This window comes from Lathamus discolor, chromosome 5 (assembly GCF_037157495.1).
Source record: "Lathamus discolor isolate bLatDis1 chromosome 5, bLatDis1.hap1, whole genome shotgun sequence".
NCBI lineage: Eukaryota > Metazoa > Chordata > Aves > Psittaciformes > Psittacidae > Lathamus > Lathamus discolor.
This window is the reverse complement of record NC_088888.1, coordinates 2,601,616-2,745,794: the sequence shown is the minus strand read 5'-3', so window position 1 is coordinate 2,745,794 and position 144,179 is coordinate 2,601,616. Positions and strand designations below refer to the sequence as shown.

The 144,179-nt window shown below is 41.6% G+C and overlaps 1 long non-coding RNA gene across 1 annotated transcript; it reads right to left on the bottom strand.

The window, feature by feature from the left end:
* Nucleotides 1-80,182: 80,182 nt before the first annotated feature.
* On the bottom strand, nt 80,183-140,448 carry LOC136015990 (uncharacterized). The gene is made up of 5 exons (XR_010613438.1): nt 140,341-140,448; nt 130,125-130,184; nt 85,516-85,662; nt 82,843-82,961; nt 80,183-82,635 (listed from the first exon to the last, which is right to left on the bottom strand). It is a non-coding gene; the product is annotated as an uncharacterized LOC136015990 (long non-coding RNA).
* Nucleotides 140,449-144,179: the final 3,731 nt, after the last annotated feature.

Genomic DNA, 144,179 nt, shown 5'->3' with positions numbered 1-144,179 from the left:
GCTGCTCCAGGAGGGTGTGGGTCCTTGATAGATCCATTACCATGCCAGCTGACACCAAGGAAATATCTCAGATCAATATGGTTGTCTCAAATGACAGAATAATACTGGGTTTAAGCAACTGATTTTTTCCTCTGTGTGTATGCCTGTTGAAGCACAATGTAGTTGTGGGGGAGGGAACACTTTCACCTTTGTCTTCAGGCTGGGATATGTACTGTGGCAATGGGCACACAAGGAAAACCATAGAGAGATGCGCTGTAACAAGTTGTGCCAACGGCTCTCTCACAACTCACCAGCCAAGCAAGAATGAACAACAAGAGATTTGGGAACTGATTCTTTTCTATAGCTGCAATTCACTTACTCCCTCAAAGGCTGAGCATGCCAGAAATCGAGCCAGCTCTAGTACCCTGAATACTTGTTTGGCTCTGGCCCAGCCACCACAGAGTGAAGCAGGGCTTTCTGCTAACTGGAGACAAGCCTGTCTCTGTACAGCCCTCACGTTAGCAGAGAACAACCTCACTTCTTAGTGTGTCTCTCCTGGGATTGTCCTCATTTCCTTTGCAATAGAGCAAGGATCTCAATGTCTTTGTACATGGCACTGATGTCTTAAGGACACTGCAAGATGCTGTGGTCTCCCAGACTACTGCTTCCACCATTAAGAAACAAGTTTCCATCTAGTCTTAACCATGACAAGCTCCCGGGAATCTGGTTCATCCACTTACGTATGTTTGCAGACTTAAGTGGCATGCTCTCTTCTAAGAATTAATTGCAGCATTACAGTTCCTCATTTCTTCCTCTATCTTTCCGTACACTTTTGCTTCCCTGCATGTTAAGGAAAGCTTACCTTTTGCCACTTGAGTTGTTGCTCTTTCCTCTCAAAGTTGTAGACACAACTGAGCTTCTTGTAATTCAAGGAAATAACCTCACTGCAGAGACATTCACTTACTAGTGCACCTATAACTGATGAACACTGCTAGTACTGCTCAGGGAAAAGACACAAATACACAGGCTGCGGGTGGTGAAGGGAGGTAGCTGAAGCTGGAAAGAGCTGATGGGTGGAATGGGCTGCAGAACAATTTAATTGCTTTTTCTGTTTTGCTGTGGTGGAATATGCAGTGTAGCAGCCTTATCTCAGCTGCCCACTTTCTGTGCAATGACATACATAATTAAACATAGGTAGTTGCACACTTAGTTCTGCACTATTTAAATACTCCGTGGTATAATATTGTGTCATACTTCATTTCCACGCACAAAGAATAAACCACAGAACTCGTGTGGGTGCCAGAGATCTCAACCAACCAGTCTCTGTAAACCATAGAGGGAATGCTGAATTGAGATGAAAACTTCCATTCCAGCACTACGCATCTACTTTCCCTGTTAACCTGTTTTTCCCCTCAATCAGGGTCTTTTTGGGTTTGCTTCAGGCAATGCCTTCTCAGGAAGGAGAAAGTACGTGATGAGATCCCTGTCCTGATTTTCAAAGCTATGAGGAAAGAGAGTGTGGGAATACACAAACTGGATAACAATAAACTAAAAACAAAGTAGAGGAAAAAGCCAGTTCAGTGTTGAAGACTGCAGTGGCTCAAGAATTTGTTCCACTCCGATTTAGAGTCATGAAGGGGAGGTGAGCCCCTAAGTAGAGGGGGCAGTTTGGTGTACAAAAGATGGGACTTCATATCCTCCACCTGCTTGCAGTGATTTGAAACTATCTATTCTAGTTTCCAGAAATTTGCGCTAACCACTGGTCCATAAAGCAGGCTGGCAATACGGGCATTAAAGGACACTGGCAATACTCTGCTAAAGCTGCTTCACTACGTGTGGAAGACTTTGGTATTCAATTGGTTAGAGGAAGAAGGAGCATGACTCAGAAACCCCCTGATCACATCAGACTGCTGGCCAGCATATTGACGTAGATAAAGCAGAGATGGGACTTAGAGAATTTCTTCTCGTATTTATATTCAACACAGTACATATGGATAGGAGCTGAGGTGTCCACTTAGAAGTGTATCATGTAAAGCAAATGAAGTCAGTAAGTCATCCCTCACTCTTATAGCCCAATATAAAAGACTTCTGAGAACTTGAGATATTCAAACATGACATCTAAAAGCGGCAGTCTGGATGAAGAAAATTCCTTCAAACTTCAGCCATTGGTCATCTGCTTCTTGAGACAGCCAGCATCTGAAGCACCGTGTTATCCCAAGGAATGGTACATGGCAGCAATACAAGTTCAAGCAATAGGGCAGAAAAAACCTGTCAGATGAGGAAATGTTTGTGAGAATTGGGTATTGGATAAACAGTTCATTAAATCTTTCATAGTCCTATCATTGTTTCTCATTTCCTGTCTCAGTCCTGTCTCAACCAAGAGCAAGTGGCTGCAAAGGAATTTCCCAGCACCAAGAATGCCAAGTTAGTTCTACTAGTTCATTTCTATTTTACTTTGGATTAGATCAGAAGTGGTTGCTTTTATGGGAATGAAAGAATGTGAATTGAGGATGAACTGAGAGTGTGGTAGAAGTAACCTTAGACTCTGGGGGAAACAATGCAGTAGGAACAGAAATACAGTCATAACAGAAGGTGTGAGAAAACAGCCAAAAAGTCTCCAGTGTTGGTTTGGATGGCAGAGATTGCACAGAGCTCTTCCCACAGAAAACTGTACGTGCCAATCTCTCTAGCACTCCTGACTTACAGCTAACGTGGGTCATCAGCAGACAATTCATTTTTGGACAAATCAAGATAGATTTCCAAAGCGATGTGTGGGAGGAACAGGACTGAGCAAGGCTTGTGTGTTAATCATCATTCTGACAAAAGGCATCTATTTGATCTTTAATTCTTGGTCACAGGCACCGTGTGATGTGGTGGACGTTACAGAGAGATGATGAGTGTGAATCCTTTTTCATTATCAACGTGCTCATGTGTATGGAGAGACAGTTCATACAGCCATCTGGTCTCACTGTGCAGTCATGCAACAGTTTTTCAGATCTTTGTCTTCTGATTGGCCTTCTTGTGCTCTAATTTTCTGTCTTGTTTGAACTAAGAAGGACAAATGGCTAGAAAGCAATGCTTGCTTTTGTCTGGCAGCTCACAGTATCACAGGAGTGTATTTACAGTGGTAGCGGCTATAGATAACTTGTAAATATGAGATGGGACAGAATAGCCTTAGAGCATCCCCAAAAGGGCTGAAGACATTTATTGTTTCTTTTCTTCCCTTTTCACCTGTGCTCTATCTTGGCATGCATGCTTAAAGACGAATCAAAAATAAAACCGGGGTGTACACAAGCCCTTCAAAACTGCAAAGTGGGATAAAGCAATCTATATTTTGACTCTATTAATCCTGTCCATCTTACAGCTTGTAATGACAAGTAGATAACGCGTCTTATCACACCTCTTGCCTTTATTTGCTGAAACCCACTCTGGTCCTGAGTTTCTGCATACAAAGGAGCTGGTACAAATAGAAGGCCTGGTCCTGCACACATGTAATGAACATTCATATGCTTGAGGTCACTCTGATTTGTGCTTTCACAGCTTTTGGGGTTTTTTTTACCCCAAACCCCCTGCACTTTGTCAGTTAAAACAAAGCAGGTTACTATGCTGAAGTTCCCTTTCAGCCCGATTGGGAAAGCGTTCGAGGCCAAATGTTTTGTGTTTCCCACCCTGCATCTCCAAATCTTGATGCTTCTCAGACTTCCAACCAGCTTTAACTTCATCTTGAAACAAAAAAAAAACATCTTGAAACCAAGAAATGAGCTGAACATGTAGATTTGTCTGAAAAAAATGGCTAGACATGGACCCTATGGGGTATCCAGGAGCAGCCTATATTCTTCTTACTCCATGTACTTTCTCTTCTGGATAGACAACTCGCTAACAACCGGTATGCCAATTGCTTTAAGGAGAGGAAAAGACAGGCTTGGGGATGAAAAGAGACAACCAGAGAGATATAATTCAGACTTTCATAGAGCTTTTTAGACTCAGATGCTCCTGAGATTCATTTGTAAAACCATGTGAACTTTCTCACTGAAGGAATATCAGCAGTGATACCATTGTGGGGGAAAGAAAAGATCTCAAGCTTTGAAAATACAAACGTAAGTGCTTTGCTGAATAGTGTTCAAGTGGGTTTGAAACTAGGCAAAATGAGTTTGTCTGTCCCTACTTAAAACCACAGATTAGATAAGTATGAAAATATTTTCTCTTCTGAGCTATCAGCACTTGGCTTCTCCTGTAATTATAGTCAAATAATGTAACAAAGGGCAATTTCCATAACTTTTATTCCAACCTTTTTTTTTTTACACTTTACATCACAAAATTATTCTGAACTTTTCTCAGGGCATGTACAACATCTGCCACCTTGCACTTTACCTTGATGCTGATTCCTCTGAAAGAGCAGCAAAAGAGAGGTACCTGTTAGTTGCCTAGCATCTTGTCTTCAGAGGGCTGTCCAGACAGACATTGTAATTCTTGGACACCATGCTCTTAAATACAGCTGCATAGGTCTTTGCTGACAAGCCATCTCACAATCTCTACTGGAATCACTTGATTTCTGGGAATGTGTTGACTTTATTGTCTCAATTTCCACTTCCCAGCTTGGACTACAATGAAAAATGATGAACCACTACAACTTGTCGTGCCAGTCCTGAGCAGTGTCCTGTCCTCTCCCAAGATCTGAATCAAGTGCTCCTTCTGAGACTGAATAAATGATGGATCCTGGTTTACAGACAGAGCCATATTCCAGTCACCAGAGAACTCTGACTGAAGGGAATGCTTAGTGAAAACATCAGTGGCATCATCTTTTAGGGGACAACATTTGCAACCATAGAAATTATATCCTTGAAACAAAAATGGAAGTGTGAGGGGTCTTCTGCATTGCTATTTAGTGAAATGTAATAGAAAACCAAAACATGAAATATTTATAAACTCTTCTTTGAAGACCCCTGTAAAAGTCTACTGAGTTTCTTTAAAATGAATATGCAGTCCATGATTTCAAAGCTTACTGCATCAGGTCCTCAAGGCCTTTTGAAACAATTCATTTTCACTTCAGACATGAAAGGGGAAATGAACATAAGAAGTCTCAAAAAAAGCTCAAATCTTTGCATTTCAGTCTATAGTTTTGCTTTGCCTTTTTTTTTTTTTGGATCATTATGCACTAATTCTAAAATGTAATGCTCGTGTTTAGCATCCTACACTAGAAAAGCAGTTCATCTGTGCTGCATTTAAGGCAATAATGTATATTCTTTAAACTTATATAATGAGTTTAACCTATAGGTTAAAAAAAAAAAGAAAAGAAGAGAAAGCATCTAAAAAAGTGCCAAATATTAGAAATAATGCTATCTATCAGGTATCTTCTCAAGAAACTTCTGATCTCAAATGCTGTTTTGATTGTTGTTAAAATTGAACCCAACATAATTGTCCCCTCCACTACAGTAAGAACAGTGTCCCTTCTGCAGCCTGAGCCAGTGGCAACAGTCTTGTCAGAAACCAAGTGTTTTATGTCAGGTCTGTTAAAAGCAATGAAAGAAACGTTTAAATTTGGGACAAACCCCCCTATTGCTGCATGTTCAAAGGGAAACCAATCTTTCACAAGACAAATCACCATTTTTCCTTCAGCAGATAGGGATTGTCTTCCTGTAAGTATATTGAACCGCTAAAATGTTATGCCCTATCTGAAACCTCGAACTCATCTACTCACAGCACAACATCAGTGAAGCAGTATTTCTTTGTTTAATGGAAACCAAATCCCCAGCAAACCAGGGCTGCACACCCTCCCTTCTCAGAGCTTTCTTAGGATCTTCAAGATATTTTCCTGCTGATGATTTTGTTCATTTCCATCTGGGAGGCATCGATTAAATTTTCCATTCTCTGAGAGGAACTGGAGTGAACATGGCTGTTTATTTTTCTACTTAGATAGTGCCTTACCATGCCAAGACAACTCTGAGCACCAGCCTCATCAATTACTATCAGCACCACTCCGAGAATGGTGTTTGCTAAGAAACTGTTGCTACAGAACAAGCAAAATGAGGACAAAACATTGGGCCAAATGCTAGAAGAGGCAGAGGGGAGCCAGGATCTGTGGATCCTGGCCCAGGGAGCACAGACGGGGGAGTGCTGTCTCCCTGGCATCCTCCCCTCCACTACAGAAAGCCCCCCCCCAAGGCTTTGGCTCTACACCTGGATAGGAGGGGCTGTGCTGTGCTGGGATGCCATTCACACACCATATGGAGCCTTCCTCCATGTGCAAACCAGCACAGCTGAGCGCTGATTCAGCTGGGGATGTGAAACCGGACCTCGAAAAGGAGCTGCAGCACTTTGGGGCACCCCTTCATCTAACCAAGGGTGAGCAAGCCTTGAAAGAGACCCTCAGAATTAGCTCCATGCACCAGCCACTCTCCTCATATTTAAGTTCACCTTCCCAGGTTACACATCGGATATACTGGAAGCCTGAATTGCTGCTGCCAAAATGCTGCTGAACAGAATGAATGCAGCACCTGGACAGAAAGTGAGCACTTTCTGTGTCATTTGCCACTGTGTTTTCTTCATCTGGATGGAAGAGGTTGCTCAGTGGACTGTCTTTCCTCTGTATCAGCACACATGTGCACATGTATGCATGATTCCATCTATGCTTCCTCTGTGTATTTCTTTCCCTTTCCCTGTGGTCTCTTGCACCAGTCTCAGCAGAAGTGCTGCATTAGTGACCTTTAGCAATTGCTTGTCTTGATCTCCTCTAGTAACAACCCAAGGTATCTTTTTGATGCCATCTGCACTGGTGAATAGCAAAGAGAGATCTGTATACTTTGAACAGTGAGGCGCAAATGCCTTTTGGGGCCATAATTGTGAGTGTGTGTGTGTGATGACAATCAACTGCTCATGGAGGAGTTTACAGACTAACTAGGAAGGCAGGGGTTGGAACTGGATGATCTTAAGGTCTTTTCCAAGACAAACCAGTCTGTGATTCCATAAACGCACAAACATGAATGGAGAGAGGAGGAGGGGAAAGAGGCTAAAAAGTGGGAGAAAACTGTGTGTTTCAGATCCCATAGAAAGGTATTGAAAGAGCTGGAGATAAGACTCATTTCTTACCTCCCAATTCACTGCTCTAAGTATTGTTGCACACAGGCTTGGTTGCTTTGCTGCTACAAAACCCCATTCATTGTACACTTTAAAGCTGACATTAATATTTTCCCTGCTACTTTACACAATCCTATAAAAAAGAATCTCTCTGAATGTAAAAACTATTACCAGGCATGCCATTGACCAAACTCTGCCCAGATGTTGCAGCGTGGTTGCAAACTATATGTCAGCTGTTCTTCTTGCTGCTCACCATGCAGCCAGCCTGTTCATCTGGCCATATGGAAGATCCATGGGATAAAAAAAGAAAGCAAAGCTATTTGTGCATTGGTATTGAAAGTCAGAATAATACAGCCTTTAAGATCTAATGGGTACTCAAGTTGGCTTACAGATAACCTGCTTTGTCTGCATTATTTTGTTGGTGTCTTCCCTTATGAAAAACAAAGAATAGAAAAGAAAGATCAAAGATTGCAAGTGCAGCTTTGTTTTGAAAGCCAAAGCGTCTTACTCCCTTCAAACAACAGGGAGGGGTTCTATGCACAGGCTTTATGCTCTCACTGTACCTCGGCCTGCTGCAGCAGATAAAGGCTCCCCGAGAAGTGTTTCAACTCCCCACATCCCCCCTTCCCCAAAGACCCAGAGCCCAGCAAAGCCTGAGGTTCAGTGCTCCTCCTGCCCAAGGTTATCCTGCCAGCCCACCTGGAAAGCCTTCCGCATGACAGAAATAGCAGCGGCTCCCAAGGGAAGGGGAGCACACAAATTATGAGAAATGGATATTTCCTGCTCAACAGGATAAGGCAGAAGTCCGTAATGTGATTCCCAGACATGACCGAAGCCAAGAGGAGATCTGAGGTGGCAACTTGAGCTTTTTTTCACGCTGCACTTACAGAGAGCTCGCATCTCATGTGCTGGAGGCTGGTATCTCGCAGGCGGGAGAGCCACCAGGGCTTATGCAAACTGGGGCTGCCAATGATGGGATCGAGGTGGGGAAGAAGCTTTCAGGGTCTCAGACAGCCCAAAAGCATCCAGATCGGGTACCGACAGACTATACACTCTTGAAGCAATTCAGAGTCCCTCAGCTGGGCAGGCGTCAGTACCCGCATGCTTACAGCATCACTTGGAAGCCTCCTTTCATCCCTGTTCAGGCAGTCTAGGCTCATAATTTCAGCACTAAATTCACAGTCTAAAGCTAAACTGTGCAAAACCATTTTGTTCTTTGTGGAAGACAACTTGCCACACCAAAAGCCTGTGCTTCTAACACTGGGGAACTGCAGGGAATATAAATACATAGATCTAAATACATAGAATCATAGAATGGTTTGGGTTGGAAAGGAGCTTAAGATCATCCAGTTCCAACTCCCTGCCATTGGCAGGGATGCCTTACACTAGACCATGTCACCCAAGCCCCGTCCGACCTAGCCTTGGAACACTGCCAGGAAGGGAGCATTCCCAGCTTCTCTGGGCACCCTGTGCCAGCGCCTCAGCACCCTCACAGGGAAGAGCTTCTGCCTTAGATCTAACCTGAACTTGCCCTGTTTCAGTCTGAACCCATCACCACTTGTCCTATCGCTGCAGTCCCTGATGAAGAGCCCCTCTCCAGCATCCTCGTAGCCCCCTTCAGACACTGGAAGCTGCTCTGAGATCTTCTCTAGGCTGAACAGCCCCAATGTTCTCAGCCTGCCTGCATATGTGAGGTGCTGCAGCCCCTGAGCATCCTCGTGGCCTCCTCTGGACTTGCTCCAACAGCTCCATGTCCTTCTTATGCTGAGGGCACCAGCACTGCACACAGTGCTGCAAATGGGGTCTCAGCAGAGCAGAGGGGCAGGATCACCTCCTTTGACCGACTTCAAAACAGCTTTCAACAGTGCATAGCTGGAGGGGAGTCCTGCAAGAACACCTTTGCATGCATAAATACCTGTTTGCTACCCATTTTGCATGTGGAAAAGTGATCCTGTGCACGGCCACAAACTTCAGCCGTTTGATAAGTTGGCCCTGGCTGCGCTGTCAGCTGCTGTCACTTTCTGTTTAGCACGGCTTTCGTAAGGCAGCAGCTAATGGGGCAGGAGCATGGGGAGGAATTCTGAGCAAAACAAGTGGCCGGGTTATTTATTTGGCCATCCTTATGTAAAAGAGTGCAAAAATGGAGCAGTAAAATATTGCAAAACTTAAGCTGATATTTTCACTAATTCAAAGTGGCAGTTTTTAAATAGGGTTGCTTCTGTTTGTCACTTTCAATCATAGGATGCCGATAGTGGTACTTAGAAGGACTTAATAGTCTTAAGAAAACAAACTGCCCCCCTTCCCCTGGCCAGAACAAACAGAGCCATATTGTCATGCCTTGAGATCTATCAAGTGTGCTGCACAGGGGGGTGGCCTCGCGCTTCCTCCTCACCCGACGCAAGCGAAAGTGACAACTTGTCAGCTCTCTCATCCTGTTCACTTTACATCCTGCTCCGTTTCTTGTGCTTTCTTGCCTTTCCCTGCCTGCTCTCCCCGCCGGTTTCCACTCCCGGTCTTCAAAAGAAAAGGGCTCTCCCTTGTCGGCAGCTTTTAACTGCATTTTATTTGCGCACACCCTTTTCCTGGGTTAAAAATAACTTTTTCCCCCCACCTTGTTTCCATGTATCCACAGGACTTGTACCTGAATTGAAACAAGGCTCTAGCATGACTTGGGCGTACTCAGGGAGGGGAGGTATTTTTGCAGGTAGGGAAAGGTGTAGTGCTTTGTCACCTCCACACAGGCCAAGCTGGAAACAAGCAGCGAAGAGGGATGCTGCCATATCCTCTTTCCCATCAGCAGGATGAATCCGTGCCACTCGCAGTTGTTATTCCAAACCCAAGATACCTGTGCAAAGCTTCCTGGTGAGGGCCAGGGCCTTGTCTTTGGGCAAAACACAGTGCCAGTGATGTGCTGCCTGCTCCTGTTCACACTGCGTGGTGGACTCTTTGGCAGCAGGAGCCCTAATACAAGAGGCATACTACATTTTCCACATACACAGTTCTTACTGTTCATTACACACCCTGTTCCCATCAATCTGGTCACAGCTAATTGCAAATCCGGTGCCTTCTCTCAGCAGAAAGCAGAAGTTACAAAAGAAACAGCAAATAAAGTTTGTGCTCTTTATGCTGGATGCACTTCCCAGGTTGCAGTAAGGGAGGCGAGGCTCTGATCTGCCTGGAAGGACACACACGGGTATAACCCAGGTACATCCTTTGTCAGTTCCCTTCATGACCTGTTCAGAATCACTGCCTGAATGACTTTGCCCTGCAAAGGCAACAGAGTCAAACAGCAGCAGGGACTGCTGTGGGAAGCCTGCAGGCAGAAAGTAGAGGGGCATGGGGAGGGAAGTTGTTCCAACACCACCGAGGAGCATCTCAGTACAGAGACCATGTTGGCAGGGCTGGAGAAGGGCTACACAGCCAGGAAACACCTGAGAGAGGACATAGGGGTCACTCCAAATCTCTTCCACATCCAACCTTTTCAGCCTAATAAATAAACAAGCAACAAGAAAAAGCTGTGCAACTTAACAAAATTTTCACTTGAATCAGAACAGAGAGAGGCAGATTTGTATTGCAGAGTGAAACTAGGCTAATAGCTAAGATAAGAAAGCATGTGTGTGTAAATCCAGGATGGGGAGTCAGATAAGAAAGAACGATTAAGTTCTTGCTTGAAAGTAGTTAAGCTGTCATCTTAAGCTCACTCTGTCAGAATTATTGCTGTTTATTCATAAGAGTACTAAGGAACAGATGTTCACCTGGCCAAGCAAACCTCCTGAAAGGGAGATATCCATATGTGGCAGCGATCAGAGTGTCCTCTGATTCTTAGGAAAAATAGTTTTGTTTCCTGGTATTTGTAGAAGCTTAGTAAAAGAGTGGGAGGGGGGAAATGAAAGGTAGGTGGAGGAGCTGGAGAGATAAAACAAAGGGAGAGAGTGCAAAGACACAAGTAAGAGCCAAGGTGAAATTATAAAAGCTAGAAGGAACTCAGGGACGTTTCTTGAACATCAGCAAAGGTATTTGTAAGGACAACAGTTACACAAGAGGCAGGATAATTCAAAGAGCACAAGCAGGAAAAAAGAGAGATTAATTTCTTTTCACAGTTTCTTCATGTTGTAACAAGTTAGCAGGCAAAATGTACAAGCCTGCTTCTCCTTACTTCCTAATGTGCTTTCTTTGCTTAGCCTTTTGTCTTATTTATCTAATGGATTTAGAGCATTGGCATCCTTTTGTGTTAAAGTTTCCTGAATCAGCTCATCTGCTTACAGCCAGGGACAGGCACATCTTCCAAACACAGTCCAGAGTGTAAACCAAAGAAAACACAAGAGATAAGAAAGATGCAGAATCATGGGTACCTTAGAGATGCAGACTCATGGGTACCAGGAATTTCATCCTCTTTAATTACTATCGGGAGCTCATAGCACCCCTGGGCTGTCCGGGGCATGAGCAATCAGAACAAGTAGAGAAGGAAACCTGGAGCAAGGGAGGTGATGCAGGGCCGAAGAAAGCCTGAGAGGAGGTTCACTGTGCACTTCTCCTCATGCAGCAGGGAAGCAAGACACAAACCTTTGCCCCAGCAGCAGCAGCAAGGGTTCAGGACCTAAATAACACTGTGGGGAAGATGCAGTGACAGTGTCCACCCTCAGAGTATTTACAAATAGAAAAAAAGCTTATTATATTATGGCATTGCATAATCGCCCTTGGAAGAACCCACTTCCTTAATTACTGCTTCATAAGAATCCTATTTAAAAGCAATAAGCCAAACTGTAAGTTAATTTTGAGTGGTTTTTTTTTTTCACCCAGCCATGTCCTCTTGTGTTCAGAGCAATGGGTGATGAAACTAGAACCTAAACCATGTCAAGCTGTTGCGTGTACTCTGCAGTCAGTTGGATATTCCTTCTGCTGGAAGCATCACTAATTATTCAGTCGGCATTTGCCTGAATGAGGCCTCAAGATTTGGTCCAGAGACAGCAAATGCTCCTTCTTGATTGTTTTTGCAAATTAAATGAGAAGAATTTAGAAAGAGAGCATATGAAGCTTGTTTGTAAGACAGATGTTAAACAGCCTAGCAGCTTCCCAGTATCCCTCTAATACTTATCCCCAGTACCAAAATATATTCCCTTAGCCTTTGTAATGATATGGGAGTACTTCTGTCCTTATTGATAGTATCCTGAATGGTTTTACAGGTTGAGAAGCATGGAATTATTTATGCTACTGATAGTATTTTCCATCAACCTCAGGTCATTTTTGGAGCAGACAGAATTTTTCAATTAATTTGTTCACTGGCAAATGCAGTTTTGAGTCAACCAAAAGTATTCATTAATATAAAGAGTCTCAAATGGGAGTAAAAACAAAAAGGAACGTTTTTGAAAAAAACCTTTCTTTTTTCTGTTTGGTTTAATGTTTTGGAACTAAAGGGAAAAGCTTTGTCACTATAAAAGGGATTTTTTTCTTTTAAATGTCTCATTTTGAAATTCAGAAAGAACATTTCTCATATCAGCTGGCCTAAAATAAAACTTCATCTTTTGGGGGTGCTTGGGCTAATAACTGAAAACCAAACCAAAACAAACCAGGTTTTCCTACAGCTCTGAGCCAGTGGAGCCTTCGAACTACCTTGGGGCAGGATTGTGACCTCAGGGTGCTTCACCCCAGCAGCAATCATAGAATCATAGAATAGTTAGGATCAGAAAAGATCATTTAGTTCGAACCCCCTGCCATGGGCAGGGGTGCCTCACACTAAACCATGGCACCCCAGGCTCTGTCCAGTCTGGCCTTGAATACTGCCAGGGATGGAGCATTCACAACTTCCTTGGGCAGCCCACTCCAGTGCCTCACCACCCTCACAGAGAAGATCTTCTGCCTTATACCTAACCTGAACTCGCCCTGTTTCAGTTTGAGCCCATCACCCCTTGTCCTATTGCTACAGTCCCTGATGAAGAGCACAGACATGTGCTCAGTTCCTTTTCCCACTGTCCAAACTTACTTAACCTGTTGGCAGCAGTCTCTGAAGTGCATGAGATATAGCAATCCTTTGCACACAAGTTGATGAACATATGTATTGCCTTTCTTCTCAGCCCAGCCAGTAGCAATAGTCATAACAGATTCCAAGATAGAGCACATCAGAATTGTAAAGCAACTATTTGTTAGCCCTGGAGTGGAGTCAAAATATTACTCAGCAATGTTAGGAATAGCAACTGGTATCTGAACAATATTAAGACACTAAAATAGATTTATTAGCTTTTGCTTAATAAAGTGTATCTAGCCTTCTGAAAAACAGTAATGTGAATAACAAGGAGGCATTCTGTATGATTTTTCTCATTGTGCGCCTTTCAATGAGCTTTTGTTCTGTCAGCAGACCCAGAGATGATTTTCCTAATTGCCAACTCTGCCATTTCATCCTAAAACTTGAAAATCTAGCTGCAATCTCTCTGCTACCAAGAGCCTCAGTTTCCACTGCTCAGACCTTCCTGGGATCTGCACTGACTTGGAGGCTCAAGAAAGCCCCGTTTGTTCTTCTATAGTTTTGCTGGATATTGAAGCACCAACAGGGATTCAGCTACACAAGACCTAAGTAGTCATCCTATAATTTGGCTCATAGTCTGCTTTCACGATGATGAGTACAAGGCCACTGGTTTTACGTGGCTGCTTTGTTACATTTTAAACCAAAGCATCTTTTTACAGGGGACAGGAAGAATATATGTCAGGTCTTTGGCTGCTGTAAAAGGATATAGCCTTACTAACCTCAACAAGGTCCCATCAGCTTACAGGAGCTGAGAAAGCAGCTCAGAAACCAAGGGAACAGTCACCACAAAGGAACACAGGAGACCTTTTATAGGCTCAAACTCCCGAACGCCGTGTGTGCAATCTTAATTGAAGTGAGTCATTCTTCCGACACGCACAGGGCTCCAACATGCTCCGTAATGAACTTGTCCAGGCTCAGACCATTTGACACTGAATCTGTCACAGATCAGATTACTACACTGTCCTACTTCTGAGTACATGGGGACATTATCTTAGCATTCTTATGTGCCCGTCTTGAAGACGATAGCCAGGGCTGTCAGCGTGCGGAGGTGACGGATGATGTTTTGCTAAAGGGATGACACTCCCTGAGGAAGAATTCCTGAGACCCTGAGATATAGACAACATAGATGCATGTTGCTTGCAATTGCCAGCAAAACCAGAAGCTTCAGTTTATTTCTTTTTATGTTAGTTCAAATAACTTGATTTTTAATTCTGGCCAGTAGTCATGCAAAAATAGTGTGTTCCATCTGTAGCATTATTGTAATATAATGGATAAATATTGAAATACTGGATGCTTTCTGTTCTATAACTACTACTGTGCTCTCTAAAGGCTGGACTGAAGCACATATTAAGCCAATTTAAAAAAGGAGGAAACCCCAAAAATATAAAAATTGAATTTGTATAATGAGGGTTTATTTAGATACAAACATGGATCGACTTTTGCCTTTCTTTGAGTCAGTATCTATACCATGACCTTTATAACCAGTGCCTTGAATTTGCCAGGGGCCCAGCTGATGCTCTGGTTTTCTCCAGCATGGAGAACTGGATCTTATCTCTTCCTGCCTGTTTTGAGTCCTCTCCAACTTTGCTCCTTCCAGCAGCAATGTTTCTTGGACCATTCTTGATAACACCAGGGGAGGGAAATGGTCTGGAAGAGGCTATCATGGCAATTTCTCCATGTAACATTCTTAAAGCCTTGTGAACAATCCCTGTAACATCCTGGTTCTTTCTTCCTTACTGATTAGCACATTGATACCGGTCATTTCCTCTGCTCCTTTGCCCCCTCCTTTCCCTCTTTCTTAACCTAATCCTTCTTTCTTACCATTCCCACTTAGCTTTGAAATTAGACCACTTTTGCGCACTTTTTCAAAGCCCATCTATAAACATGGTGAAGAAAATCAAACCTAACACGCATTCTTGTTTCATTTCACTCCTTTGACCTAAATCCTGCCCATATGCAAATGCCTTCTTTGATATCCTGGACCAGTTCTTTATCCACTGACTTACCTTACATCCAAACCTGCTTACTGACCTAAGAAGCAATCTTTCATGTGTTGCCAGATCAAAAAGGTTTCTTGAGGATCAGATGAGTTGTACCCAGGCCTTTCCTTAGCCATTCTTTTGTGGCTTTGCCTAAAATTCCGGTAGATTATTTCTTCTGCGCACCAACATCAGCAGTAATGTCACAAGTCTCTTAGTCCTTTTCTTTCCTTCACACTCTGATTTATGATTTTATTCTTCTGCAAGTACTAAAATCAATCAAACCGATAGACATGCAATTTTCTGGATCTTCCCTAGATACATTTTTGAAGTACTAGCTGAATTTCCTGTACGCTGTGATACTGGTACTGTGGAATATGCCAAAGCATCTTTCCCTTATTGTACCACTGTGTTCCTGAAGCAATACCTACATGTTATCTTGCTGACTGCCATGCTTGTGAAGATAACCTTGAATGCATTAATGGACCATAAACCAATATTTATCAGACATTGCAGAAAGCTTGAAACTATAGCTTGGAGAGGTGTGGACCGCCTCATTCCCCTCAATAGTGTGTTAATGCTGAAACAAAAACTGACAATTTAAATTCCAGCATTATTAATGGCTCCACTGATGATCATTTTAGCAGAAGCATCCAGATAATGCATTTAGTCCACAGTCCCAAACTGCCTCCCATGCCTTCCCAGGTGCCAAAAGCTCCAACTGTCCCCTACCCAACTGCCAAAGACTTCATCTTCCCCATGGCAACTCCTACAATGCAGTTCTGCGTTTTCGTTACAACATTGAACCAAGTAGGGAGGGAACGTCAGGAAAATAGCATCAATTAAATTGATTTCAGTATCAAAATAAATAATACTAATTGTTTTATTCACTTAGGTACCTAATTGAGTAAACTTGTATATAAATTTAATTTAAACAAATCTGCCATTGAACCGCAGGCTGCTCCACCAGACGGCTGCAGGACTAAAGGCCCTGCCAAGTAATTGAAGTCCAGTTTGTTAGAGAGTCCATAATCCCCAGAACAGAAATACTGCTTTAAGGAGCTAAATTCCAGCATTACATGCTGCTTCATTTTCATTTGTTGTCTTATAGGAACACTTTTGATGCAGTCCACAGCAAGTTGACAAACATTATGCCACCACAAAAGCCAGAGTCCTGATTCACAACAGTTAGAAATCTGTAGCCTATCAGCTGCCATTTTAGCCATACAAACAGGTTCTTAAATGTGCCTGCCTGGGGTTATCCTGCCTTTCCTGATGTTTTCTACTGAAAACAGACTGTGCCCCATCTGAACAAGTTATTTTGCAAGTCTTCAGATATTCTAATTTCTTAACAACCTGTTCTGGCATGCCCCTAATTTCCTCCGGTGGTTTTTAACCTCTCTCTAGGGAAATATATGCTTGTTTCTGACACCTGTGTCTGCCGCCACTACCTTCTTTTCAGAGCATGAGAGCAAGAAATGCACTGAATATTTTAAGCAATACCTACCTTTCCTTTCAATAATTTTTCTCTGCCATGTCTTAAAGGCCCTCCTGTCCCTTTCTGTCCCTCTTTTGCCTTATGTACTTGAGAAAAGTCATTATTTTTTACAACCTCCTTTGCAATCTTTATTTCATTCTTTACCTGCTTTTCTTACCATTTTTAATACTTTCTGAACTTCACTCTGTAATCTTTCTGGTCTTCCCCTGTACTTTAATACCTCACATGTGCCTCTTTCTTACACTTGATTACTTGTGGGGAGGGAGAGGCTTGCTCATCGTAATGTGAATGCCTGCATATCGAATGGCCCTTGGGCATATATTAATTTCAGTTCTGCGCATTTTCAGTTTCTCATCAATGCTACTGTCCTCTCCATTACTTTTCGGTCAACTCCTCCCACAGACTTCTAAAACTCACACTGACATGTTGGAAAACTGGATGCAAACCCAAAAGGAAAACTTGGCTATCAACACCATTGCAACCAAGCTACCCTGGATGTGCCAAGTTCTCTGACAATTCCATGTTTTTCCCAGGGTTAGGATCAACGGACACCAAACAGGAAGCAGAAGCATCTTGTGAGCTGCGTGTCCCTTCTCCCAGAGGAGGCCCATCAGACTGGAGCATCTTTCTGCACTACCCTTTCTGACACTGCTGTACCCCCTCCATGTTGATGAGGTGGGCAGGTGGCTGATATGCATCAAGGTAGTAGCCTGTCAAGGAGACAGACAGCTCAGTGCCTTGTTTGCATCACTGAAGTGGAGCAAAAGCAAGCCTGCTGGGCCAAGGCTGCTTCCCTCTGCCTGTCCTGAAGTACTTTAGATACACCTAGTCTCATTGCTGAAATGGGAAGTCATTTAAAGGGTATTTTAAAACGCCTTTTAGTCTGCATCATTTTCAGCAGTGATGTCCAGACACCAATGGCAGAAAAATACAAAAAGGGATATTATTATGAACCTATCCTTTTATCTCTGCTCACTCCTATTGAAAGCAGATGTCCGCACACTGCAGTTCACCCACAGTGTCTCTAAGTCATGCTCCTCTCTCTCAGCCTCCAGGTACAAAATCCAGCACTTGTGGGTGCCATTACGATTCACAGCCTCCATATGAGGGCCTGTGATGAAAAAGTGGCACACACTGCTTGCAGCTACTTTGTGTGTGATAGATAGGTAGGTAGGTAGGTAGGTAGGTAGGTAGGTAGATAGATAGATAGATAGATAGATAGATAGATAGATAGATAGATAGATAGACTAGCTATCATGAAAGAATGATAAGGTACTTTCCAATGTAATAAATACCATTTTTTCGTTTAGATATCAATTTTCTTTTAATAAACGCTTCTCACATGTACAAACCACAGCCCTGTCTATCCCAGCCCTTCTGGGGCTGAAGACATCTTTCACTACACCACAACCGAGTCCTGAATGGAAACCAAGTCTAGCCTCAGAGGAGAGTGTGAGCCATGCTCCTACTGCATTCCACAGGAAAGGAATGCTCAGAAGCATGGAATAAGGGTACAGGGTTCTGGCACATGCTCCAGTCAGCACCCAGAATAGAAATGTGAAATGTAGGAGTAAGTTTTCCAGTGGAAAGGGTTGAAAAATCTTACTTTCTTATCCAAAGCAGGAGCAGAAAGGAAAGTCACAGTCTGTGCTATGTTTGCACTGCTGAGTCAGCACTCATTAGCATCCATTCAAATAATACTTCACCAAATAAACTTATAATGAGATTATTACATGATTTTTAGATGGACACATGGAGTACAAGGAATATCAATATCCCAACTCTTGTAAATATGTACAGATAACACAGACCTTTTTGATTTACTGTGAGTTCAGTGCAATGGCTCAGAACAAATAAAATTCACCCCATACATACACCTTAGCAAGAACAGTAAAGTTTTTTTACCACACAAAACGATTTTAAAGTTATTTCTTATGGAAGATGGCACAGAATCAACTGAATTTTCAGCTTCTGAATGCTGCTTATCTTCTTCCTTCTTCCCATCCTTATTTGTTACTGTGCCCTAGAAAATTCTATGTAAAATAGGAAAATCTGAGAAACCAAATTTTCAGGCTTCAAAGAAATTAGGATACTTTCAATTCTGAGGCTTAATCCTGCCCCTTGTGGCTGAGATGTCCTGAAACATTCTCATGCATACAGAAGATGATATTTTGCACAAGTTTTCATTCAGACACACAGTGACTACCAAGTAATATAGATTTTCCATAAGGAATCATTATCTGAAAGCCACCTGCCCTTTTTTCCCTAAAGTCTCCATGTGAAATATTACCCTGTAACTAATCCCAAAGGTTATTTTTATTGATGGTGTTTCTAGTAGCCCTTTCCTGGGAACTCCAGCCACAGATTAGGGCCTTTTGAACCTAAATGCAAGAAGGAGCATAGTCGCTACCCCAAAGGTCTCACTCTCAATTCAGGTGGGTGTGGGGACAGACAACTCAGTGAGGAGTAGTTTGATATAAAATAGACAAGTCTAGCAAAAAACCCACCAACAAACAACCCAAAAACAGAAACAGAAAAAAACACCAGAATCTTATTATCAGCCTAAAAAGTGTGCTAAAAATAATAACCTTCAACTGAGATGGTATCTCACTGCATTCTGGGTAAAAGCCCAATGGAAGGTGAATGTTGAGAGAGATGCAAACATGGGTTACGTTTGACTTGTGTGGTTAGAACAGCGCTGCTCGCTGCCCCTTCTGCACAGCCCCTCACAACAGAAGATGCCACTGTAAGTTGCTCCAGTCTTTACCATTTTCCCTAGCTATTCTTTTTTGTCTCTTACAAAGTTCAGCTTGAGCCCTAAGGGCACTAACAAAGGGAAAAAATGCTTCACAGCATTTTCCCCTTGTTATTGCTTTGGGGTATGTGTAAGATGAGATCAAGTCAGTATTTCATGAGAAGCATTCCTAATTCACTGTGTGGTCTGCAGGCAAACTTGGAATTGATGGTTTATTGTGTTTTGAACAGAGCACTGTGAAGTGAATTCAGAAGGCACTCTCATCACATCAGCTGGGCATTTGCCATTCAGTCTTCTTGTAAGCTGGGAGGAAAAGGGGAAGATTTAGTTGTCTGCCTTTGGCTGCCTCCACCCTGAAATCTGTGGAAGCCTGATGTCTTCCTGCAGAGAGCAGCTTTTCCTGCTGCTGGAAGCCCTCCTATTCCTGATCTGCCCCAGAAATAGGGTAGGTGGTAGTGCGAAAGAGCAGCCATGCGCCTACTGACATCACTGCCTCTGGTCCCTATAGACATGTTCCTAAGACTGGGTTGTGGTAGAAAGTCACCTTTAAAAGTCCAGCATAAGCAATATTGCCACGTGCTGAAGTGATGAGAGATTGCCAGACTGTGCTAAGCAACTTAGTCTCGACCCTCAAATCTGTAGGACAGTGCTCATATTTGCAGTTGCAGGTGAAGGTAAGGCATCTCCCTCCCATGATGAAAAAGGGTTTAATGCAACAAATACCATACATGTATCTTGACCAGAAACCCCTCAGATCAGAAAGGCACAGGCACAGTCTCGTCACAGACATTGCTCAGGAGAATCTGCAAGCAAAGGGAATTCCTGTCTTGCTCTGATCAGGTTTACCCACATGTCACTCCTCTAAGGTAAGCCTTTTATCACCGTTTTCAGAAGAAAGGAACAGACATGCACAGGAGTTTCCAAAGTCATCAAGGAAAACTGTGAGGTTGCAGGAGCTGAATCATGAAAGCAGGATCACGTTGCCTGTGTTTTACTGTCAGTATCTGTGGTTCTTTAACCGGTTTTCTTGACATTTCATCCCACACACACACACACTCCTCACCGAATTGCCCTCCATTTCCAAAAGCCCTGGCTATCTTGTGCATTCACAGCATTTAAGGCCAGAAGAAACTGCTCTGAGCCACTGATTTGTGTTTGAGAAAATCAGAGCACTCCAGTCTGCAGTTCCTGCGGCAAGTCCATGGCTTTGGCCAGAACACTACTTTTAAAGTGACAATTACCAGTTCTTTGGGTGTGTTTTTATCCCCTCTTTTGGTAAGAAATTTGTATCCCATTTCTATTCTGTATCTATTAAATTTCTCAGTGGCAATTTAAAAGAAAGAGTGGACCTGATTGGCCTAAACTGATGTTAAATTCATGAACTAAATAAGCTGAAGGAACTGGGATGAAGTTTTTATTTCTTAGCTCATGATAAAGAGACACTTTTAAGGTAAACATCATCAGACTTAGAAATGTAGATGTATTTTAGAGCAGTTACAGATAATACTAGCTGGTGCTCCACTTTTATTAAAGAATTTTAGAAGCAGACAAATCATAGACAACTCGGAAATTAAATTGGGTATTGACCTACAGTGAAATTTCTACATTGGATTTCCTCAGAGAATCAGTTCCTGACCTGCTGTTTGGAACGCAATAGCTTTAGAGATGTCTGCCTGCAAAATCCTGCATGATTATTGCACCTGACTTGTTATTAAACAAGTCATTAAATCCACAATGTTTTATAAACAACATAAAATGCATTGTTTCAGTATCTACTACCCTGATCCTGAAAAGGGTCCCAGTGTTCATTGCATATCTGGGAGCCACATTACTACTGCACCAGGCGAACATAAAGTGCATCTGAGCAGACAGGGCTCAGAAATTATTCTCACAGTGCTGTATCTGTCAAAGAAAAGGTATAATCTTGTTTTGAAAATGAGGTAAAATTACAGCATTACAGATTATAACATAATATAGGAAGACCTTCCACCCTGCAATACCGAAATGAAAGCTAGTCCTCAATAAGCAGGGGTGGCTATTGCCACACATAGATATTAAGTAGCATGCTGGTGATTCTTTCCGTAGCTCAGGTATATCTACACAGTGCTCTACAGACAAGATCTTACCACTTTTGCTGAATAAGGATAAACTTCTGAACTGAAGCCAGCACGTAGTTTAATTCTCACATTTACAGCAATCACCAAAGTGTCTGTGTCCTGTGACTCTCAGCCGCCTGTGAGAAATAGTTGCCTGTTAATTGGAAAGCAAGCTAAAAGACATAGGGAAAGCTCATCAAAGAGGCAAAGCATGTTGCATCTGCAGTTAAAACATTTTAAAGGATCATAGTTATTAGAAATTCAAGTTTTTTCAAGTATTAAAAATAAATCTTTAATTCCCCCACAGATTCCTAGTATCCAGAGTACTTTATAGAAACATCTGGATAAAGGAATAAAGGCAAATCCATTGTGTTTCTAGACATTCCTGGAGCACTGATGTTCTTGAGATTATGCTATTGGATTACTGGTATAAAAATAATAAATATTTTCAGTACTTAAAGCTGTAATGCTTTATGTTGGATTTGAATTCTAGTCTCATTTGAGTAAAAGGTGGATGGAGATTCAGGGTCTCTTCCTTAGCCAGAAGGATGTAGAGAGTTTATTGCTTAGTGACCTATATTTTTCTCCTCTACAATATTCGAAAAGTTATTTAGCAACTTCCCTGCCCTTCAGTCAACCTTTCAAAATAGCTGTCAAGGCAAAGAATGGTTAAGGCTCTGTTCCTCATTCCCATATGACATATGAAAGTGAGGGTTTGCTAATCTATGCTAAGAATGCTCTAAAATATCCCAATCTGCACAAGACGCATTAATATGTGTTTATTAGTTTAGATGCAGGGCAATAACACATCACAGCACACTGGGTCTCACATGTAAGGGGTGAGGGAGGCACTGAAGTGAGATCTTTGGATATGTTTTCACAGGGTTTTGCAATATCACAAATATATTTTATACAGGTCACTAAGCTAACCAGGAACTTACTGACATTACTGGCTCAGGCTCCTGTTTGTGAACACAGAATGTATACGACCCTTGCCAGAGGTCCAAGGATTAAACAGTTATAAACTTCAGACTGCCCAGAATGTTGCTCCACCATAAACATATGGTACAGTCACACACCCATCCCAAGCCTTTCTCTGCCTGAGAGGGAAGCACAAGGTGCAGCAGCACAGAGCAGGCTTTCAAAGCCCCATTTGTGCAAGGTCTTCACCCTTCCTGCTTATCATTTCCCTAGGGAGCAGCAGTGTGTTGTGGAAAGTAGTGGTAATCACAGACAGCAACGCAACAGCCTAAGCCCGATGGCTCCAGCCCAGTTCTTTCACTTTATCCCCTTTACTGTTCCCTCTCCTGTTGTTGCCTGGGTTTTTTTTAACATGCAAGTTGCCATGAAAAATTTGTTAATGAAATATTTGCTTAGAAGTCTGCTCTGGGCTAGGCTGATAACCTATCTGTGTTTGAGTTTGGCTTCCCATATTCTAAATACTCATCTTCTCTCTGTTTAGCTTATTGATTGGTTTGGCAGGAAAAGCAGCCTTGTCATCAGTGACCAAGGTCAAACCAAACAAAAAGGGACAGGAGCGGGGAGGGGGAAGGAAAGAAGTTGGATGGATGAGCTCAGGGAGGCAGGAACGGAATATCTGACCCTCCACAACTTTCCTTTGGGAGATGGGTCCTGCTCTGCCCAGGGGCCTGATGGCTTTCCAAGGTCACAAGAAGTCACTGGCATCATCACAGTCAGTATTTGAAGATCACAGGAGACCACAGAGATTAAAGATGAACACAACCACACCAAGGCTGGGTCCACATGCCCACAGGAATAGGTCCTTAGAGCTCTGGTGCAAAGCAAATGGGGCACTGAGTCAAATACCTCAAACATCTAAAATTAGAAGCTTAAAGCCCATGTCTACACATGCAAGTAAGAGTCACCTGCTCCCAGAGGTGCCCAAAGCTCTGTTTCAGAGAGCGCAGCAGCTGCATGGAAAACCAGGAGCTGGTGGTGGGATTTTTGCTCGAACATGACTAGGTACAGGCTTACAGATCTGATCCTTCAAAGGCAGTTTACAGATTTTGGCTTCAGCTTCCCAGTTCCACTCCTAACATCTGGAAGCAAAAAACTGTGGAGAAGAAGTCGGGAAGTTTACAAAGCACTAACTCAGACACACGTAAGATGTAAGCACATGCTCTCAGCAAGGCATTGGCTATCTTCCTATCATGCCAGGCTCAGCCTTATTTTGGGAAAGCTTTATTATATTTGAGAGCCCCAGTTCACAAAACCTTATGCCCTTATAGCTATACAGTGCATTCTACCTGCAGATGATTCAATGGAGTGTGTCCAGAACTGTATAAAACTCACTGGAAAAACCTAAGTGTAAGGTTATGCCGCACTACCTGTCCCTTTCAACCCACCCTGCAAAATATTCCTGTGTTGATCAAATTTAGTGTGAATGGCAGTGGGCAATTTCACAGAAGATACATGAAGCTACAACAGGGAAGGTTATATCATGGCTGAGCAGACTGAGATCAACTGTACTGTGGTACCTTACTGCAAAGAAAATGTGCATTATGGTTGTTGCATACAGTACAGCCGAGGTGTTCTGAAAGGAAGCTGCAACAGAATAGACCTGCTAAATAAAACACCTGACAATATTGTTATCTGGTACAATGCATTCATGTTAGTGGCTTCACAAATGAATAAGAGGGTGCCAGAGGCTAATAATTATGTGGCATGAACTAACTGTTAAATCCTGCAGTCTTTACTCAATATTTATATAGTACTGACTTGTAGGGAGGTTAGCTTGATAAATGTCACAGTAAAAGAAATAAAAGAGAACTAAATCTGTTCCCAGGTTTCTCTTTAATCTTGTTACTTTCCTTCCCACTAAGGAACTAATTCAGTGATCAGTATGTTATTCACAGGATATTGAAAATGTTATTTTAGCAGAAATCCTTCATAGTTTCTAGCACATGACTATAGCAGCTGAGAAATTCAGCTTCACTGACCCAGCTGGACTGATGAGAGGGAGAAGTCCAACTTCCTACCTGCCAGCATGGTCTCATTATCAACCTAAATAAAAAGGATCCTCTCCAGAGCAAAGAAAACAGATGCAGAAAGATGCTGCTTGCCTATACAAGGACAAGGTGGTGCCAGTTTATCAAGGAAATAATTCCTCTTTCCACAACCCAACTCACGTTTCATAAGAAGGACTGAATTTTTCGAGGAACACGGAAGGCAGAGCTGCCTTTTTGCACCCAAGGCACTGGAAGCAAGGGTAGCTGACAACTGTCCCATTTCCATGAGCAAAAGCCAAAGGCTGGACAAGTACGTAGACCTCTATTTTTAGCAAAAGCAAGTCCCTTTGGTGGACCAACACTGAAACACATTGCAGAGGAGGATTTTAAGGATAAGATGCAGGCAATGTCTCTGAAAAATTTTAAGGATAGGATGCAAGCAATGTCTCTGAAAAAGCGGGCCCTGTCAAGATGCGTCATTGGGAGCTCTCAACATCACTGGTTGTTTTTCATCCTTTGGGGCGGGAGGACCTGACCGCCCCAAATGGCTGTGGTAAGAACCTCATGAGACAGTTTCAAAGACCTCTCTAATAATCTGGGTCTACGTGTATGGTGCTGATTTCCACCGCAGAAAGATTTACTCAGGATTACCCAAAGAAGATGGAAAACTGGGTAACAAGATCAGAAGAAATGTGATGTCCCTAAATAAACCAAGGCTCTGGTGTCTGACATGTGGATTTAGCTGCCCTTCGCCAAGAGTGCTTTAATTTGTATCACTGTAATCGGGTTAAGAATTATTGTAGCCAAAGTAATTAGCAGCAAGCTACCAACCAGCTTCTTGACACAGAAAGCAAGCGGGTTTCTCCTCCAAGTGTCTGCCCCCCTGAGGGCTGGAAGGTAAAGAGCAGAAGGAGGGAATTAGGGGTGACCTTGCATTAATGAACAGGAACATGCTCCTGGATCAATGGGCAAACCTGGCATAGCTCAGAGAGGAAGCATCAACTGTGTCATCGAAGTATCTCTGATATCCATGGGGGTTTCGCAATGGATGCTTATGCAAAAGAGGTAAACACAAATGAGGCTGGTGCAACAGAAAAAAAAGAGCTACAGGAAGAGAGAAAGAAGGTGTGAGGATGCAAACAGAAAATAAACAGAGAGATTGCTGTGCGATGGTTTATTTAAAGAGTCCCTACATTTGCATTATTGGATTAAACATTTCGACCAAAGTTTGTAGAATTTATTTTGGCCAAAAATTACTAATATGAATATTGGCCTCATGCCTGAATAAAGGAATGTAGTTTCTCTTTCTAATCATGTTGCAACAGATACAGGCTAAATAGAAATGAGTAATTCACCGTGACTCAATATTACATGGGCTGTATTTTAAGAGTTGAATTTCAAGTGCATTTCTGTTCTTAATTTCAGCTGTGCTATCTTTGCTCACCCTCACTACGCTGTGTGTCAGCCTGGCTTGGCAAACTGGGAATCATTTCCTTCTGTAAGCCTGATGTACTTTTTAGGAGACTCTCTTCCTGGAAGCAAAATCAATTCAAGTGTTCAGGAGGCCTCTAGTGGCTTATAGTTTCAGAGGAAGTTTCCTCTGAAGCCTAGCCGGTGAAGCTGGAAAACATACAAAGGTCAGGGAAACAAAAGGGACTCCCCACTTGTTGATTAATGCCATTGACAATAAATAGCAAAGCTTGGTCTCTGACTTCAGTATCTAGGAATCTGGCCTTCAAGGCCCGAGATACATTTACACAACTGCTCAGAACGTGCAGAAGAGAACAATAGGGTCTCAGGCTTGTTGGTGTTTTACATGTTTCTAAGCATATACTGGGAAAGAATTACAATGTGATGAGTTCTATATTTGAAACAGCTGTCAAAGGAGAGCCTATGCCAGCTTCATTTTGATCCACGAATGTAGATGCTTTCTATTACTGACACTAGAATACGCAATAAGTTTCCAATGTGGTGCATGGGTACGTAATTCCCCATTTGCAACTCCTTACCCAGTTCTCACACCAGACTGAGCAGAAAGGACTGATCCTGGCTGGGGTAATTGGCATCAGTCAAGCTATCACTGTTTCCAACAGCTGAGGCTCTGGCCCATACCCTACTGTACACAAGCACATAGTATTACATATTAGGTGAGAACCCAGATCACCTGCATGCTATTCTCACACGCAGGGTTATTAAAAAGTAGGAGAAGAGAAATCATAAAAGGAGGTGAGAGAACTGAAGTCCCACTGTTCCTCTGAGAAGGTTTGGCCTAGACAGTCAATTCTTTCTTCACCACATATGTATTTCCCTCAGCCTATTTTTATATGTCATAGGATAGTCGAAGAAATGTCCTTAATTCCCGGCACTTTGATTCACCTCCACAAACTAAGCCTTGTTGTAGGTGACTTAGCAACCATGTGATCCACCTATTATTAGAACAGAGTTAGCCCTCCAACCCCCCAAACTCCTGCCTCCCCTTGTCCTTATATATATCTGTCTCCTAGCAGAAAAGTGGCACATGACCTCCTATCCTCAAGAATACTTGGCACAAGTCCCTGCTTCTCAGCCGAACCCATTGTTCTAGGAGAGAATGACACAGGCGTGCAAGAGTCTTGCTGACACTTCTGACTTTAAACATGAAATGCCATTAATCAATCAGCTGCATCTGTTTGGAAAAATTAAGTGGCTGGAATCAAGGCAAACACAATAAATAATCCTTAGGCAAACAGGAAAGAAAATAAGGGAAGACATGGTTTTGACTTCTTGTTACTTCAGTTTCATTTGATTTGTCTTTCAGATCCTCCTTACAAATATTAGGCTTACCAAGTGTACACTGTTAGGATACCAAACTCAAAAGGCTTATGCAAAGTACTGCCACCAAATTAAAGGTGCTAAGCTTGCAAGATATAAGTGTCTGCCATGGAATTTACACATGACATGGCAGCAGAGGGTGTCTGAATTCACAGATGTGAACTGGACCAGCCTAAAGAAAGATTGTGCCCAGGCATCACTTGAAAGGTTGATTTCTCTTGCTATCCAGCAAAGTTGCAGGTGTGATTTATGGCCTCAAGAACACGTTCATTCCTGCTACAAATGCCTCAGAGTCTTAATATTACATGGAACAACTACTGACAGGTGCTGATACCCGTCAAGATCAGCATTTAGTGGAGTTTCAAACAACACATACTTCCTCGCAAGATTGGCACCCACGCAAACAGCACCTCAGTATTTAAGCACATGCTGCTGCCACCTCTGCAGGAATCAACAGACGAGTACTAAGCTGCACCTTGCAGTGCCTAGTGGGAGAGTATCTGTCTCTGACAGGGGAGAGAAACAAGGAATAGCTGTGGTTAAGGCATTAGGCTCAAGAGGATCCTTGTTTTCCACATGGTCTCCAAACTGAGTTTGACACTTCCCAAACCACCAGGCTCATGGCCACCAAGGCTGTAAAGTCTGGTGTAAAGAAGCCACAGAGAAACCTTATTCCCCTTATCTGTTCTGGGGCTGGACCACTGCTGGTCCCTGCCTATGCAGGTTTGGAAACACAAAGCCGATCAGTTTATAGTGTGGGCATGTTCAGAAACTGAACTGATTCCACCAAGCCATTAAAGGATGAGCCATCTCAATCCAGGCTGATGACACCCTCAAATATCCATCTTGCTACCAACTTCTGCTACAAGTATCTGCCTGAATGGTGTAAAGTAATGATATAAGCAATATAAGCTGGTCAGAATGCTGCAGGAACAGGGGGTGGAAAGAGACACTCACAGGAAAAGCTTTGTGAGACCCAACTTCATTGCTAAGATGGAACAAGTATGTATTTGGCTTGACCAGATTTGGCTTAATCTGAAATCAGAATTTCTTTCCCTTCAGGGGCTGCTTAATCCCTTTAAAAACAAGATTTCAAAATGAAAACATCACTTTGAACTCAACGCTTGCTTTGTACTGTCTGAAACACACCGGGGCAAAACACTTCATCTTTACAGGAAAACAAACATCCACCACGAGGAGGGAACTAATCTATAGATATTTTTGGTCCCTTGCACAGCCTGCATTTCAGAGTGAATTTCCTGTTTGCTCAACAGCCGAGCTTGTCAAACTCTATGCATTCCTGGAAAGCAGCATGTACCTATGGCTCAGCCATGGACAGAGATTCAGCTGAGATAAGTTTAACTCTCAGCTCTGCTAGTGTCCTTGCAGGATACGCTTTACCTGTGATGCCTCTCTTCCCTCTTCCACCATCGTATTTAGGACAGAAACACTCCATTGCTCTCATGTGTTTCTGCCATAAAGCTGCCACAATGTTCTTGTTACTGATAACAATATCTAGATGAATAATGGTTTGTAGGAAGAGCTAATATCTTTTATTAGACTAGCTAATATAAGCAACAAAAGTGAACAAGTTGTGGGGTTAAGGGTCCTTCACGCTGGAGTGCAAGTGAACACTAGAGAATATGCTAGGGCACTCCAGTTCCAACAGCATCACTGCTATTGGATAGGTAAATAGATGGAAACCTCACTACACAAAATGAAGTGCACGTTTGAGCTGTCTCTGATCACTTCCTCTAGAAACATCAGAAAAAGGAACAGAATGACACAAAGATTTCTGAAGGAAATATAAGGTTAAGAAAATAAGTGTGAGGAGTCGTCTTTATCCCCCAAACCTTTTGTATATGTAAAATGAGTCTTCGATAACAGCTCTCCACAGCACCAAAACCCCAAACTGCTGTCAGTCATTCCACTTGTAGTTGCCTGGGGCAACTGCTTTCACAATCATCAGTGGATTCATGAGCTTGCTGCAGTCACAAATGATGCAACTGATTCTTTTCTCAGTCAGGTTAAAAGTAAGGACGAAAGTATTCAGATTTTCTAATCAGCAACATTAAATATAGGAGAAATCCTCTTTATATCAGGCGCATCTACCAGGCTAGGCCTTGTCAGTTTGATAGATGAGTGACAAAACACATGGATCACAGAAATGAAAACTGGATCTGTTGCTACCATGGTGTTCCAACCAAGACAGTGATTCCAGTGAGACTAGGATGAAGCTGGTACACAAGACAGCACAAATTGAAAGCCCTGATCGTTCCTTTGACTAGCATTAAATAAACTCTTTTCTGTAGGAATAAGAAGCTTGGTTTACAATTTCTGACCTCTAACAGAACCCATTCAGGCATGATCCCTCTCATATCACAGGTATTACAACATACTCAGGGTCAACCAGTTCACTATAGGAAACAGCTAAGAGTTTTCATTCAGAAAAGTCAATTCCTGAACCCCAGAAGAGGGTGATATTCCTAAGTATTCATCCCTGTGCTTTGCCACAAGCACTTCACAAACTTCTTCACTGCCACACAACTCTTCTGAATACAGGAAAACTGAGGTTACACCAAGTTTAAATTAAAGAAAGAAACTTCCCCAATGGTTACTAAATCACTTCAACTATTGCAGTAATCATCTCCCTTTAAGGTTTACTGGGTCTTGGAGTTTTTTCCTTAACTTGTTGTATTTTTAAAATCAGAGTTTATCCAGTTATTCCTAAATATCTGACACTGGGCTCACAGGAGCTTTGAATGAACACACTGAGACTCGTAGTGAAAAAACACCAAAATAAAAGCTTTTCAATACTTGTTATCTGACAAGTCTGCATAAAACTAAAGGTCCAGCTAATGACACAGTGCAGTCCCTTACAGATGACAGGAGCAGCAGCTAATTCCATTAGGATTAAGATGCTTGACACACCAAGTCAAGGGACTTTTTTAAGAGCAAATAGTTTTTTAGGCGTATAATATACCAAAACATAAAGCCCAACATAGATTGGTGGCAACTGGGCTACTGAATGACAACAGACAAAACTCTCAGTTGCTCCATGGAAAAGACATTTAAATGCATCATCTTTTTCAATGTCATCCTTCTGGAGACAGCTAATTTGTGGTGCATATAGTAATATTTAAACCTTTAAAAACTAGTATTAAGCCATTAAGCCTGGCCGCAGTGTGCTGCTTTATAATTAAAGTTATGTCAGAAAATAAAAGCCTTTTGGAATCACACAGGGACCAGGTTTCATTCTCATTTACAGTGGTTTTACCTAGAGACATTTCCATCATTTTCTTTGGCGTCAATCCAAAGTTACATTAGGTTAATGAGAAAGAAAATAAGACAACAGTAGGAACATTGATGTGTAGAAACTTCTACTCAAGTTTTGATGGGAGGGCTCTGCTTCCAGGAGCTTCACATCTCAGACTGGCAAGGCTGTTTGTTGCCTTTTGGAAGAGCTGCAGGTCTTTTAGTACTTCAGCTGCAGTCGGTCACAGATCTGGTGGCAAGTATGAAGCATCTGAGCATCACGAGTATGATGTGCTCTTTGCCATAACTTCTTCATAGGAGCTTTCCATTAATTGGACCAGCTGGAAATCCTCTAACAGACAAAGATTTCCAACTTATCCAAGTTGTGCTTGAGCCATTTCCATTTCTACCTCAAGCTTAGCTATACCCAGACACGTACTTAATCACACTTATTTCACATAAACTTAAACCCACCCATTTTCTTTCTGTATTAAATGCCTTTGAATCTTCATCCTAACCAGACACAGTGTCTTCCTCTGGAGTCTACCACTGTACACTGAGGAACATGAGTACAGATTTTACAACACACAATGAAGCATTTGATGAAGTGACTTATAAATTCCCACATGAAAGTAAATTTCTGCTTTTATTATTAATTATATGATTTAAACCTGTGTTAAACACTGATTTAAGAGGCTGTGAGCCACAGCCAAGCCGGTAGTGACATTTGTCATCCTTTCTCAGACCTGAATCAAGGCCCTACTACCAGGCATAGACTAATATGGATAGGAGAGCATGTAGAGACATCTTCTAGGTTCTCACAACTCAGCAAAAGAAAGAACTTGGACTTTCTTCGAGGGACAAAAATGACTCAGATATTTTTGTATTCTGCAGACATTTCAGACATATTAACCCCAGAGGAATGGAAAAGATGATTTGTGCTGCACAGGGATATAGCTGGGAGTTATAAGACTAAACGAGGAAGACCAACACTGAAAGGAAATTTTCCAGCTACCATGAGCAGAAGCAACCAAGTTACCCCACTTGTCAGTCATCAGTTTAGATAGCGTTATAGATTATAGATTAAGTTTATAGATCCTGGTAGCATTATAGATTTAAGAGTTTTTATTCCAACACAGTCACTGGTATTAAGAAGGTCTCTTCTTATTTACATCAGATGGAATTTATGCTTGCACGCTGTACTTTGCTATTGGGGTAGGTTAATGTGTTTTTCCCCATAATTACAGTGGGCTACTTCATTAAGCATCACTAACCCGACTGTTCTGCTTGCAAGTTTACCCTTCGAAGCTGAGCAAAAGACCTGTAAGGAGAACACTGGAAGGTTGGCTGCTTGAGACTTTTCAGACTAAATTAGAAAGAGCATCACAGAATGTAAGGTAAGGAGCATTGTACTGGCAAAGAGATGGCCTGGGTGATCTAACAGGTCTTTTCTATCACTAACATCCCGTGTCCAGGAACAACCCATTTAATTTCAGGCCAGTCATTTATTATGACAGAGAAGCAAAGTAGAAGGACATATTCTGCCGAGGAAAACAGTATTTTATTATGCCAAGTGAACTCAGAGGACAGGCAGTGAAAACATTCTTTCATTTTGTACCATTAGCTCAGCCAGGCCTCTGCAATGTAACATTCTGTCACTTTCTGGGGATTAGCTCATTTACAAAAACGTGCTGTTTTACTGAAATTAGCACACAGAGAATATTGCACTTCTCGAGCTGCCGCAGCCTAACTGTTTGTCAGGAGATTTATGTAATGGATTGTTTTCCTGCAATCCAGGATAAGGGAAATACTTAAACAATAACTGCCATGGGGAGTGTGGACAAGGCAGTAATTACTTTCCATGGTGTTAATAAACCTCAAGGCTACTGGCCAAAGCATATTTGCACTGAAGGAGATGTCTATGGAGATTACATAGGAAATTTTAAGATAGGGTCAGGAAGCCCATCTAGGTCTGCTTCCTCTGTTGCAGTAACAGGCACCCCCCACCCACCCATAACTGCTCCCAGCAAGGCTTTTTTAATCAAGCACTGTCTAGTGTTTGCTAGCTCCTTCTGTGGTTGTCGTCTGCTGAGTGACTTGCTTGGTACACCAGCTAGGAGCAGCCATAATTTGGTTGTTATCCTTTGTTTCCTGCTCAACTTCTAGTTAGACTTTTTTTTTTAAGCTGTAAAATTGGAACTTCCACTCCACAGGAAATGCCTCATTCCTGTATAAATAAGATTAAGAATGATTGAAACACTTCAAACCTGAGTGATCCTTGGAAGCTCAAGTTCTGTAGCTTGACTCATTCATCATTTCCAGAGTGCTGTGCTCCCAGTTCTCTGCCAGCCCTAGCAGGCCATGCTGGGGAGACCCACAATCCTAAACCTCAAGCTGAGATTTTTCAGGCTTCCAAGGCTCCTGTCACAGCAGCAAAGAGATAAGCCTTGGCTAAAATTAGAGACCCCAGAGCTTTGGAGCAGCAGGTAGCCAAAAACCAGGCTCAAGGTCTTCCAATGACTGTAACATTCAATAGAACCCCTTTGCATAAGGAACAGAGAGTACATAGCTTTCTGCTTGCAATCACAGAATCAACCAAGTTGGAAAAGACCTTTAAGATCACTAAGTCCAACCATTACCCCAGGACTGCCAAGGCCACCACTAAACCCTGTCACTGAGGGCCTCATCTGCACAGTTTTTGAACACTTCCAGGGATGGTGATGGGATAATCAATCCGGACAGAACTTGTAATAGCAAACAGTCAGACACCCCAGACCTCAGACAGTCCTCTCCCTTCTCACAGAGGTCCATCCAAGGGGATGCTCATACTTTAACCACTAGTCTGCAGGACATTCTTGTGGCAGCATCATGCTCTTTCTTTGGTAGTTGAACAAGCCAGAATTGAATTTACTGATAGTGACACTAGTGCAAGTCTGGAATGAAACAGAAGTCAGGTCCTCTGTACCACCCTCTGAAAGTTATGCCGTGCTATTCACTGACACATAGAGCTTTGTCTCCAATGGTAAATTAAAAGTACCTTGGACTGTTCCCTGGGCACCAACACCAACTGGCATGGAACTATTACATCTATGCCATTAAACTCTCCTTGTCTCCAAAACATGGTGGCTGCATCCAAAACACCCACTGGGAAGAGTCTCTGGGCTGTGTGAAGCCCCTGCACTGCCAGGGAATTGTCTGGATAACGGTAGGTGACAGAAGACAAAGCTTTTTCTAATAATTTCACCATAGAAACAAGCAGGTTCTAGTGCCTGATCCTACAACCTGGTACCACCTGATTTACTGGGATAGACCAGTCTGTCTGAAATCTACCCAGGCCTTACACTTGCTGGTGTTAAGCATCGCAAAGCTACCGGTTGCTTGGTTTGTCCCCATCACCCTGAGCAGGGCTTTAAAAGGAGATTGTCAGTATTCTCAGCACACTGACACTGGTTATGCCCATAGAGGTCTCCAAGAAAATGTGCTTCTAATTTAAAAGCTGTGTCAAATAAATAAGCAGTAACCAAAATTGAGACTGGATACTGTGAGCTACATTCAACTGAAGCAATTGACTTAGACCTTCCCTCACTACAGTAATGACTAAGTGCACAGCTATTTGTGGGACAGAGCACATCACCCTTGTTCACATAAGTGAGCACGCTCTAGCTCACACATCTCACCCCCAGAGGAGCAAACAGGGGGTATATAACCATGAGAAGAAACTCTCATCAAAGTAAGGGCTGTGTGAGCTGGTAGTACAGGCTCAACCTACCTGCAGTGAAGTACATGAAAGAATTCCTCTTGCCTTATCAATTCAAGACCAGCTTTCTCTTTCATCTGAACTGCCCCACATAAATGGCTCTCTTAGCTCTGTTGTATTCTGTGTTGTGCTGCTGGAGCAAGTACCTCTCTACCAGCTGATGACTGAGCAGAACAAAACACAGCTGTATTCTATTCCCAGAACACTCCCTGTCTTCTGCTACATACAGGGAATGGAGAGAACACCTGGTGCAGGAGGCAGATCCAGTAATTCCTGTCCTTAGAGATTCTCTGCTTTCAGATAGATTCTTCACTAGAAATTGTCAGACAACAGCTGAGAAAGGCCTTAGGAGAAAAAAGAATCTGGCCTCATAAGTCTAGACTGAGAAAACAACTCCAGAAACCATAGGGAGATATTATAAGGGCCTTAAGGATCAGCAAAATGACACATAAACATACTCAGAGTATTGCCTCAAACTCCATTTTCCACTCATTGCAGCAATAGTGACTTGCACCAGCTAAGAATCAAAGCCCTGGGCTTTTTCAAGAAAAGGTTTTTTCTAGGAATACCCAGAAACATCTGTAGAAAGTAAATGGCAAAATGCAACATTTTAAAGGTAATTTGACTGAAGCTTAGAGGTATATTTCTTATTTTCCTATAATGAGGAAGTTCCCTATATATATTCACATATTCACAATTATTTCTCAATGAGTAAGAAAATCTTGGCTTAAAGCCCTGGCAGTTATCAGTACCATGGGAAGTCATCATTGCCTTCAACGTATTCCCCACAACAGTTAAGTATTTCCCTTATTTCAGGGCTGCAGGAAAACAAGACATATATAACTCGTGTAACTTAAAGCTAGCGGTGACTTCAGAAGCATTTTATAGTCTTTTCACCTGCATTTGGCAAAATAAAGTTCAGCTTCCAGACAAACTGCTTCCCAGTGGGGCTGCAGGATGCTGCACAGAAGCAACTCAGATGTGTCAGTAGAGGCCCAAAGCGACAGACAGGTTTTGCTTTCAGTTCTCTTCAGTTCAGCTGGCACAATGCTAAGACATTATTTTTCTCAATTAATATCCCATCCTGACACTGTTTGCCAGTCTTCGAAGGTCACAAGGCAGTCCTGTGTCAGCCTGACACCTTCCCCCTTCCCCATATTTCTTCTTCCTCCCTGGGGAAATTTATGTCCGCCTGTGGCATATGTCCCCTGTCCTCCTTTTGTGAGTACCCAGCCACAGCATACGTTACATTTAGAAATGTTTTCTGGCAATAAATTACCTTTGCAATGTCTTAGAGGCCTTATGCTCTCCTTCACTGACCTCACGGCCCTTACACTCTGGAAACATTTCTCATTATCTGTCTTAATCTCGTGCACAATCTTTCTTTCATTCTCAGCCTTTCCTTTCCTTATCACTTTTTTGCACCCTTAATTTCATTGTTTAGTCTTCTTCTTTCCCTGGTGTTTTATACCGTATGCTTGGTTACTCTTTACTCATCCTTGTCCATCTGTACCAATCCTAATACAGGCTGCTGCTCTCTTCACAGCTCAGGTAAGCTCCCTCATCTCACCCTCCCTCAATAATCCAGTGTGCAGTGATGTGAAGCAACTGTCCAGCATGAGAAACCAAACTGGGAATCTGGGAGGTCGCTCACATCAGTGCTGATCCACACTGGCCATTCACTCACCCACCCCAGCCTTCAAACCCACCCTGTCAGCCTAGCACTGGAAGCAAAATGCTTTTCTTTTCTGGGTTTTGACACAGAAACATTCTTCCTTCTGGTATTTCCCACTTGCCGCTACGAATTGTAACACAGCCATGGAAGCAACTCACACAAATGTTAATCCACTCTCTTTTGAAACTCGGAGTTCAGGCTCAGCGCAAGCGGCAGAGAAAGCCTCCAACTGGTTCTCATTTTCACCCTTCTCAAGGAGAGGTGGGTGACAGGAAAATGTTAAAGATGACTCAGAGCAAAAACAGGCAAAAGAACTTCAATCTCAATATCAATCATGTTAAGGTTTTCCTGTGGTACCCTTTTAAATTATTGGGATAATGCTGTTCCTATTGATTACAAGTAAAACTAATCCAATTCACACATAAAAGTAAATAATAAACTTCCCTTTCTCCACTTATATTTCCCTGGAGATGTTTTCCAGCAGAAAAATCTCTTCTACCGACTGAAGAGGGAAGCAGCCTGCAATTTGCTGTGAAGGAAGTTTGCTTCTGTGTGAACCAACATCCTTTCAGCAAACACTGTGAAGCAGAAATTCCACATTGTTCACGTTGCCAAAACCTCACACAAAAAGTGATCTTCCGCTGGCCTAACCCCCAGCGACGAGCTGCTGGGTCTCTTATCATGCTTAGACTGCTTTGCTGCCTGAGCTCACTTTAAACAGTGTCTTGTCCCAGTCGCTCTCAGAAAAGGTGAATGTGAACAAAGTTGTGGAACTGGGTAGCTGGCAGGCAGCTAATGTACAACGTATGCACCCATTCAGTTCGCATCAAAACCTTCTTTTGCTAGTGATGCTGTTTTCAGTACTTGATCAACCAAAGACGTACCCTTCCTCTTCACCTCCTCATCAAACTGTGACAAATGTAGTCCTGTTAAATACTAGAGACAGTGATCTCTTCTGACTACAGCTGGTGATTAGATTATGCCCTGAAGCATAATGACTGATAACACTTCTCCCTTTCATCCCAATTACTGGCCTTTCTGCTAGGCACCTACCTCGTTCTTCAGAGGAGCTACTGCAACAGGCATTAAAACAGTAATTTCTAGTTGTACTCTGATAGCTAATCTGAATATATTATAATGTTGATAATTACTGACTAATAAATTATGTCGTAAAGATGAGAGACGTTTTTCAACAGAACTTCCAGGGAAAAAAATGTAATTTCCCCCTAACTGCAAAGATTACCTTTGTCAATAAACAAAATGGACCCTTCTGAAGCACTGAGGTTTTAACATACCTCAAATGTCATCAAAACCAACAGTAGGCACCTTTGGACGGTGAAAACCAAGCATTCTCCGCCGTTAAAAGAATTTAACTTTAAACTAATTTGCACTGAAAGAAGCAGGAAAAAAACTTGTAAATAGAGAAAAATATGTTTAGGGAAAAATGCAAAGCTGTTTCAGTTTTAAACTGGATTAGGTTGAGGTGTGAAACAGTTTCAAAGACAGCAACACAGGAATTATGACGGCATTTCAGACCCAGAATCAAGGAAGTAGAGAAGCACCCTGTCTGCCACACCGGATTAGGTCGGGAGCTCATCTGCTTCCAGTAGCTTGAACCAATGAATCTCTAATAGCGGATCAGTGTTCAGCAGATCTCAGGTCAGACACAGCGTATTTCATCTTAAATCTTTGCCTTTAGCTATTATATAATTTTTAGGAAATTCATTAGCCAAATAAGAACCTATTCTAATCCTTAATCTCACTGAATTAATGCTCTCAAAAATATCCTGTGGCAATGATCACTACAGTTTATATGCTTTTTTCCTGTACGTGTTCCTGTTATTGGTCTCCTTCCTAAGGCAGACAAGTTGAATCCTTATTTGCTCTCATTAAACAGTTCTTTTCACTCTTTCATATAATCTCCATTGCCCTATCTGAAGAGTAACCATCACCCCTGTGCTGAGGAGCAGATCCTTCTGACCTTATGTAGGATGTTTTAAGACATTGTTAAGACTTTTTAAAGCACTGATTCCCTTCCTTGGCTCAACAAATATATAGGTGGGTGCATATACTTTGCAAGAAAAAGCTATGTAGGAACAGAGGAGAGTACATGGCTAAAGAATTGCCATCTTTGACTTTTCTCATGAATGTGATCTCAGAAATCCTAGATGGCCGAAGTACAGTTATTGACTGGTGGGAAGCGTCATGCTACAACCTAGGGAGAGCCCAAAGCACAGGCGAGCAAAGAGGGGATTCACACAGCCACTGGAAGTGATACCAGGCCATGGCATTTTGAGATGGTTCTTCCTATATACGTTATTTTCCTTCACTTGCAGTTTCTGTCGCTGCCACTACACTGCCCAGTCTCACCTAAACCTGCCAACACAAATGAATGCAGTTTTGTTTAATCAGCAGACTGTACCAACATAGAATCAACCAGGTTGGAAAAGACCTTCCCCCATTGCCAATATATTCTCTCATTGCCTTGGGTTCTAAAACATAAGAGTTATACTTCAGCCACAGCCTTCCAGACCATCTTTTATTGGTTGTCATAAACTACCCATCCCTGCTCTCCATGTCATCCCACCCATTGAATTTTCCTTCTTATTTACTAAACCTTCGCTTTCCCTATAATAAGCAAACACTCAGATCAAGCTGCTCTGCACTAAAGATCATAGACAAGGAATTAAATATTGTATGTTCTTCATTCATCTTTAATATCATTACAAGTTTGTTAAAGGATTTATGTCCGTTGAACAAAAAAGCTAGAGGCATTACTGCAGCTGAATTCAGATTGCTAAATGTTTAACAAGGATGCTGACATTACAAAAGCTGGAGTCTCTGATCTCTCCTCTTGAAAGCTATTCAGGTTGGTTGCAGGGGAAAACTATGTCATGGGCACCTGGGCACCTGCATTTTATTCTGTCTCAGTAACCCCGTCTCAGAGGAAGTGAAGCCATAAGGTCCTGTCCCAGTAACAATGAAGAGAAACTAATGAAGAGCTGGTTTATAGCCTTTTCCCAATCCTGATGTCCTGTCTGTGTCTGGAGGGCAAGTATAAAACATGTTTTCCAGTGCTACAGAAGGAAGTACAAGTAATTAGTCCTCACCAGGCAATTCACACACAAGGTTAATCAGGCCCCTCACTGGTTTTAAAGCAGACAGGACAAACAGTTTAGCAGGCTGACATGAGGAGGTCAGCACAAGCAAAGGGAGAGGCAAATGGAAGCCCGTGTGCATCAGCAAAAAACAGACCTGGGTGAATGCCTTTAGGGAGCCTACCCTGGCCCTGTCTCCTTTCCTTTGCCCTGGTCCATCAGTCCTGTGCTCTGTGAAGGACTGCTGGAGGAGCCTGTTTAACCCACCGGTCACACAGCTGTGCAAAAGGGCTTGCTCCTCCGCAGAGGTGCTGCCTCAAGGACCCAGAGAAGATACCACACAAAGCTCTTTCCATCCCCAGACCAGCAGCCCGCTGCCCTTCTCTCACCATGGCAGGAGGTGGCACTTTGGCCTCCCTTGAGGTCAGTCTTGGCTTGGAGCGCACCAGCTAACACATCAGGGACAGACTATGTGGGGAGCGGTTATTTCTGTATTCAAAAATATAAGTACATGTGCTTGACTTGGCAGAGGTGCAGTTCCCTGTTAAGGTAGGAAATGTTCCTCACCTTAATACCCCATGAAGGCTGAATATGGAATTTTCTTCCTGAAGCACACAGAATCATATGGAATCATGGAATGTTCGGGTTGGAAAGAACCTTAAGATCATTTAGCTCCAGCCCCCTGCCATGGGCAGGGACACGTCACCTTTTGTTGCTCCTAAACACACACAAAACCAAGCTGGCTCCATAATGTCTTATTCAAATCAAGGTTTTGTAGGGAGTGGCAGAGGCTCTGCTGGTGCTAACCTTTGCTCCAGGGTTCTGCATATGGCACAGCACACATGGTTGCACTATGGGGCACATCTATCTTCCTGTTCAATGCTGAGTCTATTGTCAGAGAAACTGGACTAGGAGCCCACTGAGCTCATTAAACTTCAGTAACTACCATAAGATACCAAGATTTTTTCGGTCCTAAGAATGTACCATCCTCTGAAATTAGGCATCTTGACTAACAGAAACGTACTTCTGAGCCAGAAACACACACAATGCCTATTACTGGCTTCAAACTCTAGCCTCTGTTTCCAGGTTTTCCTGATTGCAGAGCATTCCCTCTCCACCACCATCTTTAGCTTTCTTTATCAAGCAAGTATACTAACTGTATCACAAAGGTCTAGCTATATTATCTGAGGTCAGAAGAATTCATTCAGTGCTTACCTTCAAAAGCCACAGAGATAGGGCTTTGCTCTTGAAATACAAGGAGCAGCCAGCTGCTGTTCATGGGTTTGCTCAGATGGAGCAGCTTCCTGACTTTGTGAACACAGGATTCACTGCCTGTCCCATAAAAACCACAGCAAGAGAGTGCTGCCTTCTGCAGAGAAACCACGCACAGTATTTCTGGAGCAAGTCTGGAACAAGGTTTTCACTCTGTTTCTACAGGCCGTTCACAATTTCTTTATTTAAACAAGTGTGACTTCACTTCCCATAAGACCTTAACAACTGTATGGTTTTTACAGCAATAAAGTGTTCAGTCTGTGCTTGTTTTACACTCTTGGCAAGATTTCTTTATCACTGATGTATTCCCCTCAGCAGTATGTTTTCACACTCACTTCTGCCACCCTCAGTTTGAACACTCGAATGTAGGATCTAGGCACATATTCTTCAATTGCATACACATCATCTTTCAGCAACAGATACAGCCCAGATGATCCCAAGGCTGGTGTACACAGTCCTTCTAAGAAGCAGAGGAACAGAATCTAACCTCAAACTTTTCTGTATTCTGTTGACTATTCTGTATTCTGTTGTATTCTATGACAAGATGTTTCCTCTCCCTCTTTCAGGCATTGTTCACACAGTATCAGGCTTTTTCCACCTGATTCCTTTATTCATCCTGAATAGTATTTTACTCCTCAACCAGTCCTATTGGCTTCAGTAGTACTCCAGACAGGGTAAAGGATTTGCCAGTAGGGATCAGATTACAAGGTCAGGGCCTCAGATTGTAAAATCATGCTTGGCTGGCATACATACCATTGCAAAGTACTGCGAACACTTACCATACCCTGAGACGGATTGCCAGCATAACAGTATCCGTAGTGTCGGAAACATTCATAGTGCTTTCCAACAGTATGCCAAGCAAGGAAGATTTTCAATCTATGGTCCTCACCCTGCAATCCAATCCCCACAAATAAACCCTCACCCCTGTGCAAAGTACAGTCAGTGGAGCTCTAGACAGATGTAGACTATTTCTTGGGTGACACAGATGGAAAGAAAGGAGGTTTAAGGCACAAATGCTCTAAAACGTCTCAAAGTTTCTGGTTTCTAGAGCTAGAGGACTTTAAAAGTAAGTGAGCTGTTCATAAGTGTTTTGAAAGCGACAATGGAGAGAAGTTGTAAGGTGAAACGGTTCGTTTCCTCCAGAAGAGTTTTGCATTATTGCCCACAATGCTCCAACACTCATATCACTGCTTTTTACTTCACTCTTTGAACTGAAGCTCACATGTACATCCCAGACCTGATCCTTTACTGGCTGGACAGCATTGCAATGCTGATTACTGAATCCATCCTGTAAGATCTAGTACAGCAAAAAGCTTGTGCCCGTGTTACTTTAAGCATGTGAATCTGTGCCACTGTCATTATTAAGTCTGCCTGAGTGTCTGCAGTTACACACATGCTTAAGTGCTTTGGTGGATGCGTGCTCTTTGTTTCTGGAAGGTAGAGGAGCTGCAAGCTTGGAAATGCCAACCAGCACAGGCCCACCTCTCATTTGTCTCCCTTTTGTAACTTTGAAACTCTTCCTTCACTTTGGTAATAATGTAAAGTATCAACTAAAAATTGCAATGCATGCATTTCATTTGAGTTTTATTGCCGTAACAGACAGCATTAGATTACAAAAGAGGACATTTTTCTTCTCAGTTTTAGCTTATTCTTATGATTTATGATTAGATACAGCAAGAGTTCATAAACTTCCCTGACCTGCTGACAGTTTTTACAGGCTCCTTGATTTATTTCCATCTCAAACTTAACAGCTTTCATGTGACTGATATTCCTAGAGTCCTGGCATGGCTGCAGCACAGCCTGTGAGAGCTCTTCTAATCTCCATGTTACTAATTTAAATGAAGTCTTGGTCTGTTGTTTAAAAAAGACATTCGTCATCTCACGGAGGTTTACAGATCCTCTTGTAATGTAATGTCAGACACTTCTGAGATATGAGTTTTATAAAGCCTCCTGATATTGAGTGTTGTAAGACACACCAAGGTCACTCCAATATGCCAAAGGAAAAAAAACATTTGCAAAGCGAGGGAAGAGGAATTCCTAAGAAACTGCACGGTACCGAGGACATTTAGAAATGATTTATAACCATCTGTGAGTACATTTCAAAGATAAATCTGGTATTGGGGATAAAAGGGGGGCAGAGGGGGGAAGGATAAATTTGAATCCAGAAAAATCCACAGACATCCAGCCAACAGCTATGAGTTCCTGATAAAAAACAACTCACAGAGCAATATTCTCACAGTCATAGAGGTTGCAGCATCAACAGTTTCCCAGTGTGCTCCGAAGCTACTGTGCTAACTAAGGCTGCTCTTTCAGCAAAGATGCAGCTGGCATTCTGTTTTCATTGTACACTTTCCAAGCAACAACAACAAAAAGGATACATTTTGTAATAACAAAGACCAAACTAGTAAGAGAGAGAAAAGGGAAAGAGAGCGCAAGCGAGATAAGAAAAGTGGGTGTCTCTCTAAGCTGATTCCCTGCCCAGCTGAAGACAGAAAGATGCTATTTTTTGTTTCCAGAGCGTTTAGAAACTGGCAATGTGAAGGTGCATGAAGGTGGAAGGAACCTAACTGGAAAACATCGGGCAAGTTTTCTCTGATGCTGATGGGTACAGCAGAGAGAGAACAGCACCCGTAAATATATGTGGAGCTTTGGAGGTTCTCTGGTGAATATGTTTTAGGTGTTTGAGGTCAACTGCGATCAAGCCTTAGTATGACAGAAAATTGCTTTTGTAATATTTATAGATCAGATAAGAAATGACAAGCAACACTGTGTTATGACACACTGGAGATACAAATACAGGTTGCCTAGATCATATGATTGATTGAACCCTTTTATTTTTGCTGAAGAAATTTAGCTGGTGTTACTGGCAACACACACTGAGCACTAAATAAACGTTACATACAGTAGCTTGTCAGAACTTATAAAAGAGCAATCGACATTTGCTTTCCTGTCAAAACAGCAGCCTACGAGTTTCCTCTCTCTGGAAGGAGAATCTGGGAAATAAAAGAACTCTATACAGCGTAATACCTTCAAATCACAAATTCCATGGTTAAGTCTAAACCAGAATGATAGCTGCTCTCTTGCAATGAGCTCTGCATGTCCTCGAACAAAACAACGTGCTTGCGGGTCTCATTGCAGCAAGCCAGCAGCAGCAGTTGCTGTATAGTACAGAATATAGAGACAAATGTGGATTTAGCACAGAGCTTCCTATTCTACAGTCCAAACACAGATACTTTCACTGCAGATAGATGTGGAAAAACAGTATTTCCAGGGCTGTACTGTGCATGCAACTGTATTGCAGCAAAGTGGATTATTAAGAGCATAATGAGACTTTATGCCTAATTTCAGAGTTTGCACATATACAGGAATTGAAGTCCCAAGATCTCATTCACAATTAGACTGAAAAACTTCTAAGACTTCTTTCCACTGTCCAAGCAATGTAAAAAAGTCATATTGCACATGAAATAAAAACTCCCAGCAGTTTATCTTTCTAGGATTTCATGCTGTTTTCAATGTAAAAATCACATCATCTGTTGAGCAAAGGTTCGTTTTATAGACCAGATCCATTGGATCAAAACAAAGACTGCAATAAATCAGCTTCATAGAGCTGTGCTGATTTTCCCGTGCTGGTCTATATCTCAAGAAGCATCTTTCAGTCATTTGTGTAGGAAGAAAAGTTTGTTTAATAGTATTATTGTGGGAGATAAGTATTATTCTACAGGGAGCAGGAAAGAAAAAAAGCCCAGCATCCCATGAGCTACTTCTCATTCTGATAAGGGCATAGGGCATGTCTGCAAGGACAGAACAACTGTCAGCAAAATTCACTCCCTGTTGAATTTAAATGTATTGCTCATTCTAAATTAATGTTGCTGAAAAAGGATTTTTGTCTCTATCGTATATCTGCCCTTTCTTAGAATCATCTCTTACAAGGAAATCCCCCCTCTCCCTGAGTGATAAAGCCACCTACACCAAGCCTCTGGAGAACAGGAAGTTCAGTGGTCTCTGGCATCCATCAACCAGACTTGTAAACCCACTAAAGATGTATCTGGATCAACATTCCTTTCCTCCTTTCCTCCCACAGGCTTACCAGGGGACAACAGACCTAGGCAACAGGTCAAGGACAACCACTTTCTCATCCCTTGTTTCATTCCTAACTTTATCTGACATCAGTCTGCTTCTATCCTTCTTTGAAATGAGTAGTATCTGCATTTTGGGTCATGTAGAGCGAATGCTGTCTCTGGCTGGAGGAGTATCCATGCCCTCCTATAGAAGGTTTGAGGTCACGGAATCAGTAATGTACTCCACTACCTCTGTGTTAACCCTATTTTCTATGTTTTTCTTTCCTTTTATTGGAAAAGGAGACCTGACAACAACCTGGCACTTTATCAAGAAGGCATGTTAAAGTCTCTCATTTAACTGCATAAGTATCAACGATCACAGTCCATGAGTTTTAGTAGAAGCTTTTCTTCCTGTTATTTCTGGAAGTTCCAAGGTAAAAAAGGGTATGTTTGCAGCATATTCCAGGCCAGACAGTGTTACAGCAACTCAAGACTAGACAAACTCTTCCAAACACTCCAAGTTATATCATGAACAGCTTCTGCATATTTCAGTAAGATAAAATACATCCATCTCTGGTGCAGCATATAATGTCATCCATCTTCTTCCTGTACTGGATGGAGTGTACATGTGTCAATCTGAGTGCAGTGTCTTCTATCATGGTTAAGAATTGGTACCTGTCTCCCAGATTCCATAGCCTTCTAATGAGAAAGGTCAACAGATTGGTGGTAAGAGGCAAAGCACAAAATAGAACTCAGAAACATAACAAAAGAGTGAGAAAAGAGAAAAGAAAGAACTTCAATACCATATACTAAATGCCCAGATGTTAACAAAAAAGTTCTCAGTGGTTTACTTGGCAGGGTCTCACAGAAGGAAAGCTGGGGAGGGAAAGACCTCTCCATTGTGCTGCGTTTTCCTTTGTATCTCAAATGTATCCTTTATATCAGCCTTTCATCTTCCCAACAGCTAACTCGCGGTATATTTACAATAAAAATAGAAGTTGGATTTGTTACAATTTGTTTAGACCGCAGATTTCCAATTAAAGGTGGTGGTATTCCTTCTGCCTGTACAGTTTTTATTTGGCTACTGAATGTAATCTACCTGACCCTTTAGAATAGCCTTAAAAAAGTCACAAACACTGGTGTCCTTAAGAACTCATGAAGGATGAAAGAGGAGAGGTTCTGCTTTGTTGTCTAAGGTTTACTCAGTAAAATGTAGAGAATGTGAGACTTCACTAGTTGTATACTGATTGTATGGCTTTATTTCCTAGAACAAAGATGCTGTTCCATCAAAGACCACTACTAGGAGCACAGGGAAATCATTTTAATATTTGACATCCATAGTATTTAACACTGTGGCTGGATTTTGTTCAAGTGAAAGGAATTTATCCATGCCAATTAAATAAAAGACCCTGATAAGAATTACACCACAAACCATACTGCTTTTCCTGCTTTAATTACAAACCTGCAGTTAAAGCACATGACAGGGTTTCAGGGCTGGGTTCCACTTCCTGCTCTGTGATGGGTTACTGGGGGCAATTTCCTTCATCTCAGCCTTCCTGGGCCACATCCTTTACTGGTGTAAATCAGCAGAGGTCCACCAACTGGAAAGGCACTCTGCTGATTTACACCAGTTGTGAATTTGACCTCTTGACCAGGAGAAAAAGTGGGAATGGAAATGCATTTTCTGTGTCAGAAGAGTCACTTGATGTTGGTTAAAGTATTTAAGAAGTTTCATTCTATTTAAGCAATGAGAACAATATCTAACTTCAAAGACACCTAAAAAGGATGCTGTTGAGTATTTTACAGCCTTTAGAATGACTAAACTACATGTTACATTTAGCTTATGAACAACACGCAGAAAGATATTCCAGGAAAAGAATACCCAACTACACTGTAGAATTTTCTTTCAATTTTCTTTCTTATATTTGAGTATTTTCACTTTTTTGGACCAAAAGAAATAAAAATGCCTAGTTCAGCTCTGAAAACAATACCTTGCTGCTTTTGCTATGGCTGCTCCTATTCATCAAGTGTTTTAACTAACATAGGGAAAATGGCTATTTCTTACTGATGGGGCTATAATATGAGTAACTGAACTTCAAAGATGCCGGGCCAGATTGGATAGCAAACATCAAAAGCTTTTGACTCGTGCTGAGTAAACTTTGTATTCTGACACACAAGTTCTTATCTGTTGTGTTCCAGACTTGAGAGAGAGAGGGGCTGAATCTAACCAAATCACATTGTTTTTCCTTACAGCTGCCAACTTGGAAAAATATCAGGGCACAAAGGAACCATTAAAAACAAAACAAAAAAAGACATGTTTTTGTTAGTTCCTAAGCAACACAATATTGCCAAGATGGTGGCTCCTATGAAAATTAGAAAATATTAGTTACACATCACACTGCTATTTATTTATACTGCTCTAGGAAGCATTATTTTTTCCCCTTTTTGCAAAGTGACAGATATTATGGAAAATCTGTTCTTCTGAGCAGGGTGTTTACACCACAACTGTTCTGTATGTTTTGTCAGCAGCTTATTCCATTTGTTAATTCCCATTTCTATTTTAACATTTATTTTGCTAGTTACTGGGTTGAAAAAAATAACCAACGCAGAGAATGAAAGAGAGGAAGAAGAGAGAAAAGGGGAGGGAGAGAAAGAATGAGGGAGGGAGGGAAGAAAGGAAGGGAAAGGAAAGGAAAGGAAAAAGGAAAGGAAAGGAAAGGAAAGGAAAGGAAAGGAAAGGAAAGGAAAGGAAAGGAAAGGAAAAAGGAAAGGAAAGGAAAGGAAAAAGGAAAGGAAAGGAAAGGAAAAAGGAAAGGAAAGGAAAGGAAAGGAAAGGAAAGGAAAGGAAAGGAAAGGAAAGGAAAGGAAAGGAAAGGAAAGGAAAGGAAAGGAAAGGAAAGGAAAAAGGAGAGAAAGGAAAAAGGAAAGGAAAAAGGGAAGGGAAGGGAAGGGAAGGGAAGGGAAGGGAAGGGAAGGGAAGGGAAGGGAAGGGAAGGGAAGGGAAGGGAAGGGAAGGGAAGGGAAGGGAAGGGAAGGGAAGGGAAGGGAAGGGAAGGGAAGGGAAGGGAAGGGAAGGGAAGGGAAGGGAAGGGAAGGGAAGGGAAGGGAAGGGAAGGGAAGGAGGGCTTTAAATCCACCTGCTGTTGAGATTCTCAAAACCATTGAAAAAGAATGGAAATCCTATCCCATTACTATTAATTGTACAAGCTTAAGAATAATCTTTTAAAACTTCACCGCGCTTGTTCCTAGCACTCTAGGGCCCTGTGGGACACAGGAAACAGATGAGTTTCATTCCAGCCTTCTTCATCATTCAGCCACAATACATTTACCACATAGATCCTCCTGTTCATGACAAAGCCTTGATTACATTGATGGTGCTCCGTGCTGGTGAAGGACTGAAATTACAGTAAGGCGACAAGGCAGTTTGATAGCTCCTAGGAAATGTAATCACAACATCTGCATTGGAATCGATAAAATTGTTTTAAGAGTTTTACTCAAGATTTCGGCCTCTGAACCTAGGAATTCTGACTGCTAACCTTGAAGGTGGAAGTCACATCATGCATCGTTCCAGTATTTTGATGAAAAGCTTTAAATTACAGCTGCTAATGAATGGGCAGCAGAATACCATTCCCAGCCACCACAGAGCACTTTCTTCCCACAAATACTCCACCTTAGCTGTAGCACGCACAGTCTTTCCATTACAACTGAAAGGTAACTTATCAGATATGGAAGAGGAAGAAGAGAAATGGAAACTTCTCTTATAGAAGTTTTCATTTCTTGATCCACAGTTCACAGGCCTCCTGAGACATTGCAGTCTACCACACCTAACTCCCACCTTTGAAATAGGCTGAGGAGTAACTGCTCCAAGGATAAATTCCAACACAAACACAGGAATCTGAGCACATGGGAATACAAACACACCTGAATATGTTTCATCTGCACTTGTTACAACAAGGTGGGTAAACTAGAAACTGGAAAAGTGGAAAGAGGCCTTTAAGGAGCAAAAAGCACGATTAGTGCACAAGGCATAACACAAGACCCTAGCTTTTTCAAGGAAGTCTCTTCAGCCAATAGAGTCAGACCCTTTCCAAGACATACTTCCAGGATTTGCCAAAAGTCTTCCAGCAGCGCTCATGGTGCAAGGTGAAAAATGGATACTGTTTGGAGCTCAGCACTGCACAGCAGCAACCAGGAATGCAAACCAGAAAGGAACAGTGCCTCCACTAAAGTCACCATGGGGACCGTAGCTGTTTGGACTGACACAACTGCTGTACAAAGAGAGAAGAGACACAGATTGACCTTCATCCTCATTTATCAGCGGGGGAGAAATTCCATCTGCATCATGATATGAGCAGCATCCCTTGGAATGGTCTTGTCTTCCAAACTTCCAAGGCTCATTCAACAGAAAAGCTTAAAAACCTGGTTTTGAAAGTGCATATGGCTGAGGAATGACATAGAGAGCAAACAGCTCATCCATAATCGGGGTTTGACATGAGGTGTGTTGCTGTATTTTTCAGCCTGCTGTAAATTCACCTCCAATGCACTCCTGTCTTTGCTTTATGTCCTGCAACAGGCACACTTGAGATGATTGAATTAATTGAATGAAAAATATTACGAATTTTAGATTTTGTCCTGCTTTCAGGTAATCCTAAACACCAGTGAGAGACTGGGAGTTTAAGAAACTATGTGACTAGACCCAATTAGACAATTAGGCAATGGTTTCATGTGGACTTTCAAAAGCTACCCACAAAACTAATGCAAAATTCTGTTTTCAGCCTTCTTCCACAGAGTGCTTCAGGAGTACTCAGGTATTTATAAAGACCTGAGTTTGATTCATTGACCACAGTTCTGTGTGATTACTGGAAGCTGCTGTTCCTAGGTCTCTGTCCCCCATCCATGTAACAGGGGTACTAATCTGCTTTTCTCACTGGGGTATCATGGAAACGAATACAGTTAAGATCAGGAGATGCAATAATAACAGTACTACAATAACACTAAGCATTCTAGACAAATTTTCACGTACAGCTACCCAGTTAGGGACCAACATTATTCTCATTTCTGCATAATCATATCCTTTAAGTGTTAAGGGTAGATCTGTTCCTTTTTTTGTGTAGTGTCTATGTTCCTTTCCTTGCCTTGGACAGAAAACCCCATGATTATAAGAATCCAGTAAAGAAGGAATTTGCAAAGAAGAGAGAAAATATATTTCTTTTGGAAATAAAAAATAATTGAAAATCTAAAAAAATCATGAAAACAGCCAATATTCAATCCAATTTTAAGTATTTTCTTCAGTGACATGGTTTTGGTAATTCAGTGGAGAATCACTTGGACCCATTCAAAGATATAACCTTGCACCTTATTCTGCTGTAAGATTAATTTCTGTGGCTATGTCAGGCAAGATGTATACAATGCATATGAAGGATGCAGACTTTTTCAACTAAAAGAACAATGCTCAGGGTATTCCAGGCAAGAAAGGCTGCAGATATGTTTCAAGAACTGTTAGCAACACTTGAGTGATCAAGAAGGACACTTAATCTGTCCTCCTTGGCCAGATTACAATGTGTTTTATTGACACAAACCCAGTTCTCCAAACTAAACAAAACCAGTGAGGTTGGAGATTCACCTCTCACCTCTGCTACAGTTCTGCATGGAGAATCTACAATGGGGAACAGAGATGGGTTTTCTTAAGCATTCATGTCAAGAAAACTACTGCTGGATCTCTGTAAACACAAGGAAAATTGCCCCAGGGATTGTTCTGAGCCTCAAGTTCACCTTTGATTGCTCCCCACACCCTGTTAACTACTCTGGATTTTATTACAGGTATCAATTTTAGGCTATGCAGATACTCCAAGGTGGAATGTAGGAATCCTACAGGCAGACTGTAGGAGTATGAGAAATACTTGCTTTAAGAGAAAATTTAGAGAGCTCTAAGTCAACAAGTATTAACCACACCTGAAATTTTCTTCCCACATCTACCCTTTAACCAGTAAATTTGAACACATTTTGAGTCTTCATTGCTCTGTGGCAAAAATAGTTCACATCTTATTGAATGATGAATTTGCAGGCACCCAAAATGACCTGAAATGAACAAACAATCATTTTGCCTGCAGAGTTTGCACAGATATCTGCCTTACAGAGCCCTAGGACTAAGGTAAAAATCAAGAGAGAATAAATATTTAGCTTAGGACGCAAGGGGAGAGTATGTTAACACACCTCTGCATTACTGGATTTCTGCTGGATCTTGAAGCAAAAGTAGCAAGAAACCACAAAGAAAAGTGATTTCACACTATGCTCAGATTAACTGCAAGAAGGACTTGCCATGAATCACTTGTTACATATCTGCTCTACTGAACAGAAACACTCAAGACAATATAAACCTGCACTTCTCAGCATTTACTAAGCAAAGGTCTACAAGCACCTCAATTTATGTGATAAATCTAATCTCATAGTTTGCTATGAGGCGTTTTGTGACACAGCCATGAGCCCCATATTACGGGTGAGAAACTAGAGCATCCAAGAACAGTCACACCGAGCAACATAGCAAAGGGATTTATGGCAAAGACATAATTTAACCCAAGTTCCCTGATTCCCAGTCTGTCTCTAAAACCCAGCTTGGAAGTTTGTCTGAGCGGAATGGGGGGGTGTGTCTGATTATTATGACTGCATATCTCAAACTGGGACAAAAATAACTATAAACAACCAGGAACAAGATAACTCGTATTTCTTAGCTTCAAGGAGATAGGCACCTGCTGTCTGGGCTGGGCACTGCCCCACTGAAATCTTGCCCTATGCATTTTTGCAGTGTCTGGGGAGAAGCATTGCCCATCACTGCAAAGCTGATTCCCACTTACAACACAAATACTCAAGTTTTTCTAACTAGGTTGCTTGACAGAGGCCAGTTGTGTTGTCCCAGATCCCAAAAGCCAGTGACATCTGAAAGCAGAGCCAGTCTTGCCCTCACCAAACTTGAACGAGGACTTAGTTCCTTTGCTCTTTACGGATGAGGGTTTTCCTCAGGTTTTCCCTGCATTTTTTTGTTTTGTTTTTGACTTGAAAAGCAGTTTATAGGAAAAGGTATGCCGGGATATCACTTTTCACACTGTTGACATCATTATGTCTGACTGCCCTCTCCTGTAAGGGCTTTGGAAGAGAACTATCACATAACCCAGATCAGACCTACAGCCATTATGTTCTCCCACTTGATGGTCTGACAGCACACTACAAACACAACCTCAGCCCTTGCAGTGCACCACTGAAACAGGCAAGGTCCCCATAGTTTTAGAAGTAACAGGCTCCCTGGTTGTCCTAGACTCCTCACATGAGCAGGGCCATCAGTGGGTGAACCCAGGAAGGCTTAAGGGCATCGTTGGAAAGGACACCTGCCTCAGACCTGGCTTTATTTGATTTCCTCTCTATGCCCAAAACCAACTCGGGGAGCATATGCTGCTTGGTGAATGAGGGTTGTGAAAGAGGATGAACACTGGTGTGTGCAAATGTGGCCTCTCCCGTGAACCCCCGGTACTGTTTCATTACCTGAATTCTTGTAATTAACAAACATCTGCCAACTCCTGTACCCTGTTAGAATATACCACTGATGTCCGCTTTGTAGTGCCTTTCATAACATATGTAAACCGCCAGAAGAAAAATCTGTTATCAACTTTTGATTTTATGAGTAGCTGGGGCTGTTTAAACTATAGATTAACTTTTACAGGCCCATCGCTCTCTCCAACTACCACTGCCACCCCCCTGCACCGTTTGAATAGCCAACTTTCTTGTAGAGGTGTGTCAGATAAAGACAATTTTAGTAGATGTTTGAGAGGGAGGGAGTCTTGTTGCACTGAAACTAAGATCATAACACTCATCTGGTTAGATCTAAGGCAGAAGCTCTTCCCTGTGAGGGTGGTGAGGTGCTGGCACAGGGTGCCCAGAGAAGTGGCAAATGCCGCATCCCTGGCAGTATTCAAGACAAGGCTGGACAGAGCCTTGGGTGACATGGTTTAGTGTGAGGTGTCCCTGCCCATGGCAGGGGGCTGGAACTAAATGATCCTAAGGTCTTTTCTAACCCAAACCATTCCATAATAGTATGTTGCTATGATTTTATATTCCTGTATGTGCATTGTCACCTCTCCTCCAAACAGTCTTGGATGAGTCTATACTCTTTGGGTCAGGAATGTGATAGGTCTCCTCTGCACTGCCACAGTTGCAATTGCGGGTGATGTCTTTGAGCAAACGGAAAAAAATTAGTCTTTACTTACTTTTTCCATGTCAACAAGTTTCGCAAAGCTACACTTCTTACGCCATACATCTCCAATCCTCCAACAAAGCAGAGACCAGATTGTGAACATATTGTCAGACCCAAATGTGAATTACATGTCCAGGATAACTTTCTACCACACCCACATATTCCTGGGAATGCTGAAGGGTGTCTGCAACAGCAATTCTTCCATCTGAGTGGTGTTCCGTGAACATTACACGTTCAAGTCTGTGAGTTGGATTGCGTAGCCAAGCACGTTCCAGAGTAGATGTACCCTACATGTGCTGTTTCTACAGCCTTGTAGCTCACAGAATGTTTTATGAACACATATTATTCCCTGGCCCAGCTAAGATGGTTTTGTTTCCTTTCTGCCTGAAAACTGGTTATGGTTGAAAAAAGTGGAAAGAAATATCATACTTTTCCTGACCCCCATTCCCTTGATCGCCTGTATTTCTGTTGCATTATAATCTATTTGAACTGTCTTCCTTTCAAGATTCCCCAAAGAGCTAAGTGCAAAGACACATAGTAGCTATTCTGTTTAAGAGAATTTGTGAAGTCGTCTTCTCTCTCACTTCTATACACAACAAATAAAGCATGTACTTCCAGGCTTTCACTTCAGGTGATGCAAACCAGCAATAAGAAATAAGAGTACAATATACACAGTTCGAAGTGTTAATGTGACTCAAAGTCCTAGTCCCCTGCTTCTTTTGCCACCTAGTCTTTCCCCTTTAAATACTTCTATTTTCTCTTGAAGCATTATTCCACCCTAATCTGCAACCTTTGCTTTCTGATTCTGAACTTCAACCTCCACAACCTGTTTGTGCAACCAGCTCTTCCCCTGAGCACTGGAAGGAGCCTTAAAATCTACCAACCCCATCTCTACTTGCTAGCCCCAATTTTTTCCCCCCTTATAGTGCTCTTTCAGCCCCAGTCAGTCCTGACATTTCTATGATCAGTTCCCAAGAGCATCTCAAAAGAGGTCCTAGGTGAGACACACACGATTCTTTTCCTGGTCACATCATAATAAGTTTCATGCATTCTCTAAGGCTTTGAAGGTTCAAAGCATTTTCTATTACTCATTAAAAGTGAAGTCAGCGGCTGATGTGGCTGAGCTAGGTTTGGATAAAGAACATAGGTGTGCTGCAGGCAGACAGAAGGAAGTGCTTGAACAAACATTTCTTAGCTTCAGGAAAAGGTACAAACAGTCCCACTGGAAACACAGAGGCAAATTTCAGTTCCCCCCCACACTTTCTTGCAATCTAATTTACTTCATCTTTTAATTCAAGATATTTACAGCATCTGCTCTGTGCTCGGATTAACAAAGTTAAGCTACCAACACAAGCACTTGTGAAGAAAAGTCAGTCCATGGACACTACAGAGAGATGGCTTTTCTACATCAACCTTTTCTAAAGTGCTTGCAGCCACACAGAACATCTGAAGTGTTTGAACTTGTGCAATTAGAACAAGTTGTCAGGGACACAAAAAGCTTTTCAGAAGAGCACAGAGGCTGCCTGTATGTTATCTACCAGTGTCATATACCTTCAGCCTAGGAATCATCAGAGCCTAGGCAGCAGGGTATGAAATAAAATTCTTCTACGCCAACCGTATTCCAGCAAGCTGAGATTTTTTTCTCTAATAAACCCTCTTCCCTGCAGCTTTTCCTTCTGTCTCTAAGTTCTTCTTTTTTTGCTCTCTGCCCTCTGTACCTTTTCTATTTTTCCCCCATTTCTTTGTCTTGTCCTTCCTCTCCCCTTATTTCTTTTCCCCTTTCTTTCTCTGCTCCTCACCAGTGTACATTCTCTCCGCATCCCAGTCCCTCCTCAGCCCCAGTTCTTTGATTCTCTTTTACTTTCTTGCCTCTTCCCTATTCTTCCCTCTCTCCTTTCCTCTTTGACCTGAATTGATTGTTATAGGTCTCTGTGCCGACTCAAGAAGCCCTTGCTTCCAGCCTCATTCCAGTACACAAACCTCTTTCCTATCACAGAAACCACATATTCTTCCAAAAATTATAATTAGTTATTTAAGGAAAAGTGCAAGATAAAAAGTTCTCCTCCTGAATCAGTATTGTCAAAGACTGAGTGCTTGGGTTGAGAGCTGTGGTCCCGTGCCCCCTGAAAGCTAGGTCCAGTTGTGAAAGTCAGATGAATTTTCCCAGATTTTGGCAATAGCTGGTGGGTGGCCAAACCACTTTCCAGTGACAACTGAGTGATACAGAATTCTTCCTTCCTCCTCCCAGAGCCCACCTTGAAATGGCTGTGATAATTTTCTGAGTTTTGAAATGTACTCTGCAGATTCATTAGATTAAATATATATAGACCAAGGAAAAGAAGCAGTAGAAACACTTCAACAGACATCTCTGAAAGAAGAATGGCTGGAAAGAAAATAGAGGTAGGAGTGGAGAACGGTGAAAGCTGACAGACTTATCAGCTGTCCTGATGAGTCAGGGCAGAGCTGATCAGGAGAGTGGATGTCAAGGGAATACAGAAAGATCTGGTTCACAGAAGCCATGGAAATGTGGGCCTTACTACCTGAGCAAATCTGTCAAAGGGCCTGGCTACAAATCCTGGCCAGGCCCTAGGCTCTGGCAAACTCATTCTTGCAAATGTGCTCATGTACTCACAAGACAAACCTCTAGTGCTGAGTCAAGAGCAGTTCATAGAGTCCCACTGGTAGATACTAAGTATGGGACACATTCACTCAAGCTGGAACTTTTGCAGAGACTGCAAGGCATGGATGCCTTCCCTTGATCTAGTCCACATCACTGTCAGAGTTAAAAACAGCTCAGAAAGCACCACAGATACAAAAAGCTTAGTGACTGTTCTAAATACAACAGTCTCACAATATCTCACAAAGGAGGGTTTTTCTACAGATTATGAAGCAGAGGCGCCGAGGAACCAAGCGTCTTGACTAAAGATGAGTGAGTAAAAACAGGGAGTGAAGTGGCCCTCCTGATTTCCAGCCCAGTGCCTAAGCAGCCAGAGCAAACTAGCTTGAATACAGATACAGTAAACGCTTCCGAGGGATGAGATGACACCATTTGAAAAGGGTTTTCCCTAATTTGCATAATAATAAATACATGTATAAGTGGAATTAACTAGCAGGTATTTTTTTTTCGTCTGTTTGTTTTAATTATTTCAAGCTGCAGTGTTTGTAAATGTGATCGACACTAAACCTTTATTTAGACTGTGCTTTGAATAAATGTATCGACATTAAAATTAGTCACCATAACCTATAAATCACAGGATGGGTTTAGTTATGAATGCTACAAATGCTATATTAAGCTTCCAAGCAGGATGAATTTCTTGTTCTAGAAGACCTTGAGAAGATGTGTATTTCCAATGCAGAATGAGATACGCAGCTTGGAACGGAGTTGGTTTTTTTCTTGCAATAGCTTTAATTTTCTTATTGCAGCCAATTTAAGGCCATGCTGGGAGACAGAAGACCTTAAGTTTAATTCCCAATATTGCAAATGTGAACTGTACCACAGCAAGGGAGATTTTCAGTAGTGCAGCTGAAAATGTGCCATTTTACTCCTTTCAGTCATCACTGGGAGTTGGATGCCTTTTATGTATTTGTTGATTTTAAGCATCCAAAAAAAGACTATTTTTAATTATTTATTTTTATGGAAAGGACAGAGCTTGATATCTAAATACCTGTTAACTTACACAGTATCCAAAATCCAAGGGTATAAATTATTCCAGAGGGACCTCAGTTTCTTATGTTTTAATTCTGTGATTCTCAGATCAGGACCAAAAAAATCAAGATGATGTTCTCTGAAGATTATTGCTTTCTATATTGATCCTGCCTCTGTTATCTCAATGGCTTCTTTGTTAGGCAGAAAAGATACGACTGAGCATATATCATTGTAGAACACAGGAAGATGCACTGAGATTGATGTATAAGCAAAGGACAAGCACATTAACAAATCTAGCTGTCCAAAAGTCAGGGCTAATGCTAACAGAGGAGCACATTTCTGTGATTCCATCAGAATGTTCTTTTATTTATTTAACTTTCCCATTTTCAGCTTTTATTTGGGTAAGATAATTGCCTGTGATAAGCTCTCTCTGTGTAGGTTGAAAGCAGGTAGAAAGCAAGCCTTTAGACTAGAATATTTACGCTAAGCCTAAGCATTAATGATGTGTAATGGCCAGACCATATTTGCATATTGAAATGATCTCAATTAAAATCCTTTATGAGCTGACTTCAAAGAGAGAACCTCTCAAACTGCGATATATTTTTCCATGAAACACAGCCTATTAGAGATGTAATGTGTTTATCTGCATTTTTAAAGACAATCATTTTAGTGTTGATTTCATAAGGAATAAAAGATACATTTCTTTCCTTAGGCTCCACGCCACAAAATTCTTTTATCTTTCTTTATAATGTACTTACTGAGCCCTGAACTTTTTTGAAGGACAAAAACATAAAATAGTCCACGGAACTTGAGCTAAATAATGCCTTGGCCTTCAATATTGCTCCTCATCCTGAGAATCTGAGTACATGACAAAGATTTACAATACCTAAAAGAGATAAGAGACATATAGCGTTCTTTTCACTCACTGCTGGAAGACAATGAGCTCTGAGTAGGCACACAAAACCTTTTTATGGCATTGAGGAACAGAATGCAAGTGGAGAGTTTCTGCAAAAAGTAATGAAGTAACGTACATAAAGAGGGTAAACAGCCAAAAAAGGTGAAAAAAACCCATGGAAAAAGTTCTCATGATTCCTCTAAGGGATTTCAGTTAGGTTCACAACATTAAAAAAGATCAGTTTGTTAAAATAAAGACAGCATTTCATTTATTATCAGAAAAGCCCAGAAGTAATGAATGGATAGGCAGGGGAACAACATGCCAGTTAATGTATCAGAGTCAAAATTAATGCATAGTAATCATTGGAAGACTGGAATCTCATAACAGAGATTATTTTCTGTTCTGTAGCTGGGATCTGTCACTGAAAACCTGTGTGGCAAGTATTTGCTTGATATTTGGCTCTTTATTGTTTTCTGAAGCCACCTGGGTTAGGTCCTGGCCAAGAACTGCACACTCAGAAAAATAACCCTAAGGAAGTCCCAGAGATAGAAATATTTCAGCACAAAGATTTCTCATCCAGAATTTCTCAGGGGAACTAGTGCCACCTGCAACTCAGACATCCAGCAAGAGGCAAGGACTGATGCAGGACCATGATTTCAGTGACAGACCACCTGCTGCACATAAAAAATAGCCGAAGAAGAGGCTTTAATTCTTCAGATCTAATACAATACTTTCTCATGCTGTAAGCAGTGACAATCCTGAAGTCACCTATTAGGGATAAACTCCCACAAGTTATCTCACATATATCACAATACACAGTGTACACAGGGAAGCAGCTGCCACATATCAGCTGCTCTGGGGTAATTGTCACTGTATATTCTCACGGTAACGGTGAGGATACTTCCTCATCCTTCAGTTCAGAGTAAACTACCTTGCATTTATGACACGGTAAGAGCACAGAGAGCCTAGTTACCACACAGACACTGATTTACAATAGCTTGCTCCCTTGCGTATGTACACTCTTGCTCCTCAGCAAACACAAAGTAAGTTGAATTAGCTCACCTTGAACTTAAAACATTTTCATTATTTGAAATAATTTCTTATCTCTCATGCCAAGGGTCTTTCACTAAACAAGAAAATGAAAGCTATTAAATCAAATCATTTGTTGTTGAAAGAAAGTGCAGGCAGCGGTTTGTTTTTAAGTTGTGAGAGAGAAGGATTTGTAAGAAAAAAGGGAAAGAAGGGGAAGGAGAAAGGAAAGGAGAAAGGAAAGGGAGAGGAAAGGGAAAAGGAAAAAAAGGAAAAGGAATAGAGGAAAAGAGGAAAAGGAAAAGATGAAAAGGGAGAGGAAAAGGCAGAGGAGGAAGAGGAAAAATGTTAGTTTTAAAATACAGATAACATCTTAGATGCTGCCTTGTATGGCACTACTATGAAATTGGAAGTAATGGAGTCCATCAGAAAATAACAAAGTCAGTATAACTGAATCAAATTAAAATACTGGATGAGATTCATTGTAACTTTCCTCTTGAATCAAATGTGAGGATTTGTGGGATCTGCCTAGATTTATCCATAGAAAAGGGGAAATGCGATCAACTTTGCAAAGTCTATAGCTTGAAGTGTATTTATCCAAAGAATCTATTTTATTGCTAAATAGCATATATACTTTATGGCATATTTATTATTGTTATTACCTAGTATTAGTGGGTGATAACTAATAGCAGCCTTTGTACCGATCTTTCAGTACTACTAGTAGCTAGCATTAGTATCAGTAGTAGGTACTAGTGGCACTAGATAGCAGTAGTAGTACTAAATATTTGTATTATTAGAAGTAATACTTATCTGTTACACAGCTCAAGACGATCAAGAGTAGCCTGCAAAGGATTTGTCATCAGAATCCTGCTTCTGAAACAGAAATGAAACAGAAAAAAGGATGCTGGAGAGGGACTCTTCATCAGGGATTGTAGCAATAGGACAAGGGGTGATGGGTTCAAATGTGAAACAGGGGAAGTTCAGGTTAGATATAATGAAGAAGCTCTTTACTGTGAGTGTGCTGAGGAGCTGGCACAGGGTTCCCAGAGAAGCTGTGGCTGCCCCATCCCTGACAGTGCTCAAGGCCAGGTTGAACAGAGCCTTGGGTGACATGGGTTAGTGTGAGGTGTGCGTGCCCATGGGAGGGGGTTGGAACCAGATGATCTTAAGGTCCTTTCCAACCTGAACCATTCTAGGATTCTATGATTCTAAATACAGACACCAGCGTCAGTGAATCTGAGAGGGCTGAGTACAAATTGGCCCATATTTTCTAACATACATTCATAACATTTCCAACGTGCTCTTTAGAACTACTTATCCTTAACCAGCCTTCCATTATTAGTACTGGGTTATCAAAAGATCTCCATCAGCTGAGGTAGAACACCAGGTTACCACCCGTGTTTCAGCAGATGCAACATTCCCCTCTGGAAATAAGAGCAGTAAGAAGGGCTACTGAAGGAAGAAATTCAAAGGCATTTGCAGCAGAGTAACAACATGCTATTTAGCTTAATGTTTCTCATTTTATTTGGAAGCTTGAAACACATTACCATCATTCATGCTTTGCTGTAATTGGACAGAGTGATTAGAACACCTTTTTATATTAAATGCACATTTTCCTTTCAATAATATCCATGCTAAATGAGAATACTATTCAGCCGGTCAGCTGAGTTTGGAGCAATGATCTATTTTACCCCTCATTTTTAAAGCTTTTTCTAATCAGTGGTTTTGTAGACAAACTGTACATGAAGTCTGTCAGTATACATGAGCTGAGGAAGGAGAAGAAACAGAAGAGAAGCTCTTCAGAAATGTAGAGGATCTTGTAAGGACAAGAATCAATTACTGCCAAATAAGCTTTCTGAAAGTTTCGCCTTCAAAACAAGAGGTCACAAAGACTGACAAAGACAAGGGAAAGACTACAAAAACCACTATGAGGAACTCAGAATACCCTTCTGCAAAGGCCTGTCGTCGCGCAGAATAAAATGGTCTTTGCTGAAGTCAGTAATAGATGTAAACTGTGAACATCAGTTCAAGAGGGAGCTGAATATTTTTGGAGCAGGGAGTGAATGTAGCCGTGCAGTCATAAGAGATAATTGTGCAAAAGATGGTGAGCTACAATACCTGGTGATTTGTATTTTCTATTGCCAGAGGAAAGGGTTTGATGGACTGTGTGCTTCTCTCTGGGCTGTTATTACTTGTGTATCTGTAAAAAGTGCCCTCTGCTATCACAGCAGCCACAGTAATAAAATGCAAGTTAATAATATTATTTATTCTGTAACAATCACTCATGCTTACTGTTCAATCACTCCTTTTTTCCTTCCCACTATACCACTCTCCTATTTGCATTTGAAGGTTAAAGTCTCAACAAAAGCTATTTGGTGTCCTAAATAGCTCACACTGTCCCAATACTGCTCTGTTGACACATGCACAATGCATATACATAAACATAGACACACATGCACTCAGACACTGTCTTGAGATCTTTCTCTTCATATCTTCCCCTATCTACCCAAAACTGTGTTTGAAATTACTGTGCAAGACAGCACCAGGAGTCTCCCCATGCTTTGCCTCTACAGAGGCATGCTTTTCAGATGCCTTCCCAACCAACAGCTACCAAATCAATGAAACTCAATCAGCAAAGCCACAACCTCCCTCAGATGCTTACACCGCCTTTGCACCAGCTGCATCTAAACTGGGATGCCCGTAATATCTCCCAGGGGAGTCATAGTGATTTTGAAATGTAATTTAACTGAAACACGAGCTGAAGTCCATCCTAGCCTAAGAATCTGGCCACTCACAACTCTCATATGCACCTAAACATCTCCTCTAGGGAGAAATGGCTGAATGCAAGCCAGAGAAAAGATACCAGTGAGTCTTGGAGGTATAACTAGCAGTGTGATTCACCACTCTGAAGACAGTAAGCATACGTGTAATACCTATTTGTCAAAAAAAATAGGAGATGCAGAGAAAGTCATCAACTTTTTCAATTATATAAACTATATAAAACAGGGGAGTGACTCTAAACAGAAACCAGAAAAGTTGACTACCAGGTTGTTGTCTACCTGAGAATATTGTTGACTAAACATATACAAAATGTGTTAAAGTGCTTTGCTTGTGATAGGCTAGGAAAAAAAGCCATAAATACACATTGACAGTACAAATTCTCCGCATTTCTACTGCAGCGTCCTTCCAATGATCATGAAGCACTTTACAGAACCAGAAGCCTTGTCTATCTAGCAGAAATACATCATCTAGGAACCACTTTGGCCCACTTAGTGCACTTGTAAGACATCTTCTAACCACTAACATGAGTGTAAAACCACTGCACCCTTTATTTCCTGTAAGACCTCAGCCTCAGTTTCCAGTGAGGGTTCCCATCTGTCCACTAACCTCCTTTAAAATTCCAGTTTAAATGCACATTTGTCCTAAAGAGTTTACAGTCTCCTTAGGCAAGGAAAGATAATAATTGCTTGTGTTCTGCAGAAGGGGAACTGAGGCCCAGGAAATGTTAATCACTACTGTTCATGCTCATTAGTAAGACTTAGAGTTGTTTCTTCACTGAAACATAGAACTATCAAGATCCTGTAACTTAGACTGAGACTGAGCAAGACAATTTAGATGCACTGTTGTTTTACAGGAGCATGGCTTTTGGTGAGAATGATGGCAACTAAGCCTGGCCAGGAGCTGCACAGAGCCCACCACTGAATTTTATCTGGTCCTTGGGAATGATGCCCGGGCAGCAGGTCAACAATACGGGGGCTGTTGCTTGCCTATGTTGACGGTAAGAAGGTGCTGGCCTACACTGTCAGAACATACTAAGATATATACAGCATCACACAGTGCAGTTGTTTTAACTATTCCCTGAACCAGCTCTGACTAAAAGCAGCTGTCAAATACACAGTACCTTCTGCAGACTAATCAAGTTTAAATTGGTAGTCTCTGCTCATCAGGAAAGGAAACCTACTTCCTGAATCCCAGTACAGTGCTACTTCCATACATGTATTTACCAGTCTTTGTACATTTGTACGTATAATCTGTACATGAGAGTACAGCCTCTGGACCTTTGGAAGTGATACTTGAAGATCCCAGTTGTAGTTACACCAGCAACAGACCCACAACAAAATTGCAGTGGCTCAAAACATAATTTTGTGTCCAGCATAGCATTAGACTCAGCAATCTCAGTGCTGCAGAAAAGTCTCTACACTGTAATTCAGGCCTATGATCATGCTCCGCTCCGTAAAATACCCTAGTATTTCTAATTCCGTAAATGGGAAGACTGAGAGGTGATGACATAAAGTGAGCTATATGATGTCAAATTGACTTTGCTTCTGAGCACAGATGTAATATCTAGGTACCTGAATTTGACATTTACATGAGTGAAAGAGAAGGTCTGTAGTCAGACACTGAGAAACAATAACAGCATCAAGTCCAAGTAGCTTAGGTCTGGAACCATACAGGTACAGGTATTAAAGCTACGACCTCCACCAGCCCTTTGGATCATGGCACCAAAGCCTAGATTGCCTCTTCCCCATAAAGAACATGTATTTTAACTGTACATGGAGCCTCTCACAAATACGATGGAGAATTTTATCCTACAATCATGTTTATTACACATTAAATTGGAGCAACGCTGATTAACAGCAGGACTGCACAGATGCCTGCACCTTCATTCACCTGAATGGACCGGGGTTTCTTTTCAGAACAGGCAAGTGAAATCTTGCCTGTTCAAGGAATCACACATTAAACAGATGCATCCTTTCTCAACACACTGAACCTATCCACCTTTCATTGCTGTCTCACTAGCACACAGACTGGCAAGATTGCAGGGGGTAAGAGAAGGACCTAGCACACGGGTGTGCTTTTCTGAAATGGTATTGTGGGAAGATCAGCTGGGATGGAAAAATAGGAAATCAAATATTGAGGAAATAAATGAACTGTAAAAACACCTATTGTTGTATCAGTACTTTGAAATGAAGTTCCTCGTGTCCTATAAACAAAGTTTTCTGTCACACTGGGAACTATACTTTCCCTTGAGAATCCTGTGCAGAAAGAAATTCCTATAAGAAAGTCCAATGATTTTCCCCATGAGAAGATAAGGGCTGTTCACTTCTACCTTATCAAAAGAAAAATAGGTATTGTCAATCCTTTAACCCCCCTATAATCAATTAAAATGCAGGCATTCATCTCCAGTAATGTCTTGTTCTTCTTTAGACAAATTACTTCCCTATTCCACTCTTCCTCTTAACCCAAGATTCACTTCATTCATAGGGCTGAAACCAAACCCCAATTCCAAACACATTCAGCAGCTAAAATTCCAGCCACTGCCAGCTTTAAAGACTGATTCTGAAAGACATGAAGCAATCTTACAGCAGACACAGAACACAAGGTCCTTTCAAAGACAAAAATCCCCTTTCCCTTCATCTGTGCTTATCAGAGCTCTAGAGGCTTAAATGAAAGTCTTATTGCACCTGCAGCTTGCCAGAGAAACACACCCTCCTTCACACTGCTCCCGAATCCAGGCCAACAAAAGAAAAGAAGTAAGATTTCGTCTTGAAAACAATGAGGCTACAGGTGTGAGGGAGGTCATCAACCAAAGACAGTGCAGTTCACAAGTGAAAACGAGGCCAGAACTCAGCCTGAGTTCTTTATGGTGATGGTAGATGAGGGCTGGCTTTAAATTCCCAGGCAGATATTGCAAAACTGAAGACTGACAAAACCCCAAACCTAGTGTCTTTTTATTCATAAACTAAGTAAATTTGATCTAGAAAGCATGAAGATACAAACATAGAGGGCTGCAGGGCTGTTTTAAGAGTCCAGTTTTCAGTAGAATGGCTCATGAAGTATATTAAACATTCTTTGGGGTTTTTTTTATTCTGTGTTAGGATATCATTAATGCTACTTTGTTTTATTACCATGGAGGGATATTCCCAGTATATGTGCCAGACAGTGATACCACACACTTCCATACCACCTTTATCTGAAACTGCTTTTTTGGCTGAATGTGAGCCCTACAGATAGGAAAGGGTAGAACCACAATACAGTGCTCTTTTAAACACTGCATGGTTAGTTTTTTCCTGAGTATGCCATTACTAAGCATTATGACCTTCTATGTAAAGACATTTACACTAGAAAGCCAAGACTACAGCACCCTGCAAATTTTCATAAATAACAATTGGCCATGACAGTTTCTTTTCACCTATTCCATACAGGGGAACTTCCTGAGAAGAGCCAGAAAAGGTGGAGATCACTTTAAAATGCCTCTCTGTCATTTCCAATACCCCGCCTAATTTCAGCTAGGCCAAAATCTCACTTGAAGTGAGCTGAAGTAGAAGCTTTTGTGTGTGTATGGAACCGTATCCAGCTGGGAGAGCAGTTAAATGCTTGCCCATCCCCTTAACTCTGGGCATGTAAATTCAAGACGAAGAGAGCTGTTTTGACGTTCTTGGCTGGAAATCACTCTCCACACCTATACTTTAATGCATCTCCTGTACGTGGTAGTTTGGCTGCTTTCTCTCACTACCATCTGTTCTGATGGCACAGTGCCTGCTCACAAGTTGAATGATATATAGGTGCCAGGCAACAATGCGTTTTGATGGGCAGGCTGCACAGCACTGCAGTTGTCATCTCTTGTGCACGAAGGCCACTCTCTGTGCCAGCAATGAAACATTGGCACGTGGTACCTCCATACACTTGTTCACACCTGTTGACACTTACGTGCCAGGAAAGGAGCACTTGAACAAGGGAGTTTGCAGGCTTGCTTATCTCCCCACTAGGAATTAGCATTACCTGCAAGTATATGAAGCCCCTGGCTCAGTCATCATCCTGTGCCTCAAGCAGATGCTGGGTCACAGCCCAGAATACTTCTGTGGGTCTTCACCTTAATACTTTCCTAGAGCTCTGTCTCTGAAGGGAAGAAGAAGCTAGCTGCTCATAGAGATGAAAACTTGCTGGACCAGGCAAGTCCTTTGTGCCATCCAGACATTTAAGTGCAAGTCTATGCAAATCTTACATTTAGGGAGAAAAATAATTCCCACACACTATTAGAGATAAAACATGTGATTTCTTGGGGAATGTGGAAAGAGATTAGGGCATGAGCAGGGACTGGACAACTGGATTCAGAACCCAAAGCAGGAATGTTTTCAGTGGGAACTTGTTAGACATTGTTTTGGGTGTGGGTTTTGTTCCAGATGTATGTGCCCAAGACTATTAATACATTTTTAGTAGCTACTGAGTATCTTAAGATTATGATGATTGTGATTTACAAGCCTGGCTTGTAGACACAGATGGAGAGACTGAAAGGCTGTAGAGGCCCTCTCCAGCTTCTATGGTGGTTATATGCACTTGGTCAGAGGGAGGAGCTTTGTTAAAGCCTCTGCTTTGCAGCAATAGAGCCAGTATTTCCCTGAGCAAGGCTTAGGTTACGTTGGGGCTAACCAGCCATCTCGTACACCTCACATGCACGCTTAGCAGGAAATAAGAGAGATGCAATCGTGTGAGCTACTGCATATTTGCTGCAGCCGTTACCAGGTAGCTGCTATTTCATTTCTATGAAATATCATAACTATGTAAATAACTCAAGTAATAATTGTAAATGGATGACTGTACTAAGGGAGGTGGGGGCAGGAGCCATAACTGCGCAGCTGCTATGGCTGTGAAAATTCAACCTTAAGCAGCCTAAACATTCATTTTACAGTGTACACCACTGATTACTTAATTACATCTAAAATATAAGTCAGACTGACTAAAAACCCCAGGGAGTAAATTACAAACAGCTATGAAGCAATGTGCATGCATACACCCTACTTTGACTTTAAAAAAAATCATTGTTTTCCAATGGGGTTGAAGGATTTTTCTATTTCTGTTCTGGAAAACATCATTATGTTACAAACAGGTAAATATTTCTAAGTAATATTAGATGTGTGTGGGAACATCCATCTTCAGCCTTTCACTGTGGACTCTCACTAAAGGTTCTTATCTTTATGTATATTTGAACAAGAAGATCTACATATGCTTGATCTCGGTATGAACCTCTGTATGACCTGATTTTGTTGCCATGGCCACCAATTAGACCAGCCTTGTTGACTGCAGAACAACAGTCAAAGCATCTCTATTAAGTTCTGAAAAAGAATGTCATATTTTATCAGCACACTACAACAGCTTATCCTAGTGGCAGTGTTTGTTTCTTCCATTAGCTTTATATTTAAGCATTTAACTTAAAAGGCAGGGATAAAAAAAGTGTGTTAGGGGGGAGGGAGAGTGGGAAGCAATGCCTGTGTCATTCACCGGAAGGCTCATGTTGGGGTTTTGGGTTTGTACTTTTTAATATCCGTTTTTATTTTCCAGGTTTTCCCCTCTAAGAATATTGAAGACTACCACAAAGACTGTGGTAGCATCTTTGCTTCATGAGAACATTGAGATAACAGAAAATCTTTCCTCCAGTTGCTTCTTTTGAGGATCCTTACGGAATTTTTTATAACAAACGCGACTTTTTAAAACATTCTCCCTTCCAACTTGTGACAAACCAGGAAAAAGTTGCCTCTAACCTCACTTGGCAACCACTGCACCTAGCAGTGTGTGTGAAGATACTGAATACTGTCACATGTACAAGACAGACAGTTCAATACCATCAATGCTGTATTTTGTCAATGCCTACCTGGAAAAAAAAAAGCAATCAACTTGTAATGTACTCAGTTTCCATCAAAACAGAGAGGTTGGGGGATAGCAGAGTTCCACGACTAAATCTTTTCTTTCTCAGGCTTCCTCTTTAGAAAATAATTTTCTTGGTATTGTTTTCACAAAAGCTTTCAAATGCCCTAAAATAATGCAGAGAAATTGGCTTTTATTTTGAACAGGATTTCTCAATATGTACTGCATCTCTTGGCATATCTATTATATTAACTCAAGCCTTAATGATACAATGGTTAAAAACAGAGTACAGATGTGTATAAATGAAAAATGTAATAGATTTCCCTCTTAACGTAATAGAATTGGCACGAGGTATTGGAAACAGGAGTGAAAGTAGTCACTCAAGCATTGTGTTTGCATGTTATTTAAATACAAGTGGTTGAGGTATAAGTACCTCTAAGTACACCTGAAAGAGATGGTGCCTTGTAATCATTGTTTCAGCAATTGACAGTTGTTTACACAACAGCAGCACATTCTCTACTGATTTGAATAATAAACATGTTTAAACACCAGCTGGATAATAGAAGGATAATTGAAACATAGTTTAAAGCTCTGATTTACAGGCATTGTGGCAACACTTTTATTTGTGGTACAATGCTATACTTCTGTGCAGCCTCTTGAAAAAATTAAATAGGCATTGTTTCAAACAACTTTGGGATATATTTAACTCGATTAATCTATCGTGCATTTGTGTGCCCACAGGGACGGACAGACAGAATAAAGAACACACCATCAAAACTTCTAAAAGGCTTATAAACTGGTGTCCACACGCTGCTTGTGCTGCTTAGTTGGCTGGGCCCTTGTGCATATACTTCCCAAGTGTGAACCTGTAGCGCTTACAAAGTTTCTAAAGCCCACAGAGCACAAGAACCCAGATGGCTGCATAGTCAAATTGCCAGGTAAATCAGAGATAAAAACAGGTAGAGAGAGAAGCAGAACTTCTTCAGTCATTACATGTGACAGGCTGCACACAGCAAAGGGACCATAAACATGCTGTGAGATTTGAGGTGCTGCCCACATCTCCTCCTTTCTTGTCTACACCAGAATTTGAACACTTCAGAGTTCACTGATTAGGCTTGTTTTCTGAAATGAATATTTTAAGAGAAGCCCAGGCAGTCCGACTGCTCTTTTTCTTACAAACATCTCTGCAAATACTTTCTTCATGCAAAATCTACCAGCTGAGCAGCCTAAATATGTGGCTGTAGATTGTCATCAGACCATATACTTTCTTAAATCCCAAGCATCAGATGCAGCCTACCTTTCATTTTTCATCCTGTTTCTGATCTCTTATCCCCATTCTGAACTAAATTAATTCACTGACAAGCATGGAGGTGTGGACAGTTTTTCTATGCATGCACTTAGGTCCAGTTTTCTGCCTCTGACATTTTAGTTAAAGCTACTGAGATTGCTTGATCCCAACCTGTACAAAACCTACAACCTACACAAGAAGATGACAGATACCACAACCAGCTTTTTTTACACACCAAGCCCTGTCAGTTCCTGCTGACTGACCCCTAAATTAAAGGCTTTCAAGAGTCACATCAGCTCAGACACTGAGAAAAGCATCAAAGGAAAGACCTTAACAGTAGCCCCTATTTCCAGGTCCTTCATTCTTTACAATGTGTGAAGTATATCAGGTACAGAGAGGAATGCAGTTTGCAGGACTTGATTATGTTTGGGATCATAGAATCACAGACTGGTTTGGGTTGGAAAGGACCTTAAGATCATCCAGTTCCAACCTACCTACCATGAGCAGGGACACCTCACACTAGAACATGTTGTCCTGTCCAACCTGGCCTTGAAATATTCAACATTATATATATAGACATAAAATATGTGTAATAGGTATATATAATATATATTATAAAAATATATTATATATTATAAAAATATATACATAATAAATAAATACGATAGGCAAGACAACTTCTGTCAGCTTTCAGTTTCCAGTGGAAATCTGTTTTCATTTTACTTATAATAACATTACCAAAATTAGAGAAATCAGCATGAGATATGCCTAAAATGACTTTTTTATTGTTATTATTTCTGCCTTGGTGTTTTTACTTTTTTCTAATCTTCTTTAAACTTTAGATTTAAAAAATAACCCGTTATTTTCCTTACCACTCCTCCATCGATTTTTACCTAGTTATTGACTGAAAAAACAGGGCAGGGAGCACACGCCAGGCTTGTGTGTTCATGTCAACCTGTGTTGCTAAACAGATGTTGTTGCCTCGCATTCCAGATGGAGCTTGTTCAGGCCATGTGACTTCAGTCTAGATATCTCAACTTGTACCTCTTACTAACTTTCAGGAAGCTCAGAACCCTGAGATCTTCAATGGCAAGCCAAGTAGGACTGCATCCCTATGCATATATCAGTTTCATAGTATTAGAAATATGAAGAGATGGGGAAACAAAGCATGAAAAGAAAAATATTTGACAAGAAATCTTGAAACATAAAGCAGTCCTTTCTACAGTGATATTGATATGTCTATAGTTAAACTTTTGTGGCTAAAGAAAGTAAAAATACACAGGACTAACCATAAGTCCTATTAAACCTGACAGCAATTCAAGAAACACTCTTTCCCATGCATATACACGCGCTCACTTTTTACCTTGGGGTTTCTCACGTGTGTGGTATGTGCATAGATGCAATCAGACCTTCCCTGGAAATAGTCTATTAGCTGTTGCAAGGAATGCACACACACACCAGCAAAGTTCACACGGATCAGGCTGGAAAACAGTAGGATCCAGATGTAAAACACAGAAGAGAACAGGACACATCTATACATACCTTTCAGTCAATAAAAACGCAGCCTACGGATGCAGCTGGAAATTGCATTGCACTAATTAAGAGATATGATACAAAGCAGAGTTCTGTACAGTGTTGCTAAATACTATGTATGCCATACATTTTTATTTCTGGAAAAAAGAATAATCCCAATGAGCAAGTCCTATCACCAGATAATGGATGGATGCTCTGAGATAGTCTTGGAAGAGACATGAAAGAAAAAATGCACCACATACAGTGATATAGGAAGAGGCACAATAGGAGAGTGTGGATCAGACTTAGGGAGGCCTTTATCTAAGTAACTAACAAACAGAAGCTGCACTCGATAACAACGTACAGCTGGATAAGATGCATGGAAAAAATCACCATGAGCTTCCACAAGATAGGATGGACAGACAATGGTGTGTTGTAGCTGTGGGATAGTGTTAAGCAGTTTCAGTAAGCTGCGAGTGTTATAGTTCCTGGGCCAGATTCTGGCCCCTTTGTGCTGGGTCTCAGGAGTGCCCTACAAAAGCTGGGGGATTTTCCTTCAAAAAAGGAGCATTGCCAGGTGGCCGAGTGCCAGGATGAGTCATTCTGCACTACCCGTTCCTTACAGGAAGACAGAAGTTCCTGAATAGGAAAGGATGAGGCAGGAGTGCACATAAATCCAGCTGCCCTAGACCCAGAGGACAGGTCTTGCCTTGGTAGCCCTGTTTGGGATTTTTGCTCTTTGAATGCCTAGGAAAACTGGGCCAGCTCTTTCCATTCCTCTCACTGACAGAACGTATCTATATTCCTTGACCTTGGGGCACAGGGTTAAAAATAAGGCTCAGGGCCGTGAAAGATGCTATACTGATTAATTCTAGCAGGCATAGAGAGAGGGGCCCGTTTCAGTGGCTTTCTGAAACACGAAACAAACAGAATAATAGAAGTCAACTTCATGTAGTGAACAGCAGTTCAGAGAAAAGCCATGTTTGCAGTAGTGAGGGGTCTAACAATAGAAAACTTACTCTTATTTTGGGCCATGTATCTACACTCCCTGCTCATGACAGAAGGCATTCACAGATGTCCCGTTTGCTTGCTTGACCACTCGAAATGTGCAAAGGAAAATACCTTCATCTGAACCACCATTAAACTGGGCGACTCCTGCAGGAAGAAAAAGCATAGGCAGTGAAAGAAGGAATTAGGTGAACTCCAGGCTGCTGATGTCAGGATTAGGGAGGGGACTATAACCTACATGCAATGTCCAGCTCTGGAAATCGTTTGCCAGAAGCTCAGTAGCAGTGAATGGTCACATGTGTCTGAAGGAAAGCTGGCAAGGATAAGCCCTCCCAACCTACCTGCCTTGCACAGCATACACTTTACTGGCACTACTAGGTGAGTCAAAGCACTGGGTTGAAAGGATCTTCAACTTCACTCACTCTAGCACTTGCTATGTTGTAATACCAGCCTAGCTGTGCTTCTTAATGCTGGATCCTCAGACATTCACCAGTTTAGAGGGAGTCACCAAACTGAACGAGTATGAAAGGAGAACCTCACCACCATTTCATCTTCTCCAACAAATTCATGATGTCATTTTATATATATTTCACCAAACATTTTTTTTTTAAGGGTGAGAGATATTCGCAACAGAGGGAAAATGACATTTCTTTATCAGCTATGGTACATATAATGTGACATTCAAACACAAGTGCTACTCAGTAGCTTTTAAGTCACAGAAGGTGACTGAAAACACTTCTCTCTTTTGTAAAACAAAAGGAAAAAAATTAGAAAAAGAAATGTGATAGACAGTCCTCAGCAGAAAGATCCGCTTTGACTTAAAATATAGGGTAAGAAGTGTTAGAAATTTACAAGCACAAAGCCCATCTAGTAAGATTCTGAACAAATAGTAAGCCTAGCTAGGAAGAAGTGTTCCCATTAATGTATGGTTAGTTATGTCAAGGACAGTAAATGAAGCTGCCTTTCATATATCAGATTGATCCATCTAAATCAAGGCAAGCTATGCCATCAAAAATGCATTTTCATCATGTGTTACAGATCAAATAATAACAAATACAGAAGAACAATTAATAAACAATAACTCCCCTCTCCACCAGTAGCTGGTTAACTCACACATACTGCTTCTGTGCTATTCAGCTCCAAAGAGTGCTGGAGTAAACAGACTGTACATGTAAAGCTACAGACCTGCAAAGAAGCCAAAGAAAGGAAAAAGGATATTTATAGTTTTTAAGAACTGCTTGGGTTGAAAAACTACTCCCACACAACTGGCATAAAGCAACTGCAGCTACTGCGTGAGACCGTGCTGCTACCACCTGCAAATGAAAGCCAGGCAAAGTCAGCTGAGGAATAATTTAACATGAGCGTAAATAACTGAGTGAAATGGTGGATTCATCTTCTATATCCTTCAAATGAAAACAAGATGCTTTTCTGCCTGATCAGTTGTAGCCAAACACCGAACTGTACGGCTCCGTACAAATAGTGACTGGATGAAATTAAATGGTTTCCCTCTGATATTACAGTGCACAAATTTTAGGTCAGTGTTCAGTAAAGTGTTCAGGAATTTACTCACAGAACTCTGGCTATATTTGCATTACAGAGGATGTCCCAAAAGATATCTTTTCTTGAGCTGGGTGTCTCTGCTTAAAGCTGTTTGGGATTTAGGAAATCCAAAACCCAACATATAAGTCCCTGAAGAAGTTAGGTATATTCCAAACATTCATTACTCACATTGGTGATGGCACCTTCTTCTTGCCAAATAGCCCGGTGCTTGCAGCATTTATCTAGCTGTGAAGTCAGAATATTAGGGGTCACTTTAGGCTGAGGCTTTTGAACTCCAAATCTTATGAGAGTGCACAGACCATGAAGTTATAGAAGACTTTGTAACTGCTGTGCATCCAGGAATGGAACAATTGTGGGGCCAGAAACATCTCACGGTCATCTAGTGGTGAAGCTAGGAGGGGAAAGACTTAGGATTCCCATCTTTTCCTTTAGAAAAGTTTCTGGTTTGAAGTCAATAATTCGCTACCATAAATCACAATCTTACCTCCACAGGAGTGACCTTACCTGTGCACCACAATGTCCGACTCCATGTACCTTCAGCTCTCAGCTGACTGGCAGTCTCATTCCAGCAAGAGAGATGCAAAATGTTGGGGTATTTTCCTCTGAAAATCTCACAACTTGCTGCTTTATACATATTCCTGGGACATGAAAAAATCAACCCCAAATCCCACCTGGCCTGAGTAGGCTAGAACCATCCTTCCTCTTCACATGCAAGTGCCACAGACATTGGATTTGTGCGAAAAAGTGATGCTTCCTCTTATCTTCTCTAAGAGAACAGCGTTATCTATCTGCAAAAAGACTGAATTCCTCATTTACAGAGGTATCTGGCTGTGGTTCTGAATATATGTGTAAATATATATATATATATATGATTCTGTATATATCAATATCATTGTTCCAGACAAACCAATTTGTACCAGCTGGCAGAGGTGTCTCAGAAGTTAAATTGCATGTCAAAAATCCTAACTCTCCCTCCTACTCTGCTTTTGGACCCTAAGTACAGAACTCAGCTCTGCCATCACTCCTGGGACTGACCACTTTACTTTTCGTATGAAGATCTTCACACCTTACTTCAATTAGAGCTGTAATTCTTCAATGAGGACTCCAATCATTTGCCTCATGGGCAGAAATACACCCAAATTAACCAGCTGTATGACCAATATGAAAAAACTCAGCAATATCCTGTTACCTGGTTTGGCTTCTTCAGCCTCAATTTGAGTATAAGTGATAAGAATCCTCCATTGTCTCAAATAAAACACAAGGTTTTCCCACATCTCAATAAAGCATGCCCTTACAAGAGAACTGTCGTGCCATGGTACCAGCTGCCTGACAACAAAATGCAGGCTAGGTCAGGAGTAATATATGCTTAGTAAATATACCCAGAAATTCCATAAGTCCATACAGACTCTTAAGCATACATTTAAGTGTTTCCTTGGGTTACAGCTTTAATTACATATTTCATAACTTCAAAAGGGTCCATTTAAAATATATTTAGAAAAGAAATGTTAAATGTGTGTTCTCTTTGCCCACAGACTCTGTAGAAGGCTGTTTAAATTAATAGCCCAGAGAAAGATGTGTATAATGCCTACTGTAACAAGCCTACCCAAAGGTTAAATACAACAGAAAACAGACTTAAAATAGATTAACATTCACATTGAGACCCATAGTAGCATTGATTGCCACAGCTCCTATAAAATTCCACAGTCCTGTTCTAGTTTGCATCATGCAACAGTCTTGTCCATAACAGAAGATATTTCCCTGTGTGCTTCAGACAAATGCATTGTATACTTAAATGGAGGTGTCTAAAAGTCATATTATGAAAAGACAAATTAGCTTTGCATTCTGGCAGTCTCTGAGATAATGTTTCTGATGAGATCTGTTGAGAAAATAAAAGTGCAATGTTACTATTCCCAGCAAATCATTTCTCTATTGAGCCAGAGCTTACTTTCTAGGAGCTGGTTTGCTGGATTCCTAATGTGGTTTACCCTTGTTTACACTTGCCAGTGGAAATCTGGGTTGCAAAAACCAACTGTAAAATTAGTATCATCTATCTCTGGTGTTTAATAAGCATCACAAGCAGCAAATGCAGCTGTGCCCACTGAAGGCGGTGAAGCATTGAATATAAGCTGCTGCAGCTAACACAAGGCCTACCTATGGCACAGGTCATAGTGTGAAGCATCATCAGTGCTAGACCGTGGCTTTGTGTCACCAAAGTCCAAGACTAAGGTTTTGTCTGGGTAAGCTGAAGTGTGAACTTGTTCACTTGACAGATTTGCAGACTTCCAAGTGATCATTATTAGTGTTTGTGTACCCTCACATAGGCATTTCTAATCAAGCTGCACAAAGGGAGTATCAATTTCAGGGGTGAAACAAAGGTAAACCGAGAGCATGAGTGAACTGACAGAGCAAATACATCCATAAAGCATTATCAAAATGTATATATTCATTTTATGTTAATGTAAAATAAAAATATATTTCATATTATATAAACCCATTAATGGAAAATGCAGCTTTTGAAATGTTGACACTGTTTCTATATTTCTCCTTTTTATTTTTTTGCTGCTAAATACCCACACACTTTTGTCCCCTGAGAAAACACATCTTGGACACCACAGATTGTATTGTACATATTAGCAAAAAGATAAATGTTGCTGTGGAGAATGAAAAACCAAACCTTAAACTGAATATTCATGCTTTGATAAACTTCCAGAGCTTTTCCATAAAATGAAGCTTTCAGGTGAATACTTCATTTTGAAGTAAAGTGTTCCCTACACTGAAAACGTCTTTTTAGTGGCAAAAAAAAAAAAAATACAAAAAATAAATCTGTTTTACTTAAAAAGTTCTTATATGGTCATGATGAATACAAAAATGTAACAGTACAATGTACAGCAACGATCAGATCATCTCCATGCCATCTGCCCACGCCAGGGTTGTGTCATCTTCCTTTCCTCGCAGTGAAGAAATCGAGACACAGGAAAAGTAATGCTAAGGTTTTCCAGAATTCCTGGTGATTTGTAACATTTTGGAGTTTGAATGCACAGCAAATGACACTTAGATATTATTAATCAGAATTCACACAAGATGTCAGAATCCGGATCTCCTGAACCTGAATCCAGTGCCCTCAACTGAACACATAGCGTGGATCCTCCCCTTCCTGCTGGGGCTGCAGTACTGACTGGGCTTTAGAGCTGACTCAAGTCTCCTCTAAATTGCACTAGGGAGTGAGGAAATCTATCAGTTATAGCAGGTAGTGGAGTACACAAATAGGTGCACCTTCACCCCATCTGTGATGGACATCTTGCACTGTCTCGCAAAACAAGGTGAAATGTCCACAGGAGTTTTAGAATCACAGAATCCCAGAGTGGTTTGGGTTGGAAGGGACCTTAAGATGACCCAGTTCCAACCCCCTGCCACTAGATCAGGTTGCTCCAAGCCCCTGTGTCCAACCTGGCCTTGAGCACTGCCAGGGATGGGGCAGCCACAGCTTCTCTGGGCACCCTGTGCCAGCGCCTCAGCACCCACACAGGGAAGAGCTTCTGCCTTAGATCTAACCTGAACTTGCCCTGTGTCAGTTTGATCCCATCACCCCTTGTCCTATCGCTACAGCCCCTGACAAGTGCATTTCTTAAAGATAACATACCAGAATTATTTTGGAACTGCATATTGTGCTGATTCATTCTTCAGATGCTATTTTCAGATATTCTTATAAGCAGTGCATTCTGTCAGCATTATGAATGTGGCCAATTTGAGCTTCATGTAACAGTTTTAAAAGTCTTGCAAAGACTTAATAAATTTTGCAAATATTTAGAAAGAGAATTAATGTAATATATGTAAAGATCTGCACATATTTGATAATCTTGAACCAATTTAATAAATCCTGTCCAGTTTTAATAAACATTGGATTAGGGTTAAACTTATTACAAACAATAAATGAATAATGAAAATATTTAAAGTGGAGTGTATATACAGTACTTTTTAAATGTTAATTGTTTTTTAAGGATCAGGAAAATACCTGCAGGCCATGTGACAGATTTAAAAACTTTGTTATACAGGAAAATATCCACACAACCCATACTGTTAGCAACACGGCTACTTCTAACACACTAGAGAAGCATGATTTTGCTTACCCTCACAGAAACAAAACCTTGTTAGAATCACAGCTGTATTACAAGAATCTAAAGCAAACATGATCACAATCTGGGTGAAGAAAGGGAAAAAAAAACCAAAACACTGAATGTGTGAATGTATGAATTAGAATAATGGTCATAGAATGGTTTGGATTGGAAAGGACCTTAAGCTCATCCAGTTACAATCCCCTGCCATGGGCAGGGACACCTCCCACTAGAGCAGGTTGCCCAAGGCTCTGTCCAGCCTGGCCTTGAACCCTGCCAGGGATGGGGCATTTAATACTTCTTTGGGAAACAGAATTAACAGAAGAAAGTGCAACTAGAAGCATGTGCTTAAATCTACCTCTGTTTATGTGTATAGACACTTCTCAAGGGCAACACACCTGACATTATTAATTTGTAGTGAAGCCCAGCACATTGCATAACCTTGTGTAGGGCCATCCCAAGCTTCTCCATAATGTTCACCCTGGGGTACCCATTTTTCCAATCAAAGAAGGAAATCCTTCTGTTGAAAAAATTGCACCATTAACATTTCTCCCCCAAAAGTACCAATTTCAACAGAACTTTAATTGTGGAAGGTTTCTACACCCCCAGTGGAATGATTTGTTAATGTAAGAGAAAGCCACAAAAATCCCACATTACCTTCCCTTTTAGAACTGTTTTCTGGGATATCTGAGCCAAGAATGCTCTGTTATGGGCCTGTATTTCTGGGAGGTCCTTAAGAAAGAAAAAGAAGGGAGGATCTGGATGAAACTCAAAAAGATGCTTTTGACAATAAGAAGTACAACATCATAACTCTAAAGAGAAGTAAAATACAAGGTAAGTATTAAGAGGAGATGCAAGAAAATAGCAAATGTAAAAACCATCAAAATACAGATCCAAAGGATTTGGATGTTAGGATATGTGGGGGCTGGAGACACCAAAAAGGGATGTTTTGAGGGATACCTGCCAGTGTGGAAAGTTAAAACACCAAACAAGACACTCAAAGTTTCCTACTGACACCTTAAGAGGGCTCTTATTCTCCTCTTTTTTTCCCCCTAAATAATGTATTTACTACAGAGTGTGAAATACTATCCGTGCTCTAATGAGACACATGCTCACTGCAGAAAAGACAGAAACAATGAGTTTCATGTCATACCAGGACAGCTTCAGGGCAAAGTCCACACTAGTCTTGCAATTTGATTTCCATTTTACACTTCCATAGATAAGTTTTTGTGTGTTTGGAAACCAAAGACTGTTCCAGTAAATATATCCTATTGTAAAACACTATCAGGAGAAGTGGCATATCCTATGAGCAGTGATTTGATTCTTTAAGATGTTCAGGGGGAATCAGCAAACTCAGTCACTGCTTCAGCTGCCTTTCACAGTGGAAGCTGTCCTAGAGGTAGTATGAATGAGCTGGCAGCTAGTTGGAACTGAGAACTAACCATCTATCATTAAATAGCGGAAATCACAGTGATTCTGTAAACAGAAAATCAGGATACATTATTCTCTGGGCTCTTCTAGTAACTAAACAATTAAATAATATCATGCATATAAAAGTTGGGTGGAACTAAATATTCACCTTAATTAGGCAGAAAGATAGAGCAATATTGTTTCTGCCTATCTAATTTTCCATTGGTTAATGTTCTTCATTTTTATGGCAGAACTAAGTATCTGAAACAATTCATTATGAATCTTGGTTTATGAAAGCTAAGAATTATTCTGAGGAATATACAGCAGAGTAAGTGAAAAAACGTCCATTAGAGAAATGAAGAGGAAGACTATTACTAACTTGAAATTGCTGTAAATGAGCCTTTTATTGCCTGAGATTCGAAAGCCCACCAACCATAGCATCTCAATGCAGACAGAGCCAACAAAGTTTGCAAAAATCTTCCATTGCCTTCCTCCAACAGTGATTTTTCTGGTTGTACAGAGGCTTCCTTAGTCTCACTAAACTGGTATTCTAACAGAGTTGTTTCAAGCACGTAAGCCTGCAGTAAAATTATATTTAATTTACCAATCCCTTAGCAGACCTTTAGAATAGATTCTGTTAATATATCCTGCAGTGCAATAGCCCTTGTCCAGCTTCAGGTATGAAGCAGCAAGAACTGAATTTTAACCTGACTGCTAATCTGAGCACCAACATCACTGTAAGGAGGGTCTTTGCACCAGTATAACTGAGTTTGCCCTTCATGCTGCTATAGATCAGTGCCTAATAAAATCTTTCCTGAGTAAATACTGACGATGAGAGGAAGTCCTGAACAGATTGTTATAGTCCAACAGCTACAACTCTCTGTAGAACAAGCACCCATTCCCCACACTTTCCTTTAAACACTTCAGCCCTTTCCATACAAATGACCTAGAACAGTACAACAGCATTTTGCTTGGCAGGAAGAGGGTTAACTCCATGCTGCACCTTGATCACCAGCAGGTATCAAATTTTGTCAGTAAAGGAGATATCCTCCAAACAGGAAGAGACAAAGCACTGCTGAGATTCCCCCATCAAATACAATAGAATATGAAAGTATGGCTCAGTTTTAGCTCTGGCACCCAATAACAAGTCAGAACCCTGAGGGCACTGTCTTACTCAGAGATGTGAAATGCAAATGAACAGTAACATTGACAACTCAAGACCAAGCAAAAAACAAAGGACTTGAAAGCTACCTGGAAAGGTCTTGCATGAACACACAGCTTTTTTTGTTTTCACTTTTTGTGGGGCAGAAACGTAGTCATTTATGTGGAGAAGTTAGATGGGTAATTTTAGTGATCACTGCAGTCCCTGAGAATATTTTAGCAGAAAGAAAACCTTGAAATAGTAGTGTACAGATATCCTTTAACAGTGAAAGTCACAAAGAGCTCAGAAAAACAAGTTCAACATAAAAAGTTGTGTGTGAAACAGAATGGATGTATGCACTTTCCCAAAACTCAGTCACAGGACTTGCCAAAATATTTTCCTCCATGAGGATTTATACTTTAAGGGGAGAAAAATCTAAGTTAACATAGGTTTTCCCTGTCTGCCTCTAGCTTCTGTACAAATGCTCTAAGGAAGCCAGAGTAACTCACTTTTTTACACTTTTATAGTAAAATTAAATATCTGAAAGAGAAAAAAATAACCTAGTAAGAATCTTGGTTTATGAAGGCCAAGAAGTATTCTTAGTAAGCAGAGAAATAACAGCAAAAAGTCACATAGATCAAGACAGAAGTATTTTGGAATGCCTGTTTGGTTCACTCAACAAGACTCTCGGATGCCACGCAGATGCTTCACGAGAGGGATATGTGTGGCCATGTCATGCCCCACCATATCATTGACAAGGCCAAGCCAGGATTAAGGATGACCGCTTGCTGAGCCTTCAGCCCTAAGATGTGATCCAGCATGATGGGACCACTGACTACTATCTCCAGCATTCCAAGCTGCAACTTGGGATGCAGCTCAGGCACAGAGCAGTTTATCATCAAGGTACACACCAGCCCTCCCTGTTTTCACCGTGGGAGGAAACCCAGGCACAAAGGAACCTCAGCATCTTTGGCAGCCACCCCACAGTGGTCCATTGCAGAGACACCCACCCGTTGTCAAGGCAGAGACCGAGAAAGTAAAACAAGAGGATGAACAGCAGTCCCATGGTTAGCACAACACCTACTGAAACCTGTGAGGAAGGTTTGCAACCGGTCTAAAAACAAGTGGTTCTGGGTGGGGAGTTTGTTACACAGTGAAAAGTCAGGGTTCATATTTACAAACCTTTCTGCAAAAGTGGGGCCAAATTTCAGTAACCAAATGTCAAGGTTGAATTTAACATTCTCAGGACTAGGGGTTGGACTAGACAGTCTCCAGAGGTCCCTTCCGACCCTCATGATTCAGTGAAGACAGGGTAGAGTACTTTATTAGAAACTGAGGCCAGGGTCATGCAAATTTGGCCTCTGTTATCTGAAATGTGAAGAACAGAAAAACCTACAGAAAAACTCAGGAGACCTAAGACTAATAAAAAATACAAAGTTGTTGTGAACCCAGAGACAGGAGTGTCTGAGGAACAATAGCTTCAAAGCCAGGGGAAGGGTAATTGCTCGCTGTTAAACCGGTAGAACATCTAGTGGAAGTAGTGACTGGGGGAAAGATGTCAAAAAGCAATGAACTAATAAACAAGTGGAAAAGAAATAGTGAGAGCCCTTCCTGGACTGCAAACATTCTCCTCTTTTTTCCCCAGCAGCTGGTACATTTCCTGCTTTCTTGTCCTTGTGTGCATGTGCAGTCACATCTCTCGGGGGTTTTTGTCTTAGCTAGACCGCTCAGAGGTGAACGGGGAGGTTCAAATGAAATGTCTCTTTGTTGAATATTGGAGGGACAAAAGAAAACAGAAAGTGGTTTTATGGCACGGCAGTCAATTCAGGAGCATAAAGCACCTGGTATTGGCACGTTTTGCATATGTCCTAGTGCAAGCATACGCATACTTCTTTATTCCATCAGGAGATTTCTTGAAGTTCTTGTCTCTCTGCCTCCCTCCTTCGCATCCAAAGAGACAAAATCCCTTTGTTGACACATAGGTCCTACCTTACCTGATAGCCAGTGACCCTCAGATGCCCACTCATATCCCTGGCTGTTTTCCATAAATATCCTCTTTCCCGCAACAGAAGGACTGAGTTGTGAGCTGCTGAAGCTCTCACAACTCAAGCAGTGTTTGTCTAGTTTGCATTTGAAGCCTACCACTTGCTGCTGTTTGCACAGTATCCAAAGAAAGTTGGCTGACCAGGTAAGTCAGATACATGAAGGACTTTGGGCTGAATGCCTCGTCCCAAGACCAATTACCAGAAGTGTCTGACTGATGCCACATGATGAATTGCTCTCTCCTGGCCACGCTGGTGATGGAGGGAGCCTAAAAACTTGGTTGCATTGCTCTGAACCTCCTTGTGATGGCCACACATTTAGCTGCCTTGTACTACACGAAGGCAAATTCAAGCTCTAAGCAGGGCAGTTCAGATCAGGAAGTCTCCAAAAAACATGCTTGTTCCTAATTCTCTTTTAGGATCTGATAGTCAGGATAACATCACACTGTGCAAACAATACATCTGAGCAATTCCATGTGCTCTGCCCACAGAACGTGCCTCAAGGTCCCTTGAGAACTGCATGGAGAAAAGCACACACCGCTTAGCAGATACATCACTACACACAAATGTATTCCATTCCTTTCCCAATAAGGCCTTCTAAATTTGTTAGAAAGTATTTGCAGAGAAAATGAAAGGAGCCCCTGGCATCAGAAGTCCTTGGAGAGTAAGCTATGCACTGGCTAAAGGCTCTGCTGATCACAGTTGGAAGGACAGCCTGACTTTATCAGGAGGATCAAGGAGAAAAAGAGATGGAATATGGAAAAGGTTGGAGGAAGATAAAAAGGAGGAATTTATCCATCAAGGTCAGTTAATTGGAGAGAAGTTTCTGCACTGGGGTGGCTGGAAGCAGCATTAATCCAAGCCAAAATTTTGCCCTTTGGCACTTTATGTGTTCCTCTGGCAAAGCTTTTACATTGCCATAGAAAAGAAGGGTATATTTTGGTACTGAATGATTCTGGGGCAGGTTTTTCTCTCCATATGTTTGCATAAATCTACAGAGGGCAATGGAGTTACACCACCGCATGTTGGTGTGAGATCAGAGGCAAGCTCAGTATCTCACCTTGTCTGACAGACTCTTTGACTCATTTCACTCTTCTTGACTCTGCCAGCATTCCGAGGTCAAAGACCATGCCCAAATCTAAAGTCAGTGGTAACTCAGACACTGTATTTTAAAGACATAGGCTCCCTTTTTAAATAATGCATTATTTAAAATACACTTTCCTTTGTGTTATCCTTCCTACCACATCCAAATGATCTTGACATGTGCTAGGGGGCACACATGTTTCCGGAAGGAGGGATCCCATTTCCTTTACACCAGTTTCCGTAGCATCGTCATCATCATCATCTGCTTATTTCTGCCCTTGATCACATCCTCTGAAAAGCTGGCAGATGTGAAACCTGAGCTGCCCATGGGCCTCCACACATCCCATAGCAGTAGGTATCCAAAATGGTTCAGATCATCTCTGATTTCTCTATGGGTCATATATCTCCTTCAGAAAAAGGGTGGGGAGCAGATGTGCAAAACAGAGAGAGGGAGACTATGATAGTCATATTTCTCTTCCACAGAAGGGAGAGATGAGTGTGTGCATTGGAGTAGGGAGGGAGAAAGATTAGATGCAGAAGAGCAGCAGAAATCTGAAACACGGGTCAGATTTGATACATTAACAGTGCGCAAAAGTTTCTTAGTGAGAACATTTCCCTTTGGGTGATTTAACAAATGTAAGCTGGATCAAGTCTCCATTATGCAAGAAATATGTTGGGTTTCTTCTCTCAAATGGCTGGGGAAAGCTGGATATACTCCCATCCTATAAACTGGAATCAGAAATAAATCGAGAGATTTATAAATTGGAGGTGCAATTCTTCAGCTACATTGGTTTAAAGACTGTGAAATGAATGACTAAAGCATTCACTCACAGTGTTTTATGAAGCAGATCTAATGTGCAGGTTTTGTGACCTGCAGTGACTTTAACTTCTCAGTAAATCAAAAAGCTTAACAAATATTAAGATGGCAAAGATTACCTGTGTGTGCCAGATTTCATCTTTTATCCGTTATCATTTAGGAAATGAAAAGCTTGAGTCGGAAATCAGACAGGCAGACATGTGACACAGGCGGTCTGGCAGCCCCACAAGACAAGAACCTGCAGGAGACACAGAAACTACACATTCGCTGATTAGTTTTTAGTCCTTAAGAAATGGCTCTTTTCATTGTTATTATTATTAGTGACCAATGAGCTTTAGAATCAGAGCAATTCTTATCTAAATTCCACGGTAATGAAGATTCATTATTGCAGGCTAGAGGAAGCAGCTGGTTGTGTAGCTCAGGCTTAGGGGCAGCTCCATACACAAGTGAGCTTTGGAGATGTTGTGGACAGCACCCATTTGACAACACATAGGACAAAGAGTTCTTTTCCAGCCTCGGCCCAGAATGGTAGGGAACTGGCTGCCAGATGATATCTTGGATGAGCCACAGATTAGAGATCCTTCCTGGGATGCAGGAGGTAGCTGTCCCAGCAGAAAGGCCTGCCCTTCATGTCTACAGCCCTCCAAATACTCCACGGGCCTTAAGGGTGAAACTCTGCTCTTGTGAGACCTCACCTGGAGCATTGTGTGCAGTTCTGGTGTCCTCAACATAAAAAGGACATGGAACTGCTGGAACAAGTCCAGAGGAGGCCACGAGGATGATCAGAGGACTGGAGCACCTCCCGTATGAAGACAGGCTGAGGAAGTTGGGGCTGTTCAGCCTGGAGAAGAGAAGGCTGCGTGAGACCTCATAGCAGCCTTCCAGTACCTGAAGGGGGCCTATAGGGATGCTGGGGAGGGACTCTTCGTCAGGGACTGTAGTGACAGGACAAGGGGTAACGGGTTCAAACTTAAACAGGGGAAGTTTGGATTGGATATAAGGAGGAAATTCTTTCCTGTTAGGGTGGTGAGACACTGGAATGGGTTGCCCAGGGAGGTTGTGAGTGCTCCATCCCAGGCAGTGTTCAAGGCCAGGTTGGATGAAGCCTTGTGTGGGATGGTTTAGTGTGAGGTGTCCCTGCCCATGGCAGGGGGGTTGGAACTGGATGATTTTAAGGTCCTTTCCAACCCTAACTATTCTATGATTCTATGATTCTATGATATTTGTATTCTACCTCAGCTTTTAACACATTCCAAACTAAGGGCTGAGGGAGTCATCTTGAGATTGATATTTAATGCTTAAGTAGAGTCACAGAATCACAGAATCCCAAGGGTTGGAAGGGACCTAAAAAGATCATCTAGTCCAACCCCCCTGCAAGAGCAGGGTAACCTACAGTACATCACACAGGAACTTGTCCAGGCGGGCCTTGAATATCTCCAGTGTAGGAGACTCCACAACCCCCCTGGGCAACCTGTTCCAGTGCTCTGTCACTCTTACAGTAAAGAAGTTCTTCCTGATGTTAACGTGGAACTTCCTATGTTCCAGTTTACACCCATTGCCCCTTGTCCTATCACTGGATATCACTGAAAAAAGCCTAGCTCCATCATCCTGACACCTACCCTTCACATATTTGTAAACATTGATGAGGTCACCCCTCAGTCTCCTCTTTTGCAAGCTAAAGAGACCCAGCTCCCTCAGCCTCTCCTCATAAGGGAGATGTTCCACTCCCTTAATCATCTTTGTGGCTCTGCGCTGGACTCCTTCAAGCAATTCCCTGTCCTTCTTGAACAGAGGGGCCCAGAACTGGACGCAATATTCCAGATGCGGCCTCACCAAGGCTGAGTAGAGGGGGAGGAGAACCTCTCTTGACCTACTAACCACTCCCTTTCTAATGCACCCTAAGATGCCATTTGCCTTCTTGGCCACAAGAGCACATTGCTGGCTCATGGTCATCCTCCTATCCACCAGGACCCCCAGGTCCCTTTCCCCTTCACTACTTTCCAGCAGGTCAACCCCCAACCTGTACTGGTACATGGGGTTGTTCTTCCCCAGATGCAAGACTCTACACTTGCCCTTGTTAAATTTCATCAAGTTTCTCCCCGCCCAACTCTCCAGCCTGTCCAGGTCTCGCTGAATGGCAGCACAGTCCTCTGGTGTGTCAGCCACTCCTCCCAGTTTTGTGTCATCAGCAAACTTGCTGAGGGTGCACTCAGTTCCCTCATCCAGGTCATTGATAAAAATATTAAACAGCACCGGTCCCAGCACCGACCCCTGAGGAACTCCACTAGTCACAGACCTCCAGCTAGATTCTGCGCCATTGACCACAACTCTCTGCCTTCTTCCTTTCAACCAGTTCTCGATCCACCTCACTACTTGATCATCAAGCCCACACTTCCTTAGCTTATCTATGAGGATGCTGTGGGAGACAGTATCAAATGCCTTACTGAAATCAAGAAAAACTACATCTACCGCTCTACCATCATCCCTCCACCTAGTCACTTCCTCATAGAAGGCTATAAGGTTGGTCAGATTTTTCCAAACATTTGCTGATTTATGAAATCAGCATCAGCTCTGCTGGTGGGATACTGAGGTGGAATGGATAAGGCCTGCTTCAAGGCCATAGAGTAATGTAGAAACCGAATCACAACAAGAATTTGAGCCTAAGATCCAGCCACAAACCCAAACCAAATAGCTCTATTAGCTTGTCACACACACATGCAGTATTTCTTTCTTCTGCATACAAAAATGAAGACAATCCCAAAGGCTAGGCAACCTCCATAACAAAATCAGACCTGTAACAACCACATCAGCTATGGGCGCCATTGCAGGCTCCTGGTTTGCGCAAGTCGTCTTTGCTCCAAGAAGGTCTTCTACCACCGTAGCCCCCTGTCCCAGCTTCCATAAGATTTATGGCCATCTTTTCCTCTTCCACCTGACAGCTGAAGATGAATATAAGTTAAGCATATATTGAAGTGCAGGGAGAAAGAGAATGGAAATGGAAAGAATTTCATAAAATGGAGGTTCCATTTTTTCCTCAGAATGTAGGATCTCAATTTAAAAATGGCATTATTTTTCTTCAATTCTGAAGTGACGCTATAGCTGTTTAATAAGATGGACATAGATCTAAGGCACATAAAATAACAACACAGTTCTCCTTTCGTCTGATACAAAAAAATAGGAAGAAAAGAAAAGCATTCGGTGTTGGAATATAGAACTGGGTTTAAACTGTTATTTACTATACAATTGTGCCTCTGTCACAGCCTGAAAGCCTGTGACCATAGGCCAGAAGCTGACAAAGTCAAGTGCACCATCACTTCTTGGTGTGCACTGGTCAGAAAAAAGCATCCCTTCAACTGGGAAAGGTCAGCTTCACTGCAACAGCATAAGCAGTTCGCCATCAAGCAATATTTGGCCCAAAATAAGTCTACATATCCAAATAAATTACCAAGCTGACTGCAGGTAAATCAACAAGGAAGTTTATATACTAACTAATAACAACAACAAAATAGTTCAAGTATCAAACTTCAAAGAAAGAAACCGTGGGACCACATATGTTAAATGAAGAGTATTGCTGAAAGTCTAAATATGTATTAGTGCTCCATTCCATCAGATCCGTCCTAAAACTCCAGGGGAAATTATTAATGATTAATAATTGTCATGAAAGTCAGGCCATCTCCTGTGGAAAAGATAGAAATACAAGTCTCCAGGGCTGTGCAGACAGACATTTGTATTATAATATCCTTGCTTAGCGTATAGATATAGACATATTTGATATATTTGATATAATTAATAGATATATTTGATATAATTAATAAATAACAAGATATTTATGGAATCCCTGCATCTGCCTTCTATTTTTAGACTTCTGGATTTATCATTAAAGGAAGTTGTGAGCTGATGGCCCTGTACTGGAATGTGAACAGAGCAAACTCTGTCAACAACTGGCGAAGGGCTCAAAGGTAACTCTACAATCTGCTCTGAGCAAGGGATGCTGTGTATCTCTGTTCTGCTAGAAACATATTGCAACTCAGCAAGTCCATTTTCTGCCATGCTCTCCCTGACTTTGGGAAGTTATTTCAGCATGTCGCATGGCATGCAGGCAGCACTGCCACACACTCAGCCTGAGCCTCTGGCCCATGGAAGGTGTATGGGATGAGGGCAGCTTACTTTCTGTGTCTTACTCGCTTCTACATCACTCCTACCCTCACCGCTCTGGAGTAAACCCTTGTTCTTCACACCAAAAACATGGCCTCTGCAACAGAGTCTGAAGAAGGAATTAACTGGCACTTCTCTGTCTTCACTTACCAGCCCTGGATTCCAAAGGAAAGGTATTGACAAAACCACACACACACACAGAGCCTCAAAACCAACAAAACCCCAACCTTACAGTGTACGGTTTCACCACCATGCTTGCCCACCTTACTCCAAAGCCTGAAATGACATGTAAGGACAGACTTGCTGTTAAAGATGCAAATGTTAGTGTGTGAACAGAGCAGGATGGGGTGAAATCCTGTTTCACCATAATGCGGGATAGTATTCCTTAAAGAAGCACAGCTGGTTGCACTAGTACACGTATCTGAGCCCTTATTTTCACAGTCTTTGTTTAAACTTATCTAAGAAAAGACACCACCATATTGCTCTCTGCTCCCACCCATTACCAGAACTGGTTTTAAATGGTGTCTGCACACCCACCGCTGACCTTGTAGAAGCTCATAAAGGAAGCATTACTGAGCAGAATCAGAAGCTGTGGCACAAAAGCAGAGAACCTGCAGAAACAGCGAAGAAAAAGAAATTGTGTTGACAGATAAAAGTAGGAAGCTTTCATCTTCTATGTGGACAAGTCTGAGTAAGGAGTATGGCATGTCCATGAAGACATTTACACAAACCACATGCAGGGGCACTGTGTTCTTGCTAGCTGCAGGGTGAGTCACTTTAATTATGGAAGTTCTGCTATTAAATGGGCTTTAATAAGTAAATGCATTGCTATTTCTTTAGCTCTTATTATGATTTAATTTACCTATTCATTTTTCTGTTCTTTGAGTTCTTACTAAAATGAATAGCTGGCATCTCCTAGGCCTGTTCCCTTTTGTATTCTTGCCAATAGAATAACATCACAACATTTTGTAGTAATGCTCTTTGGGCCGTTGGAGATAGAAAATGTCAAGTACCTTTTATATGCAATTCTAATATTTGCTTTACTCTCCATTGTTTCTAATATCCCCTGAGAACCTTGAAAGAAACATTATTTCCTTAACAAGTTTGGCCTTTCTTCCTTCTACTTAGCAAATCATTTTCTTGGGGCCTTATTACTTGCCAGTCTAGACTACAAGCAACTGCCACAAAATATTGCTGTTCATGTATGTCCGGGCTAGAGAAAAGAATCTAGAAACAAATAAGCATCTCTCTTGTTTTCTTCCTAATTTGTTGGCACTCTGCAAAGAAGAACAATGGAGAACAGTTCCTCACATCCTGAGCTGATTGCATCTGAGTTAAACTTCTATTACACTTTAGCAATCCCTTAATACTTCAATTCTCCAGCTATAAAAATAGGCCTATGATGATAATCCTGTACTACCTTGTTATTTAAAATGAGAGGAGCAATAATATTTGATGGAAAGTCTTGTGGACACCTCTTTAACTTTTGGGAAATGCCCACACTTGGGAGCCCAACATGTATGACAGTGTACTACAGAGGCGTAATGTAAGCTGATCAAGTGAATGAAGTTAAATGGACTCCTAGATTTCATTTTCTAGGTTGCAGAGCTACATGCTTTTGATTCATTTTCTTCAGCAGTTTTTTGTTGTTGCCATTTTGGGTTTTTTTCCAGAACACAAAAATTTTCACTTGGAAATATCTTTATAGGTACTAAATGTCTTTTAGCTGTTTAGTGCCAGGATTACATTCCTCAGAGTGGACACATGAAAGTCCTTAATCAAAGTCCCTTAGCACGTGACATGTGGGGTTTAAAATCTTTCCATGGGATTGCATGGGTTTAAACTTCAGCCATTAGGCCCATGAGATACCATAGAGCTGGGTATCACAGGGACCTGGACTTGAATCCCCTTGGTTCCCTCTTATCTATGTCCTTCATTGCCCTCTAGCCTGGTGAAGAGAAACTGTTTCCAGGTTTTCTTCCCTGCAATATAAATGGGAAAATAGGCAAAGGTGGTTGAGGTTGGAATTTACTTGTGACAGCACATCTGCAAACATGCCTTTCAGGACAATATCTTTCTAGCACACCATGATTTTTAGAACTTGCATATATTTAAGAACTGCGGAGACTGGAAACTCCTAGTTTCTTTCAAGGTTATGGGAGGAGAGGAAGGAGGCTGAGCTGAAGTGTTTATGGGAGGTAACACATATAATTGAAGCTCACAAACTGTCCAGGATGCCACTTGCAAAGGCAGAGAGACAACAAAGAGCAGAACACCCTGCTTGCATTGCACAGACCTTCATTGCTTTCAAATGCTGCTTTCTAAAGAAAGGACATACAGCAAGTAACTCATCTGACAGGCCAAAGGAGTCACAATGGCTACTTAATTATGAAACTCTCCTAGGCGTTTATATATTAATTCATGGTCTAATGTGGTGTCAAGCTGAGGCGAATAAAGGTTAACATATTCTATTAGCCCCAATTGTCACAAGAATTTCATAGAATCATTCAGGTTGTAAAAGACCTTTGAGATTGTTGAGTCCAACTGTTAACCTAACACTGCCAAATCTACCACTAAACCACGTCCTGAAGTGCCACATCTATATGTCTTTTTAATAACTCCAGGGATGGTGACTCACCACTGCCTTGAACAGCCTTTCCAGTGCTTCACAAACCTTTCGGTGGAGAAACTTTTCCTAATAACCAACCTAAACCTCCCCTGGTGCAACTTGAGGCAGTTTCCTCTCTGCCTATTGCTTGATACTTGGAAGTAGAGACCAGCACCCACCTCACTCCATCCTCCTGTCAGGCACTTGTAGGGAGCGATCAGGTCCTCCCTGAGCCTTCTCTTCTCCAGACTGAACCCCCCAGGTCCCTCAGCCGTCCCCCATCACACTTGGGCTCCAGGCCCTGCACCAGCTCCGTTGCCCTTCTCTGGCCCCGCTCCAGCCCCGCAATGTCTGTGTTGTAGCTAGGGTCCAGAACTGAACACAGGATTTGAGGTGCAACTTCACCAGTGCCAAGTACAGGGAGACAAGCATTTCCCTGGCCCTGCTGGCCATGTCAAACAATATGGTCCATTAAATGTTGAATCTAATAATTTTTATTATGTTCACCATAATAGAAATTATTCCTATAAACATGATCTGAATAGCTGTGATTTATTAATGTAAATATAAGTTTAATTGGCAATTGATTTCAACTGAGCCTCACTCTGAACAGTAGGTTGTGTTGTAAGCCACGTAATGGAGTCAATATCCAAAATTAAAGATGGAACTCCAAGGCAGGATATGCTTGTCAGTATTCTCAATTTGTATCCCTGCCTCCCACTGTGTAAGAGCAGCACTCCTGTTCATCATGGAATTCCATTCCCCTCTGTCAAAGAAGATTAGAAAACCTGTCTCCCACAAAATTCCAATAGTTAAAGATCTCTCTTAGAAAGTATTGCTGAGTAGAAGTTAAGAGGGCTCCCCCAGGACAGAGAACAGTGTGGAACAGCTCTGCTACCGTGTATGGGAAATGCCATAAGAAGCCCATATTGAGGAGCTGCAGTAAAACACGTCACAAGATACCAAGATGAAAGAAACCAACTCTTAGCCAGAAACCACCAACACCAAACTCACCCTCCTGAGGTTCCCCTTCACCATATCCCTGCTGCTGCACATGGTACATCCTGCTCCCCACAGTTGTATCTACGGTTCCCTATCAGAGCCATGCTGACCCAGGAGCACCCCACACAGCACCACCCTTTGCTGTCACAACAGGGCCACTTAAATTCTTCATGACTCGGTTTTCTCCCTCTATACAACAGGGAAAAAACCTGCAGTCTTGGCAGAGATCTGTGAACCTTAATTCACTAATGTCTATAAACCCCTCTGAGGTTCTTATTTGGAAGGCACTGCAAAAACGCAAAGTATTATCACTGATTCAAACTGACCTTCCCCTTGAAATATCACCATTTGAGCTATAATTCCAAATCCCGACTCTAACCAAGTGCTACGCTGTGGGATTAACCACATTAATGCTTAAAGCTGTTGCTCTTTTTTTTTTCCCCCCAGTGTTCACAAGCTAATGCTTGTAGGGGTCTAATCTTGGACAATTCCTTAATGATACAGATTTTCAGCTGAAAATTACTGCTACATTTTCCTGACTTGTAACAGATTTTAGTCTCACAGCTCATACAAATGTTGGAAAGTTATTTAATTCTAAATCTAACATTTTCTGGATAGTCCTTCCTAATTTGAGTGTCTCTATCTGTTGTCTGCACACAAACTGTAAATCATTGTATTAAGAGTGATTACACACCCACTGACACAGAAAATTCGTGATCGGGTTGTGAGACATAAGAGGTTTACCAGATTGAATGTGGCATGGCCACATATCCTACAGAATTTATTGTTATTTCTAATCAATCCTCCTCCCCTAAACCAAGATCCCTTGGCTATAGGACTGCTGCTATACTTAAGAAGGACATTTCAAATGGAGGTATTTTAAAAGTACACTTACATAGCTGCAAGCAGGGATGCTGCGGTTGCATTTTCAAATGCAAGGTTATAGGTAGGTAGTTGGGTTTTCATCAAGAGGCCAAATCTAGCTTCCCTTGTACAGGGCTAGGATCTGAGTCTGTGTTAGGCTGGTTTACACCAGCAAAATACCCCCAAATCACAGGATGTAAAGCAAAGGGGCTGTCAAACCTACTTTTTCAATGTGTTGATCTGCCACAGGGCTCTGCCCAGTGCTCCTGTTGTGGTCATTCAGGCTGCCTCCAGTGAGGGGCCTCAAGCTCATGCAATTTAACAGCTTTCCTCTCCCTTGCAATGCCACGCTGCTGTGGCACCCATAAATTAGCATGGAGGATTATCATTATTACTATTAAAGCAATAAATAATCTGCAATCTTATTAACCTGAGCATATTGATAAATAAGCATTCTAGACACCTGTGGTAAAAGACAAAATGCTGATTTTATCAATGGTGAACGTGGCGAAAGCAGAAGTTGTTCCCCAGCCCCTGTCCTTGCAGGAGCCAGCAACGTACTTGCAAAAAGCAGGTATACCAGTGCCATTATGTTAACTCTAGCGTAGAAAAGGTCAGTCCTGGGGAGGCGGCAGGCCCAGGCAACCACATTCCCTCTTTGGGATGGGCAGCCATGTGGAGGGCAGGTCTATGTCCATCCCTACATCCTAGTGAACTTGTGGTGTGAGGTGCTGTCTGGACACCAGCCTGTTTGGCTGCTATGAGTGATCAAGGGTTGACTTCTAAGGGTCCTCAGGGATCCCTGTAGTGCACTGCAGTGCTGCTGTGTGCAGCTCAGTGCAAGAGCATCCTACCTGAGATGTGATTCAACATTTAGGGAACAAAAGGCAAAAAGGCCCCAGCAGCACAAGCAGTAAGAAAATCACTACAGTGCACTGCATTGTTCTTTGGGGCATGCCATCAGGTTGCTCCAGAAATACCTCATGAAGCAGTCTTCTCTTATGAGAAATAACTAAAGAGGCTTGTTTTGTCACTCACCCGTTAAGCTCATTGGTTTTAGAGTGCCCAGAAACTTGGCATTTCAAGGAATATCCAAAGGACAAAGACATCTACATATTTTGTCCTAGAATCCTGGACTACAAAAGTCCAACAAAGGGACAGACAGAGGATGAGCGAAATTAATAGGCCAAGTAGGTCAGGACCAGTGTGATTCTCAGGCCAGTACAACACAGCACATTGAGAAAGCTTCCAAGAAGCGTAAACAGGAATGGATGTTTGAGACAATGAATGCCCTAATTGGATGCCCATTCTCACCGCTTCCCTCAATTAAGGAGAATCGTGGATAATTCTGCCATCATATTGATGGACAATGTAAGCATTGGCTTGAAAACTCTTGCAATTTAATGAACCAAACTCTACCCAGTTGTGAATTACAAGCTAACCAAAAATAAATCCAGCAGAAAAGAGTCCAGTGATGGTTAAGTCAAAAAGTTACAAAATTATTACTAACTGAATCTTAAGAACTTCTCATCAGAGGTACTACAACACACAGCTTTTGATATCATGTGTTGGCTTCATCAAGTATTCTCAAAGCTTGGAAGACTGGTTATGTTCTGGAAGACAGAATGCTGCCTTATCCCTTTAAATTAAGAAAAAGAAGAGCCAACATTTGCTCAAATTGGAGAAGTAATTCCACTGACAGTGTCACAAAATGGCTTACAACAGAAACACTGAGCTAACTGTAACCACGTCTCAGCCCTGAAGTGAGAGGTAACTAATACAGCCTCTGGACAGACCAATCCACAGAGACAATGCATACACATCAGGAAATAGCTGAAGGTCTATTGAAAGAACAGTATGGGATTAACATGGAAATGAACAAGCTGTAGATGTTTCAGTCTCTTCGTCAAGAGACTCAGCTTGGTGAGGAAAACTTTGAAGCCAGATTTACTCATTGCCCAGGCAGTTTTAATCTGGAGTGCATTGAGAGATGCTCTTCCACTGACATTACTTAGTATTACACATTCTAAAACCAGATTAAAAGGGAAAAAAAACCTGTTTAAAGTACAAATGTTCATGCTCAGAACTCAAATGTGGACAAGAGAGAGGAGAAATTGGAGAGCTTCCAGTGTCAAAATTAACAGCACACTCCTAGTCAAAAATCTACTGCTCAGATTTCATCGCAGACCAGGCAGTACTTGGCTGTTCCCAATTGTCGTGGTTTGGACCCAACCACAAACCTCTTTTACTCACTCCCCCCCTTCTTGCCCTCCCCCTGCTCCTGGAGGGACGGAGAGGAGAATCGAAAAGAATGCAACTCCCACGGGTTGAGATAAGAACAGTTTAGTAACTAAGGTATAACATAGATCACTACTGCTACCACCAATAATAATAATGATAAAGGAAATAACAAGAGGAAAGAATACAACACCTCAACACCAGCCGACCAATAACTCACCCCCACTCCCCCCAGCCAAGCACCGACCGATACCTTCTCCAACCCTGCAGTCCCAACCCTTCCGGGTCACTCCAAGTTACATCCTGGGCATGACGTGCTGTGGTATGGAATACCTCTTTTGCTAGTTTGGGTCAGGTGTCCTGTCTCTGCTTCCTCCCGGCCTCCCCTCCTCCCTGGCAGAGCATGAGGCTCAGAAAGTCCTTGGCCAGACCAAACATTCGAGCAGCAACTGAAAACATCGGCGTTATCACCACTGTTCCAAGGCCAAAAGATCAAAACACAGCACTGTACTAGCTCCTAAGAAGGAGAAAAATGACTGCTGCTGCTCAAAACCAGGACACCAATGCAGAATGGTTTTATGCTAGTTGAGAGTAGTCAAACCCCTTGTTTCATGAAAGAGTGGAAGATTGGCTCAGCAGCATCATTAAAACTTGCCCTCAAACATTTACAGATAGACCTTGAAAAAAAAGGACATATAAACACATGACCTTGTATAATCCCATCCCCATGCACAAAAACACAGGCTCACACATTTCATTTAACTGTATTCTACTAAACAGATTTTTGCAAAGGTTCTTTTCGGTCTATTGCAGCCTTTCACTTCTGAAACTTGGTGAACAGGGCGTCACTGTGATGTCAAAATGGCAAGAAGCAGAAGAGAGGGTTTGAGTTTCCAGCAGTCAATAGTAGCTCTCCAACACCTGGTACTCTCACTTACACTGTTGTTTTGTCTGATGTGCACATAGAAGCATTAAAAAAATACTGGAAATTCATGACTGCTCTGGCTCCTGGGAAACCTGACTAATCATTGGATAGGATTGCAGACTGCTGACAGCAGCAATGAGAGATGTATTTTACTGAGTATGGGGTAAGCAGACCCATACGGTTAGAATAACTGACCAGAAATGAGGAAAGAGGATGCAGCTGGTGACCTAGGAAGCACTTGCCTAAACAAGAACATCCAGAGAGCACTAATTAATGAGTCGAGTAAAGAGGAGCAAGCAAGAGAGAGTCTTGAAGGTGGGGCATTGGTATCTACTACACATATGGTATATATCTACTTTGCTCCTGAGCTTTGTCTTGGCACTAAAGAAATTTGTTGTACCGAACCCTGGTACTGTGCTTGCATTAGGCTTGTAGACTTCCTGCTGCAAGAGGAGATGGGATTTGTAGGCAATGCCAAGGCCTGGTCTGATTTTGTAAAGATGTCAAAGGGCAGATCATAGTCATAGAGCTGGGTTGGAAGGGACCTTAAAGGTCATCTAGTTCATCCCTACGTTGACCCTTTCAATCAAAGCTGTATTTTCTGGGCAATATTTACTATATATCTGCTGCTCCTTCCCAACTGCTATGGATTCTGCTGAATATTAACAGCCTAATCCTACAACCCTTCCTCCCTGAGCAGATCTCCTTCAGCAGCACAGCAGTCAAAACAAATTGGAAAAGACAAAGACTCCCCAGGAAACCGAGCTCAGGCAGCTGGTACAAGACCTAGGTCCATCTTTGCCCTGTGTGATGGAAAGAAGGAGATATCACACTGAAAGCACCAGTGCTGGAGCAGGCACACACTGCATAGTCTGCAAACAAAGAGGAGGACAAAACAAGATGAGCAGCTTCACAAAAAGATGCTACAAGTTATCAAAAAACCCCCCAAAGAATGATAATGGGCTTGTACCTCTGATGACATTAGCCTTGGTGTAAGCATAGTCTTTTGAAATGAAGGGCTATATTATTAATGTTTGAACTTTACTAATGTGAAAGACTTGAAATGTCTGTTATTGTTTACTATAGCCACATATTTAGACAGAACAGAACACCATCAAGCATTCTAAATCATAAAAAACCACCCATGTGGCTGTATGATTTAAAAACCTTGAAAGCCCTCAGAAACTAAGCCACTCTTGGAGTCACTTCACCCCCATTTTCCTCTGCTTGCCAGCACTCTCCAGTGTTCATAGATTGTGAAGGGTGAAGTGTTGCAGATTTGGCTAATAGTTCATGCAAAAAATTTCTTCCTGCCCGCAGTGCATTCAGCTAACTTTCCATACCCCATTGCTCATAGTGCATAAGGGTGTCCTAAAGCAGATGATGTCATTACTGTCCCAGATTGGATGATGTCCAACCCCACAAGACCAAATACAGTCCAGTTCTTAAGCCCGTGTCTAAACCAAGCATGCAAATAGCCCCTTGAGCCAAAGACTCACTTATTAGACAAATTACTAATAGGCTATGCAAAGATCTCTGAAGAAAATGCTAATGCAAAATTACAAATGTAAAGCAAAATACTTCGATTTATTTGTATAAAGTGTTCGCAAGCGACTGTGTGCAAGTATTTTTGTGTGCACACATACACAAAGTCATTGTCGTGATTGGTTTTTAAAAGAAAATAAAAATAGCTTGGAAAATGTTCATAGAAAACAAAAATTATTACAGGCAACAAAGGATATAGTCACATTTTTAATTCAAATTACTCCTATCTATTCTTGCCTTGCCTAGCTCTGATCCTGAGTGTCCTTATCGTATAATCACAGAAATGTTCTTGTTACCCAACATTGCTTTAAATTGCTAGGTTCAGAGAGGGGTGGGTTTGGGTTTGTTTTAAGTCTCTTACAAATTTTACAAGGCTGCATGCACTTTCCAGGGCTCCATTTTCACACGTGTCTCTCTCCCATAAAAGCTGCTCACTTCTTTTAAATATAGCTACGAGCCAAGAGAAAATGATCACAAAGAGCACTATCATTAGTTTAGCATCATCAAGACAATGTTTAGATGAGTTTATACTACAGAGGAGCTCATATTCAAATAACTCATGCTCATTGTCCTCAGACAAGGAAAAAAAGTCCAACCAACCATGTAAGCCAAGTCACGAAATTTAATTAGGAAGATAAGAGATGGGGTTTTATTTCTTTGGGAGTTTTTTTAGGTTACGAAAAAGATAATTTTAGGCAGAGAATTAGCATCTTCTAATAATCTTAGACAAAAATGATTTTGTTTTGCTTTGGTTTGTAAATTAGCTCATGATTAAAGTATCTCTCTAGTTGAGCTTCATTGTCTTTTTGCACCTATTTTCTGAATGCAACCCTGACCTGAATACTCTCGTAGTTCAAGTACAAGATTTGAAAGCATGAGAGGAACAATTATTATAAAGTGAAGTACTTACAGTTTTACTGCAAAATCAATGAACTTTCAAGTGATTTTTATCATATTTTGCAGCTGTTCTGTTTGCTTTGAATGATACTTGCCACATCAAAAACTGTAGTACTTTTGAAGGATGCTTTCTCTAGAAACTTCCCCCACCTTTATTTCCTTGCACAACCCACTGCTGTAAATACTGCTTCCCAAGGGTATTTTTATCTTCTGATTTTCCCATGCTTCAGAAATCCTCTCTCAACACTTAGGCCAGTGATTTTGATCAGTCCCTGCCCTGTTCCCTCTCATGGATTCTTAAATGAGGAAAAGCTCAAAGTTCCCAACTTAATCCACAATTTTGCAGCAGTTCAGTTATATGTCACCATTCAAGGCTACCTTTCTGACACTTTTATTGTCTAAAGGAACAGCCCCATGTGATCTAGGTGTGTAGGAGCTCAGACCATTTGCTAGGAACCATACAGTAAGAAGCAGCAAAGTGGCACTCCTCCCATGGGACCTGATCCATAAGGTCATCCATGGACATTAGAGGTAAATATTCTACTGACTTCAGTGGTATAGGGTTAGAAGAACAGCTCAGCTTGCTCTCAGGTACATGTTTCCAAATCAATCCTCTACCTCAAGCAGAGCTATCTCCTTCCCCAAATGGGATTGCAGAAGTTAGGATCTTTATGAAAAGACCTGCTTGGTTACCTTTCCCTACTTTGACCCTCTCAGCCCAGGCTGTATGCTCTGGGCAATATTCATTATATATCCGCTGCTCCTTCCCAACTGCTGTGGGTTCTGATGAATATTAGCAACCTAATCCTACAAACCTTCCTCCCTGGGCAGAGCTCCTTTAGCAGGCCCTTGGACTCCAACACAATTGATGTCATTATTCATAGGATAACAGGCAGGTTTTGGTTGGAAGGGACCTTAAGCTCATCCAGTTCCAACCCCCTGCCACAGGCAGGGACACCTTCCACTAGAGCAGGTTGCTTCAGTTCCCATCCAACCTGGCCTTGAACACTGCCAGGTATGGGGCAGCCACAGCTTCTCTGGACAACCTGTGCCAGCACCCCAGCACTCTCACAGAAAGAATTATGATTGTGTTACTGCACTGTATCAACCACTACACACATACTCACTAAATGGATGGCCTCCTACTTCAGGTAATTTACAGTCCTGGTTACAACCAGATGCAACAGGGGCAAATCAAACAAGAGGGGAGAGGAAACTCAAAAGAGAATGCAGTGACAATAGAAGGCAAACAAACAAAATAAACTCAATATATCAACTGGCATAGTCTTGTGGGCACTGCAGTGGAAGAGAGTTTATTCATGGTGTTATACCCAAAAGCATTGTATAGTAAAATTATATTTCATACATTTACCAGTACATAAAATTAATGCAGCTGTGTAACTCCTATTATACTTCCTTATGTAATTCATATCACTCCTATCTCCTTTCTGTTTAAATCAATAGAAATCTAATTTTACTTAAATGCTTACTGATCACCGGTAAAACCTTGAATTATTTGCTTTATCAGAGCTAATGCAAAGATGTACTTAGGCTGGTTCACAGCTCCAGTGACTGGCAGTCGCACCTACTTTTAAATCACATTCACTGACCTTCTAAACATCCTCAGACACTTCTGACTGAAGCACACATCATGGAAGTTTTACAATGCACTATTCTACTGCTCAGCTTAGGAGTATATGAGCCTTAGTGTCGCTACTCTGTGGTACCTGACCAGAAAGGTAACTCTCCTGTGGTAAATAAGGTAAAAGCATATCTACTAAAACCAAAGTAATCACAGCCCATCTAAAACATGGTAAATTGATCATACATGTGAGCCCAAAGAGAAGAACAGAGAGAGACTTTACATGCAAAAAGTATGAAATCCCCCGTAAGTCACATAAATACTTAAAAAATGAAGCCCAGAGGAAATACTGCTTTGAGGATGTCTATTGGCAGTTACACCAATACAGGAGCGCTTCATTTAATAGATCAGAGCCTGGAGCACTTGAACCATCTATTGGTTGTCTTCTGACCATCAGTATGATAACTGCCCCCTTAAGTCCCTCCCCTGGGGCTGTCTAGGTCACCTTTACTTGATTTACCTGATTCTAGCTTTGCAATCACAACTTCCAGCCTTTGTCATCTCTCATCCAGCATTTCATCATTCCGCTTCTTTTTTCCTCTTTTTCAAAACTGCTGTTAATTGAATTTAACAATTGACAAACCTATACAAGAATAAAAGTGGGATTCTATCTACGGTACAAGTGATTTCAAGCAGGACACAAAGATGGTTGAATCCTTGGAATGCAGATCTCACCGTTCCAAATGCAAAGAAAAGTCATACTTAGAGCTGTTCTAAATTATACTGTTAAGTAGGTACTCCTACAGACATGCCCATCTTGATGCAAATAGAGCAAATACGTGGATTTTGGTGAAAATTTCATCCAACAAGAGAAGGCACAATAAAAATTTATTTGGGAATAGTTACATTTAGGGATTGCTTAATTTCAGAATTGTATTTTGAATTCTTTTTATGTTACCTAAAACTACTGGTGTTTTCTCCAGTATGTCTATCTTTATAATGAGTACCACATACAAATATATTGTATGTATATATTGTATATTTGTATATACATGTACATTTGTATATACATGTATATATGTATATACAAATATTTGTATGTGGTACTCATTATAAAGATATATAAGATAAATAAAGACATATAAAGATATATAGAATATAAATAGAATATAGAATATTTGTATGTGTAATATACTTTGTGGGCTTTGTACTTTGCTGTATAAAGATTGAGACAGTTGCTATCTAAACCTCCTGGAATCAAATCTTCTCCCCAGTTTCAGTGCCTTGAAACTGTTTGGCATTAAAAAAGGTCAGCTCTTAAGTAATGTAACTTCTTAAAAGAGAATTATTACAGATAAGTATAGACACAATAAAAGCAAAATAAACCATGTAAAGATATAACAATAAAGGAAATTTTTGTTTCTGACAATAATGCTAAAAGAAAGAATATATATTGTGCAAATCAGATCTGATAAAATTCATTTCTTTAACAGTAGACAAGCACCAGTGTTATCACTTACTTTCATCTCTTCCATACTATCTGAATCTCTATTATCTCCCATTTTGAATCCAAAAGCCATGATTAAACTGAAGCATATCTTACAGCACAACATGCAGCATTTTCCAGTGACAGAGAAGCCACTTCAGTCCTTAAATTGTTCCAGCAGTTCATTATCCTCCCTGATAAAAACGTACCTTGTATCTAGTCTGAATTAATCAAGATTTGCCTTCTAGTTCTGGACTTTTATAACTTTTTGCTCATGTTACTGCTTGTATTCTCCCACCACCCCCCACCCCCGGGAGATATTTTTATCACTGTTTAACCTTCTATTTGACGAACAGAATGTATGAGGATCCTTGACTCCTGCATTCCAAACCAGGTTTCCATTCAGGTAATTCGTTATGTCACTCTTCCCTGAACTCTAACCTTTTTAACATCGCTGTGAAGTGTGGCCCCTTGGAGCAGATGCAGTAGCAGATGCTTCCCCTCAAAGCTTTTCCCCATTTCCAAGAACAGGGATTTGCTCTTCTGGCCACATTCAGCTATCTGCCCACCTGTAATCCTGAATCTGTGCTGGGGCTTCAGCACATTCCCAGTATCAAGTAACATGATTTCGGCTGCTAGAAGAGCCAGGTAAAAAGAAACAGAAGGAAAGGTGAAAGAAAGGCAAGTCTGTGCATTTGATTTCTTCCCACTGCTGTCCTGAACTCAGCTGTGCAGTTTATAAGCAGCTTTCTGCATCTTTGGGGCTTATTTCACTTGTATTGCTAATGTTACAGAGAAGGAGCCACAGCAGACCTGCAAGCGCCAAAACCTGAATATATGCATCATCTCCTTTGGTAACCCCCCCACCTCAATCGTTCCCCATTACTTTTTTTGGATAAAAAGTATAAAAGAACAAAATCTGGAAGCAAATGTTCAATGTAGACAGTGTACAGAGCACTAAGTTTGGAAAAACCCGTTATCTGGCACAAATTCTAGAGCAGAGTGCTTATTTGAGCTGGTTGCAGCACAGAAGCTTTAAAGAACATTAAGGAGGAAAATGACACTAAAAACAGTTCTGTCTGCAGCATTACCTGCTCTCAGCTGAGCTAATACCCTCTGTGGTTTTGCAAAGCATTAGTGAAAAAGAAAACAACAAACCAACATTAAAACAAAACTCTAACAGCAAGTAAAGAGCCCTCAGGGCCTGGGCCAGAAACTGAGACTAAACCAGCACCAGTAGTGACTGTCGTCCTCTCTACAGAAGCTTTCAGGAAACAGAAGTGGCCAAGATGCTTACAGTTTTTAATGGGTTGTTTGTCTTTCCTAAGAAAGAACTTGCAGGGATGAAAGCAAGCCCTGCAAAAGCTGGAGTCGTAGGTCTTACTGAGTGCTCTGTGTGCTGTCCCCATAGACACCCTCGTTAGCTTGTGTGTAAATGCAGAACTGAACCAAAGCCTTTGTGCAGTGCCAGGGGATGCTGCAACAAAATCTTCTGGAGGAGTTTTAAAGAGTCACACGGCTTTCGAACCATCTGTGTGTATTACACGATCACTGAGTCTTTTTTACAGAGATGTGCTTGTGTTGATCAATGCTGTCATTCACAAACTTTCAGGTATCTGGATTTAGGCTCCCTGAAATCATTGGACTGACTAAAAATGCTCCTACACTTGATATAGTTGGTGCTGAAGTAATGTACTTGATGGACTTTCTATTTAGATGGTAAATACTCAGGTTCTGTAGGATATCTATTAAAAAAGTATAGCTTGTAGGCCTGAACTATTCCGAGTCATAGAAAGTGCATATAAAAGACTGGGGTCTCCCTTACTCTGTGTAAGATGGTGGTGGGCTATGCTGGTGCATGCTTGAAGCATTAGGGAAGACAAACTCTAGGTAAGTAATAAATTGCTGTATGTATTGCCTTAGGAGCAGGTTAGAACTTTCCCTTGCTCACCAGCATTTAACACCTCCTCCAAAGGACAATGCTTCCAAAAGCACAAAGTTTAACATGGTAATAAAAACACATCTTAAAAGCTCAAACCACTGTGTTTCAGTGCTTTAAAAAGGTGGCAGCTTGGCAGACCTGGAGACTGACAGCAGCAGTGTCAGCTTTCCTCACACTGCTCTGCCAAAGCACCTCAACCTTGACCCGAGGAGAAAACCACAAAGGGTTTGAGTGGGATTTCATGCCCATTCACTCTGGCATCTCTGCTGAGATTGCCAACACGGGGGCCAATTAGTGCTTGCTTCTGAGGAGCAGTTTTCCCACCGCGTGGAAGTGACACCTGTCCACTGAAACTAGGCAGAGACCCACCAATTCCCTGGGTGCCAGCGACTGTGCAGCCACTGCAAGGGTTACTGCTCCTGGTGACACCCCTTGCACCAGGCATGCAGCAGCTCCAAGTTGTCATCCAAGTGGGACCAAACCCACTTTTCTTTCCCAACAAGTAGTCCTTTCTGATTTAAAATAGCAGCCTTGTGTTAAAGATTGAACTGTGGGAACAAGTCCAGAGGAGGCCACGAGGATGATGAAGGGCTGCAGCACCTCCCATATAAAGACAGGCTGAGAACATTGGGGCTGTTCAGCCTGGAGAAGAGAAGCTGCATGAAGACCTCAGAGCAGCTTCCAGTGTCTGAAGGGGGCTACAAGGATGCTGGAGAGGGGCTCTTCATCAGGGACTGCAGTGACAGGACAAGGGGTGATGGGTTCAGACTGAAACAGGGCAAGTTCAGGTTAGATCTAAGGCAGAAGCTCTTCCCTGTGAGGGTACTGAGGTGCTGGAACAGGGTGCCCAGAGAAGTGGTGAATGCTGTCCCTGACAGTGTTCAAGTCCAGGTTGGACAGAGCCTTGACCAACATGGACTAGGGTGACATGTCAGGGGGCTGGAACTGGATGATATTAAAGTTCTTTCCAACCCAACCCATTCTGTGATTCTATGCATTTTAAAAGTGATTCTTACTATTCAAGGTCCTGGAACCTCACTGAAGATCAAAAGGCCAGTTTTGCTGTGCATCCAAGTACAATCCCGTCAAGGAATTGCACAAGGGCAGAAGGAGATGAAGAGAGAAGTCTTCAGCCCTTTTTGTTAAACAGAGAGAAAATGCAACTTTCCTGCTGGGCTCTTTCCCTCCTCACAAGACCTAATTGGTAATTTTTTAGGGGTATTTGCATCCTAAAGTGATCAGTTGGTCTGGTGGTCAAGAAGGGAGTAGCTGGCACTGTAACATGAGCAGACATAGGTCTCTTCAACTTAGCCACTATAAAACTCATCACACTTTAATTAATGTCCTTGCAGCACAGTTTGAATAGGAGCCCATTTGCAGTGTAAACTGTGGAAAAATTACTTAGTGGAACAGGAAAATTCTTTGTGGATTAAAACAAATTTTATAAAGAATATCTGTCATAAATTCCCGTTCATTCAGCTTCATTTTGTCAAAGTGAAAAAGTCATTCATTTTCAAATCAGACATCACCCTCCAGTTCACCTGTCACCAGCATCATCTTACTAACCCCTCTAAGGATGTCATCTGACTGGAGTTTTCTATCACTCTGTAATTCCAAGTGCACTTCTTGACAATTGTTTTAGATCCCTGTCCAGAGTCTCCGCCAGGAATCTAGAAGGACCATGAAGATTGCATCAAGGACTTGATTAAACAACAGATAAAATGCTTACCCAGCATCCTAACCTCATTTGTAAGCTCTCACACTACATGATTGACAGCTGATGCCCCAAGCAAAACTGCTGTTTATAGAGTCCTTTTCAGTCTAGCCACATTAGTCTCTCTGCATAGCAGAAGTCAGTAAACTGCTATCGAAACCAAGTCTGATAATATTGAACTCTTCATTACCCCAAGTGTTGCTGCAAGTAATACCATGGGTTTGGACACCACCATTCAATGAAAGATTATTATTATAAAGATTCAGCTTATGGCATGATGAGAACAAACAGCTTTGCAGCCAAGGTAAAAGAGGTGAATTGCAAATAGGTCTAGGTTATGATAGAGACAGTGCCCTATTTTTATGAAGCAACCCAGTACCCTGGCACCCAACACAAGTTCAGTGGAATATGCTGGATCCTGTGTATTCAAACAAAGCTGGTCAGTTGTTAGCAGAAGGTCTAAATCAGGGAAGGAAGAGGTCCTGTCAATTGATGTAGAGAAGGGTTATTCTGTTGTTTAAGTCTGATATTTTGAATACTTTCAATAGGTTCACATCTCAGCAAAGACTTTTTTAGTTCTTATAGTTTCTTGAACTAGAGAGGACACCACAGACAAATTGTGTCTGGCGTTACAGTTCATGTGACTCATAAGAAGAGAGACTTGTCCTGGCCTCCTCTCCTGCATTTACTTTCTCTCCCTCTTCACTCCAGAGGTGGCTGCATGCAGTGCTGGCTGTTCAGAACTGGCTACACACCAGAATCTCCCAGCAAGAGAGCTGCTAATCTCTCCCTGGGAACAGCACCCAGTTTGCTCTGCCCAAAGTCACAACACATCCTTCTGGTTCCTTTGTCCACTCTGTATTTCAGCCTAATTAACCAACAGTTTCTAATGATAAAAATAATGAAAGAAAGAAATTACTTCCCAGAACTATGAATACATTGATTCACATGTGCTGGGCAGTTGCCCTTCCAGCTTTGTTGCAAAAGGAAAAAGAAATAATGGAAAAGACTTTCATTTGACTGAGTTCCTTATTGAACTTGTGTGCTGTGTGAGTCAAACTGAACAAGAACATCACTGAATCTGCTGATGGGCTGTTCCTTGAAAATCTGGGGATGATAAAGGTGCTTGATCATCTAAGATGGACTATGGCAATGGTCCATATTTACAAAACATGCTCAAATCCTGCAGGACCTCTAAAATGCAGCAGACATAAAGGGCTCAGGAATACATACACCATGCCCCCATCCCTCTTAGATTATGCCCTTTATTACCTCTGAAAGCAGCCCATTTTCACCCGTTTTAGGCATATCTAGGGTCCTTCTTTCCTCAGCATCTGAAAACACCCCAACTACATGGAACATGCATACTATCCCCAAAAAGTAAAAGTATTAGGATGCTCTAAGTGTTAAGTGGCAACCCCAATACAACACCTTAACACTGTGGCCAGACAGGGAACTGAACTATACCATCAAGGGTGTAACTTTGCAGAGGTGTAAGGAACAGGTTTTAGCTGTTGTACTAATGACAGCTGAAATACTGATGGCCAACAGGCAGCTGAACTGATAGGAAACTCAGAGCAAGAGAGGAGGATGAAGGCTTGTCTTGCCTTGCCTTGCTAAGAAACAATTCTAAAGGCCAGCCCACCTTCATTCATTCATAAAAAGAGAGGAAAAATTAGTTTCCAGGATGCAAGAAAGCAGGAGAAAGAAATCACTTATTTTTAGGGAATGGTAAATTCTTGCATAGCAGTGTATGAATACCCAGTCAGAATGGAACAATTCAACCCCTCTCCAGCAAGAAAATCCCACTGACAGCAGACATCTGAGAAAAAAATCTAGACATAAAACTGAAATCTTAATTTCTCAGAGAGCTTACCTAAAAAAATGAAGCCTCTTCCTGCTCAAGAAGGAAGAAGAAGGTGTGCTGAGAGTATTCCAGCAACCTGTTGAAAGATTAAATCCCTGGAATATTTTCCTTTTTACCTCATCAACCATTCCCCCGTTACAGAACTGCAAAAAAATGTCATTCTCCCTGATTGACTCCCCCGGCAAATTTCCTGATCTCATGTAAGACATTCAGCAGAGGATGAGCATCGCCCCTTAGCTGCTGAAATTTGATGTGGTACCTTTAATTACCTCTAATATTAGGCACTAATATGCTCAGTGTGGCAGATGAAGGATGGACACACATTTTCAGTGAGTTATGAGACAGGCATGGAGCTGAAGAATGAGAGCTGTAACATTTAACCTCGTGCAACTGATCAACTTGTGTTCAAAGTCAGTAGTCATTTAAAACTAATTGGTCTTCTTTTTATTTACCCTGACTAACATACAACTCCCAGGTGAGTACAGAGGCTGGTCTACCAAGATGACTCTTTTGCTATAAATTCTCTAAACCAGAGGAGACCAAGAAGGAGAGAAGCATTCCCACAAGTTCTCGGTTCAAACCAAGAGCTGTTTTCCTTAACCTGATTCAGCACAGCTTTTCAAGTCTTCAATAACCACTAAGTCGCTGTATGTTTTGATCACCTCACGTTGTCCTGCTTAGAACTCTCTGGTCTGATTGAAAAGGTTAAAAGATATGGCATGTCCACTCCTGAAATGTCAGTCTCTCATTCATGTACATAGTTCACTTCCCTGTCAGCACAGGCAGTATCTGCTCAACCATAACACTGGCCATTCATGCAGCACAAGACACCTGAGACAGTTCCCATCGTCGGCTTTCCCATAGCATCATACATGCCAGTTAATGTGCATGCACATCTGAAGAGGGGAGTCATATTCAGCAGCAACATCTGAAGAGTGACTCAGAAGAAACTTTTTGTTACTCCAGCAGCATGGTTCTGTCACCTATAATGTCATTCTCAGCTCAGCCTTTGATCTTTCCAAACAACAGGTCTATTCATGGCCAGCATTAATCCCTGCTCGCCACTGGCAGGGGCTTAACACAGCCATGCATCAAGAAGCAGAGCAAGTTGAATTGTACTTGCTGACACCTCCAGCTGGGTCAGAGTAGTGATTCCTGCCCTAGGATACCTGCCTGTCCCTCATCCCAGCATTACACAATCTATGAGAATAACAACCTCAGAGGAGAGAAGAATCAGCTCTTGAACTGCTGCAATCTATGAAAGAAAACTAGAGCCAATGCCAGCTTACTGTACTATGTTGGGCTATAAATCGTAACAGTTCAAGAGCTGCTGGGCCATCCCTGCTCTGGAGCCAGCAAACACAGAAGGAAGCATAGGGGAGGGTGAGTGACACTTCAACCATACCAGTTTAATCTCAAGCCATAAGTGAGCCAACACCTCTGCTAAAGTGATGCGCCTCACCAAAGATTGCACAGCCTTTCCCTCGGAGAGGTCACTAGAGAGAAAGTGAAGATAAAACACAGAGAAGACAGGCATTTGAAATAAGAGTCTCACAGTCCTTACACATACAAGCCATTCCCTGAAGAGCAGAATGTCACCTGAGAGAGGACGACATGCATAATAAATAAGAGAGACAAAGTTATTTAAGGCCCTGTACTCATTCTGATAAACTCAGGCAGCTGACAGAGCTAAATGACTACACCGCATTGCCCAAGGCCTTCCCTCAGTTTTGCAGTTGATAAAACAGGGACACTGTTTTACAGAGATGCAGTTGGGAATCCCTTGATGGTACCCAGTGAAGGTTTTCAGAGTCTAAACCACCAGATGCCTTTCATTTATCACAGCACAACCAGTGAGCAGCAAAAAACACAGGATCTCACAAAATACCCAGAGCGGCTTCTGTGCAAAGGCAAGGCAGGCAATTGTCTGTGGCACAGACTGCCAGGGTCAGTGAAACAGGCAAACAAGGGTAGCACAGACCTGGCTACATCAGATCTCCAGGAAGCCAGACCAGCTCTTTGTGTCCCCAAGAGGAGTATCTCAGTGCCCAGGGCATTTGCTGCTGATGATGAGAGGAAGAGGGTTCCCCCAGGCAGAGCCACCACTCCTCCCAAACCTGCTGTGAAAAGCTCCATGGCTGGAATCAACCCTGCATGGCTGTTTCTCCTGCCTCTCTCCCTCTGGGGACAAGGGTGGCCTCTCCTGGCTGCTCACACCATGGGCACTCGAATTCAGTGGTGCTTAGGCTGCTGAGAATCCTTGAAACAAGTCTGCATTTCCTATGTGAACATTACTTGCATAAGCCACCCATGAAATGATATACTGTGATTTACACAACAAAGAACTACTACCTTGAGTTAAGCCTTACAGAATCAGGCTCACGCATCATCTGTGATGGCCTAACCAGTGTTTATGGGGTATCAGAAATAGGCCTGAGAAGAATGTGCAGTTTAGGGCCTCTGTCCAGCAATCCATGCTGGCAGGCCTGTGAAGGGGTTTGGACATCGTACAATGAGTGATAACAGCAAACAATGGGAGAGGAGAGAGTGGGGGTCATAACTGCAAGACCATCTGGTTGTTTCCATTTGCTGTGTACACATCTTGCTAGTCCTGCCGCTAGAAAGTCAGAGAGGGTTGTTGGAGTACTGAGTTACTAATGAATAGTTGCCTTTGTGTCTTATGCATCGTTATTGACACCAATGGTTGTGGCAGCATTTCAGACACTGGTTTCTGAGGAAGGCCAAAATCTCAACATTTCTGATTGGTAATATATCAATATGCAAAACAATTTGGTAAATGTGACAATTTCATGACAATAATTTTTAAGCGTTATTCAATGTTTTTCCTTATCCTCTAAGGTTTTCATTAAGAGTTCTTAATTCCCTTGCTGGGATCGTTAGCACTTGGATGGTCAAGCCCATAATTGGCATTCTACATACCTGGACAAAAGCAAAAACTACAGTAAAATGAGGGATACTGTATGCTGTTTGGTAGGATACATGAAGGAGACTTGCTTATTTGCAATTAGTCAATATGGGTCAATATCGGATTTATCTTTACTGAATCTCCACTAAGCTTCCAAATCAATGAAAAGAAAACAGATTAGGCAGATGCATCTTGCTCTGTGCTCTACCTGAAACCAGATGTGGGCTTTACTAAACCACATGTGGGAGGGAAAACAGAGCCAAGGGCCCTTCTCAGAGAATCACCTGCCACTTGACCATATGGTTTCAACCTTGGAGTCAGGCAGCAAGGGCATTCCAGCCTTTTGCAATCTGTGAGTTGACCGAGTGGGAGACATGCTCAGAGATACTGTGAGCTATCTAGGAGGGGCAGAACCAGGGCTGGAAGTAGAGAATGGCACCTCTCTCTGCTGAAGAGGAAATCTTAGATTTGAGCATCTCCTCACTTAAATTTGTTAAGTTTGGCAAGAGCTCTATAAAGGTCAAGAGTATAAAACTGCAGGAAAATACAAGGTTCAAGCCAGAGGTTTGTTTGGACATCCTCCATTTGAATTCTGACTTGGCTATTCCCCAGCTTAGATACCCAGAAAACTTTTTCTAATCCATAAAAAGAAGTGAGGGGAAACTTGGAGCTACTCAGGAGATAAATCCCACTTTCCATACTACTATTTTAGCAGACAAGAGGATGTAAAGCAGACTGCCAGGGAGCTCGAGGGGCTTTCTTTCCTGCCGCTCATTTTTCATCACCAATCCTGAACAGACCCCAAAACTCAGACTAATTAAAGACAAATAATTAAGCACATTCAGACTGGGAAGGTTGGCAGACTCCCACTGTATTGTAAGACCACCTTGGCACTTAAATGGTTAGGGACTATATCCCACAACATCATGCTCATCTCATTGTGGTAGAGAGCTCTTGAGAATGTTATTAGCTGGGTGTTCGCCTTGCCGTTTTTCCACATGAGGCAGATGGGTAATTACGAAGCTAATAGTCTGATTGAGAGAAATCAGATGCAGTGGTTTGCCCAATTAGATGATACATTAGCTTCCTTCTTTGTAAGCAGCTAATGTGTGAAGCAAAGTGGTATTTTTGAGGGTCAGAATCCTTAAACAAGTGCCGAGTTGCAGATTATTGTGTCTCTCTTTTTTTTTCTAATGGAGGAAAAGTGCTAAGTCTTCATTACTAAAAGCATAGAAAATGCAAATCAGGCTCTGAAACAAAAGAGTGAAGGGACAGGCGAGAATATTTGGTGTCCAATGTGTCAACCTACAACATCAATTACATTGAAATGCAATGCATGGGAGCCTAATCAAGGATAGTATAATTGTAATAATTGCATGCTTTTGTTGGAGAGCTGCTGCCATTGTTATTGTCAACCATTTGTTTTTCTCTATTGTTTAAGGGGAGAGTATTTAAAATATATATATGTGTGTGTGCATATATAACTGTGCATAAATGATTGAAGAACATCATAGGTATAAGGTTGTGTTACTGCACATAGAATATATTATGTCTTTCTTATTTCTGTCCTTCAGATGGTGGAAAACCAAGAGCCTGATCTCTGCAAAGGCAGGTAATGCCAAGCACTGAGAAATGGACACTGACTTACAATCTGTGCCAAACAATGAGAGATACTTTTCCTTTTGCTGACGTGTTCCATGGTCTGGGAAGGTGAGCAACTCCCGATGACTGGCAAGTCATGAAGTGAGCCAGTAGTAAATCATCCAAACAATCCCCAAGGCACCTCCAGTCTGCCTTCCTACTTTGGAATAAAAAGGAAAGAGGTCAAAATAAACAGTTTCTCTCTTGTTATATTTCCTCCAGAACTGCAATCTGTTTCAGCCATTGAAAAAGGGGTTTTTAAATCTACAATCTTGACAAAGGCGTTCAAGATAAATGAACACAAAGGAGAGCACTGCATGGAAGAAAATATGACAGCATGAGTTTACTCAAGATCTTATTAAGGGAAAGAAGGAGTAAGAGCCTCCTGTAAATAAACCAGTCATATTTCCTGTATCCTGAAGTTGGGCTGGAGTTCTTCTTATAGGAAAGTGCTCAACATTCAGATCAAATGAGAGGTTTATTTTCTCTCATCACTTGAGCTTGCCAATAGGTTGAAAGGAAGGCACAATAGAAACGGGCTAAAACATTTAACATAGCTGTTAAATCTCATTCTCCACAGCTAAAAAAGAACAATGCTGCACCGTCTTTACTGAGAATACACTCTCCTGCCATAGGAGGCTTTTCATGTATCTCTAACAATCCTGTACATACTCCAAAACTCACACTAATTAAAAGCAAATAATCAAATACATTCAATTTGAAAAGTTGGCAAACTCGCTTGTATTATTGTGTTAGCACCTTGGCATCAAAGCGATCACATCGTGCTAATCTCATTGTGCAGGAGAGCTCTTGAGCATGTTATTCAGTGGGTCTGCTCTGCTCCCTGCCCCCCACCTCCCAGACCCACTCCATCCTCCTCCACCACCAGCACTTTCTTTCTTTACCTAGATAAAGAAATGAAAATGTAAGCAAAGATAAGCAAACCCAGGGCAGCATTTTCATCACATTTCACTCAGAGACAACCAGAACTTCTGCTACCTTTCAGAGAGATTTCCTTTCATCCTGGTTTCAGTTCATCTCCACAGATACCTGTGGTAAACCTGAGAGATGCTTTAAAATAAGTTAAGCAGACTTCATTTGTTTCTCACTAGCTCTCATATAACATTACTATATTATTGTACAGAGTACTTGGCTACCATAGCAATGTGAACACTACAAATGCAATAAATAAAAGCCTACAAAGTTAGCAGCTTATGACTGACTAGATGAAGAAACCAAGAAGAAAGCATTTTAGGATTTCTTCTCTTTGGAAGTTTTATTTTAAAGGTAAAACTTCTTTCCATTCGCTGTGCAGTAAAAGCAAAGCTGGTTTTGCTAATAGCAACGTAATGCAAAGGAAAAAAACAATATTTTTTCATACTTCTGCAGAAGAAGGCTTCATTTTCTTGACAGGCTTAATTTGTACAGAGGAAATCCTCTCTGTAGCGACACTTGTAAAAACATGCTTGCCCTCTTGGTAAGAGGCCACCACTTTCTGATGGACATGATATACTGTAATCTTCAAACAGATAATATTATAGAAAGGCCACTAGTTTTATGGCTAAAAAAAAGGTTGTATAAGACACCTTATACATATGGCATTATTGAAGCATTAGGTCTCTTTGGAGACTATGTTTCAAGATTCTGAAGCCTTTCACATGCCTGTGGCCTGTGCATCCACCTGAAGCTAAGAACTGACAAGATAGAGATGCCAATTTGTGCACTATGAAGAAGTATCAGTTTAATTTTCTGCCACTCTCTGGGAGGAGTTTTCCCCAAACAGTCCAACAAATCAAGATCAAACAAATGTTCATAAATAAAGATGCTCCATTCCAGCCATTCCATTCTAACCACTGGATTTGTTATAACCATGATGCCCACCACAGTGGGTAGGGCCAAGGACCGGGTACTACTGTTAGCCAGGGAAGGTACAACCATTCGATACTAAATTTCTGCCTTGATGGAAAGACAGGCCAAAATCTACGTATTTCTCCGAGCATTGTCCTGTTCTGGGCTAAGGATAGCATTAGCTTTCCCCACAAAGTTTCTGACTGAGATCCTGTGTCTGTGCATATGTATGTATCTGGTTATTAAAAATATGACGGGTCCCTTCCAATTTGAGTTATTCTAAGATTCTGTGATATGGCCTGCCATCCTCCATCCAGCATTTGCAGTGCAGGTCATGTATTTTTGCTTGGGTTTCAGAACCTCTTCTGAGAAAGTGCTGCTTCTGAAGGACAGTACATTAGAGGTCTGTGTCAGAAGAAATACATATTTTCTTCACTTCTTAACATTTATTGGATAAAAACATGTTAAAATCATGCAAAAAAAAGATGAAAAGGAGTCACCAAAGAACCTTTCTGACAGGACTGAAAGGGAACCATTCAGCTTTTAGCACAAAGACACCCACAGGAGAAGACGACATGCTAATATACTCTGGGATGCTAACACAGTCTTTAACTGGGGAGGGTGCTACATAAGAGTCCAATTAATTTGCGACCTTCAAGACAGTTCCTAATGGCCCATTTGCACTTCATGACCAAATAATGAAGGAAGTCCATATGGTTATAAAACAAAAACAAGCACAAGAGTTGTTGGATAGTCAGTCCCACTCAATAGTCCCTGAACTTCATAGAGGTGAACAAATTATCCCAAGGCAGAATGTGAAGAAACACGGCTTCCATAGACACTGTTTTTCTAACTACAGGCTTTAGGTAACTATAAACCTGACTTCTTAAATCACACATTAATCTTTCTGTTGACTTCAGCAGGTTTAAACCAGACACCATGCTCAAACAGGCCAAAAGACACATATTGATGTTATTTACATTGATTAGTATTACATAAGTACAATGTTTAGTTCATAAAGTTTGCAGTTAAATCTTGCTAAAAGGAAAACTGTGATTCCCAACAAACAGTCATTTTACTAAGCAAGTTTTCCTTAGAATTGTTCCTGAATTTCTGTCTGTCATGAAGAAAAGTTGATCAGCCAACACAAGAACTATCAACAGCACTGCCCAGGCTTGGAAAGCCTTCATACTGCACAGGGAGGGCTCCCATTGATACTACCAGGAGAAATGCTTGTAGACATCAGGATAGCATATGGCCTCTGAAATCAATATTGGTTTGCAGCTTGACATATGGATGGATAGATACCACAGCGAGATTGAAATAAATATGACACACTAAGTCATACAAAGAAAAACATGTATACACAATCACACTCGAACAGATGCTTTGGCTGAAATAGGTGATTTTAGAGGAACACATTCGAGATCTGAGAAATGGAAAAATTAGTCTAAAACTTGCAGTAGCATAATGCACTTTTGCAAGCAAATCTAAAGGAGGATTCAGAGAAACTCCTCAGGGACAATGCTAAGAGAAGATACTGGTGAAGAAGTTGTTGATGAACCTGCTGTAGATTTAACAGCAAACCTAACAGAATACCTCCCGCCCCCGGCTCCCATATCAATTGGAACAGAGATATTTCAAAAGACAAACAGCTCTATAGCATGAAAGAGAAGGTGGATTTCTCCTAGGCATTAAGACAGGCTGGATGCAAACACCTCAGTCTTGTCTGTGGTTTAATGCGTTACCCCAGAGATCTGAATGTGAAATCTGGACTTCGGGAAGAAAATCCTCATTTAGTAAAGAAAGCACTGCACTAGCTATGTGTGAAAGTTCTCCCAGCACTGCTTTCTGCTTGCCATATGGCCAACTTCACCCACATAAACAGCAAGTACTGAGCAAAGCCTCAGCATTTCGAAAGAGAGAGAAAAATGAAGAATTTTCATCAGCAAACATAGCCTGAGGAACACCCAGTTACCTATTTACACTTGAAACTTTATCTTTGATGCTGGTAAGTAATTTATATACATCAGTGGTGCTGTAGCCACATACTTAGTTTCAAACCATTTGAACTATTCTGATGTCTGTTGCTGCAGATCTAGTGACTGTTAGGAGAAGTCATAAGGTCTTTTTATGAACTCTAAGGTTCAGGAGCTAGCAGAAATGCCCTATTTCAGTTACATATATATACATACATACAGACACACCCCCATAGGGAAGAGAATTCCCCCACACCTTCCATCCCATAAAATCACTCCTCACCTGTGCTTAGCCCTGAAATACAAATGAAGAGAAGGTGTGTTGCTGCTTTCAGGGGAAATAGGTAAGTAGCATTTACTTAGAATGCTATGAATTTACCCCAGTGGGAAAGAATATTTTATGTTCCTTGATCCCACAGATTCAGGGAACTGTTTGCTGTCAGCTAGGCCAGAAAACAGGTTACTGCATCCCTCTAAAATCCAAACGTTGTATTTGCAAACGGTGATGCCATTTATCTGAAACAGGCTGCCTCACACTTTTCCCCACAGACCTCAGTAACACAGCACTTGGAGACCAGCCTTGGGCAACACAGGGAGGAGTGTGATCAGCACCCACAGCTGCATGGGCAAGGAGCTGCCCTGCTACAGATTAAAGATCCCAAACCTGTTGGTATCTGCTCAGCAGCACCTGAGACTAGCCAGGCTCTTATGTCCTGTTTATCTTGCACACCCTTTTCTAGCTGGAAGACTCCTTGGCCAGAGCTTTCAAAGACTCAATTTTCACATTGCAACAAGCCCTGAAACAGAGAAACTTCGGAAGTAAAAGACCTCACATATGATCTATTGTTTCATATGGCTTTCTCTTCATTGCTTGCTAGTTACTGAAGCCACTAACACCTGAGTACGTACTTTCTTCCCTTCAGCCTCCTTCTCTCTCATTTAGATCTCACAGTGAGAGCCATCGTCCTGCCCATGCTACAGTATAGCCTGTTGGTAAAGAGACACCTTGAACATCCCAGCCGGAAAGCATTGGAATTTCATTGACACATCACTAGGAAGAAGGGGCCTGCATCAGTTAATAAACAACTTTATACTGTTTATAAATAAATGCTGTACTCATAAATGAACTCAGACCAAAGAAAATCAAAACCTGATTTGTCCAGAAGGTAGGAACTCCACGAACAAAGTAATCATGTCTGAAATAGCCCTGCAGAAACACACCTCAGTCCTGAGCTACAAGAGATGACTTTAATACCTCTATATCTGAGATTTCCCTAAAAAATTCCCATTGCTGTTACTGCTGACAGGAGCTCTAGTGTGGACAAAACATTCATCACTGCCAGCATTTTTATGATCATGTCTTCCAGTCTTTCTGTTTTGCAGGTTGGATGACATTGCTTTGCTTATTCATCACTTTTATTTCTGGGAGCCGTGCTTGGGCCTATTTAGTAACAGTAGGAAATTTTAATGTAGAAAAAGGCTGCTCTGCTGCACTATCTGCTTAGCCCTTGGCCTCTCTGGTGAGAGCAGCATCAAAGACAGCAGCTAAAGTAACATGCAGATTAAAAATTGAACAGAGACCACCCATTCATTTGCCTGCCTCAATGAATAACCTTCATACACTCTAACATCTTCCAGGCTTACAAGAAGACTAAGCCAGCTGCAGTTCTAGAATCCATCCCTAATTATCCAGGTCCTGAGAAAAGTAAACAGGAATTCTTTGCATAGGTATGACTATTCCCTTTAAGAATGAAGCAGAAATGGTAAGCTCGTGTGTGAAAACCAGCAAGAACCAGCAGTGGTGCCATTCATATCCAGATTGTAGTTATACTTTGTATAATATTTGGAGATTTTTTCAGTTTTAAGCCAGGCAAATAACAAATCAAATTACCAAGGTAAAGAACAGCGATGTTCAGTGAGCACTGAAGCCTGGTAAATATTCAGTTTTTAATGGCATCCACTTCTATTTTGTTCACTGAATTATTGGGCTGACCTTAAATTAGAGATCTGGATGGAGCTGAACTGCATGTTGTGAAGATGAGTGTAATTACCTTGCTTCCCTTTATTCCAATTCATTTTTACTTTTTCTAATTCTTCATTTGTGTGACTAACTGAATGTCAGAGTGCTTGTGGATTTATACTCACAGTAACAGAGAGCAGAACTGATAGGCCAGATAGTGGCACAAAGAAAGGCATATCTGCATTGCGATCAAGGGTGGGACTGCAGAAACTTCCTGCCTTCCTCTTGGTGAAAGAATCATAGAATCATGGAATAGTTTGGGTTGGAAAGGACCTTAAGATCATTCAGTTCCAACCCCCCTGCCGTGGGCAGGGACGGCTCACACTGAACCAAGTCACTCAAGCCTCTGTCCAACCTGGCCTTGAACACCGTAGTGCTCAAGAGCTGTAGTTGTGTATATATTGTCCAGGCTTCAGCAGATGCCAAACAAGACTGCCAGCATTCTAGCACTTGCAAATGAGGCTCCTGTCTTCCAGGCACTTTCATCCAAATCAGATACACCTATGTCTAACCCAAGTATATCTGCCCACCTTAATCCACAGCACAGGCATGGCCTCTGGCTGCTTTTGGGCTGAGGTCCATTCACTGCAGAGGTAACCCTTGCAAGCAAACATAGAGCCAACCCAACCTACACCAGTTACAAGAATGAAACCACTTCTGCTCAGTATCACAGGAGTCATACCACAGGCCGCCTTTAGTATACTACCAGTATGGTAGCCCTGCCTCATGACTAATGGAACTAGAGATTTGGACAAACAAATCTGCATGAGATTCAAGTGTTCTTATCACCCTGTCCTTTGCGTCTCAGTTTCACCACTTACAGCCATAATCTCTTTGTACCTTCTAATTTGCTTCCAAACCTTTCTAAGGTATTTTCCAGGTATATATTTAAACCTTCAGCTATTTCCTGAGCACCTCTTACAATTAGTGCTTTTACAATTGGAGTCTATATATATATAGTTGCTAACATCTTCTCTCACAAATACCTCTCTTCAGCCCACCTCATTTTGTGGAAAGACAACTCGATATTCTCTGGTAAGTCATCAAGTAACAATAGCCTTCTCTAGGTAGCTAGGGAAGCTCAGAGTCACAAGCATGTACACAGATGCCTAGCAGAAGTAGATGTAGAAACAGAGAGTCTCCAACTGGTTAATGAAAATCCATACAGCAGGCAAAAAGAAAGAAGGCCACCAGGAGGTCTTGATAGCCCTAAGAAAATGTGCAATGGCCCTAGCTGTATTTGATGGTAAATGTCACATCTCATGTCAGAGCCTGCCTGGATAAATTACCCCTAAAGACCATATTGCCTCCGAAGTGAAGTATTAGCAGCTGCATGCGTGTCATTAACCCCTCACCTGCCACACAACTTTGTACTTGCCCAAAGACAAATACTTTAAAGACGGGTTGACTGATTTCAGGATGTGGGCATAAGAAAGCTTCAGGACATGCAACGTACAGCAAAGAGTGCCCATGTACGTGTGCCCTTTTGTAGGACATTTGGGATGATCGCACAGAGTATTCCAGTACTTTCAGCTGATTTGAAGGATAATACTCCTCTTGAGCTGTTCAGCTGAATAACAGATTATATTCCATGTTCTCCCAACTATTTTGCAATTATATGCAAGTACATTGATTTATGACAATACTGCAGGTTAGATCTAAGGCAGAAGTTCTTCCCTGTGAGGGTGCTGAGGCTCTGGCACAGGGTGCCCAGGGAAGCTGGGGCTACCCCATCCCTAGTAATGTTCAAGGCCAGGTTGGATGGGAATTGGAGCAACCTGCTCCAGTGGAAGGTGTCCCTGCGCATGGCAGGGGGTTGGAACTGAATGATCTTAAGGTCCCTTCCAACCCAGACCAGTCTGGGATTCTGTAATGGTATGGGAAGGTTTGTCTAAATTGTTCTAATGGTTTTTGGCTGCATATACATTATTTTTTATTAAGTAAACTTGAGAAGCATATCTTGACCCCTCACGATGAAGTGTACAGTGCCAGTAGGAAGGCCCAATTACAAAACAAAGAGCAAGTCTGCAAAACAGTTGTTCTGTCCACAAAGAGCCATTTGGAAAACAGAGGACTTCAGCATTCTAACCCTCAGCATGAACCCCGATTTAGTCCACAGACAGCAAATTCAATAGTGAAAGCAGGCTGGAGAAGGGCATTAGGCTTATAATGACTAACGTAAAAGTGTAGAAACATCCATATGAACTCCAACAGGAGGAAATGGTCTCATATTTTAATGCCAGCATCATAGACTATGTCCAGGATTTTCTATTGTAGCCTCCCCATGATGTCTAAGACTTTACAATCCTATTTCTAAAAGCACAATATCCCCTGCTATTCTACAGAAACTTCTTAAAAATCAGCTAACTAGGGGCCATGGCCATAAACTTTGATCCACAAAGGAATTCACCATAAATGTGAAACAGTACGGGAGGGATTTATACTGTTTAACTTCAAAATCTAACTTCAGGTGCCCACAATAAGACCCTGTATAATCAAGAGAGAGGAATGAAACAGGTTCTTCTAGAAGACCATTCAAAGGAGTGAACTCCAGCGTTCCACAATTACCTCTAATTCCTGTCATTATTTTTAAATTTTGGTTCTATTTTTCCTTTTGCAATTTTCAAACTGCATTTAAAAATTAAAATAAAAGTAAGGAAAATTAAAAACTATTAAAATTTACACTTTAAATTAAAATTTAAATTCCTATGAAGTCAAAGGAAAAGAACCATTAATTCTGCCTAGAAATTAAATACATTTTCCTACAAGAAATGTTGGTATTCAGTAAATATATAAATACATATATATATGTATATGGCTGAAACTTTATATTACTGCTTCAGATAATACAGAAGACCAAGCAATGGACTGAAATACAGTTGAGTTCTAATAACCACATGAAACAACAACTGATCTCATACCCCAAATTGTAGAAATGTTAATTAAAAGCAGTGAAATAAGACAGAATTTTCAGGCATGTTAAACAGAAGAATAATGGGAATTCAAAAATTCTTTAGTCATGGAATATTGAAAAGACAGAAAGGAAAAGTTCAATAAAGCTATGCAACAAAGCAAAAGTTACATACAACAGCGATGACATGGTACCCGATTTCAGAAGTCATACAAACGACACTTCTTCCACAAATCCTACCGAGGTTTCTAAATGTCAGTACAATGGCCCCATTACATGTTCTCCTGTATGTAACATCTAATAAATACCAAACCTTATGGGTAAGATTTGGATTGATACTTCAGAGTTCATGTTTTTAGAACAGCACTCTTGGACTCCCTGGTTCACAGTTGTACTTTCCTCTCATATTATCTCATGCAAAGTCCACGTCTTCTTTCCCAAGTTAAATGACCTGGCATGGAACTGTTTTGGCATAGTGAGACAGCATCATTAGATAAGGATGAATTCAGTGTGTTAATTTGTTTTATCTTCTCCTAATGCTCTGCTTAAATAAAACCACTGCCTGATCTGAACAAGGGGATATAAGTACTAGAGGCAGAATAAATTCTACTGTCAGAGGAGAAAGAGAAAATAAGTGGACCTTCATTGACCTCAGAATACCCAAGACAACAGGAAGCTTCAGGACATTGCTGCAAGACAGGAGGTGGAGGAACTGTCTGCATAAACTCTAAGCATACTGTTGGGCCCTACTGTTACAGTCAACCACGAATCACCAAAACACACTGTCATTGCCCACAATAGAAACAAACCTGCTAGCATAATGTCTAGAGAACATACTGTGCAAGACAGTACAGACTGAGCTATGGAGGGAGGACAGCAGAGAAGAATGAAAAGAACTGGGAGGTAGTATTTTATCTAAGCCAGTCTTGTTTTGAAAACCCTTTATATACACAGCCCACAGAAACATTATTAACAAAGCCAGAGAGCTGTATTCAGATACAGTGCAGATATTGCCTCTCTCTAGGGACAGTGTCATCTATCTGCTGGACAGGAGAGTTAGGGGTGTACTCTCACACAAGCTACCCACACTGCTTGTCTCTGCATGGAAACTAGGGCAGTGAGGAAGAGATGATGCTCCATGGTCTGGCCCCAAGGTAGAATCAGGATGTAGTCCAAGCTGCACATCATGAGGGAAGTAGCTCCATGACCATTAAGAGAAATCTTGCCCACCACACTATACCCTACAACACAGTACACATTATTCTTCAATAAGCAGCTCCCTCCTTTACTCCATTGTTTTCAGCTTTGGAAGGATCCACCAGTGCCAACACACTCGTTGCACTTGTAACTCATCCAGGAATCACATGCTTAGTAGAGTCTGACTGAAAGACTGAGATCCACATTTTTAATATCCTTCCTAGCTTAGCACAGAAAGAGGCACAGAGATGCTGCCTTACTCTATTCCCTTTCAAAGAAATAGCTGGGATCTGGAAAGTCTTCTTGGGTTAAAGCTCTGTTGCTTGGATCTTACAGAGAGTTCGTGGAAGAGAAGGATCAAAGCAGACCTAAGTGATGCAGCAGTAAATGCTCAAAACTGGTGTGAGAATGTCAGAAGCAAATACAACTCAAAGAACACGCACAAATATTATGCATAAAACCGTGTCATTTTGCACCATTATTTCCCTTAAAATCTGCTTCAAGCTTTTGAAATATAAGATTACTCCATTTAACATAATAAAACTGCTCCATGCTCAAAGCTATTAATGGATCTGAACATGCTCAGCTGTGTCAGATCTCTAAGCACTCAGTGGAGAAACACCCATTTCCAGCAAGCCCCACAAACAAGAATATAGTGTCAGATCTAATTCTTCCAACTCAAAGAAGCAATTGCACAGTTTACCGCCTTTTCCAATTCCCATTCAGAAATTAATGGAGAGACTTTTAATAGATTCTTTGGGGCTTTTTCTAGAGCAAAACAGGAAATGACTAATAAATTGGGATATATTACCAAAACATACAGGGAAATGTTAGAAAAGCTGTAGTTCATGGTCTTCATCCTCCTGAATGGTAGACCTGGGTATGAGCAGCAGAACAACTCCTTTCCAGATGACCAGCATTCACTAAAACTAAGAAAATTATTATCTTCTGTTTGACCACAGGATGACCTGCAAGTTTGCAGTCTTGTAGTGCTCAGAAACTCAAGGATCTACCTCAAGCATCCAGGCTAAAATGCATGTTCCATAATGCCGGGTCCTATTTGAACACAGCATCTAGATCTTACAGAAAAAAATTCATTGGCTGACATTTGCACAGGGCTGAAGATGCAATCTGGGCTGAAAGGTCTTCCTTCCAAATCCAAGACACAGCAGTTCTCTGCAGGATAGTGCGCTATTCATCTGAGCCCAGCACGTCTGGTCCATCAGTAGCTTCAACTAAAAATTTCTAGGAGCAGCTTTCTGTAGATGTGGGCTTAAATTGCAAACCCCGCATTCTCAGTCAACAAGTCAGATTTGTAAGCAACAGTAAGCACCAAACTGTAATTAAGCTTGTTCTGTAAGTCCCTATGAAAATGCGGTCACAAATGCTTCAGTGTATATATTGTTGCTCCCACAGTTTTCTGTGTTGCTAGTAAATTCAGAAAAGAGGAGATGATTGATTCTTCAAAGGATTTATAGCTTAGATCTACAGTGCCAAGCATCAGTTTGTCTTACTAGCTTCAGGATTTCCCCCTGAGTATGACTAAGGCTTTATATTACCAAGCAGCAACCTTGTAAAAATAGCTATTAATATCTACTTTGCCAACAGATTTTAATCCCAATCACTAAAAGATGGTCAACTGCTGAGCAAATTGGGCAACCTAGAATGTATTTTTAATACTCCAGTACATGCACCCATTCAGACCTCCATCATGCACCCAAAGCCTGAGTTGCAACCATCCAAGCTACACTGTGGCCCCTGGAACATCCCAAGGATACAGACAGTTCCTCAACAAGACCAGACTGACATTTGGCACTATGAAATTAGGGCATTTGCAAAGCTGGCTACAACCTTTATTTCCTTCTCTGCTATTCCAAGCCCCACTGAACATACAGGAAGACAAGTTGAAGATTTGTAAGTGAAACTCAAATTTGTCAGTGGGACAGCTTTCTGCCGCAGCTATAGATTAAGGGGCATATTTTTGACTTCTTAAAACACAGCATGATAAACTGAAATGCCTGTAAAGAACCTGCTATGGTCTAGTAGATTCACACAGTGACCTGAATTATTTTCAGCATTAACCTGTGTTATCACAGTGGAATTATTGGGGTGAAAATGAGTTCACACTCCTGGTTGCCTTTGTTTCCAATGGTCATTGATATGAAAAGCCATCCTGCATCTGCTGTGAAAATAAATAGTGTGATGATTGTATTTGGCATTTTAAAGGTATCTAAATAGATATTTTCCCTAATAGACAGAATCAAAGTCTAAATTCTAGACACTCCATTTCACTGACTTGGTCAAATAGCAAGTTTGGTGTGTCTGAAACCTTATCTATTATTTTTTATTATATCAGCTCATCTAAGACAAATCTCCCTACAAATCTCCCAGTTCTCTCTAATATTTTAAGACTATCACAGATATAACTCTATACTTCTTGTCTTTTCAACTAATATACTCCTCTCATTTAAAATAAATCTAAATAAATAATTGAAAAGAATCTACTCTTGTTATGCTAATAGACCACATTCTGAGCTTGTCAACAATTTGGTATAAACTGAATTACAGAAGTTATGTCAAAGAGGGGTATCAAGTGTTCTAAACCAAGCTTGAGCCAGCAAAGCCAGTAAACGCTGAAAATCTTATTAACAGCAAGGATAGGTGAAAGGGTGGGCATTAACTTCCTCATATTAACTGGGAGATGTCTTTCATATTTAGTGACAGCAACTCACACCATTAAAGTGATGGCAAGAAATGCATTAGATACCTTACCAGAGTCCATTGCTGTAGAGGGTAGGAAGCTGAGATTGACAAGTACATGTGTTATGTGAAAGCCAGGTATTTCCATTAATGGGTTTGCAGCATCATAGATTTTTGAGTTTGGGAGTTACTTTTCCTGCAAATATTCATTTGGCTTTAAATGCAGCCAGACATATTCTGCTTCTCTGATTTCCTAGTCTGCATCCCATCATAAGAACCACAGCAAAACCTGGCTCTAAATAGAGATATTTAAGACATCATTGAATCTCTGCCTCTGCTCAAAAAGTCACTATGTCTTCAGACGTTTGTTTCTGCAGTGAGTGGACCTGGTTGTACAAGGCAGAGCTCCCAGGTTCTCAATCATGTCTATCTCCTTCTACATCAGACTGTTTCTGCCAAGCTGGTTATATTTTTTCCCAAGCAAACCCTAACTATCAGGGAAGTCTAACACACTGCTCCTTTACCATCAGCTTTGTTTTCAGATATACAATGGTTTGGCATGATTCCAATCACCACCAGGTGATTTTTGGCCCTTGCCCTTTTTATTATCTGGTATCTCTTAGGGAACCACAGATGAAACCAATAGAAAAGGAGAGAAAAAGAAAAAGCCGGAAAAAAGAGCAAGCTTCTCTTTCGCTTTCCTGGTAAAGTGACATCTTGCCCTCTTGCATTGTATATTTTTGTCCAGCTGATGCTTTGTCCTACTGGAATCGCGGTTCTAGTATTAGCTCCAAATGGTAGGCAGGCATTTTCATTAAAAACAATTACTATTTCCAAACAGGAGCTGGTTCCTCAGTTCCAGCCATTCTTGCTGTAAAATGTTCAGCTGAGAGGAGCAGATTGTTCCTGCTGAAAATGAATGGAATCTGGCAGGAAAACCTCATGTTTTTCCAATCCTAGTTTTTTACAAAGAAAACACTGGGATCTTGTTGAAAAATTGCAATTGTTTTGGTGGGCACATTATTTTTCTCAGTTGAGCTCTTTCCAGCTACAGGAGACAACTTTTGTGTATACATATGTGTGCATGTGAATATAGATCTATATACACATACACACAAGCTTTTGTATATAATTGCTATGCATAAAAATTATTAATAAGTCAAGGAAGAGTAAACACATTTTTGTTATTAAAAAGCATTTATGCAAATTGATTTTTCGAAACAGCTTCCACATTATGAACCTTCAAAAGAAAGTCAATGAGTAAAATACTATATCATAATAACAGCTAGCCTCACTTTTAATAGTAGGAGAAGAAAGGGGCCAAGGTGACTGAACTGTTTATCCTTTGGTTGTTCTCGCTAACTTAAAAACATTGTCAGACTGAATTACCCTGATAAAAATATCAAAGGAGAGAAAACAGAAGACACTATTACGCTCATGAAAGGAACAAGCTGCAGAGGTCCCCATATTGATCACCCATATGGATGCTGCCATTTGGTAATAAGTGATTTTGCTTACCTCAGACAGAAATAGATAATAGGTCAGGCTGACCTTGCATCCATATGGGGTGGAACACCTCCTTCCACTAGTTGCTTTTTTCTCTTCCATATGAACCATTTGTCCCAGATGGCAAGTGAGGTGGGAGGCTGGTGTGTCTTGGGCATGCTGCACCTCGAGAGTTTAAGGGCACTCCCCAGGCAAAGTTCAGCCCCCACGTTAGCAACAATACCCTGCAACCTTCAAGTCCATCTCCTCTGACCGTCTGCTCCAACAAACAGTCAGGATCCAGACACTTTAGCTGTGGCATATCCATCCAACCTTCAAGACAGCTCAGGTGCCTTGACCTGCACCTAACGATCAAATTGGGCAGGAAAGGGACAGCAATAAAGCTTTCTCTACCAAAAACATGCAGCAACCTAGTATGGTAGCACAGACCAGCCCAAAAACTGATCACCCCAAAAGATGGGCTGCCCAGCCCTCTGATGCACTTTGACCACAGCTGTGCAACTGTTAACAAGTAATGCAAAACAACCCCCTTGAATTACTCCAGGCTGAGAAGTTGAGTCCCCAGCGAAGCCATCTGTAAGTCACCTATTTCCACTAGCCTTTGGGGCCACCTTTTGACCCAGCAGCAATAAGTGAGAAAGGAAATTATACTGGAAAGGATGACAGTGTTACAGCAACTGCTCATTTGCAGAGTGATCACCTGACAGAAAAAGGAAAAATGAGAAGCATTTCCCTTTTCTGTTATTGCCCAGCTAATAGAATTTCTTGTCTCCTTTTCAGTTGTTCTTGCCCTGAATTTCATCATTATAATAACAAAATTAGGTAAGTTTACAGCCAAAAGAACCTTAAGAGACCTGCTGGCCCAGCTCCTTGCAGCTAAGCAAGATCAACTACACCTAGACCTTCTCTGATGGTTAGCCATTCAACTTGGGCTTAAAAACCATCACTGAAGAGTCCAAAGCATCCCTTGTGAGTTTGCTCTTTCAATTGTTTGTCTGGGAAATTAGCCCACAGATCAACCCACTCTGCACAAAAGCTACAACAAAACAAGGTGTCGCATCACTCCTGCCCCCTCTGCCACCTTATGGCCTCAGCAAATTGCTCTGTTGAAGCCCTAAGACTTTCCTGGGTACACAGGGGTCAGCAGCTTCACACTGTAGGGCTATGGCACACTCACCATCATCCCAACCCTAAGGTCCCAGCTGCCTTGAATTGCACAAGGGCTGTAGTTTCATTGCTCTCATAGGATACGGGACTTCACAGTCAGAATCTGAATGGCACAAAGTACATTGAACAAGTTGACTCTTCATTTCTAAACAATTTAAAATCAGACACTAAATATACTTAATAAGGTGTCAGCAGGCTTCCCACGAGGATCTAGCTGTTAAGTCTTTATTGTTGTGTTTGCTTTGAAGTCAAGAGGAAAAAAATTCTTGTTTGCCAACTTACAATTCAAAAAATGCCAGCAGAACCTTCTTGCAAACAAACAAGATGCAAAAGAAAAGCTGGCACCAAAGTGGCGCAGTCTGTGAATTATGGAGTTATGGAATAATTTCAAAAGTAAACTGTAGGATACATAAATGTTCACATAATTCTTCCTGTAAATAAGGTTAGAATTCTTCCACAGACAAGGAGACACAGATCAGAGGTACCCAATGCTGCTTATGGTCAGCAATCTAGGACTGTTCACTTTGCACATAGGTGTGCGGCACACAAAAGATGCTGTTCAAGTGTGGAAGCGCTATATAATAAAAATGAAGGGGAGCCTTCTCTTGTTGTAAAACACAGCTGAGCACAAAGTCCTGCAGCTCACACTGTATAACAAAGCCACTTCCATCACTTGAAAAATCAAGAAGCCTGCCTTTGTCATCCATTTGCACATGTAAGAGATCCAGAGTGTGTTGTGCCCAAATGAATCAGCTTCTTGTGAAGTAAATTAAAACTCTGATCCCTGCTGAAGGAGCCCTTTGGTGTTGTTCCAGCATCTTCTTTATACTTTCTATTTCTTTTGGGTTTGTCTGATTTATACCATTCTCCAATGATTTAGCCCAGCAGCATCCATTTTAGAGAAAAACAAAATATGGTAGGGACACTAAAATGGCAGACAGCAAATACCAACCTATCGGTTCAGTTAGGACCATCACCAGAGCATTCACCAGCACCAAAAGCCATACCTAAACCCAGCTATGCCCACTAGAGCCTTGCACGTACTCATGGAAAACTGTAAGTGCTGCTCCTGTTTTCATTGGGATGTATGAAACCACATTTTTCTTCAAGCACCTTGTAATTCTGAGGGTGGCTTTTAAACGTCAATGTGGAAAGCCAGTATCAAAGGTCTGAAATGTCATTTTGGAGCACTACCAAAACCAAGCAGACCATAAAAGCTACGTTAAGGTTAAAAGAATGTGATATGGCCTTTGGTTGTGAGGTACCTCACACCCTCTGAAGGTGCACTAAGCCCACAGCACAAGAACGTATCACTGGCTGACAACCCATCCCACAAGCAGACCTCACAGCAACAGCCTGTGGCAGCAGTTCTGTGGGAACACCAGGACCATCAGAGAAGGAACACAAAGAAAAGGTTTTCCAACGTGAATGTAAGACCCAGAGATCAAAGTTCTTCACTTATCCTTGGGAATAAGATTTGGCTCAGGCAAGCTATTGCAGCCCCATATAGCACTCTATCCTTTCAAGGTTCTTCCTGAGAATAATTAGACTATTGTACCTTCACTTCATAGGCACACAGCTCCGGCAGGTAGTGCCCTTCAGCCACATCAAGCATATGAAGGAGCCACACTCCTCTAATGACCTAAACTATGTGCACATGGCCTTTTCCTGACCCAGAGTTTAACACTCACACTCAACTGTTTACCTCCTGTTTTTTGCTTTACCCTGATGAGGGCTACATAGCACCTGTGAGCACTCCCCAATTCACTCCAGGTCAAATATCCCATCTGAAAGCACAATTTCTAGTTGTATAAATGAACCTGGCTAATTTTCCCTTAATCAATTTAAAGAGTCAGGAAGAAGTAACCTTTGAGAAGAAGGGTAGTAATTTCGTTTATAGGCACATCTAGATACAAAGGAAAATAAACCCTCTTTGGCCATAAAGGTGAAAAATCTGTGGTCATAAAGGAGAAAGATCTGCAAACCCACGGAGCTTTTCCACCCCCTGAGTAGAAGCCTATTTTTACTGCATATCTGTAATCCAAAGCTTGAATGGAAAATAGACATCACCAGTCCTGACCCCACCGAAGTCAAAGGCAGCTTTGTCATTGACTTTAACGAAACTAGGATTCACCCCAGGGTAAGGGGCATTGTGTTTTTCAGCAGCCACCCATGTGGAAAGTTTGCTTAGATGACTGCCTGCCTGGAAGGTAGCAGTGCTAGGCCACAAAACACCAGAAACATTTGTGTTAACCCACATGCTCCAGCATTTGAAAGTGCAGCTATCGGAGTACACCCTTGTCCTCTAGAAAGCGTGTGTTCCTATACCCTTGGCTTCTTTACTCCACCTGACGTCGGTGATGCACCTGATGTACCTAACCTGTTGTTCAGCTGTGCTACTGGCTCTGACTGTTTATCCGGAAACATCAGAGAGGTTTTTATGTTCTCACATTGTAAATAATGTGACAGACCTTGAAAATATAATATGTCTTTTTATAGCTACTGTACGCATTGTGAATGAAAACAACTCCTGAAAATAGAGTTGAAAACAGGCTATTACATTCATGCTTCATATTCACTCAAATTCTGATAAAAATTCCAGTTACAATGTATGTTTCAGAGCATAGGGAAATTGATAAAAATACAGGAAGCAGGAATCTAAAAATGAATCCAAAAGCATATGTAGGAAATTCCTAAGCTTATTTCAGGAATTTATCTGGTACTTATTGCAGCACAATAAAGCTTGGGCTTAGCAGAGCTGGTTTTACCTACTTAATAAGACAGGGCCTCAGCAAACTAAGAAACAAAAACTGAGATACAGAAGCAAAGCATCAGAAAATTGAGAAGGGTTGTAAAAAAGCAGGAAAAACAGAAAAAAAAAACCAGGCTTTGCATCTTGGGCTTCTTTCTAGTTCAGAAGCATCCACGAAAACTTGGACTTGAAAGAAGGGTTGCTTCTTTCAGCTTCTGCCGCCTAGAAATTAAAGTGGGTATCTATCCACAGGAAAAAAGGTGCCTTATAAGACTCCCACCATTTCCTGCTTCTCCCATCTGCAGTGGGTTCCTTCAAAGCTCTCCTGTGCTTCCACTTTTGGGCCAAGCCACAACAAGGCAGTTCAGCCATCTGAAGAATTAAATCTACTGTAGCAGCTGGAGGTGAGCAGCCCTCTCCACATAAGATGCTAAATCTCATGGTTCTGAAGTGAGCCAAAAAGGAGTTTGGGGGTAGGAAATGAGTCAACCTCATCTGCTGCATCTGCCTGCAGGCACTGATCTGAAGGGCTGAATTTATGGCTGTGATTGCCCCTGTGTGAAGGAAGATAAACTTTCCTCAGCTATGCACAGACCATTCACAGGCTTACCCATTGGAACTGTCACTGACACCAAGTATTCCAGCACCTTGCCCTCCTCCAGTATCATCCATCAGGGAGTCTCAGTGAAGGGATGGAGAATGACTCGATGCCTTTTCAAATAGCAAAATGTTATTCTCACTTTACAGATGGGAGGCTGAGGCTGAAGGAACCTGAGTGACTTTGGCCCACACAACAGGGACAGAAGTAACCTCAGATTTCCTGAACACCATTCCTAAAGCACAGGAAGAGCCACTTGGCTCCTTCAACTTTCCTCACCCCCACAAAGAATTCTACCATCGCTATGCAAATCAGGGAAGCTATTCCCATAGATCCCTACCCCCACTTACAAACTGCCTCTCTTCGAGGTATTTCTTAATTCCGTCCTCCCTCTTTAGCTGCCAAAAAGCTTTCTAGCTCAATATTAGTGCCTTAAAGAGCAACCACAAAATCCTGCAGTACAGCAGAGCAGAGGTTATATAGCCAAGACAACTGCTATTTTCATCAATTCTTCAGCAAACCAGCTGATCATAAAAGCTATTCTTGACTAGCCTGCCTTTGTAACACCAGTCGCCAGGAGAACACAGCACATACTATTGGCTGTGGCCCTCACTAAAAATACACTGCACTCTTGCACAACAACAAAAACTCCCACCAGGGCCAATGGACAGCAGACTAAAAACAGTAACCAAAGGCTTTAAATTGCACAAATTACAAAGGTAGAAGAACTGAAAGCAGCATGCCGCTAAAAGCCATCTGCCATCTTGGCCCGCCCATGTGTCCCTTCTCCCCAGCAGTGTTTTATATTAGTAATGATGTCTCTGTATTATGTATGACAGAGTCTCTGCTGCTTTGAGCAAGCAGTAATATAGATGCTCCTTCAGTCTGGTGCTTTGCATATACACCCTAGCTGAGGGAGCAGAAGATCTGCCTTCTAGCCTCTCTCGCTGGATATAGTTCAGTTGGAAGGCAATATTCACATGCATATATTCTCCAAATCATGCTGCATTATCAGAATTCCCATGCACATCAATAATACACAAAAATACACAGAAATAAACACAGATTCAGCCGTGGTGCGGACTAGATAAGACAAGAGTGGACAACCTAGAAATACAGGAAGAAAATCAGCAAATTATGGGCTTGTTTCCAGGATACAAAACATGGTTGCATTTTTTAGTGATTAATTTTATTAGTAGGTTAATGACTTTACCTGTCACTGAAACTGTCACTTATGAGGCTCTTTGAAGTGAAGTTTCAAAAGAGTATGGAAGGAAGAAGAAGACGAAGCCAGCTATTGGGATAGTTCTGTACAGAGAACAGAGTAATACCTGAGATAACTCTGTGACGAAGCACAGGGACAGGAAACAGTCTTCCCAGGTTAGCACACCCTGTGAAGAGAAAAAGGGAGAGAGAGACAGAATCTGTTAGCTCAGGAAAGGCAACATCTCCATCCCTGGCAGTGTTCATGCCAGATTGAACAGGGCTTGGAGCAACCTAGTGTAGTGGAAGGTGTCCCTGCCTGTGGCAGGAGTTGGACCTGGATGAGCTTTAAGGTCCTTTCCAACCCAAACCATTCTATGATTCTACCTGGAAAAACTGCTTTCACTACCTGAGCTAACAGGCTAACTCAGGTGTCTTCATGCAGCCCTGCAAATAACACGCAACCCAACATCCTGTCCTGAGAAAAGACAGTGACCAGGGACCAGAGAAAAGACAGGGGGAAAGGTGAGAACAACACATGTGAATAGGCAGACCGTATCACGAATCAGAAACAATAGCTTATCAGGAGCAGGTTCAAGTGAAACGGGACAAGGGGTAATGGGTTCAAACTTAAACACAGGAAGTTTAGATTGGATATAAGGAAGAAGTTCTTTACTGTGCGGGTGGTGAGGCACTGGAATGGGTTGCCCAGGGAAGCTGTGAAGACACCATCCCTGGTGGTGTTCAAGGCCAGGTTGGACAGAGCCTTGGGTGGCATGTTTTACTGGGAGGTGTCCCTGCCCATGGCAGGAGGTTGGAGCTGGATGATCTTAGGGTGCTTTCCAACCCAACCCATTCTATGATTCCATGATTCTATGAAATGACTACTTTTGCAGCTAACCTCGGAAACCACTGGAGGGAAATGAAATGGGTTATTGGAAAGTTGGTGGAAAAGTTTATCTGTTAATCATACAAGTTCATTTATTCAGAGCATTTTGCAAAATACACTGCATAACCCATTTTCAGCTGATGCGCATTGAAAGTATGCAAATACAACATGGTTAAGTAGGGTTCAGTGAGTACTCGCACCATTTACAGTGCTTGCAGCACCCCGTTACCACATGATTACAGATGTTAACTCGTTGACCCCCAACTATCTACTCATAGAGATCTCCCCCTGCTCCAGTTACTTCCTAACCTTTCCCAAGGGCATTTGAAGAGACCCTGACAGGCATTTAAGCAACTGGGAGGTTGTGTAAAGGACGTCCCATCACCACAGTTCAGCCCTCCTCAGGAGACAGGTTGAAGGCGCAGGATATGAGAGAATACCCAGGGTGAAGTCAGGGGGGATTGGAGAGCTGCATAGTACATAGAAGAGGTGGAAAAATATAAAAGCAAAGGAAGCAAGAGACAGGGAAACCATGCAGAGAGAAAGATGGAGAGAGGGGAACTAGCAGAGAAGGAGAAAAACAGAAAACCAAAGACCGACAGGTAAGTTAGATGTAACTGTGGGTAACCAGCAGGTTATGGAAGAACAAAGCCTGCAAATAAGAGGAAGAGATGGCCCCATGGAATAGTGGAGCCCATGAGGAACAGGAGAGTAGAATGAGCTGTTCAGGTTCAGAAAGACAACAGCAAAGGATATGTAGTAAATGTCTTTTTCTTTCTCCCTGTTAGAGTCTTTGCCACTGTTAGAGCAGGCAGATGATAGCATATGAGAATTGTTCCACAGCTGAGTCGGAGATCCCAAGCCAGTGCAATCTGTGTTTCAGGACAGGACATTATATCTCAGCAGACATTCTGATTTCCAGAGGTCCTGAGATCCCAATCATAAGTCTCACAGCTATCAAAGGCACCTGCTTTCCATGGAAAAGCTGTCCTGCATCACTGTGTCTGAAAGAATAACTTTCAGACTGGATTTTTGCTCATTAATTGGATGCATTAGGCCTCAGCTTGAAGGACTGCTAGACAAGAACAGCTATTTGGCTAGCTCACAGTATGGGAATAAGGAGCAGTGAATCTGTTCTTGGAGGTAATGTGCTTCAGGTATTTTCCCAGGCAAGCTGCTCAACTTTGTGGTACCTCATGCATGTGAGATGAGAACATCTAATTCCATAATTCTCAGGAATATTGGCCTGGGTGTATAAAGCGCCATGAGATCCTCAGAAGAAAGGACTAATTTTAAGTCCAGAGAGTTGACATTTACTTGTTTTTCCCCAATCTGCTGTTTCTTAGAATTCCAAATCTAAAGGGATGGGATGGTGCAGGCAACTGGCGATATCATTGTCATAACAGCGACATCATGGCACAGGCAGCCCCAGCTCATAAGGCAGTAGGAAGCACACGAGTTGGTATATAAAAAAGGACTGGCAGCACAATGCAGTGTGTGGATGCCAGATTCATTGCTCACTGAAAGCTGCATTTTCCAATCCAGCATTTGCCTCATGTCTGAGTTTAAGCTGACTGTTACATGGCAAAAAGATACTCCAAACCGAATTCTAAGCCTGAGACATTGTGTTGTTCTTGATTCTTGCGGCACAAGGAGGAAAGCAAGGTTTCTGCACTGAAATACCACTGCAGTGTTTGTCTGAACTGAGCTTTCTCTTGGCATACTGGCTGCTCCTGCCTTTGTAAAAACTATTAGGCAAGGGGTTGTTTCTTTGTGAGAGATTTGATGAAGCTGCAGACATCCATTTTAGCCAAAGTGATTTCATCTGTTTTTCCTCCAAGGCTGCCCAGATGAAGAATTATCATCAGGATTTTTCTCATTGCAATTGCTAATGTCACTGGTTGGTACCAACCTGTTACTCACTTCTTCCAGCACCTCCCCCAATTTGCAATCATCAAACAGTTTAGACATTGATCTGAATGAGTACTGTAACTAAAATCTAGTAGAGAAAATAGAAACCCAAGCTACTCTTCAGAGATCTGAAGACATTCTGCTTCACACTGAAGCTGTTTAAAAGAGAACCTACAGGCTACTTCCTGACTTCTGGGGATGCTAAGATTCAGATTCGTGGTTTGGCTTCATTTTTAGCTAGGATAGCACAACTACAGGACAGAAGAAGAATTGCCTAAGGATCCAGTCACAGGACTGAGAGCCAGGAAAGCATGAATATCAATACTATCACCAGAATTTTCCCTTGTAAATCACTTAATTTCAATGCCTCCTCATTCCTCTGTCTCTATGAAGACAGGCAGACTTGTGTACTCTTCAATAATTCCCAGAGCAATCCTTAGGCCAAAGTGCAAATTTGATTCTTGAGCACTGTCAGGAGTTCAGTATGTAAAGTACTGAGATTAAAAAGAGGAATTTCAGGCAAAAAGAGACCTGTTCTCAGGCTCTGAAGATGTTTCACACAAGTCTGGACAAGCTCAAACTTGATCTTGTAGGCAGGGAAGCCCTTCTCTTACTAGCTTGAGATTTCTGTTCTTATGTGTATCACTGGACCAAAGCTGGAAACATCTCCTTTGTGCCATATGTGTGTGCAAAAACAGATTCATGGACAATTGTTCGCTCAGCCGTCAAAACATTCTTTTGGCACTGAGAAATATAGGAAATGTTTAGTGGAAAAGTCCTAAGAAATTGAAATATTTCAGTTCTTTACATAGGGCTTTATTCCTAATCAGAAATACTAAACAAGGCTCAATGTTGGGCAATACATGCTTATTCTTTAACTCTCATGGGGTACAACAAGGAGTTAATGCATGGCCTGTGACATTACAAGCTGTGCAAGCTTAATTGAGATCAAAAGTTTGCAGAATGAAGCAACACCGAAGAAAAAGTTTAATAAAAAAGGCAAGCTTGTCAACCACTTTCCATTTTTACCTTGGCAAAGACTGGCCTAAGAGATGCGAACTTTACCTGACATAGAGAACATCTGAACTGGTAATCAAAGTACGTAAAAAAGTTGGGGGTATCTATAGCACTTCATAATAACATTAAAGTATTTGGCAAGATTCATCACTCGTTTAAGGATATGTTACAAAGTGCTTTTGCTTGACGGAAGGTACAGTTATAGCAGATATTTGAACAATGTAAAGACGGACTGTCAATCCACCAGCATCAGACACATCATGACTTAAACCAGTTGCACTGCCAAAAGTTGTGCCTTCAAAATTCAGAACAATTAGGTGCTGTCCATATGCAAGAGGAGCAGCCAGCTGCGTTTTCATTAAGATCCCTAAAAGAAGCAGGAAAATTAAGATTATGATGCTAGAAATCGTGTACAGCTGATTTAAATCCTCATAGCATGTGCTCTAGGAGTGAAAATAACTGTAGAAGCCAATATGAAAGTAATGGAGAGTTTGCTTCAAAAATTGATGCTAAATATGCAAAGCAGGAAATACTAGTGGGGTTTAAAAATACCCCTTGCACATTTGGAGAGGGATCCATCTTCCATCAATGCAGTGTATACAAATACAAAACACGTAACCGTGCAGACCTCTTGCTTATTTAAATGGGCTGCCTTAGAAATCACAGAGAGGTAGGTAGTAATTTTGCAAAGACAGCGTAGAGAAGCAACAGAATTAAACTCCAAAACAAGATGCACTCCTCACTTATTGGAGAAATGTTTGCTGAAAACAAGAGGCTGCTTTCTCCAGCAGTGGTGGAAAAACACACAGGCATTAAAATAAAAAGCAATATTCAACGTGATGAAAAATGTAAGCAAAAAGCAAGAGATTATGTTCTCGCCTGAGATGAAGTGTTTAGATAACAGACAAAATAGCACTTTGTGATACGCGTAATTGCTCCCAAAAAGCACAAGCAGAGTGTGAGGTTATGAAATCCCTCAGGAAATACGGAAAGGCTAACAGGAGACATTGCTAAGCGTAATAAAGTATTTGCAATAATCACTACTCTTAAAGCATAGATGTCTAGAAAAGGTCTAAAACATTCCCAACATACTGGGGACAACACCTCTTGTTTTCTAGGCCTGCAGAAGACCATCAGTAGCTGCTACCTCAGCGGCACTCATGTGAAATGATTAAAGAAAGTCAAAAATGATTAAACTCAAAGTGAGTTGAAAAGTCTTTAAAATAAATCAATAAATTAATAGTAACCAGTCACTGTGTTTGGAAAATACATATTCAAGAGCTCTAAAACAAAGACATTACTGAGTTACTGATGGAGGCCTGTAACCAAGTCCTCGATTCTGCCTCAGTATCTTGAGAAAGAAAAAGTGGAAAATGAATGAAAACACTGAAAAAACAGGAAAAAACCTAAGGGTTCCGTAGAAAGAATGGAGGGAATGTTGGATCAATAAACCTGACTCCTGCAGCAGATAAATTCCCAGTAACCAAAATAAAGAGTAAAATCAGACTACACATATAAATGTGTTATGCTGGGAAAGGATCCAGCAGTTTCTGCAAAAGGTAGTCATGCCTCATAGACTTGAAGTATTCAGTGAGCATATGGCCTAGGACACTGCCTTGTTAATAGTGTGAACATCCCTGCTTACAATGAAGCTAAGCATTCCCAGAATAAGAAGAACTTAGTAGCAGGAAATAAAATGTACAATTAGTTTTCCCAGTGAAAAAAAGGCTTCAAATATGTTGCTCGCTATCTTCATAAGCAACCTGGGTAAGCAGTATGGGTGAGAGGACAAAGTTAGCGGATGATAAAGAATTGCTCGGAACAGTCAAAGCTGAAACTAATTGTGAAGAGTTGCAGAAGGATGTCGTGAACCAAGATGAAACTCAGTGGTAGTGAATGCCAACTAATGCATGTGGGGAAAAATAACACTAACTGTAAGAACACGATGATCAGCACTGCTCAGGAGAGAAATCTTGGAGTCACTTTGAATAATTAGAAAAGGTCACCTCAGTGTTCAGCTGCTGTCAGAAATACCCAGAGGGGCTTTTAGGAACTGCTAGGAAAGAAGACGAGACAAAAACAGAATGGGGAAAAAACCTGCCATCTTGCTGGATAAATCTACAATGCACCTGCACCTTGAATACTTCTCGTCTCTATCTCAGAGCACAAAATGTACAGGAAGATTATAAAGAGGGGTGGAAAAGCTGACCATAGACACAGAAGAGCTCTTTTGCAGTGAGGAACAAGGCTGTAACTTGTCAAACTGGGAAAAGAAAACAGCAAAAGATGTGAGAGCATTTACAAAAGCAGGAATGCTATTAAGAAGGTGAATGGCGAATGACTGTAATACAGAGTTGGAGGCACTCGATGAAAATATCAGGTGGCAAAATTAAAACAAACAAAAGGAAATTCTTCCTCATTTTCTTCCTCAATTCTATCAAGTTGTGATATTTGCTGTCACATGAGGTTGTGACATCCAGAAGTATAAAGGGGTTCAAAAAGGAATTAGGCGAATTAATGGAGAAATGAGGTTGTTGGGGACTATTAAATACAACACAGACAGCAGTTCAGAAGGTTCCTAAAGTCCTGATTGTTGAAAGCTTGGAATGCAAAACTTTGGGGTGCCTCTTTGAGATTTCAAAGGCATCACTGTTACTGCTTTCTATTATGGTTGCCCCTCAAGGGTCATAAGTAGATGCAGGGTATCTTATTCTAAGCATGTACTCACATAACAAAGAGGTGTTCTCTGCCCTGAAAAAAATATGCTCTCTGTGCTAATCACTGGAGCCAAAGCTCTAGAAGCCAGGATACTCAACCCCAACTTGCTGCTGAATCTGAGAAAGCCTAACTTTGGATTTACATCCACTTAGCACCTTGAATTTCTCCATTTTCACTGAGGGAGTTACAATGACTGAACACAAACCCCAAATTGCTTAGAAGTTTAAAATGAGCAGAGGCTAAAAAGGGAAGGGGCTTGTATTTTGGCAATACTTTTTTAAGGTCTGCTTTGAAAATATAAATAAAGCAGTACTCAGTGGAAACTTCTCATGCTCAGTAAGTCTAAACACCATCAGCCTTAACTCTAAACGGCAGGATCTGAGCAGAGCAGCTTCCATCAAGAGCACTCCTACCCACCATTAGCTGACACTGGCCTGGCTTCACTGAGCACAGGGATTTTCTCTCACTGCCTTCACCTGAGTGAAAGTGCTGCTAAGGACAGGAGCAGGCACTCTTTTCCTGAAGGGATACTGGAGCCAAGCTTGAGCATACCCCCAGGCTGTAGGACTGCAGGTGCTTGCTGACACAGTGCTGCAGGCGTGATCTGATGCAAGGGGAATAGGGAAGCAGTCTGATATTGGGACCTCTCTTCTTCACAGATTGCCATGGGAGGCAGGGCACTCACAGAAGGTAATAAAATGACAATGTTAACGAGTGCCTCTTTCACTCAGCATTCACAGGTACAGTTGCTGCACATCCTGAGGGATGCTCCGTTCCCAGCTCCCAGGGAGGATTTTCTGGTTTTGTAGCCAGGAGTAAGACCATCAGCATGTTTCAAACAGACCACAGGTGATGCATGGAGAAAAAAGCAACTTAGGAACTGATGTGAAAGGAATCTAAACAGTGTAAACTACCTAGCGACAGATGGGGAAGTAAAAGAAGGAGCCTGCTGCTTTATGTCACATTTTGTCACCTCTTGCCCTCTCCTGTTAATCATTTCCCATGCACATCATCCTCTTACTTCCTTGCTCAGTATCTGGTATCACTTCTTCCTTACTGACAGGTAAACATTCACCACCTTAGATTCCCCAGGGTGGATTCCAACTAATGACCTGGAGAAGAAGGTTTCTAAGCCTGTTAAAAACACCCTAAGGTACTTTGCCATTCCTCTATTCAGTTTGTCTGCACTGCAAGGCAATATTGCTCTATTTCCAAACATGGGAATCATTAAAGTCAGCAAACAAATAAATCATATTAGGAAACCATGGAGAAATTAGAATGTTTTCTGAATCTCAGGACTCTTTACATTTGCAAGAGAAACTTGAGTTCTCATGGATAGAAGCAATGTCTCGAGATAAACTGCATCTGAAACAGAGCATGATCAGTGAGCAGGAGAACTTGCATTGCCACGCTGCCTTTCATCCCCTGTCAGCAGGGACTGTCTCATAAGCAAAATAAGTAAATAAATAAGTAAATAAATGAAATATCAGTTGCTCTTCAACTGATGTGTTGCTGTTTCTGAACACCTGTGGGCCTCACATTTGCCTGCAAGAGCACAGGAGAATGGTTTTGGTTCAAGACAAGAGAAGCATCCATTCAGCTCAAATTGCAATTACCCTTCATTAGCTTGGTCCAAAACATACCTGACATCTGTCAAAAATGCCACAGGGTGTGTAACAACTACCAACAGCACCTTGGGTCTTTCTGAAAGAATTGTCCCACGTGTGGGGTGAGAAGGGAAACCAAAGATGAGTTTCCTCCATGGAAGGAATCTGTGTCCTGCATTACCTCCCACTCCATGATTTAGCCCAGCAACGCTTGTACCTGCTCAACAGATCCCCCTTTCACTCTGCTTCCTCATTTACCTCAAATCCCACATACCAGAGACCCCCCTTTCCAACTCTCAGCCATGGGTGAATGGGGAGTATATGTACATCTTTCTTGTGCATAAACAGAGCATGCAAAAAATATTCATACAGGACCAATCTAAGAATATTCACAGTATAGATCTGAAGTATGGGCATAGGTATTGTCATGCATTTTTCAAAAGCTTCATCTGGACAATCATTGCAAGCACCTGAAGGTTTTGGTTGGCAACTGCAGAGCTGTATAGTAGCATTTTGGAAGCATAAGCCAGATCACAGACACAGAACAACACAGCTACTGAATCCCAGCTGCAGCAGGAGAGCAAGTAGAGATGGATGAGAGAATACTTCTTACTACACACAGGGATGGTGTTCCCAAGCGAGCTACCATAAATAATTCCACTGTAAGATTCTGACCCTTGTATTTTTGCACCTTTCGGGGTCAGCATCCCCACAAAATGCATTGAAAAAAAAATGTCATTTTGGCAAAGAAAACATAAGAAAGTCAGATTTAGAGTGTTGCAGTTCAAAATCACGCTTCATATCAGGATAGATCTGCTCTCATTAGGGAAAAGGAACCCATTTGACAGAGAAAAGTTCACAAGCCATGCCAGTATGTGTGGCAGAGAAAAAGAAAGAGGCCTATTTTCAAGTTCAAAACATCACACAAAAGCAAGGTCGTGTTTCCAGCAGTTTTGTTGGGGTTGGGTTACATCCAGTTCCAACAATGCTATACAAGGCGTATCAGACATTAAAATAATACCTCACTTGATCTTACTCAATAGAAAAGGCAAACCACATAAAACAGGTGCTAGACAGCAACGCAGCCTCCCTGTAGTTATCTGGTTTACAAACAGCAAACTCTTTACCCCTATTATTGCTTCTCTCATTTGCCACATTCTAGCTCCAAAAGGCACTCTAGCTCTCTAAATTGTTAGCAGCTTTTATAGCCAAAGATAAGTATCCATCACTTTTAATTTTCATCGTTGCATCTGTTTTGTCATTTAGCTGCAGCAGGTTGTATTACAATGATTAATGAGGAAATGGATACAAACATTTTTATTTCAAATAGCAGCTCTCGGACAAGATCTGGAAAACAGAAGCAAGCCATATGACTGTAAAAAAAGTACATAAATACACACACACACCAACCTAAACAAGTGGGCATCGGGCCACTATGTGTGAACACCCAAGAAATACAAATATCCCTAGCAAGGAACAAAAAGGTACTTTCCACATTTGCCTGTGGGATGGTGTGATGTTGTGTTGCTGGGGTTTTGCTGTTGCAGGAGGGTGGAGGAGTGCTTTGTTTTGGTTTAAAATTAATTCGGCCCTTTTTATTTCACATAAATGTCCAGCCCAAGTGTGGCACACCAACAAATAGGTTCGTTTTGCTTTCAGGGAAAAGCCAAGCAATGCATTTCTATTCAGAAAAGGCAGCATATATAAAATGCACTGCTAATAACAGAGGCCTTTAGAATGGAAAATAATCATTTTTCTTGCTCTTTCTTTAGGACATTTGCTTTAAACGTGCTTCATCTGTAATTGCGTTCAAAAGGAGTAGCATTTAGTATTATAGTTACCTACAAACCTAGACGACCAAAAGAATATTTTACAGTTCCTGCTGGATGGGGAAAAGAGTGTGAGCACTTTTTGCAGAAAGCAGAAAAGTCTTTCAGATTAAACCCCCTTCAGAACAATCCTTCCCTTCAGAAAAATTAATGTCTTTAATACTCGTATTATATTCATTCCGTGATTTTTCCAGGAAAATTTATAAAGATATAAAGAAAATTTATAAAAACCCAGTCACAGGAGACAACTGTTCATCTACTGAACAGCATGTGAAAATCACAGATGAAGACTATAATATTAGACTGAGATAAATAATCTAGCTGGAGACCTATTGGATTGCACACTTTCATGTCAATGAAGCATTTGGCCTACCGATGTAGTTTTGCCTCCTCTGCCAGGCAGGGCTCAGGCTCTGCAGGAGAATACAGCCGTGGATCTCTGCAGGAAGAGAAGACCTTTTTTTTCCAAGTAAAATGTTCCCTAACTCTGCAAGGGAGGTTGGCAGTAGATCTCAAACTCTGGCCTGTCTTTTTAATACCACTACAATAGCTCAGTTGGATTGAGACCAGCTGTTGGTGCATTACCATTTGTAAATGCTTAAAGCAACTACTCCTTGTTTTCTTGGCAACATGTACGATGAAGGGGGGGTGGGGGAAGCAAGCACTTTCATTCAGACATTAAGAATTGCTGGATGCCAGATTTGGCTTGCACAAGCCATTGTTTGCACAGCTCTCTTCAACAAGTTTCCCCCCCAAAAAAAAGAAAATCCTGTGGGGATAAACTGAGCCCCTAAAATTCTGATTTACACCATCCACTCGGCCTGCATTGGAAACAAGATTCCTTTTTTAATCCAACCATTTCAGGTCACAGGTCCTTCTGGGTTTCAGTTTCCACAACACCCCCACAGAATCACCCAGATTGTCTTAGGAATGACAATTATAACTTCCTTACTCACTGTTTAAAAATAACAGTGATTTAGGGTTTTTTTACCTGCTAATATAAGCATAAGAAAGAGACCTGAACTTCCATTACCATGTTCAAAAATCAGAGCTTCAGCATCAAATCTTGGGGGTGGGGGGGAGGGAGTAATGAACAGGGAAACAAAATTAATTAGGATTTTATTTCAACATTTGGGAAATACTGAGAGTTTTAAAACACCAGAAAGATCCTCAGTTGCCACACTGAAAAAATAAAACCTGGTCATAATAGAAAACATAAACCGACATCCTTTATCATTATTATTCTTCAGCTGAAAACAGCTCCAGTGACCTTTCACTGCCTCACCCTTTCCAATCACCCCTACTAGAGCTTGGTGTACTGGAAGTGTCTAAGCATGAATGCTAGCATCTTGGTGGTTGCAGCTGCTAGTACAATAGGATTAATTTGCCATCTACCAACTCTAATGCCCTTCTGTTTCATCTTCTTTCCCCACCAGGGGCAGTGGTGACAGCATCTGTTCCACTGTTATTTTAGTGGCGCCTTTCGTGCTGTTATAGTTAAGGGTCTGTCAGCATTTCCATTCCACACACAGACACACATATCTTGAGGGAAGGGACAGCTAAAGTCAACCTCCAGGAGAAAAAGAAAATAAAAGAGAATTAATGCACTGGGGCTGAAAATGGTGTAAGAGACTTAGAAGAAAGCATTTCTATGTAACTTTATGGTATTAAGAAAATATGGTTCCAAGTAATCTATTTTGCATTCAATAGACAGTAATGGTGAACATTGATTCAGATTGTTCTATGACCTTAGAGAATGCAACCATGCCAAAAAAAAACCAAACAGGTAAACTAGGAAAACAAGGAAAAAACTAAACCAGGTAATTGTTACTATTAGTTTCTAGGTAACTAATTTAGACGCTAGAATATTACTTTAAAAGCATCCCAGGTGAGATTTGATAAACAGGCTATTGATTGTGGGTGAGCAACTCTAAATATGTAACAGGAGCCTCAGCTCTGTAAGTTGAAAGCAATAGCAAGGAGAGGAACATGGTTTTCTGCAGGCAGTCAAACATACCAAGAGGTAAAGAGGTTCTCTGCTGCCAGAAGTTGTTTGGGAGCCTATGGGTGCATGCTCCCAGCCCTGCTAACGTGTGGGATATAATGAGTAACACTCACTGCAGTCTGCATGACATGGGCTCATGGCACTGCTACTCTGTGGGAGATGTTGCTCATGAGCACATCCGAGCATCATGTCCACAAAAGTGGATAGCAGAAAAGCAAGTGCTGGAGCAATTAAGAGAACAGGTCAGCTTACTTCAGCAGTGAAAACCCTCTGAAAGATGACAGGTATCAGGTTAACCAGCGCTGGGCTGCTTCACAAACCCTGCAGGGGATTTGTCTCTTCAAGTTATTCCAGCCTTTCCACGTGAACTTACTTTGCATGTGCAGGCTTCCACCTAGTCCAAGGGAACTTTGGGCTAGCACAACTCATCTGAATTCTCAAAGTACTCCCCTCTTGCTCGGTATGCTTCACTACTGCAGGGAGGGATGACTTCTGGAACAGAAGGAAGGAATTACACTTTTCCAGCAATCTCTTCTTGCAGAGAGAAATTCACAGACAATTTGGAGGGCCAAAACTGACATAGGGCCATAGGATTGACATAATCTGTAATACCAGATGTGAGCCTTATATGGGTGAATTCAAATTTGCCTCCAGTCCTACCAACGCACTACCATGTACAGCACGATGTGTAAATCTCTTCAACATGCTGAAATAACAGTGATGTGTTTGTCTTCTTGAAAAATAGGCAGACAAAAGAGATTCAGAGGTAACTGGGGATTTTCAAACTCACAGCATACTAGAATAAAGAAATAAATAAAGGAATAAACCCACTAAAACCAGTTAAGCAATAAGTTTGGAGGCAAGGCTCCAAAGCCTTGCAAACTTCAGTCCTATTGATGGTAAGCACATCAGTCCAGTCCAATCACTGTGATGAGAAATGGATTAATAACATACTGTTTCTTTTTCAAGTTACATGATCAAATACCTAGGTGTCCTTTGTCACATCACTTAACTGCTCTGCATTTCAGCATCCTCATCTGTGAAATGGAATAGGTAATTAAACACTCATGAATGCTTTGGGACTCTTTGGTGGAAAGAATTATTATGGTGTCTTATTACTATGAGACAACATGCAATTGTCTCAGGTCTCTGTAACAGCTGAGCCTAAACACTAAAGGAGAAAAAATCTAAAAGCTCAAGTGAGATCTTCTGCCCTGTCCTCTGCAAGATGCAGCTCCTACTTCAGTCCATTTTCCATGCTGGAGGAGTCGTTCTGAGCCTGTATCACGCTGCAAAATTGCTATCGTGTTACAGTTCTCTCAAAACTAGTCTGGGTTCGAAATGAGGGAGAGAAAGGAGAAAAGACGAAAACGTATCTCCCAGAAATATTGCATTCATGAACTGTAGGAATTATTGAAGAGATGACTGAAAAGAGGGAATTCAAAAGAAGAGCACAGAATACAAAGCCTTCCCTTCACAAAAAAACCCACCCTACAAGCAGCAGAAACCTGCACCCCCACCCCCCCTCCCCCCCAGTGCAGACAATCTCCCAAAAGCCCATGGCAATGAAAAACATTTTCTATTGCCCCAAAACTTGCCAGCAGAGAGATCGAGGTGGCTGCTGCCCACCTCACAGCACTGAAAAAGCACGTGCCCAGTGGGTATCGTTCTCCATTATCTCTCAAACCTTTGCCACCAGCGTGCGGATAGAAGTGACGGAAAAATGAAAAGTGTGTATATTGTAAGCGTTGGTTAAACAACCCCACAGTAATTCTTATTTGCTGGAGGTTTTAGAGAGCAGATGTAGGATTGGCAGGGGCTGGGAGCTGGCTATATTGTTCTAGCATATTGAGAGCCAACGCGGAAAGAACACGGAAAGCCGCATTTTTGTGTGTGTGCATGTGAATGTGTGTGTACGTGCGTGTGTGTGTGTGTGTGTTTGCCTTTTGCCATCGACTCAGCAAAGGTTTCTTGGATTCACGCTGACACATAACAAAAAAAACCAACAATCCAAAACCACTAGGTTGGTTCTCTTCCAAAAGAAATATGACTTATATCAGCTGCTGCATGAGAGTCTCTCAATTGCCACTACTAAGCTGCCTATTTTGCAGTAGCAAGTGGCCATGTGCTGTAACACACTGATTGCCTGCTTTGGTGGTATCGGTTGCTAGAATAAGGGCAAACAAATGGGGAACCAAATATAAAAA